Genomic DNA, 144,179 nt, shown 5'->3' with positions numbered 1-144,179 from the left:
TTTGGTTTATTTTACCAATGTCCTGCACTAGCTTGACCGTGTATGATACTACCTCTTGTGTGAGTTCTTTATGAACCATCACCGATGGGATGATGGGCAGCTGTCGACTGCATTGGTACTCCAATTTCAGCGAATGTTGATTACCAGATATTCGTACGTGATCCAGATATGTCTATTCAGAGTTGATTATTTCAACTCCAATATAGGATCTTGCATGTGTGGACAAATATAACAAGTCACAGTGAGAAACATTGACATCTTTGGAAACTCGTTTGCGTTTTCAAGGAAAGGGTTTTTTAATAATTGTTGCCCAGGCCCAAAGCCTAAGATCGTATTTGTTGTTGTAACTAAAGGATATTTTTTATTTAAGAAGTCCTTAATGTATGTACATTTTTTTGGTGTTGTAACTAAATAACTGTAATGCACTCAACCCAAAAAAACGTATATTTTATGTATATTTAAATAAATAAATAATTCATATTTTATTATGTTTTTCAGAAAAATCCACAGCATACAATCCCCTTACTGGAAGATGGAGATTTTTTACTTTGTGATAGGTAATTTTTTTTATTAATACTTAGATTCAACTATAGTACACAATAAGTTTTTCTGGGTTATTATGCCGTGTGTCGGTAGAGAGTACGAACGACACACGGCATAATAACCCAGAAAAACTTATTGTGCATCTTAACGGCCGTGAAAATCTAATAAGTTTAATCAACTATAGTAGTTAATGGAAATAAACCAAAAAACTTTCGGGTATATTTAAATTTTAGATCTGCCCCCCTTTTGGACCAAAATATAAAATTTTGACCAACGTTTTAATAATAGTCAAGTAACAAATAAAAAACCATGACTCGCTTGTGCATCAAAAGATGGTATTTGTCTGTTCAAATGGTTAGTGAACAAAGGTGTAACTGCAAGAAAAATGTATCTGCCCCCCTCATGCGACGTCTTCATTTGTGTCAACTCATAAATATTATATAAATTTCAGCCACGCCATATCTGCTTATCTTGTGACAGTATATGGAAAAGACGACTCATTGCTCCCAAAGGAACCAAAATTTCGAGCTCGAGTGGACCAGAGGTTGTTTTTCGACACAGAACTATTCATTATTTTTAAAAATGCCGTGGTAAGAAAATATTGGTAAAAGAAAAGGTAGTAAAATGAAACCTGCATTTAATGTCGAACATCTTTGTTTTAACACAACCACTATCGGAATATATTGAATATATCATTTTGCCGCCAAGTGTCCTGCCCCCTGCAATTTCAATTTCGCTGCACGATCCATGATATCCACGACTCCGGTTCGGCGCCTTATTTCTTACTCTGTATCTTAGACATACACCGAGCATCTGTCTTTCCATGGATCGCTGCGTGCATTTCAATTTCTGGATACTTTTTCGTGTTACAGACATGGTTTCTAGTTTGCATGTTGTCACCGACAATATGCACGATTCATATACTTGTCTTTTTAAGTAAATAGAGAATTCTTTATTTTCAAAAATATATTTTAGTTTTTTTTTTTTTTAAGCCAATCAACAGGCTTAAGTAAGCCCTAATAGATTAGCATTAATGAGTAATATTTAATCGAAATATTCTTAAAATCTACTTAAATTAACAAAGTGTATAATTAACAAAAGGTATGTATATAGCATAATCTAGGAGGAAATGGCAAGTGTGACATCGCGAGTCAGGAGAGACAACACCGCTTGCTTCTTAAATGCGTGTCCTTGCTGTAGAAACACATCGACAGTACCGTTTAGTGAGATTTTGTTTACTGTTCTGAGGATCCTCGGCAGAGGGGAAAATAATCCGATGTTAGTTTTATAATTTCCCACGGCAAAGACAGGATTGGTACGCAAGTTACGTCGAGGTACATTAAGGTTTATCTGAGCAAGGATATCATGGGCATCTGTACAGTGAGATATTAATTTGTGTAGTTTGCTGACAGCAGCACTTAGCCCTATTCTTCTTGGTAACTCTGCTGTCTGTATATTATTATTATCAATACATTTAATATGGAATCCCGTGGTCCGTAAAAAAAATGTAAAATGTCTATTTTCAAATAAATACACAAACATTCAGAAGAACGTATTTTTATTAAAATACCGTTTAATATAAGTTTAAAAACAACTTCATGTATAATTTTGAACATTTACTTTACATACTACATTAGGAAAACAAATAGGTGTCCGTATTGTCACTTTCTCTCCTCATTTAGGAAGGGAAACATAAATTATGTTCAAATAGCCTCAGACAGTTATTTTCTTCCTCTGTTTTTAGAGACCGCTATGGCTTCAGCAGACCACAACGTATAGCCAGAACACCAGGGAAAACGTGGACGCAGCCATGGCGGTGGTGGAGATATTCCTGAACCAGCACATTTGGGTGGCCGGCAGCAGGATGACCATAGCGGACTTGTCTCTCGGAGCGACTATCAGCACCCTTAATGAGATGCTCCTCGTAGACGAGTCTAAGTATGAACTAATCAATCAAACTCAAAAAACTGCTTACAAAGTACGAATCACAGGAGATAACTTTACTGATAACCAAAGAAAGTATTATATGCTACATAAAAAGGCTACAATATGCAAAAAATATATAAAATATGCAAGTAAAGTGTGAATACTTATATGCAACTTTTTTAACCAATTAAACTATTATTATTTTTGAACTAGGTAAAACCGATGTTTTTTTGTCATAAAAAAATGATTATTAAAAACAATAATCGGGTTGTGGTCCCGTGTTGCGGACTCACGGACCAGAGGTCCGAGATTCGAATCCCACTCTACCCCAACTTGAGTTTCATTTTCTAATTGTGAGTTATTTTCAACTCGTTGAAAATGGCCACAAAAATGGAAATATTTGGGTACATTGTAATAACGCTAATATTTCTTTATTTAAAAAAACCTTATTTTTTACAATGTTTGTTTTTTATGTCAACAATCATCTCTAGAATAGTAAACCTATGTCAAATATGTTTTTATTATATATTTTTGTTATCAAGGTTTTGGGTGTTTTTCTTAATAATGCACATAGAATTAAGAGTAGTCCAGAAACCGCATACGCACATCAAACAGAAGACGACTCAACTACTCATAAATGAGTAGGTTTACGTTTTGACCCATTTGTTTCTTTGTAGACGTCGCTCAGTACGCAACTCCTGATTTGAATTCAATTATGCCGTGTTGTGTTCTTTTAGAGTGTAGAAATATGGCTAGGATCTTAAAGAAACGGGATGCAATCGCATTTCATGTGTAAGTAACAAATGCATTACTTACAAATTGAATTATTTTTCCGTCTGTCAGATTGTCGAAGAAACAAAATGGAAATTTCATTAGTTTTGCCAGGGTAGTAAATTTTTTTACCCTACTTTGCTCATATAATAAGAGAAATAATGAAAATGTAACCTCGGATTAAACAACGCCGTGGTGGACATTTGACCGAATTTTTCTTTAAAACATCAAATATTATTTAGCATGATATAAAAATATCGTTTTATGCAAAATCAAACATGTTTTATATTTTAAGTTCAAAGTTTATTCATTGAATTACTCTTATTAAATGACCTTTTACTTATCTACTCTGTTGTGTAAATCAATGTTTCCGAGGGCACAATAAATTTTTAGAAAAATTAACAAATAGTTTTTTTTTACCTTACATTTGTGTTATGATTATATTCTTCGCGATTTAGCATTAATACGCGGATCTGGCAATATTACTTAAAGTATGCGCGCGGCGAAAGTGTGTCTAAGTGGGGGAATTATTGGACACAGTCCGATGTATTCAAATATGATTCTACGCTCCTTCTGGACTATTCTTAATTCTAATGATAATTAATATTATTATTGCGATTTTCGTTTTATTTCCAATTGTTGTAATTTCAATTTTAAGATCTATTATGTGCCGTGTATTTTAAAAATGTATACGGTTTATCTGTTTTTTTCTGTCTTGTCTGTAATATTGTTTTGCTCCCATTTAACATATGTAAACACTGTTTGTTCCTGGCTGCTAGTTTTACGAAGAATGGTAAAGGCTATAATAAAGGGAAAAAAAAAACAATCATGTATTCCTGCAGGTGAGTACACAGTGACGTGAATTATATATTATTTAATATTCACAAATAGTTAAAGGAGAGGTCATTTTTATCAAAACGCATTGTTATATTTTCAAAGGCGGTATAATATGGTTATAAAATTTTTGTGTGCTATCATTAATTATTATGAGATAATATTGAAATGGCTTGCTTGGATACATTGCAACATGCGTACAGTCTTTAGCTCCAATCACCCTCTGGAAACGTGCCAAATTATACAACCCCTGTTTTAAAGGACCCAAATCGAATGAAGGTTGTCCGAAGAAGTGCCATGGCCTCAGATACTTCTTTTACAAATCGGCATGAAGATGATCTGCTCACACCATTAAAATCTCCAGACAATAAATATGAGCCGGTTGCAAAATACCTTCACCTACCCGGATCGATGGGGGGGATATGAATCTCCCATAGACCGATTTGGTCAATTTCACTTTATGTACATAAGCATTCGTCAAACTAGCAAAACTGAATAAAATACACGAATGAGTAAAATATGTGTACGCGAAAATATGAATAAATTATTGCACGGTCATAAACACTTCCAACGTTTTATTCTCCCGATGCCATATACAAGTAGGCGCTGGGGTCATTTGATCCCCCCGTTCTGATCATGTGTAATTTTTGGATGCTTAGTGAGGGAAAGGTTAATGTCAACAGTAACTTGATCACTGTTGGCACAGCTTTATTTCTGAAATGAAAACATGTTTAACTCGTATTATTATGGTTCCTAGAGTACAAAAAGTTAATATTTCATTAACATGTAAAGAACTTCTACAAACCGAGTGCTTCTGAAACAAATTTAATGTTAAATCAAACCATGGATTTCAATGACAGCCTGTTTTGTCAAGCGAAATCTTGACCTGAAATCGACATTATCTAACGTCTCAAAGTGATTTTCTCTAGGCCTATAAACCTTTTTTCTCCGAATTTCAATCATTTCCTCTTCATTAAAATCATCCACAAGCTCTATCAGTTCCATAATTTATAAAAACACGCACTTTCCAAACTAACAAATCGAAACACAAACCCTCTTTGCTGGCTGTCAAATTATTTTGCCGCCATTTTGTTATTTCTCTAGGTTATGATTAGCAGTTAACCATAGAAAAAAGGTTTGAGTAGATTACTCAAACACTTACTTGCCGAACAATTTATGGATCCTAATCAGATTATTTCCTTAAATTCCTTATAATTTCTTCCCATTTTCATTTCTTTTTACTGGATTTTCGGTAATACTAAAATAATATTAACTGACATTCAATAAATTAAAAAAAAATCGTATTCATGAATAATATGCACCCCTATTGGTGAGAAGATCAGAGTTTGACATTTGCGAAAAGAATTCTATTCTATATTTGAAAATAATTTATTTTATGTTTCGGAATTCAACCATAATCAAGTACCTAGGTACCTACTCAATAAAAAGTATTTTTCCTTTAATTAGGACAGTTTTGCACGTTTTCTAGATACAATAAGGCATTTTTCAAAAGTCATTTGTCATTGTCAAATGTCACTTGGTATATAGTTAATCGAAAATTCGAATTTTTCGAGATTTTGTGTTTACTGAACCAGCTAATAGCAGGCAAGCTAACGTTCGGGCAGGACAACGGCTGTAGGGTCCGCTTGTTTGAATATAAAATGCAGCATATTTTTAAAAGAAAATAAAGAAAATTAATAATCAAATAATAAATAAAAAAATACGATAATCTTTTTAAAATATGGATCTAAAAATTGTATTTTGATGAGTTATCGACTTTTTGGGTGCTGCATTTGTATTTAAAGCTTTTTTATTCTTTCAACGCATTAGTTCTCCCACAATTTGCTTTGGTTTAATTTTTTTTCAAGGTTTGAAAGTGGGATGGCGATTATAATTTTGCGTGAGTATTATTTGACTGAATCGTTGATCTGTGTAAATTTTTGCGGGGAAATAAAAGATGCGTTTGCGCGATGATGGCAGATACAGAAAAGAACAGTATGCGGCCAAACAAACTACAGCAGACTTAAATCCTACCTTTAGGATGACAACAAAGGGAATCAGGAACAGGAATCCGGATGCTATCTCCAAGTCCTGGTTTCTGGGCAGTTTTTCCCTTTTTTGGTAATCACAGCACTTTCACTATAGTTATTTAGGAAATATAAAAACGAATGTAGCGGCGCAGCGGTCAGAACATGTAATGGTTTTCAGATGCGGGCAGATGATTAAAGGACGAGCAGATGCGGGCAGATAAAATTATGAACATGCGGAATTTGAAAAAAATTATCAAGGAGAAAAAATGTGATTGTTGATGTTGGTTGCTATGGATATGGAAAACTGTTCTCATAGCAACCGTAGCTGGCTAACGGCTAACCCATGGCCATAGAGACGAGGAGAATAAACAGTCATTAAAAGTTGGGAGATCACAGGATGGGTAGGATAGCGGTCCATCCAGCCAGAAACCACTCAATCTCACCAACTACTCGCGCAACCAAAAAGAGTCATCTTTATTCTAGGCCTAACATAAAATTTGAAATCAACATCTTGCACCGATATTTAAAAATATTTGAAATATATAAAGACCGTTGACTTAAGGCATGTGGTCAGTATAGCCTCGATATTAATACCCGTATGCAGGGACAAAACTTAAGGTGAGGAAAGTACATTCTAATTTCGAATGCAGAGAATAACCCGAAGGTGAAGACAATATAATGTACTTTCCTCACCTTAAGGTTTGTCTCTGCATACGGGTATTAGACTGTTGACAATACATTCTGTCAGTATAGCCTCGATATAACAGTGAGCATTAGAAAATTAATACGGAGCGTCCTCAGGTTATTGTTAAAACTTTCTAAATATAAATTTAAATGTTTTTCGCAGATTTCCCAGGATTGCTGACTGGTTGCGCAAATTGGAATGTCTTCCATTTTATGAGGACACCAACGCCCGTGGTGCGCGCGCACTCGGAGAAGTTGTGAAAAGCAAATTAAGTGACTATAATATTAAATATAACGAGTGTTGTGGAAACAATTGTTTATGATAATGGACACAAGTGAGGAAAAACAATTTTAGATTAATCATTTTGAAACAAAGTATCAATCAAAGTTCCTTGTTTAGTTATACTAATTGCTTTTCTGACCAACGAACGCTAAAAAAAATATGAAATATAATCATCTTAGTTTTAGTGTTGTAGAGCAGCGTTTATTTAATATTTTAAAATACACATAACACTTTGTTACCCATTAAGTCTTAAGACTTTTCGGTGGGACACATTATTTATTTTATGACAGGTTTATTTCATTTATATTATACAATTTTATTTATTAACAGGCACTTTAAAGTATTTTGAAGATATTTCTTTTTTTTTCATATGAAGATCCTTTATGTGAATGATGGTTTATGGGAGATCATTGAACAACCTTGGAATAACGCAATTTAACACAATCAATTTGTAGTCACAAATATGTTTTACCGGCAGGACAATACAGAATTCAAAATATACACCTTCGCTCATATATTTCGCCTCACGGATTATGCTTTCTGGTGCAATTCCCTTTAATATGAATGTTAATATGCTGCCAATAGGTAACCATCATCCATCGCTTCAAGCTGCTTTGCAGATCAACGATATGATGAGTCGTATTTGCATTTTCATAGTAAAATTCCTTTTTTTCAATAGGGAAATATCACATACTACAAATATCGATTAAAATATGTGAAATAAATTAAGAAAATTAATTGTATTTTCAAAATCAATGTGAATATTGTGAAAAATGTTTTCATATATAACTTTGAATTTTTTTTTTTTTTTAATATGATTTCTAAAAAACGCGACATGTTTGGCCTTGACAATTGTGACGTAAAGGTTCGTGACGATGTTGTATTTAAATTTAAATAGTCACAAACAAATGTCAAATTAACATTATCTGGACGTATTAGAGGCGTGGCCTATGCAATAAACCGGAATAAAAAAAATAAATTATGTGACTAACAAGTACAAAAATTATTATTTTTTAATTAACAGTATTTATATAGACCCTTATTAATTTATATTTGTTAAAAAAGTGATATTTCCCTACTAAGGATTTTAATTTTATTTCTCTTGCCTTAGAGATGGTGGATTGGATTAAAAATAAAATATCTTACGTATTAACAAACAATGATATAAACGAAAACCTAACTATATTGACTAAATGGATAAACACAAACTTACTTACACTTAATGAAAAAAAATGCAATATTATCCATTTTGAATCTAGAAAAAAATGACATAAAATAGATGCTCACATAAATAGTGAACTACTTACTAAAAATTTAACATGGTAAATACTTAGGATTAACAATAGACAGACAATTGACATGGAAAATTCATATTGACAATTTAATTAGCAAAGTGGCGACGTTATCGAGTCTTTTTTTTTAATCAAAAATTTTGTTCCGAAAGCGGAAAAAATTCTAATGTATGAAGCCTTTGTAAAAACTAAAATATGTAAAATGCAACTCATATAGGGAACAGTAAATCAAATTGACATAAACAGACTACAAAGACAGAAAAATAAAATATTAAAGTTAGTATATGACTAGAGAACTCTTTAAACAAACTAAGATATTACATATAACTGAACTCTTTAAACCAGAATCATTAAACTTTATCCATAAATTAGTTACCTATGTAATTGTACACGAAGATCTAAAACTTGAAAAAATCGTAGTAAACATGGACACAATACGAGAACATCAAAAAAATATCATATACAACCTTCTAAAACGAGACAAGGACAGTCGAGACTAATAAACTAGGAACTGAAAGTGTACAATAAACTACCAGACAAAACTAAACAAAAGACTCAGACAAACTTTTCAAAAGATGTAAAAAATATTATTATCAACAACAGAGTATGAATAATTTTTTTGTGTATTATTTTTGTAAAATGAATGTAATAATCCATAAGGGTTAGTAAACACTCTGTCAGATTTTAAATTTACACTAAGAATGAATAATGGAACTTGGTAGACATTATTATAATAAATATGTACATCTCCCTTCCCCTCCTTATCCTCTCTTCAAGCATTATTTTCCTAATCACACCCAATTTACAATAACTTACTGTTTTTTTTTTTTAAAAAAAATTATTTGATCATTGAAAAATATTTACAAGTATTTTTATATGTATTTATTTCATATGTAATATACTCGTCTTTTCTTTACTACCTTTGTATACTTTGTGGAAATCTGTTATTAGTTCTGAGTTTATACACTTTGTCTGTTTTTTTTACTATAAATATGTATGTAGAACTGTTTACCTCGAGCTTTTATTACTTAATGTTTTAATTCATCTTATTCCATTAATTTTCATAATAATTAACAATTCAAAATCCATCTCAACAAACAGTAATTATAAAAGTATTTCATTTCGCCATTTTTGTTTGTTTTAAACAAAAAAAATCACAAAGAATACATTTGTAAGACCGGACTTAACCCGGAGATTATTTTTAGCAAGCCAGAACATTAATAACAGTATATTTTTTATAACGAGAATGACAAATAAATACATTGATTCTAGTATGATTACATTATACGATAGAGATGGAAGAAGTTTAAAAAAAAAGTCATTGGAAAAACATTCCCTCGTCCCTGTACATTTTATTCTTAAATTAACAAAGTGTGTAATTAACAAAAGGTATGTATAGCATAATCTAGGCGGAAATGGCAAGTGTGACATCGCGAGCCAGGAGAGACAACACCGCTTGCTTCTTAAATGCCTGCCCTTGCTGTAGGAACACATCGACAGTACCGTTTAGTGAGATTTCGTTCACTGTTCTGCGGATCCTTGCCAGAGGGGAAAAGAGTCCTATGTTAGTTTTATAATTTCCCACAGCAAAGACAGGATTGGTACGCAAGTTACGGTGAGGTACATTAAGGTTTATTTAAGCAAGAATATCATGGGCATCTATACAGTTAGATATTAATTTATGCAAGAATATCAAACCAGCCAAAATCCTGCTGAATTCCAAACTAAAGATATGAAAGTACTCTAGACGATCATAATAGTTGATTATGAAAGTATTTGATCCGATTCTATATATTAACGATTTTAAAAATTTACGTTGCACCGATTCAATCCGCGTTATATGAATATTATAATTAGAAGACCATACTATAGAAGTAAATTCAAGCAAACTACGAACAAATTATTTAAACAATGTAATTGCAATTTTCGGGCTTTTGAATGGCTTAGATATTCGCAAAAAAATCCATAGATTTTGGACGCTTTTTTTGAAATGTGGTCAATGTGATGTTTAAATTTGAGTTTGTTATCAAAAAGTATCCCAAGATCTCGAATTGTCTCGGCGTTCATTAAATTTTTTGTTAAATTATCAACTGTCTAGTGAAATTATGATACATAAAAGGAAAAAACCTTTTTGCCATAAGCCCTTGTCAATGACAGGTCATAACCCTGTAATTGCCTAGTCTTCCATATTCCCTACTAAAAAATGTTTTTCCTCTCTGTTGCAACAAATTTACATCAAAATAACTCCCTAGTGAAGAATTTCTGAAAAGATGAAACCTTTACGTAACTAAAAATATCCAGTCACACTGCAATTGGTATACCAATGCAGTTTCCTTTGCACCATTAGGTGCGGCTAAGGTAATTATGATAATAAGGATATTATGATGATGATGATAATATGTTTTTTTTTTTATGCTAGTAAAATATGTAGCTACATAGTGCAGAGCCAATTCTAATGGTAAAAATTATATGGATAAAACAATATTTTATCAATGTTTGAGTATATCCAAATACTTGCAGACTGGCTGGATTTCCTCCCTATGGAGTTGTTCATATTTAAATTTATTGCAACAGAGTGGGAAAACATTATTGAGAAGGGAATATGGAAGTCTAGGCATTTACAGGGCTTATGACCTCCTTTACTTCACAAAAGCCAACAGATGGAAGAGTTGAGGACATGTGGATGTTTAAACATGGGCAGAATGGTGAATGTTACATGTAAAGTGGCCACTTAAACCAGCCAATGACAGGTCATAAGCCCAGTGAATGCCTAGACTTCCATATTCACTTCTCAATAATGTTTTCCCTCTCTGTTGCAATAAATTTACAATATTTGAAGCACTTACGGTGGTCTTAGCATATCCTGCCATCGCTCGAAAAAGGGTGAATGGATCCACCCTGCAGTGGCTTGGAGAAGCGCGTTATTAGAGCTTTTCAGGTGGTCCCATAGGCTCCAGGCTCTTTGGCGAAGTAGGGCAGCGAAGGTGTTTACCCGTCCAGCTGTGAACATTTCGGAGGCACTGCAGTACTTAGGCAGTCCGAATAATTGCCTGTATGAATTATTATATAATATGAGGTACAATAGATATGCTGAAATTTTTTGAAAAACTTGATTAGCTCCCTAAACGGGTAGGTACTTGTCTACAGAAAAATTGGCATTTACACACATGGCTACATTTAAACTGAGATATTGTAAAAAAACATTATTATAGTCTTTCAGATTACTGAGTCAAAATAGTTATGTAAGAGAGCAACTTTTGATATGAATTCTCAACATGTGCTAAGATATTTTTATTTTTTTTTCCATACATATATTTACATAAAATTTGAATAACAAAAATGCACTTTAAAAAATACACCTTAAAATTAAGTTATAGACCTGTATTGATTGATTTGTTGTATGTTTATGATATAATATCACTTAAACTCTTAACTTCATTGTCAAATAAAAAGGTAAATAGGGGCTAGATTTCTTATTGACCATGCGCTCTGTAGCTGCAAGACGCGCTGTTATCTAGCTCATATATATCATAATTGTAAGTTATCATAATTGGAGACGAGGAACTAGAATCCCAACCGTCCATGCGCTCTGTAGCTGCAAGACGTGTTGGGATATTTATTTTACAGCGCCCTTGAGGTGATTTTCACAAAAATGGCGCTATATAAATTATCCAAACATTATTATTATTATTATAACATAATTTAGAAAAAAATGCCCACAAAGACTTCAGCGTCTGAGCATCCTTTTTTAATGATTTATTAGATTATAGCATATAAATATGGTATGACAGTATGACATGACCATGAAAAGAAAAACAAGATTACCTTATGCTGATATTACAAAAACTGGATTTATTTGCAGTATGCATTAATTTTTTTTTTTTTTTCAAAAGTTGTCTATCTGTTCCTTTCATGTTAATCCATGACCTACTTTAAACTGTATTAGTGATTTAATGTTTTGTGCGTCCTTAGGTAGAAGATTGAAGGATCTTGGACCGATATGTAAGGAGTGCCTCTGTGCGAACTTAGTTCTGCATCCTGAAACTGACAGTACACTCTTTATCTATTGCTAATCCGATTTAAATAATTCCCTATTTAAGTAAACATATTTCAGGCACTGAAATAAATATAATTTTCTAAAACTAAGAAGTCCACTCTCTACGTATAGTTCATTACTAGGAAATAGTCTATATTTTTTGTACATGATCTTAATTATACTTTTCAGTGCAATTTTTATTGAGTGACTATGCACGTCCAAGACTCCCCATCATATAACATCATATGTGATTGAAAATTGAATCAAAGCGTAATATAATAATAAAATTTTTTATTTTTCTTTGAAACATTGTTCAGTCTTTAGAAAACATAAGATAAATGTCTGAGTTTGTCTGTTAGTTTAGCCATATGTTTTTCCTATTTAAGCCTTTAATTTATTAATTTATTTCGACGGCTTACGCCTTTGACAAAGTATAAAATAATATTGAAAAACAATTATAATGAAACAAAAAACCTGTACACAAGTAAAGAAAATATAGATACATAAAATTAAATCAGCAGAAAATTAAGATACAATAAAGGAAAATTAAATAAAAAATTATAACATAGGTATGAAGCAAATTAACAAAAAATAAAGGAAGAATTGAAGAAATATAGATGTTCAAATAAAGGCTAAATGGTGAATGTTACACAGTGTGTAAAGTGGCCACTTAAACCAGTCAATGACAGGTCATAAGCCCTGTAAATGCCTAGACTTCCATATTCCCTTATTTAAGGTATTCTCCAACCTTGTTGTAATTTTAAAAATAAAGAATAAAAATAAATAAATAAAGAATTTAAATATAAAAAGTATTACAGTAACATAGGTTATGTATCATATCATAAACAGTAAAACAAGTATAACACTTAGTACATTTTTAAATTTAAAAAAGAGGTGATTAAAAAATATTGATTTTTATTTGTATAAAGATAAATGAAACAATTATATATAAAGTTTGTATTTGAAGCAATAACTTTGTGGTTATTCATTATAATAAAATAAATAAAACGAGAGGGAAAGAGTTTTCGTGAAGAAATTTGGGAGTCTAGGCATTTACAGGGCTTATGACCTGTCATTGGCTGGTTTAAGTGGCCACTTTACACACTGTGTAACATTCACCATTCTGCCCATGTTTGAACATCCACATTTCCTCAACTCTTCCATCTGTTGACTTTTGCATCTTTCACTTCACAAAAGTCAACAGATGAAAGAGTTGAGGAAATGTGGATGTTCAAACATGGGCAGAATGGTGAATGTTACACAGTGTGTAAAGTGGCCACTTAAACCAGCCAATGACAGGTCATAAGCCCTGTAAATGCCTAGACTCCCAAATTTCTTCACGAAAACTCTTTCCCTCTCTGTTGAAATAAATTTAAATATGAACAACTCCCTAGGGAGGAAATCCAGCCAGTCTGCAAGCATTTGGACATAATCAAACATTGTTAAATAAAACGACTTTGTTTTTAACCACTTATTTAATAAATTAAGCCTAGGGTTTTTGTGGTTCTATTAACCATCTCATTCATATTTTTTGGCTTACTTATTTATTTATTTATTTATACATCAACGGTTTAAAGAACCTTCTACAAAAAAATAATAATTTACATAAATAATCACAGCAGTGCACAATAATCATGTAGTACATAGTAAGAAATAATAGAATAATTAAAACTAAACAATTTAGTAAACATATAATACAAAAAGTAAAAAAGAAACATAACATTTCTTAATAAAAGAAAGCAATAACTATGAGAAAATCTTATGTCCTAAATATAAATATAACACAGTAAAGTTGAGAATGACTAGAATAAAATAATAAAAACATTAATACAACATAAGTACTTAGAAAAATAAAAGTTTTTTGAGCAATAAAACAAAAATAAAAAATAAAAATAGTTAAATGGTTAACAGTTATTGATGGCATACTTGAGTTTATTCTAATTTATTTGAAAGATTTTATATTTTAGGAGGAAAATATTATGTAAAGAAGCTACCTTGATCAGTGAAGTGTATTAATGTTTTCGTAAATAAGTTCATGGCGAAAATAAACATTGATGAATATATAATTATATAATTAATAATAAAAAAATTAAATCTCACTGCTCGATACATAGTTAAAGATGAAGGGTGTAAAACTCCCTAGCATGGAAAAGATCCACCTCCCTTGGTACTTAGTAAGCTGTTCAACAGACCAATCATTCTCCCCACAGACATCGACGGTTAATTAGTCCCGCATTCAGGACGAACAAATAATGGTTCGTGTCCTGGCTCTGAAGTAGTTATTGAGGTTATAAATTACCCCGTTCGGAAGTTTCAAGGACATCATATTATGCTTGTTTGAGAGCCTGCTAGAACTTTTTCAAATAATGTAAAATAATCACTTCGGATATTATCAGATCGGATATTTACTCAGTGAAAACCAAATACCGCCTATATAAACATACATAAACATACCATAGAACTACATGAGGCTTCAAAAAGGATTGGTTTGGAATCGAATATTCATAAAACAAAGATTATGAGTCCAACAGGACGAGACATTTTCATTATAAATAATAAAATCGAAATGGTTGATTAATATATATATCTAGGACACAATGTCAAACTTGGTAAAGATAACCAGATAGCGGAGTTACCAAGAAGAATAGGGCTAAGTTTGGCTGCTTTCGGCAAACTTAAATATATTTTTGAAAATAAAGAAGTCCTATATGCTTGAAAAGACAAGTATATGATCGTGCATATTGTCGGTTACAACAAACGGACTAGAAACCATGTCTATAACACAAAAAAGTAGCTAGAAATTAAAACGTACGCAACGATCTATGGAAAGATAGATGCTCGGTGTATATCCGAGAGACAGAGTAAGAAATGAAGAAATAAGGCGCCGAACTGGAGTCGCGGATATCATGGATCGTGCAGCGAAATTGAAATGGCAGTGGGCAGGACACTTGGCGAGACAAAATGATGGCAGGTGGACACCCAGAATAATAAAGTGGAGACCACGGGCGAACAAAAGAAGTGTTGGAAGGCCACAGAAAAGATGGGTCGACGACGTTGCCTCTATTGCCGGTAAAACATGGATGATGAAAGCGGGTGATAGGAAGGAGTGGAGACGTTTGGAAGAGGCCTTTATCCAGCAGTGGAGAGAATAAGGCTAAAGAAGAAGAAGAAAGTAACAAACATAGAACAAACTATGGCCTTAATTCTCCAATGACCCGTCTTTGTCGTATTGTTAACTCAAGACAAGATCTGGACTTTTTTGGTTTAAGTTTAGAACGATTTAAACGAGCACTAAATGAATAGTCCAGATCTTGTCTTGATGTCCCTTATGTTTGTCAATGCTTCTTTTCTTTTTTTTAAATGGTTTAAACAATTCTTTTATTGTAATATTTAAACCCTATAAATTGTATACATGGACAATGTCCGTTAATAAATAAATAAATCAATCAATATAATGCCTGCATAACTCTCCTCTACGAATGCGAATCGTGGCACCTCACTAGGGCCCAAAATAGCAAAATTCTAAGTTTTGAGAATAGGTGTCTCAGAAAAATCTTGGGTGTGCGGTGGTTTGACTTTCTGAAAAATGAGGTAATAAGAGAACGGACGCAGCAAACTCCAGTGTTGTCACAACAGTTGTCTGTTGTCAAGCGGAGGCGATAAGGTTGGCTAGGCCATTTACTGCGTATGCCTCCTGTGAGCCTCAACTACGCTTGCCTACATTACAAGGCATCAGGTTCTCGACGTCCTGGACGTCCACTGCTGACAGTTTGCTCTCAGTTTATATCAGAACTTCAGGACGAGAGCCCGACTTGAGAGGACGCAAAGAAGTTGGCGGCTAACAAAGATGCATGGAGGCTCTTTTTGGATACCATATGCTCCAGCTAGAGATCGGACATGGAATGATGAAAATTATCACTGATCTGCAAAAAAACTTGATCCCTGACACTATTCTTACTGATTTGTATGTAAAATGACTTCCTGAATCTGAAAGGAAGACACCCCTTATTTTATCACTTTTCGATGATAATTTTATGGCCATGAATTTGATTTGGAGGAGGGAAAGGCATTACTTTATCTGTAAATTTAAAATTCATGTTTTAGACACTTCCATCTATGTAGTCCCTCAGAAAAAATGTAAAGGTTAAAATAATCCTTTTCATCCCTCCAAATTATCGAAATCTGATAAAAATGGGGGGGGGGGAGCAGTCTCCACCGAAAATGGTGGGTGATAGGGGAAAACGGGTGTCATATTCGGATTTTAAGGATTATTTGACACAAGAATCAATAGAAATGGTGTCAAAGACGATTTTTGTGCAAACCAGTGATATTAATTATGTAAATTAATAATATATATATAATGAAATCTTTTTAATATGTGCATTTTTATTTGTATTTCTTATCTGGGTCAACATTACAAGTTGGCGTAGGTCAAAACTTGTCGAAATCTTATCCACAAAAATTGCAATATTGAATGATATCAGTAAAAAAATAAGCCTCATTGTAAACTTTTATTATTTGAGAACGATTTTTAAGCGTTCATTAACATTTTTTACGGCTCCGAATGAAATATTTCATATCGGTTGGAATTTTCACCGTCTGTCCCAATAAAAATCAATTAATTATTTTTTTAATATGAAAAATATTTGTTCATTTTCTGGAATGAAATTTTACGCTTATCTGCTAGAGCACTGTTTCTTAACCGTATTGAAAGAATCGCCCCCTTTACCACGGTAAAATTATCCAGCACCCCCCCTCCCCGAACAAAAATCGAAATTAATAATTTACACTTTTTTCTGTGTTGGTATGTATTGTATTTTATGTATTACCTACTACAAATAAAAAATGATGAGAAGTACAATTAAAACGCAATATTATTTTTGTAAAAAAATTGTATTTATTTCCTTTTATATCATATTAATATCACGCAATTCTATGATCACATATATATGATAACATTTTTTTAAATAAGTAAATAATTCGATATAATTTTTTAATCAAATAACTAAAAAAAGTTGATGAGATCCTTGAGACTTGCGTGATTGCGCCAATTTCGTAATATTAGGTTCAAGTTGAGTCAAATACAATTTCAAATTTCCTCTTCGACTTGTTTGTAATCGATTTTGGGATTTTTTAAAATGTGCATTACTGGACTAAAACCCTTCTCTACTAAATAGGAAGATGGAAATGCCATGATGGGTAATTTGACTTCTTTTCACAGAAATGGGTATTGATGGCTAAAACGAACCCAAAAAGCATTATAATCACATTTATTGAATACTATTTTGGCTTCGCAGTCATTTTAAAAGTCAATAAACTGTTTTTTTTTATATTTAAACTGACATTTTCTACGTTTGATAAAAATGGATTACCAGCCTCGGACGGTACTAAACTTTCACTCATAGGTGATATTTGAAAAAAAAATTAATGGGCCTATGTTTTATATGAAGAACATTTTAATATATTATATTTATTATTTACATACAATATTACACTTTTATTATTTTTTAAAACATTTTTTTTTACAGGACTCACCAAGCCAATTAATATGTATTTTCTACGGTCGCGAGAACGTTTGGAATATCACCCCAGGAACTCATTTGTGTGAAGAAAAATCATATGCCGTTACTTCATTGGTTACGCCACGTGGATGCTCGGACTAGAGAGAGATAATTATTCTTATGCTGAAATAGAGTCAATATTCAATATTTCTAGTCTACAAAAACGTAGAACCAATATAGACTCCATATATATGTTCGGCATACTAAATGGTATAATCGATGTTCCATCATAACTGGGACAAGTAAAATTCAATATTCCGACTCGTAGATTGAGAAACAATGAAGTACTGTTCATCGATCAGACAAACTATGGCCTTAATTCTCCAATGACCCGTCTTTGTCGTATTGTTAACTCAAGACAAGATCTGGACTTTTTTGGTTCAAGTTTACAACGATTTGAACGAGCACTAAATGAATAGTCCAGATCTTGTCTCGATGTCCCTTATGTTTGTCAATGCTTCTTTTCTTTTTTTTAAATGTTTTAAACTATTCTTTTATTGTAATATTTAAACCCTATATATTGTATACATGGACAATGTCTGTTAGTAAATAAATAAATAAATAAATGTGCACACATTGATGTATATTATATATCTAGCACATTTGCTAGGATGGGGCGTTCGGATTTGTTTGCTACCTACGGGACCCTGGTTAAGATGTTGCACTTTGTCTACCGTGGGTACCTATATTGTTCCGGCGCCAGAACAACAACAGTCATCGCGATTGCAAAAAAAGATATATTACCATCAATAAGTATTAAATCTACTGTGTGTATGATTCGTCAAGTGCCCCTTCTCCCTGGCATCAAGGTAGGAACTGATCCTGACTGCTGCGAAGGAAGAACCAGCAATAGAGGTGCCAGAATCCAGAATAAGGTAGGAATTGAAATCATTGTATTTAGGGTTCTGTGGTAAAATGATCGGAGGATAGCGCATCCATCGAATCAGCAATTTTCGAGCGTGCACTACTAAAGGGCAAGTGGCGCGATCACTCGTAATATTATTTCTTAGGACTAACAACAGACAGACAATAGAGGAATATTTTTTTTTTGCATTTTTAAAGTAATAAAGGTCTATGAAATACTGTCCAGTACGGTCCAATACTGTACCTAACATGCGAAACCCACTATACACCTTCACCATTGTTGTTACACAAAAATATAAAACCAATACGACATGCATTTTAATAAGCACATGCACTGATTAGGACAAACATGCACTGATAAAACTATGAAAATATTATTTTGTTTGAGAATTAATTAAAAAAATTAAGGGGATGGAGGAAGGGGGTTAGCTTAATAGGTTTAATAGGGTGACCATTACAGTGGAACATCGTATAAAGGACTATATTGGAAGGTTGTTTGATTATTGATCAAAGGAACATTATTTTTTAAAGCTTTTCTAATGTGAAATATTTCCATATTATTTACTTTTAACCCTTTATTACTTGTATGTAAGATTTTAACTCCTGTATTTTTATTAAAGTCGTGATTTAAATTGATAAGGTGATTTGCGAATTCAGAAAAATCATTATTATGAAGACACCTCGTGACAAGACAAGACACCTCAAGGCACCTCAAGGCACCTCAAGACAACCCCACCTCGAAAAATTTTTAAATACCTAGATTATAAAAACAATAAAACTCTTTGTACTTATAGCCAATCTGCCAAACAAAATAGATTTTCTACCCTTGAAAATAGACGCACTGTATCTGAATTAAGCTTTTTACACAAATTATTAAATAATAAAGTAGACTCTTTTAACCTACTCTCCAAAATTAATCTCAATGTCCCCTTTCGTGTGACAAGAAATATGTATTTATTCCATCTGCCAGTCTGTAGCACTAACTATGCACAACACTCTTTCCTCTATCGTTCTTGTTCTAACTATAATGTTTTTTATCATCTATTGATATTTTTTACATGCTCCTTCATTTATTTAAAAATAAATTAAGACTTATTATTTCTGGCTGCGATACGATCCCACTTACTATTTAATGATGCACACACCTAAACACTTACTCCCACACTAATACACATAAACACACATCTACACTTACTCTCATACAAATACACACAACATCCTTTTGTTGTAACACAATTTAATAATATGTATGATTATTATTTAGAAAATTTAGTGGTCTGTCTTTAAATAGTATTTAAAAAAAATATGTTATTATGTCATTGTCGACTGTTTTGTTTCTTTAAAATAAATAAATAAACATGTGCTTTAACACTGTTGGTTTAATTGGTGTCCTGACGAAGAGACGGGTACGTCTCGAAACCGGTAGACATAGGAAAGTCGGTAAGTGGTTATATACATATATTCAATAACATTTAGTTTGTAAATTAATTTAAAATAAAATAAAAAAGTCATTTATTTTCTCTTGTTAAATTCATAGCAACCCTGTATTGAAAATTATGTTCAATGAACTTTTACAAGAGATATGAAACTATCAATAAATTATTCATAAATATTATAATTCAAGGTTAAGGCAAGAAAAATAATACGTTCAAATTGATTACCTTTGTTGCCATCAAAATTGGTTGAAAAAAATATTTTCGTGATAATCTTGTTGATGTTATTTCTGATAGATAATAAACAGAGACGTGAACCATATAAAAAAAGGGTATTCTGGTAACGCAAGCATTCATCATCATCATCATTTCCTTATCCTCATCTTATAGTGCATAGGGCATTAAATTGGTATATCAATGGTGGCGTATCTCAATCTTTTTTCTGTTTAAAAAAGGAATTCTGGTTAACAGAACTCTATTTTACGTCTACCCGGACACAATATATTGTTATTTATTTATATATACGCCCAATGGGCAATTTTAATTACATATTTATTATTACATAGAAAATTATTATAAAGGAAGAAAGACATAATGGTATATAGTAGACTTGGTGGGAGTGGAAGTAGGAGAGAGGTGTTTGTAGTTGAATTTGATTCACTGATCTTATGAAAGAAGACAACTTGTTATCAAAGAAATCAAGACTGGTATGTTTGTTGGCAGACTTAAGAATTCTGGGCATAGGAAAATTAAAACCATAGTTAGTTCTATGGTTATCTGTATGAAAGAGTAAGTTTTGTCTGAGGTTTCTAGTTGGGATTTTTAATTTTATTAAGCTCAGTAGATCAGGCGCATCAAAAAGAGTTGAAAATTCTAAATAGAACAAGAAGGTCAGATTTATTTTGACGGTCTTGAAGAGAAGATATATTTAAGCTAGTTTTTAACTCATTATACGTATATTGGTCTCTGGATAAGCCCAACCTCCAACCTATCTTTCTTAAAAATTAACGTTGAACTGATTCAATATTTTTTATGTGAACATCATAATATGGAGACCAGATAACAGAGGAATACTCTAGGTGCGGACGAACTAGGAAACAGAAGAGAGTTTTAAAGGTATTGATATTTTTTTAAAGTCAGTTGGGCTGCTGTTAGTAAATCCAAGAAGTTTTAAGGATTTGTTGATAACGTGTTCAATATGAATTGTAAAACAAAGTTAAGTGTCAAGTATAATACGTAAATCTCGTATACTAGACACAGATGATAATATTTTATCATTCAGTGTGTAGTCGTATATGATTGGAAAAATCCAACGAAAACCAGACGAAAAAATCTCATTACCTCGCACTCACTTATGTTGAGATGTAGATTATTGGATGAGCACCAGGTGGTAAAATAATAGATCATATTGTAATAGTGAACAATCGGAAGGGTTGTCAATCTGTTTGATAATCTAAGGGTCTATTATTTGTTTATACATACGCCTAGTGGGCATTTTTAAGGACATATTTATGCATAGAAAATTATTATAAAGGAAAGTAGAAAGACACAATGGTATATAGTAGACATAGTGTTCAAATATGACCCGGAATTAATAATTTAAAAGAACCGCGCTACAAAAATAGTTTTTTTTTCTTCTTCGATATCATACATATACATGTATTAATTTTTAGCGCGTTTGCCTACCATGCAAGAGAGTTCGATTCCCGACATGGTTGATATGAAATATTTATTTAAAAGGGTGTTTTTACACTAAAAATATTTTATTGTCACTGGACTGGTACCCAAAGCATAAGACTGATCATCTTACCTTCACGTTACAAAAATGGTCAAGATATGCTGCGATTGGTGTACCAATGCAGAGCCCTATGCATCATTAACTGCGAAAAGGGAGTTATGATTAAAAACACAAAAACGTAAAAATTTGACAGGCTCAAAGGAAAGCCATGCTGAGGATCTAAGAAGATCCAGAAGGAACTACAATCGTACAGTTCAGTGAATAATAAATTGCTATTAATTACTTAATAAATTGTAGTTTTTTGTATAGGAATAAATAAAACTAAAAAATTAAAAAAACAGCATAACCCCTTTATTTTTTTTATATTTTGTAATTGACATTTGTTTAAATTATTATTATTGTTGATATTTTTAGATAATATTTATGCATAAATATTTATGTTTGGTACATTTTGTAATTAATGTTTAAATTTGTATTATTGTTGGTTTGTTTTGTAATTTATATTCAAGTGCCATGTTTTAATGTTATTTTAATTGATTTCAATTGTTTAAGGATCATTTAATGAAAAAACACACGTAACAAAAAAAGCCCAGCCTAAATATAGGAACTTTCAAAAGAAACTGAGAGTGCGGCTAGGAATAGCAGGTGCCACATTCTACAGTATGAAGGCTGTCTGAATATCGGATATTTACTCAGTGAAAACGAAATGCCGCTTATATAACGCCTGCATAACACCTATTCTTCTCTATGGATGCGAATCGGGGCACTTCACTAGGGCCCAAAACAGCAAAACTCTGAGTTTTTAAAATAAGTGTCTTAGAAGAATCTTGTATGTGTGATAATAATGAAATAATAAGAGAACAGACGCAACAAACTCCGGAGACAACTGTCATCAAGCGGAGGCGATACGGTTGGCTTGGCCATGTACTGCGGGTGCTTCTTGAGAGCCTGCCTTAACCACGCTTGCCTACTTTATAACGCTTCGTGGACACCATATGCTCCAACTAGGGAGCGGACATGGAATGATGATGAAATATAGGACATTCCTAGCTTGCTTGGTAAAAAAAATGCGAAATAAATAAGTAAAAATATTTGAAAAAATAAGAATAATTAACAATGGCAATAAGCATGGATTTTTTTTATTAGCTTATAAATTAATCTAAAAAGTCATTAGCCGATCGATACTATTCTTATTAAAATCTGTTAAGAAATAAAGGAGATATAAAGAATTAAGTTTTAGTAATTTGCATGGTGCCAAAAACAAACTATTCGTGACGTCATCAAGTATGACGTCTTCGGATGTTTTGTGACGTCATCGGATTTTTTTTCATCAATGTCTACCGATTTTATAGAGTATTGTAGATAGCCTTCTTTTTCTATGTATCGTTTGTTTACATTTACAGCGTCCTGTCACTTATCAAACGCTACGAGTTGTGATTTATAATTTTCATGATAAATTGATAACCCAATTTACCATTATCATAATAAATTAATACTAAGAAGAAGTTAAAAACCATAAAATAATAAAAGAAATTGGAGATGTAAGATGTAATCCGTTTTCACTTTCATATGTCAGTGCCTGGAGCTGGAGTATGGAGTGGGTAAGGGGGGGGCTTAAGATAATATGCATAGACAATTCTCCTTATATTTTTATTTGTGGCCTGGGGAATTACCAACATTAAAATGAATGCATTACTCGTGAACTTCTGTGACAAAATTTATTACCAACTTACGAAACGACATTTTTTAAAACACTTTATATTTTAAACGAAAATAATGAATGAAAATATTCATTATAAGGGTTTATATAAACACTAGGGGAATCTTTAAAAAATCTTTTATTTGTAGAATAGGTTAAATCCGATATTCCTCACGAGTGATAATACCTAATAATATTGTAATAAATTAAAAATTACCAGACCCAACCTAATCCGCGCAGACCAGAGTCGTTGAATAGTCTGTAGTCGTTTATCTTTTGAGTAAAAAAATGTTCTAAATTAAACGTATTTCACAGTACGGAGATTCCCTGTATTAGTATGCAGTGTGGATCTTCATCTTCATTCATGTGAGATTGATTGCAGAACAACTCTGTTCTGTGTTAGTGTACAGGTTGGCAATTCGCCCACAGAACCATAACCCGATTCAAATACAGCATAACTCCAACTATCCGCATCAATGAGTGCCAGATTTCTTCCAAAAATGCGGCGAATTGGAATCACACTAAAAATTTGCTTAAATAAATATGTACCCTAATAACGATCTGGGTATTTGGCAATCCGCGTGACAGGAGTTCGGAAAAACAGAGTTCTACTGTATATATTTTTTTGTGTTTGGGTTTTCGTTACATACTGTACTTAAATGAATTGTTTATGTCTGAAAATATACTAATACCTTATTGTCTCCTAATTGCACCATTCACAAAGGTTATCAAAAAATACAAATAAGTTTATTGTTTGTTTGACTGCAATAAAAATAACGATTTATTTATGATCAAATCATATTTGGCACCTATGGCTTCGTTTACTCCGAGGTCCCAAATCCCCTCCGACCCCCACCACTCCGTACCCCCGCCCCAGAAACACTAATTAGAATAGTTTCATTATATTATTTTGGATAATCGTTTAACTAATTTTGTAAATCACTATTATATATTTGAGATAAAAATAACAAAAAACCGACAGTAATAGTTATTATTTATTTTATTTGAATTATTAGGGATATCAACAGTAATACATGTAAAAAAATATAATAAATAAAATATACAGAGAATAAAACCAATGACAGATATCCACAGAAATAAATTAAATACTCGTACATTACATGCCAGTGTGTTTGTGTGAGAGTAAGTGTGTGAGAGGAAAGGTGAGTGGGTGTTATAATGGAATGAGGAGGACATGTGTGTAAATATTATTGCACAAGTTTCAAAAACACAAAAATATCTTAAATATTAAGAATTAAAAAAAAATAAGATTTCATTATAGAAACTAAATATAAGACAAAAATGTTTGTTTTAAAACGCGCATTTCAAATGTTAATTTGTTACAATCAATCGGAAAGTTTAAATTATATTCACGAGCTAAACGTATAAGTGGAGAGTTCTGGGCATAGTTCGTATGAACTGCTGGCACATGAAATAGATAGTTCGACGTGTGACGGGTGCGGTAGCCAGGGACATTAAATGATTACTCCGACATAAGAGCCGGACTATCAAGGCGTCCACTAAATATGTCGTATAGGACCCCCATGTAAACGGCGATATTCTAAACTAAGCAAGTGGTGCTTTTTGCAGGAAAGACATATAATTGAGATCGGTATTCCTCCATCTCCAGTTAAGATGTCTAAGAAATGTCCATTGAATTTTCATAAGCAAAATACACCATTTTAATACACGCGATATCTTTAAATACCCGACATGTACGAAGTACAAAACCAAGATGTCGATGTGCACGGATCAGTATATCATCGAAGTGATTCTCAAATGTAAGTTTGCTATCAATAATAACACCCAGATCGCGTACGGTATCAACTCTCTGAACAGGTTGGTTTTCTAATATTATATTGATATGAGATTTTGACACTATGATACATTGACGTTAATACGATTTTTCAAATAGTATTCTGTCAAACGGTTTAGATCATCTTGAAGTTTATGACAGTCAAGAGGATTTTTAACTTTGAGGTTTATTTTTTTATCATCTGCGTACATTAAAAACTTTGCGTTCCTAAATACAACATAAATATCATAGAGATGCGCGTTGTAAAACAATGGTCCCAAGTGCGACCCCTGGGGTACTCCGGAGGAAATATCAGTAAACTCAGATCTAAAACCCCCAAAAACAACAGCTTGGCTTCTATTGCTGAGATACACCCAAGTTTAAAAGTTTTCTCATAAGAATTATGTGATCCACTCGGTCGAAAGCTTTTTCGAAGTCTGTGTATGATATAAATATATTATTATAATAACTATTATATGACCCCGAAGAGGGCAACGTGCAGTTGCCGAAACTAGTTGGTTGTGCCAGTAAAAAGTGGTTACTAAAACAAAGTTATTTTGATCGGAATTTGTTGCAACAGAGAGGGAAAACATTTTTGATAAGGTAATATGGAAGTCTAGGGCTTATGACCTGTCATTGTCTGGTTTAAGTGACCACTTTACACACTGTGTAACATTCTACTATTACATTCTACTAACTATGGTGAAGGTGTATGGTGCGTTTTGCATGTTGGTTGAATTGGTGTCCTGAGGAAGAGGCGGATACGTCTCGAAACCGGTAGACATAGAAAAGTCGGTAAGTGGTTATTTACGAATATTTAATAACATTTAGTCAGATTAATTTACAAACACAAAAATAAAGATTAAACATTTGATTTAAGAAACACAGTAATACTTTTTTTAAATTTTTTTTTTTAATCATTTGCTCTATCATAATAAATGTCAATATTAACATTTTTTATATTTTGTTATAGAGTCTTAACATTCTTGAAAGAGGGTTAAAATGTGCCATATTTTTTGTAAAAATTGGAAGGTAAAATGTATCAGGTGATCCCAGACACCTACGAGGAACGTATAATGACACATTACTAATTATCCTTCTAATCAAAGGGCTATCTGGTGTTGCTATTTTACATAAATAATTCTTATTAGTAACTTCCTGTTTTAGCTTTCAACTGCTTATGCGGGGCGTATTGCCATCTTTGTATGTTAAGCTTATGAGATGGCAATGCAAATGAAACGTATTTCACAGTACGGAGATTCCCTGTATTAGTATGCAGTGGTGTAGCGGTTAAGACGCTTGACTCACACACGGAAGGTTCCAGGTTCGATTCCCGGTGAGAACACAAAAATTGAAATGCGATTTTTCTCAAGCCTGGGTGATCTGTGATGTAATTCACCACTGTAATTTATTTATTTATGTATTTATTTTATTAGGTGAACAAACAGTATGTACACATATCTTGCCAATTTCTTTGTATATTAGTGTAAGAAACTCATGCACACACCAAAAAAATTGTTAACACTTAATACAATAATTTAAATTATGTTCAATATAATAAATGTTAAAGAAACGAAATTAAAAAATATTTGTATTAAAATAATGTTAAATGTCTGCTTCTCTCAAAATTTCTATAATTTTTTACCTAAATTTACATACATTGTCACAATCAGCCTCGGTAAATATATTGTTATATTGGTCGCATATTCTAGGTATTTTAGATTGTTTAAAATAGTTTGTTGACGCGTTTTCAGTGTAAAACAAAAGATTTTGTCTTGTCGGTCTAGATGGCACACGGAATGGAAGTATAGTAGGTTAGGAGAATCAATTTTATTATTTAATTGGGCCTCCTGGCCTGTTGTGGTGCAAAAAAATAATATATGTAAATATATATGTATATATATATATACATGATCGGGTTGTGGTCCTGTGGCTAGTGTCTCGGACTCACAGACCAAAGGTCCGTGGTTCGAATCCCACTCTACCCCAACTTGATTCCATTTTCTAATAGTGAGTTATTTACAACTCGTTGAAAATGTCCCTGAAAATTTAATATTTGGGTAAATCATAAGAAGGCAAATATATTTTTTTTCTATTAAAAAAAAAATATATATATTTATATAAATATATACAACAAGTCAAAAAGTTCGAAAGTCGTTAAAATTTTATTTCGATGTGTGTTGACCCTTTTTACTATCTGGCCGTACAGACTCCTAATATTCTCTAGCGAGATAACGCTGACTATTTTCCGACAGCATTTGAAAATGAGTTACCAGAGCATATTTGATTTGTTTAAATGTAGTATTTACATTTTCGATCAGTTATAAATTTGTAATTGTATTAACATTAACGCCAACTGTAGCCTGTAGATATGATGAAACGAGGGCTGAAGGCCCGAACTTTATAGCATATTTCCTGATAGTTAAAGATTATTTTATATTCCACTATTCGCTTCAGTAGATTTGACTTCGCATTTCCTTACCCTTTCCCTTTGTAACATTTATTAACTTTCCGGTTGGAAAGACGAATCCAACTAAATCACAGACAGGTATCTTAACAAAATCGGATATATTTTTAGATAAGGTCGGCAGAGATAATAAAGCAAACCATGGCATATAATGGTGATAAAATTGAACTGTCAAAAAAGCCATAATTTATTATAAATCAAAATTTATAATAAGCTTCCCAAAAAATTAGAGAAATAAATTTTATTAAAATATTTTCAAGAATTGAATGAATTAAAATGTAAATAACGTAATCAATATACAAACGTAATCAATACAAATTTATAAAGAAGAAAAAATAAAAGAATTTCATATGAATAAGCCACTCAGATACCAAAATAATATTTAAATCTTTAAATTCCACACAAGTCATGGTCAAAATAGCTTTGTCTTCAAAGGTGTCAAAAATTACAAAAATCTTCCCAATGAACGTAATATGTTAAGACCACCATAAATGCTGCAATATAAAATTTTATTTTATGTTTATATTTATGTTTATTGTTATATTTATGTTTATTGTTATATTTATATTTATTGTTATATTTATGTTTATTGTTATATTTATGTTTATTGTTATATTTATGTTTATTGTTATATTTTTGTTCATGTTTATATATTTATATGGTAGAATTGGCTCTGCACTTTATAGCCATTTTACTGGAATAAAAATTTAAAAAATTAAAAATGTAAAAAAATTAAAAAAAAAAAAAAAACTCATATATCAATAAATACATTCAAATTAATTTAAATAATTTTTTTGAACTAGTGTAAATATTTTAATTAGTATGAATGTACTATTATTTTCTGTTTTTCCTATTATATCCCATAAGTTTTTTTTCTTATGTACTCGTATATTCATAATTTTATAAATTCTAATAAATAAATAACTATAACAGTGTACGAGTAAGTCACTCTCCAAGCACAAGAGTCAGTCTCCTTTTTTGGAGAGTTACTGTTATAACATTTACTAGTTGTATAAAAGTAGATTTGTATGGAATATAAAAGACAGGCGCCGTGGCGCAGTTGGTTAAACGGCCATCTGTGAAACTGGCGTCACGGGTTCGATTCCCGCCAGTTGCAAGAAAAAAATCCAAGAAAGATTTTTTTCTCAATTGGGTTGGGTGTTGTGGTGTGTTCTTCATTACCTCCTTCTATATCCTCTCTACTCCACCTGAAAAAATAAAATTTTCAGACGTTGCCTAGTATGTAGAATCTCACCCGCATAAATAAAGGTTTCAGCTCTTTAACTTCACAAACATCCAGATGAAAAAATTGAAGGAATATAGACTTAAACCAGCCATTGACAGGTCATAAGCCCTGTAGATGCCTAGACTTCCATATCACCTTCTCTTAAATGTTATTCATCTCTGTTGTAATATGTTAATATAAACAGCTCGCGAGGGAGTTGAATCCAATCCTTGTCTACAAAAATTTGGACAAACTCAAAATATTGTTGATCATTTTTGTTAAATGAAGCCAAGATTATGAGTCTAACGCTTCATATACCAGTCAAGGTACTATAAAATATTCGAGTGTAAAGCACCCTTTTAAATAAATATTTCACATCAACCTGTTGGGATTCGAACCCGAGACCTCTTGCATGGTAGGCAAACGTGCTGACTATTACACTACGCGGGCGGTTTTTCAGCTCTAATTTTATAATTACATACCTAAACGTCATTAAAGGAATATAGATGGCAGAATGGTGAATGTCATAATACATAACCAGCTAATGACACGTCATAAGCCCTGTAAATGCCGACACTTCTATTTTTATTATTATTATTGCTAATGTATAAAGTGCCATTTTCGTAATATAATACCTCATGGGCGCTTTACAAAGTGATTATATAAATAAATAAATTTAATTTTAACTTTTAGAATTTGTAATTTGTAATTTAAGTAAAACAATTTACTTTGTTATCACTTGTTACGGATTTAAATAAATGATTTAGACATTGAGAACAAGTGGATTTTAAGATTTTTCGTAATATCATTTAAGTCTCACAATTTCGCACTTCTTCTGGGAGAGCATTCCATACCATAGGGCCTACGACCGCAAATGCGCGTTCACCGAATTTAGAGCGCTGTTTGCGTAGAGGTATAATAAATATTCCTCTCGCCGTAGACGTAGCTGATTTAACGGAACCTATCCAGATGCTCTTAAAACTGCAATCGTAAGACCCATTTATAAAGGGGGATCACATTCGGACTACAGAAATTATCGTCCTATTTCTCTACTCCCAACTATAAATAAAGTTTTTGAAAAATATCTTGTTAAATGTATAAATGTATTTTTATCTAGAAATAATATTTTTTGTTTAAATCAATATGGATTCTAGGAAAAAAAGACTACTACGCTTCTACTTTCTAGATTTTCAAATTATATAAACGGGGAGCTTAATGATAAAAAACATGTTTTTGTATTGATGATAGACTTTTCAAATACCTTTGACACGCTAAACCATGAAACACTTGTTAAATCTCTCGAAATTGCAGGAATAAGGGGTATATGTAGTAAAATTATGGAAAATTACCTAAAAAATCGTTGCATGAAAGTAAAAGTTGCAGAAAATTATAGTAATGAAAGAGTTGTGTCTACGGGAACAGCTCAAGGATCAGTCTTCGGACCGATTCATTACTTAATATATTATAATTCAATGGAAAACCATGTAAAATTTTCGAATTGCTTCCAATTCGCAGACGATACTGCCCTTGTAATAAGCCATTCAAATGTAAAAACTGACCAAAAAATGCTTCAAGATTATTTTTCAAATCTCATTAAATGGGCGCATGACTATGGCTTAGTAATAAATTCTAAAAAACTAAAATTGTTCATGTATCCTCACCATATATTACTAAATGTGAATTTGAAATAGAAATACAAGCTCATATAAATTCAAATTTAAATATAGAATCAGATAAATGTAATTGTCCAATTATAGATGTGGTAAATAATCATAAATATTTAGGATCAATTATTGATTCTAAATTTAGCTGGGGTGTTCATATTGATGGAATCTGCGACAGATTAGGCTTAAGGTTATTTATGAAATTAAAAACATACTACCTTTCAAAACGTTAAGATACATATATACCTCGCTCATTGAATCCATTATATCTTACGGAGTGCGTGTCTGGGGTCTCACCTTCCAGTCTCATCTGGGTAAAATTTATGATATTCAGGTGAGACTATTGAGGGGATTGTACCGAATAGCATAATCCGTGAGGCGAAACATATGGGCGAAGGTGTATAATTATGTAATGTCCTGCCGGTAAAACAACTCTGTGACTACAAATTGATTGTAGATCACTTTATTGATCCGGAATATAAAAAAAGAGTTTCCCACACTCACAACACTAGATTAAAAACTAAGGGCTCCCTGTCTGTTCCCCGAATTACAAATTACTTCGGAGAACGAACATTAAATTGCGTTGTTCCAAGATTGTTCAATGATCTCCCTCAAACCATCATTAACTTGAAAAATCTTCAAATGAAAATAAAGAACTGAAGAAATATCTTCTAGATACGAGTACTTTATAGTGCCTGTTTATAAATAAATCTGTAAAATATAAATAAAATAAATGTAATGTAAACCTGTCATAAAAAATAATAAAAAATGTGTCCCATCGACAAGTCTTTAGACTTAGTGGGTAACAAATTCTTAAATGTATTTTTTAATTATAAAATAAACGCTGCTCTGCAGCACTGAAACTGAAAAAAGCGTAATACCTCTGTCAGCTAGTTCTTATGGAATGCGTAGTTTCTTTAGATATTCCAGAGGAGAGTTGCGCAGTGACTTATACATAAGCCAACGGAATTTGTATTCCACCCCCTGCTATGAAAAACGTAGCCAGTGTAATTCCCGAAATAGAGGAGTGATATGACTGAACTTAGAGATTCCTAAAATGAGTCTCGGCGCGGCATTTAAAACAGACTGTAGGCGAGTCATTTTATTCATTACTAGACCTGCGTAGATACCATTAATTGTATTATTGAATCGGCTCTAGACACTACAATCGCATTTATTAATTGACGGGCGGCATCAACCGGCATTTAATTTGTCTCAGCTGGTAGAAGCATGAACTTATCGTTCTACTAATTTTAGCATCAGGAGAGAGGTCAGAGTTAAGACTCCCAGTAGTTCAACGGTGGGTAAAGCGGTACTCTATACATCGGGTAGTGTATCCTGAATTCCTAAATCAAATTCTGTCGTCTGGCCGAAGCCATCAATAGTTGTTCCGTTTTAGATAGGTTTAATATTAGTCTATTTGCAGACATCCAGTTTTCTATTATTTATACGCATCCATTAATTAAATTAACAAACACATTTTCCTCGCCAGGTTTACAATAAAAATAAATCTGTGTATCATCTGCATAGCAGAGCGACGATTTTTTTAAAGGTAATCTACAAACAAAAAAACATTAATTTATACCTACGTATAAGTACATAATACATATTTATTTTATTTTTTATTAATAAATTTCCTAAAAGGTACATGTTTTTTAAAACTCTATACAGATCTACTTCATACATCTAGTAAATGTTATCACTGTGATTCTCCAAAAAAAGAGACTAACTCTTGTGCTTGGAGAGTGACTTACACTGTTGTAGTTGTTAATTTATAAAAGTTTATATAATTCTAAATATATGAGAACATGAGAGAAAAAAAAATAACATAGGATATATAAAGAAAAAAACATAAAACAATAAGACATTCATACTAATTAATATTTAATGTAGTTTTTACACGTGTTCAAAAAAATTCTTTGGATTTATTTTAAATTTATTTATTGATATATTATTTTTAATAGTTTTTAGTTCATTGTGGGGATTATTATATTTTTTTACACCTTTGAAGACAAATCTTTTTTGACCATGACTTGTGTGGAATTTAGGAACTTCAATATTATGTAGGTATTTGAGTGACTTATTCATCTCAAATTCTTTTATTTTTTCTTCTTTATAAATTTGCATAATAGAATTAATTTTTTGAAATGAAAAATCACATTTTAATTTTTGAGTTCTCACCGGGAATCGAACCCGGAACCTTCCGTGCGTGAGTCAAGCGTCTTGACCACTACACCACGGAGGCCGCCAAATATATATCGTCTGACTAACTTGCGAAACTCCAATCTCCAAAAATAAAATTTTTACAGAAAGGTGAAAAAACAGTATAATTTTTTGAAATGACGAGGACGACCAAGAAAGACGTGGCATGATCAGATAAACCAAAATCTTAAGTCTGGTCATATGAAAAGCAGACAGAACCGAAGGGCATGTATGACAAAATGTATGAATGTGGAAGATGGACCAGGATAGACATGTGTGGTGGTCCATTCTCTCTGCCTACCCCTACGGGGAAATGCGTGATGGTAGTAGTAATAGTAGTAATGTAAAAGTTTAATTTTATGTGAATGAAAATAATGGTTTGTTTCCATAATATGGTTTGCAAATTTAAAAAAACTAATGCTAGAAAGTCCACGGCGGTGTTCGTTAACTCTGATTTTTAAATTGATCTAATTGATATATTCACTGTTACAATCTCCATACGTAATTTCATACACACCGCATATTTCTAAAGGTTATATTTTTAATTTGGAGCTATCGAGTATTTCCCTTAAATTGTTGTTTGTATAGAACTCGAGTATGGACATTGGGGGGTAGGAATTTACTAATATTTAAAGATATTGAACCAGTGAACATCATTTTCTTCCGGGATTTATTTTCACTTTTCATATTTTTATTTGCAGAATACAAGTATTTTTCATCTCTGTTGTAAAATATTATTAAATACATCATATTTTCTTGACTTTCTTCTTTACATAGCTTCTACCCAAAGTAGGCCTAATATTAAATCTTATTCCCCGCCTTAAGGAGGAAAATGTCTTAATTGAGAAAGTTCTCATGAAAACAACATCAAAAACCTCTAGAACCTTATTTAATTTCATCCGTCAATGTCTGAAGTGTTTTCGACTCGATCCCTACTCTCGTTGATATTTTTGAAACACATAAAGTAATGTCACTTGCACTCGAGCATATCTCTTCGAGGACAAAAAAACATGGACTTCTCATAAATCTAACAAAAAACCAAATTGTACTTGTTGGTAGTAAAAAAATGTACTCAAAAGTGAATTTTTCCACACTTCCTCTTTTCAAAATAGATGGTACAGAAATTCCATTCATGAATTCAGTGAACAACTTAGGTGTTCATTATTATATTATTGTTATCAAAAACATTTTTCACTTTGTGGTATGACATTTTACACATATTTGTTTATAAATTTGTATAAACCACTTATTTTTTTGTAGAAATTTTGCATGACAATAAAAATGGTTTTCGTTTAAATAATTCAGAACGATCAGAAATTAGTAAAGCCAATAATCAAAAACTTCAAATAATAAATAATCAATTTAATTTAACTTCGAGTCCTCTTTTAAAACTATTCCCGTAATGATTTATTTTATCTTCTCTCTCTCTCTTTCTTTCAATTTTCTGTCTCTTTCATACAATATTTTATTATATAAATAGCAACGCGTGTAATTATAAGTTAGTTGAATTCCTGACGATGAGGTAGTAACCTCGAAACCGGTCGAAGTGTAATTTTAAAAAATTAAGTGGTTTATACAAATTTATAAACAAATAAGTGATTCATTATTATATTCATTCATAAGCATTTAGGGTGGCACGATCAGGTTAACGAAGTTAGTCGTAAACTTTATAGCAATTTGCACTCACTTAAAAGATGACGGAGTTTCTTGCCAATTAATGTTTAGCAAACATGAGTCCAGAGCTTACTTCTTCCACTCCTTGAATATGCGGATGTATGTTATCCAGCTGCTAACTCTGAACTACTTGATAATTTAGAATGATTGCAGAATGTTTGTATACGTTATATCTTTGATCTTCGCAAATTCGACCACATAAACGAATATTGCACGCAACTACACTGGCTCAGTATCAGGCATAGAAGAAATATTCACATTCTATCACTTCTTCAAAATATTTTAAATAATCCCACTTTGCCTGTTGATCTGAGAGAGCTCTTCTAACCTCTATCACAACACAGACTATCTCTTCGTTTTAGTAACGAGAGAACCCTTTTAATACCCTTTCATCGCTCCAATTTTCTGACCTCCTCTTTCGCAGTAGCAGCTGCTCGATTGCGGAATAACCTACTCACTAATGTTAGAGACGCCCCTTCTTTATTTACATTTAAGTCAAGATTGATATGTCATTATCTAAATATTTAAGCTTTTCATTTATCCTTCTTCTTTCCTTCCCATCCCCTCTCCTCTTTTCATAGCATAGTGTTATTTATTCATTTATTTTTATTTTCTTAATCTTTGTTTTTAATTTTTGTATAAAATTGTAAGATTCAATATGTCCATGTATTTATAATTTTCTCAAACTGTACGGTTTGGGTAGGTAGGAAGAAATAACCTTAAGGCAAGGCAATATGCCCGCCCTTATATTTTTTTTATTTTTTTATTTTATTTATTTAATCCAATATAAAATACAATACAAATACATAGTTAACAAAATGTCTATACAATAGGTAGGTACATTCAATATATATATATTTTAATGGATATAGCCACTCCACTGGCCCACAGGCACGTTCCGGAGTGTCAGTGTATTTTTTATTCATACATAATTGTACATAATTTCACATCAATTGTGTAAAAATTTAAAATAAATAAAAAAATTAAAAATTAAAACATATCTACATCAATAAAACGAAAAAGGATTTTCAGGAAACTATAATTACATTCTTATATATGAAACATATTCCTCAGCTTCCTGTCTAGTCTTTTTAGTAATCCATGTTGTTTTTCATTTTGTTCGCCAATATATATATTTTATATGCATGTAAAGTGTTAAATAATAAATAATAATAAAACATTAGTACCTAATATACATAGTACTGGCGAGCCGTGATTTATTTTATAGGCAATCAACAATAAAATATCATTAATTTGTACCTAGATATAAGTACATAATAATTAAGTAATCCAATAATTATTTTTCGGTGGTTCTGTGAAAATCAACTCAAACAACAATTATCATTAACCACTCGTTTGAGTAGGTAGGAAGAAATTGCCTTAAGGCAATATGCCCGCCCTTTTACGTTTATAAATTGTATATGTATATAAAGTGTTAAATAAATAAATAAATACTCTCATGTAAAAATCCTGAAATAGCAAATCGAGTAGAATTAAATCCGACTCGTAGTGTAGTGGTTGGTTCCTTCGCCAACCATGTTCCAGGTTTGATTCCCAGCAAACTCGACTTGTAATATTCGTCTTAACCGTTTAAATTACACATATTTTGTTTTGATTGATGCCTTGCAAACGTAATCATCGTGAATTAAAAAATTACAACAGGGATGGAGATCATTTTGAAAAAGGGAATATGAAAGTCCGGGCATTTACGGGCTGGTTTAACTTACCACTATACACACTGTGTAACATTTACTATTTTGCCTATGTTTAAACAGCCGTATTTCTTCAACACTTCCATCTGCTAATTTTAGTGAAGTTAAAGAGAAATCAAAAAATAAGGAACTTCAGCCCTACGGGAAATTGGATAGAATAAATGTTTTCTTGCGCGCGGTAAAAATCGAAGCATTAAATTGCATTTTATTTCAATTATTTATTGACAATTCTTGATGAAATTTCATGTTATAACTTATATTTGCATATAAGTTATTAATTTTAAAATACTTCCACTTATTTATTTGCCCAATGAGCGTTTTCACCCTCTAATGGGCATATTCAGTCTGAAGATAAGTTATCTGGCTGAAATAAGTTATTACATCATTAAATTGTACAGCAAAGTTTCTCAAAAATATACGGAAAAAAAAAAAAACATTTTAATAAAAACTAACTACTTTGAACGATATCACTGGTTCATATGAATCAACCTATGGTATGAGAATTATGGAAGACTCTCGGTTTGCTTGCCGTGGATGGACCAATGGGAAAACCTGACCGAGAATAATCAAAAAAGAAGTAGGCAACGCCTAAAAATATTTATTTTTTTTACTTCTTTTTTACTTTTATACTACTAATTTTTAAATTTCAACCATGTTAGTAATCGAACCCGAGACCTCTTGCATGATTGGCAGACGGGTTGACCATTACACGACGAGGCCGACATTCAAATATAATTCCATTTGGCTTAAATACAAATTATTAAAATACCATTCTACAATATTAAAACACAATGAAATATGAAAAAAAAAACACAATGAAATATGAAAAAAACACAATGAAATATGAAAAAAATACAATTAAATATTGATTGATTTGGTGTTTATTTTGTAGAACTCCATATTTAAACTTATAATTAGAAATCAAACACAGATTTGAGTCTACTGAACACTTTATTTTATTTTTACAAATATAAACATATAAAAATAAAAACTTCGTGACAATTGTTTCGCCTTATTAGGGCATTTTCATTCGTTTCGTTTAAAAATGCCCTAATAAGGCGAAACAATTGTCACGAAGTTTTTATTTTTATATGTTTATACTTGTAAAAATAAAATAAAGTGTTCAGTAGACTCAAATCAGTGTTTGATTTCTAATTACAATTATATATTGTGAAAATGCAATTTAATATTACTAAAATACAATTAAATATTATTGAAATACTTTTTTGGTGGTGACTCATCTCAACCGCCTAACTAGGGTCAGCATCCCCGTCTCAAGACACTAAACACATTTTTTTCAGTTACTTTAATCAAAAATTCACTTCAAATAAACATTTTTATCCACTCTGATCATTTTCTTTTATACTCGCACCATAATGCGATATTCTCTGTTTCAATTCAACATTCTGAGAGATTTTTAATAATCGTTTTCTAATGTTTGAAGCTCAATACAATAATTCAGTTTCAGATCTCTACGTAGACCTTTTCAGTTGCACGTATATCAGTTTTCAGTTGTCGGAAGAAATTTGAGTGGGACGGTCGTGTTCGCTTGGCGCTATTTGGCCAATATTTATAATTCTTATTTGTGAAACAAATCACAATTTAAAATTATCTTAATGTACTAAAAATGCGATTGCTCGCTTTGTTCCTGATGATGAGTGCTTTTAACTTTAATTTATAAGTATTTAAATAGTTTTATTTTCTTGTTTATAAAAATAAAAACCAGTTGACAATTTTGCGTGAAAAAATAGTGGGTAGTTCTAATATAATACTAATGTTTCACTATTCAGAGTAAGTGTGTTTTATGTTATTGACTTAATTGTTGTATTTTTTTATATTAACTTTCAAAAACAAAAAATATGCACTTTGGCGGGCTTATTGCTATAAGCACGGCCAAACAAAAAACACACAGGTCAAACAAACTTGTCAAAATTTACACATTGAAAAATTAAATTTAAACATATTTTTTTTTAATTGCAGTATACAAACTTGTACATACATAATTTAATAGATAAAAAATACCTTTCTTGAAGGCATTAGATAATGAAAAATGTGGGATCCGATTATGAGTTTGAGTGCTGAAAGGAATTGTATAATATAATATTTATAGTTACTAATGGAATACGTTTTTACAATTATTATATATTAGAAATATTTCTAGTTTGTCCAAACGATAAAAGACTGAAAGAACCGCAAACGTCCTCCCGTATTTTCTTCCCAGATTATGGCACTGCAGCAGTGATTTTTTACACATTATAGATATTTACCATTGGCATGACTTGATCATTTTTTTTAAAATAAATTGTTTCTTATGGGAGCTCAGACCATCCAAAAACCCAAAAAATCTGCTTTACTCCGACGTACGGTGTACAAATATTATAAATAATTTTGAAAAACAGAAAATGTTTCGACACAGAAACATATCATTCTGATACTCTTTCTGGAAAAAAAACAAAATCGGTTCAGTTTTGGGGTGCGGAAAACGAGACAATGAAACTTCGACTTTAGTTACACATAATCAGTGTGACATGCAGTTGTCTTTACCTATTCATCAAACTAATCAGGCACCGCATATCTTCTTAATATTAAACTATTACACCAAATATGAAAAGGAATAAGGAAGTCGAGACATAACGAAGCGTATGTCCTGTCATTGGCTGGTTTTACGTGGGCGCTTTTGACACTGTAAATTTCACCATTCTTATTATATTTTAACATCCTTATTTCATAAATTATTATATTCATGTTTCAGTGCTGCACAATAGCGTTTATTTGGTATTTTTAGAAACATATTATAATAAGTTAATTATTAATTATTATAATTGAGTTTACTAAATAACATATTCTACCATACAGATGTATTACTATTGTTACTTTATTGAATTACTTTGTATTTATTTTTACTATCAATTAATTACCGAATGAAATTATAAAATTACTATAAATTATTAATAACATATTGCCATGCATTATCAAGTAATTTCTCTGCATTCCATTCCTGGACATGTATACATTTTTATTATTTATATTTTTTAATTATTATTTTGTATATTGTTTTGATTATTTTGTATATTATTTTGATTATTTTGTATATTGTTTTATATGTATATAAATGTTTTTAATTTATTTATAAAAGAGTCCCGACTAAACACGGAATTTTCTAACAAGTCAGGACATAAAAAAATATAATTATGCCATGATAAAATAATTGTGGTAAAAGACAAAAAGAAATTTTTTTTAGGACAGGTTTATTTTCATCATCATCAAATTCCTTTTCCGCACGTAATGGTGCATAGGGCACTGCATTGGTTCACCAATCGCAGCGTATCTTGATTATTTTTGTAACATAAAGATAAGATAAGATGATCAGTCTTACGCTTCAAGTAACAATCCAGGGACAATGAAATATTCTGGAGTGAAAACATCCTTTCAAATAAATATTTAATTTCAACCATGTCGGGAATCGAACCAGAGACCTCGCGCATGGCAGCATCGCTTTGTCGGCCTCGTGATGTAATAGGTTTATTTTACACACTTTATACATTTATATTTATTTATTACCTTTGATCAGTCACCATAAAATATTAAGCAGATACTTTTTCAGTTCTTTTGTTTAAATTTAAGATCTTTTATTTTAATGATGGTTTGCGGGAGATTATTGAACAACCTTGGAAGAACGCAATTTGATATCCGTTCTCCGAAGTAATTTGTGATTCGTGGAACGACCAGGGAACCCTTCGTTTTTAATCTAATGATGAGAGTGTGAGATACAGCTTTTTTAATTTCGGATCAACAAAGTGATCTACAATCAATTTGTAGTCACAAAGCTGTTTTACCGGCAGGACATTACATAATTTACTAAAAAAAAAAAAATATTTATATGTATAGCAGTCTCACCTGAATATCATAAATTTTACCCAGATGAGACTGGAAGGTGAGACTGGAAGGTGATACCCCAGACACGAACACCGTAAGATATAATGGATTCAATGAGCGAGGTTTATATGTATCTTAACGTTTTGAAAGGTCCTCTCGATTTCATAAATAGCTTTGAGCCAGTACCTTTATCTGTCGCGGATTCCATCAATATGAACACCCCAATTAAATTTAGAATCAATAATCGATTCTAAGTATTTATTAACATATTACAACAGAGATAAGGAACATTTGAGAGAAGGTAATATATAAGTCTAGGCATCTACAGGGCTTATGACCTGTCGATGGCTGGTTTATATTTGAACATCTATATTCCTTCAATTCTTTCATCTGTTGATGTTTGTGAAGTTAAAGAGCTGAAACCTTTATTTATGCGGGTGAGATTAATCTAATTGAATTATTTTACCCACATACTAGGCAAAATGCTATGTTTTCAATTTCTATACTTCTTCATGGACCAGGTGGATTTATCAACAATAGTTTGAGTTTGTCCAAACTTTTATAGACAAGGACTGGATTTAACTCCCTGGGGAGCTGTTTATGTAAGGTTGCCACTTAAACCAGCTATTGACAGGTCATAAGCCCTGTAGATGCCTAGACTTCTATATTACCTTCTCTTAAATTAACTTTCTTCATCTCTGTTGTAATATGTTAATATAAACAGCAAGGAGTTCAATCCAGTCCTTGTCTATAAAATTTTGGACAAACTCAAACTATTGTTGATAAATAATATATGTATGGAAAAATAAACTATTAAAAAATCAAGTCTTGTATCCTACGTAGACTCGTGTTACATCACGGCCACATAGTTATGTTTTATTGTATGCACTTATGTAAAATCTTGCAGACGATGCCTTAATATATATATATCGGGAGAAAATTATAAAACAATTATGGACAGACTAAATCATGATCTTAATAGTGTATCACTGTGGCTAAAAATAATAAATTAAAATTAAATGTAAACAAAACTAAATATATGAATATAGGAAACAAAAGAATAGAAATTACACCATCAATTGTAATAGAAAATGAAAAACTTAATGAAGTCACTGAAATTAAATATTTAGGTGTAATGTTGGATTCAAAACTTACATTTCACCAAAACGCTAAGATGGTAATAAATAAGATTGCAAAAAAAATATCAATTTTGGGAAGGATCAGAAGATTTATTGATAAGGACTCCTGCAAAACTATTTACAAAGCAATTATTGAACCACACGTTAACTACTGTAGTAGCATTTTATTTTTATCAAACAAAGAAAACATAGATAAACTAACTGTATTACAAAATAAAGCCTTTAGAATCATTTTGAAAAAAAACAGATACACGAGGGTAAAGTCGATGGTAAATGAAATGAAATTATTAACATATAAACAAAGAATATTTTACAATACAATGATATTTGTTCATAAAATTATAAACTCTAATAAAAAAACAGAATTTTGGAAAAAAATTGATCGGAACCAGCATGAACACAATCACAATACTAGAGAAAAGAACAAAATTAGACTTCCATTTAGGAAAAAGGCAAAGTCACACAATTCAATTTTATTTAAAGCAATTAAAAAGTATTACGAAATGGAAAAAAATATTTATGAAGAAAAAAACATATCAAAATTTAAAATAATGGTCAAGACATATGTGATAAACAATTTATAAATTAAATATATTTGCAATGTTATTATTAGAACACACATAACAATATGTATGATATGTGTGCCCTACTTAAAGATTTAAATAAATAAATAAATCTGTTTTATGCACTACATTAGTACCTAATGTAATAGTTTTGGCGAGCCGTGATTAATTTAAAGGTAATCAACAAAAAAATATTATTTATTTGTTCCTGCATATAAGTAAATAATAAATAAGTAATATAATTTTGTAAAGATTATATTTGAAGCACTAACTTTGTGGTTATTTATTATAATAAAATAAATAAAACAACTTTGTTTTTAACCACTAATTTTTATTTTTCACCGACCGGTTTCAAAGCAAACGAGCTTCTTTGTCAAAGTTTACGTAACTAATGAATCGATTCATTTTTATTTTATTTCTATCATGTTCACTAAATACTACACGTGGACCCAATAAATTAAATCAAATCTTAGAAATTAAAAAAGCGATTCATAGTAAGAAAACAATAATTAATAACCAAATAAACTATATTTCTTTTAGTCCTCTCCTGTCTTACTTCGAAAATAATGATATCAGATCACCACCCGTGTAAGGAAATAAAACTCTTGATTTATTGGGTCCACGTGTAGTATTTAGTGAACATGATAGAAATAAAATGAAAAGGAATCAATTTATTAGTTACGTAAACCTTGACAAAGAAGCTTGTTTGCTTTGAAACCGGTCGGTGAAAAATAAAAATTAGTGGTTAAAAACAAAGTTGTTTTATTTATTTTATTTTAATGAATTACCACAAAGTTAGTGCTTCAAATATAATCTTTATAAAATTATATTACTTATATATTATTTACTTAAATAATTATTTTTTTTTTATTACCTTTAAATTAATCACGGCCCGCCAGAACTATGTATATTAGGTACTAATGTAGCGCATAAAACAGATTTTACATAAGTGCATACAATAAAATATAACTTATGACGATAAATTCCTGTGTGGCTGTGATGTAACACGAGTCTACGTAGGATACAAGACTTGATTTTTTTAATAGTTTATTTTTCCATACATATATTATTTATCAACAATAGTTTGAGTTTGTCCAATTTTTTATAGACAAGGACTGGATTTAACTCCTTGCTGTTTATATTAGCATATTACAACAGAGATGAAGAAATTTAATTTAAGAGAAGGTAATATAGAAGTCTAGGCATCTACAGGGCTTATGACATGTCAATAGCTGGTTTAAGTGGCAACTTAATATAAACAGCTCCCCAGGGAGTTAAATCCAGTCCTTGTCTATAAAAGTTTGGACAAACTCAAACTGTTCTTGATAAATCCACCTGGTCCATTAATAAGTATGGAAATTGAAAAAATAACATTTTCAGGCGTTGCCTAGTATGTAGGTGAAATAATTCAATTAGATGAATCTCACCCGCATAAATAAATGTTTCAGCTCTTTAACTTCACAAACATCAACAGATGAAAGAATTGAAGGAATATAGATGTTCTAATATGGGCAGAATGGTGAATGTTACACAGTGTGTAAAGTGGCCACTTAAACCAGCCGTTGACAGGTCATAAGCCCTGTAGATACCTAGACTTCTGGATTTCCTTCTCTTAAATTAATGTTCTTCATCTCTGTTGTAATATGTTAATATATTATTAACATAGAAATATAATTACGTAAATACACTTTAGAAAGATACATCTTAAAATTAAGCAATCACATAAATTGGAAAAAATGCCCACAAAGACTTCAGCGTCTGAGCGTGGGCCATTCCTTTTTTAATTATTAAAAAGCTTATATCTCTTTTTTTTAATTTAAATTTAAATGTTGAAGTTGTATTTTTTTAAATCTTCCAACAGACATTTTAAATCGGACTTGAAAAGTAAAATGTGTATAAATATTCCGGATTTCAATGTAAAAAATATGTATCCTTACTGTGCGAAGACAAATTGAATGTAGTTATGCATAAAGCAGCCAGTTCACAATTTTGAGAAAATCAGATATTGGTGTTATCGAATTCAGGAAGGTCTATTCTGTTCTGCAAAACAGCCAGTAGCTCAATCACAAATAACTATCGACGTCTTTAAAACATGCTAAGTATTTGAGCGATCACAATGAACAATAATGAACATGCTTAGCACGCTTGCCTACTTTTTGAGGCATCAAGTTCTCAACGTCCTGGACGTCCACTGCTGACGAGAACCTGACTTGGGAGGACGCAAAATGCTCTTTGTGGATGCCATATGCTCCAACTAGAGAGCGGATATGGAATGATGATGTGTGAGAATTAGAACCTGAACTTTGGACGAGTGTTTTCGGCTTAATAGCTGCTCTCGGCGTTTACGGTAAAAAATAATACAATAACTTGCATTTGTAAAATAGCAAGGAGTATCTAATACAAAAAAGTGAAAATTAAATTACAATTATTATGGCGACTGCTTTTCTTGACATTTGAATGAATAGCATGATAAATAGTAAATAAATAAATAAAAATATCTACACCGATGAAATTCCAATATGTGATTGCGCAGCAGGATTATACGTTGCGAAACGTAAATATTACAAATTTCAACCTGCTTCCATCATTTATTTTCCAATTCCACACTTCGCTCCCATAAACAAGGGCCAGCACCAGAACTCCTAATGAACTGTGAATTGTGAATAATGTGAACTGCTAATTTTGCGTCCTCCGATGTTCATCTTCATTTCTTTGCCAAGGTAAATTTAAGTGCACCGTTCGCCCCGTTCCCGGCATTTACTGCCCTCTCAATATATTTCTCAGTCATTCCATCCCTAGTAAACATACTTCCCAGGGACACAAACACCCCTATCTGTGTCAGTTTAACCATTCACAGTGATAACACATTCAATTATAGGTACTTTAATTTCTTTCAAAAACCATCACTTTTGTTTTATCGACATTCATCAGCTGATCGCTTCCCTTGCATACATCGTAGGCTTTTGTTACCAACCCCCCTCTAAAAAGATTAAGCCCCTTGTGTTTGGAAAGGGATTAACATTTAATATTTACCCCTTCGAATCTTATAATTGGAAAATCATTATATTGTCGAGTTTCCGGCATAAGTCGGTAACTACATTTTATTAATTGTGAGAATTTGCACCTTTAAAGCTAAAAACTCATCCGAAATTAACGATTCAAATATAAATACAAGCTGCATATTATGAAACATTGTTTTTTGTATTTATAAAAATGCGATTTTTTTTTTAAATAAAGATTATTTTATTCCATTTATGAATACTTCTAATTTTTCGAAAATTTGTAGTTATCAACTTGTGCCCTTAGGGTAATGACCTAATAGAGTCGCCCGTATTGAGAAAAACCATCCTATAATTACTGACCACGTAGTTCGCTACAGATGACAGCAATTTACATTACATACCCTTTTTTATGTACCAACTTGTAAAAACAATTATACCTCGAATTCATTTATTAGACGTACCTGTAGAAATTATAATGGAATCAGTATTGATGATTTTAATTGCACGTTGCATTTGTACAGAAAATTTCTTCATGGGGTCGATTATTTGGGATAGTTGCTGAATGTTTGGTGGTTTATGCTATGTATATGTGCCGCGTGTAATTTATATGTTTGTGTATGTTTTATATGTGCATTCATGTGTGTGCGTGGATGGCTCGGAGTGTACATTCTTTTATTTATTTTAATTTATTACCTCCATGGAAAACGCAAATGTTAACAATTATTCTTTTCTCAATTGAAATTCTTATTTTTTTTGTCACATTTAATGTTTATATCTTTTGCATAATTTATGAAAACTTAATTGGTCTTTTTATGTTAAAAAATTGTTGTTTTTAATACTTATTATGTATGACTGTATGTTTTCTAAAATATTTTTTTTTTTTTTTAATACATTAAATTACGGCAAAAGGTACTTAGATTGAGAATTGCAAGCGCTAACCGAAACCGTCTGTTACATGTTTATTGTTCAGGTTATTTCAAATGAAAATATGAAAATAATTATTCATAGATGGCGCTTTTATCATTTTTTTATTAAAAAATGCCATTTTCACGCTTATTTTCAATGGAAATTTTACAAAACTTGGTTTGCGAAAACTTTACACTACAATAATTGTAACAAATACCATAACAATATAATTTAGGTCCTTTTCACAAAATGGTGTACAAAACAAAAAAGAACTTGTCTTATTTTTGCACTTCATTGGATTGAGAAAAGAGGGAAGTGGGTTTTTCACTGACTGGGAATGATGCAATAAAGCTTAAGGGCTTCTCTAGAGAATGATTACTCTGAGCTTGTGCCAAAAACACGACCATAGTAAAACAGAAAATCAAATTACACTGGAACCTCGTGTTAAAATGCACGGTTTTTAAATAACGCGGCCCAAAAATTGAATAAAAATCATTTTGGACATTTTAACGATAGCACCTTATCAAAACTCAAAACATCAAACTTTTTTTAGAGCAAGTGCTTAAGGAGAATATTAGGCATAAGGTGGTTTGATTTCATTACTACCATTGAAGTCCGAGAACTGACGCAGCAGCCTCCTATGAGCGTCGTGAGGATGCGGCGGTGGGCAGGCATGCATCAAGAGAACGGAAACCCAAGTTCTCCAAACCTAGGTTTTGATTTTAAAAAAAGATAAAACCCGCACCCCAAATTGAACCGATTTATTTTTTTTATTTAGAAAGAGTTTCGGGGTGAAGTTTTCTTTCACGGAATTACATTAATGGCATACACAATGGCATACACAAGAGCATCCAAAACAATATACTATCGTTATCTCATGGACGGAGTAAGACTTGAAAGGGTTTCAACGTCCAGAGATCTCGGGGTGTTGTTTGATGCTCAGTTATCTTTTAATCTTCATATAGTTAATCTATGTAATGACTCCCTTAAAATGCTTGGTTTTGTTCTTAGAAATGCCAAGATCTTTTCTAACACTCAGATTTTGAGGACATTGTATAATTCCTTGGTAAGAAGTCGTTTGGAGTTTAGTTCCATTATTTGGTCGCCACATGAGACTCGATACTCTTTGATGGTGGAGAGAGTGCAGAAAAAATTTCTGCGCTATCTGTACCTTAAAGAGTGTGGATATTATCCTTGGCTCTTCCCAACTGACTTTTTACTGGGAATGCTAGGCTATCAGTCATTATGGAGGAGGAGGGACGTTCATTTGGGTGTTCACTTTTTCCAGGTGATCGGTGGTCGCATACATAACTCAGAAATTCTGATGGATGTAGGTCTGTTCGTACCTGATAACTATCTTCGACAAAGACAGCATCGATTGTTTTACCTACCGCGATGCAGAACCAACCTGCCAATGGTTATGCCGGTTGGTAGGGCAATCTTGCTACTTAATCGCATCGCCTCGGATGTCGACATATTTCACGACAGTGGGCCTTCCCTTAGGAAAGCACTTTCTAACATTTAATTTTTCTTTTACATTTTGTTATATTATTTTAATAACATAATTATTTACTGTAATTTGTGATCTATTATTGTATTTAGAATGAATTGGGTCTTTTTCTGTAATGTTCTAAATATCTGAATAAATAAATGAAAATGAAAATGAAAAATTAATATGTATTTTGGTAATATACTTGCTTTTATATTTATGGTCCCGATATTATGGTCCCGTGGCTAGTATTGCGAATCGCTCTCTACCCAACATGGTTCATTTTCTAATATATTTTTTTTAGTTGTTTTTACAATGCAATATTTTACAGCTCCTGGCCTGGCACCGGAAGCGTAAGACTGATCACCAAACATTCATGTAATAAATGATCCAAAGCCTATCATTTTAATTATAAATTTTCAAAATGTTATTTTGAAATAATCATGTTTTTTTCTTATTTTTTCAGATACGAATAATGACTGCAAATCTGCGACAATGCATCAGTTATTTTCTTTTTCGTTACTATAATGAGGTCAAAAAAACCTTTTGAAAAACAGTTCAGTGACAAAATGAGTTTAAATTAAGATTTTAAAAGCCATGTTTCTACAATTATTACACATGAGTTCGAACTTTGGGCCGTCAAACTTTGCGGCGGCCATGTTGAAATTGTCGCTAGTGTCGTTCGTCGTTTTGAATTTGGCGGGCTGTCATACTTCGCCCGTTCACACGAGCTCACAGACAACACAAGATGGCGGAATCAGCAGACAGCAAGGGGACATGATTAATGCATTATGTTTGGCGATATGTCCAAGCGACCAGACAGTATGTAGATCTTTTTGTAAATAAATTAGAATAATGTTTGAATTTTGAGTAGATAATGTCGCCCTGAGTTCGAATTTTATTCAAATCGCCGTGTAACAAAAAGTACTTAATGTTCTTAATGTTCCAGAACAAACAAATCAATGTATACGTACGTACTGTGCAGTCCATTCGAATATTTAACAACCTATTATTCTATGTTATCTGTGTCCACGTGGATAAAGAATACAGTTCTGTTTGTGAAATATAACCTAACCATGGACGAGAGTTTTTAAAATACAAGTAAACGTCGTTTTACGCCGGGGTTCTGTTCCGAGACACTGGCGTAAAAAAAATAGGCGTAAAATGAACACAAATATAATGGAAGATATAAGGTCAGGTTCTGTGTCAAAATTCTAAGAACAATCTAACATGTTTGTTTAATACATATCCTTTAAATATTCAAAATAAATTATAAATGTATTTAATAAATACAGTTTAAATTCATTTACAAAAAACAAAATAAATATTAATCTCTTGATATAAATAAACAAACAACAAACAAACAAACCATCACGCCGTTTCCCCGTAAGGGTAGGCAGAGAGGATAGAACGCCACAACACTCAATCTTTGCATACAGATCTCGCTTCCTCTACATTCATACATCTTCTCATGCACGCGCGCCGATTATACCGACTTTTGACATGTCCATCTTTAAGTATTTGTTGGATTTGGTCATGCCATGTCTTTCTCGGTCTTCCTCTATTTCTGCATCCATCAACATTCGCATTGTAAATATTCTTAGCCGTTCTCTCGCTGTCCATTCGTTCTACATGTCCAAACCAGCGCAGAGCTCCTTTCTTGATTTTGTCTATAATGCTTGTCTCAGCTTTACATAATGTACGGATCTCAACATTTGTGCATCTATCGTACATAGTCTTACCACACATTCGCTTGAGAGATCGCATTTCGACAGCATTCAGCATAAATAATGATTTCTTAATAACAAATACCAACTCACCAGTTCGTCGGTACTAAATTAAATTCTCAAACTTTTTTTAAAAAAGCATCCAATTTCATTTGCTTTGATTGTTGTTTCCTTTCATACAGAATCATAGCATCACCTACAAAAATGTGGATATTCTTTTAATTTTAATAATAATAAAATAAAATATATAATCACACCTTTTTATTTTTCTTAAACGCAAAACGAAAATTAACTCGGAAATAATTTCACACACACAATATGCTGCTCGCGCACACGGTAAAAGAATAAAACAACTTGTAAATGTGTGTCTGCTATTAGAATCGCGGCGCTTACTATCGTCTGGTGTCGGCCGAACCGGGGAATTCCACGCCGGCGCCAACCGGCGTAATTGTAAATCGGCGTAAATCGAACCAGCGCAAAACGACGTTTACCTGTACTGTAAAAGAAAATTAAATTAAGTCTGCCTCTTTGTATAGTGGTAGGCGCTTTTGATTACCATTCTTAAAGTCCGGAGTTCGATTCCTGGCAGGGCGTTGGAGAAATATTTATTTTAAAAGTTGTTTAAACTGCAAGATTTAAATGTTTCTGGACTGGCACCTAAAGTGTAGGACTAATCACCTTACCTTTATGTGACAGATGATCGCAATACACTGCTTTTGGTTTATAAATGCAGTACCATATATAGAAATATTATATTAATGTATTTACCTTAAGGAAACCTAAAGGATTAACCACGGGAGTCACATAAAAAATTTAAAACATGTTCTTAAACGAGCACTTAACATCTTACTATATTTAAATAAGTTATAAAAGAATCAAATTAGAACAAAACTTGAATGCTTGAATTCTCAAAACAGGAATTTGAGAGATATACTTATTGATGGTGGGAAAAATTGAATTAAAATAATCCAAAAATTAGATTTTTTAAAAAAATCGAGACATTTCGAAATGCTTACAATTAATCGAGTTCACTCGTACTAATCGGAAAAATAATCGCGATATCTCGAGTGAATTCATTCAAAATGGTTTCCCGAGACAATCGAGATATGAATTCAGACTTGACATTTCGAGACAATCGAAATATGATTTCGGACTTGACATTTTGAGACAATCGAAATATGATTTCGGACTTGACATTTCGAGTCAATCGAAATATGATTCCGGACTTGAGATTTCGAGACAATCGAAATATGATTCCCGACTTGACATTTCGAGACAATCGAAATATGATTCCGGACTTGACATTTCGAGACAATCGAAATATGATTTCGGAATTGACATTTCGATACAATCGAGATATGATTTCGGAATTGACATTTCGAAACAATCGAGATATGAATTCGGACTTTACATTTCGAGATATGATTTCGAACTTAAGATTTCGAGACAATCGAAATATGATTTCGGACTTTAGGTGCATAGGGCACTGCATTGGTAAACCAATCGCAGCGTATCTTAATTATTCTGTGTTACATTAAGGTAAGATGATTAGTATTACGCTTCTGATAACCAGTCCAGGGACTATGAAATATTTTAGTGTGAAAACACCCTTTTAAATAAATATTTCAAATCAACCATGCCGGGAATCGAACCCGAGACCTCTTGCATGGTTGCCAAACGCGCTGACCACTACACCGCATACATATAACTATCACAACGTTATATTATTGGTTGATTTCTGTGAACTAGTGACGTCATTCAAATTAGTTCGTTTTTATTGAAATAATTTATTTCGTACATTTTCAAGAAATTTACAATTTGTTGCTGTAATTTTTACCGTGCGTAATAAAACATGTTTCAAACCCAGTTTCCCGTAGGGCTAAACTTCCTAATTATTATTTTGAAGTACTTTGTTATTACACATGAATTCGCTTACTCCTCCCCCCCCCCTGAATGTCAGAAATGTTTTTTTTTTGCGTTTTCTGACATTTCACGGTAAAAAAAATCGATTAATTCGATGTTTTTATTCGATTATTTGCATGTCTCGTATGCTTGTACTTCGATTATTCCCATCATTCATACTTCATCTATTTATTTCCTTAAAGGGTAGATTTCAAATGTTTATTATTGCTGGATTGTTCCAATGTATATTTCTATAATTCTTCTTTAACTATTGTAATAAGGAAATTTCTACGTTATTATAAGCAAAACCAAGCCCAGAGACGAAATCGTCCGTTAAGCTAGGGTTTCCTAAGACAGCGGTCCCCGTATTTTAACGGCCGTAATGAACGGTGATGCGGTGGATAACCGTCGCAACGGTGACTAGAGTGTGGTTTCATAGGAAAACGGTGTTATCAACACCATTTAACACCGTTTCCCTAGAAAACCACTCACTAGTCGACGTTACGACGGCTGTCCACCGCATCACCGTTCACTACGGCCGTCAAGATACGGGCACCGCTGTTCTAGGAAACCCTAGCTTAATACGTATGTTGTTAATCAAAACCAAAAATTTGCAACGCTTTTGTTCTATGCAATGCGCGTTATTTATTTATTTATTTTTACATAAACGCCATAAATTGCTTTTAACATATATTGAACATAAATATGAATACATACAGGTTGTTCTTTTAACCCTGTCACATCCGAAACCACGATGATCAGTATGGGCAAGAAGACATATTGGCATATTTAAAAAAATATTTAGAACGAAGAAAAATTGTAAAAATAACAAATGGTTGCTGACTACTGCAGGGGAGAAGCGAGGGGGGCGCGGCCGCGTGGTTAGCGGTGTGTCAGACTTCCCCCTCCCCCTCCTCGTTTCTCTCCTGCAGAAATTAGCAACCATTTGTTTTTTTTAAATATTTTATTTTTTTAAACTTTATTCGTTCTAAAAATTTATTTTAATATGCCAATATGTCTTCTTGCTCATACTGATCATCGTGGTTTCGGATGTGACAGGGTTTAAAGAACAGCTGTATATAAATACATTAGAAAAAAATATAAAATTGCATAAGTAGGTAAATACATATAAACAGCCAAAAATATTAACGAAACAAATCCATAAATATGAAAAAACAAAAAAGGAAAACATTTTTAAATATAAAGAAAAGTTTAAGAATAATATTGCGAGAGAAAAAAAGAAATCAGACTCGTCTTATAACTATCAAGTCCGGAACAAAATATATCAGCCTTGTCCTCATACTGATTGCCGTATCTGTGGAGCCTAGGGATAGGCGAGTGCATGTGATAGTTGGTCCTAGAACTTGCAGAACAAAAAGAGATCTGTGGCGGGTACGTCGACCAGGTACATTGAAACATACTCTAAGGCCCGATGTAACTATTTGTCTATTTTACAAGGCATCCTGTTTTTAACGTCCTGGAGCTCAATCACAGATAACTATCGACATGCTAAAAAACGTGCTAAGTATTTGAGCGATCACCACGAACAATCATGAACACGCTGAAGTTAAAGCGGTCGCGTTGCAAAACGAAATTCAACTTCGGTCAGTTCAAGAGGATTGGTTGAATCTCGCACACGCCTTCTTTCAATTTTTCTCGAGTGCCGTATTGCATTTAGCCGGCGGTCGGCAAGCCAAATGTTAAGAAAAGCAGTCGCCATTGTAACTTGAAAACGAAATAACAAACCGGCACGAGATTACACGCGTGTTGACTTTTTTGATTTGACGTTTGACCACGGACTACGGATACGGAACTTATCTATGGCGTTTTGCAACGCGACCGCTTTAACTTCAGCGTGTTCATGATTGTTCGTGGTGATCGCTCAAATACTTAGCACGTTTTTTAGCATGTCGATAGTTATCTGTGATTGAGCTCCTGGGCTGGTATTCCAAACGAAATTATAGCGCGGTGTAGCGCGGTGTAGCGCGTTTTTACGTACTAAATATGCATTATAGCGCGCTGTAAACGCGTTCGGAATACCAGTCCTGGACGTCCACTCCCGACTGTTCGTCGGCAGCTCATGTTAGAAATGCGGGACGCGGACCTGACTCAAGAGAATGCACAGAAGCTGGCAGCCGACATAGATGCCTGGAGGGTCTTCGTGGAAAAGGCGAAAGATTTATCATGTGCTCCAACTGGGGAGCGGACATGGAATGATGATGATGATTATGGAAAATATTTTGAAGCTATTTTACGTATTAGCGCATCCATAATTTAATTTTATTCCTACAAAATACGGTATGAGTAATACCCCTTTACCGATTTTAAATAATGTCACATTAACTACATATTGTTTTCGTATTGTCATTGTTTAGACCAAACGGAATATTATTATATTATTTAGGAACCTAACTGGCCTAACTGCAGGCCCGAATCAACAGTATTTTGTGGGTTTTTAGGCGTATTTTTTTATCAATAAATCAATCGAAGAATAACAATAACTTTTGTCACTATCTCACTTTCAGACTTGTTCGTCTGTGTTGTTGTGGTGGAAACTTTCAAATCTTAATATGTAGTACAAAAACTCAAGATAACCGCTCTTAACGTGTGCTCTAGAACCCGCTTCATCTGCTCTAAGGTCTGAGATGTTGTTAGGACGATTTGGTTTTTTGCACAAGATTGTACTTACGGTTAGTCTTAAGACAATTTATTTCAAACTCGACATTCAAATCCCGTGAACAATCTTTGTTTTAAAAAATTACGTCTTACAACTTAGCCTGAAGGTATTCTAACTTATAATTTACATATCGTTTACAACTTTCTTTTATCCATATTTTACAATTTTGAGACCACTTAAACCAGCCGATGATAGATCATAAGTTCTATGAACGCCCAGACTCCCATACTTCCTTCTCGGAAAGATCTTAACAAACTCCCTAGGAAATGAAATCCAGCCTGTCTTCTCGGACACACTCAAAACATCACTGATCACATTATCATTATCATTCATATCAATGGTGCATAGGGCACTGAATTGGTACACCAACCGCAGCGTATCTGGAATATTTTGCTACATAAAGGTAAGATGATCAGTCTTACGCTTCAGGTGCCAGTCCAGGAACTATGAAATATTCTAATGTAAAAACTTATTTTTAAATGTTTTATTTCAACCATGTCGGGAATCGAACCCGAGACCTCTTGCGTGGTAAGCAAACGCGCTTACAACTGTCTCAGAAAAAAAGTTTTTTATTCTTAAAGAATTTTTTTACATAAATTCAAAGATAATACCGGTTTTTCCCCATTACGCAAGATTTTCAAGACACAGGTATTTATAATTTCAAATATTTAAATACTTTCTGCATTCTTAACTGCATGATATTCAAACATTCTGACTAACCTTTAAGCTGTGGGTAACATTTTTGAATGCTTTCCAAGCTGCATTCTCCAGTGGATTAAATATTTCCTTTCCCGCGATCTTATTTGGACCCACAAATATTATTTTTTTAATTTTTGTATCCATAATTTTAGGAAACTTCTTGAGGGACACGAAACCAAGAGTATTGTCCATGGTTTAGACGAAATTCTGTGAGTGATGGAGGAATTCCGAATACATATTTAAAAATATAATAAAAAACTGCCATAATAAAAAATTATGTTGACCAGTGTTATTATTAATTTTTCAATAAAAAAATTCAAACAGAACTGTATTACTCACGTGCCCTTGCCTCTGTTCTATATTATTTGTCGATTCGGATTATTGTAGATGCTTTGTGATACATAATCCCTTATTAAAAATATACGTACCTGCGTTCTTTCAAAATATTATTAAGGGATTTTTCTTAGCAATTTAGCATTTTCTTAAATTGCTGATTCTCAGAAAATCTTTTTACAAGGATTTGATTAATTTAGAATTTTACCGGAAATAACGTCAGCAAAAAACAAATTTTCAGATTTCATTATATTATCTTTTTGAACCTGGGTCTTAATTAAAATATAATTGAATTTTATAATTTAATTAGAAGGTACCGTTATTAAAAAGTGATTATTTTTTTATTAATCATCATTATTCCATGTCGGCCTTCTACTTGGAGCATATGGTGTCCACAAAGAGCCTCCATGTATCTCTATTGGCTGTTAGTTCCTGTGCGTCCTCCAAAGTCAGGTTTGCGTCCCGTAGTTTTGACATGAACTGCCAAAGAACAGTCAGCTGCAGACGCCCAGGACGTCGTGATTAAGGCTCGTGACAAGCGTGATTAAGGCTCTCAAGAGGTGTTCGCAGTTCATTGCCAAGCCAAGCGTATCGCCTCGGCTTGACGACAGTTGTGACCGGAACTTGCTGCGTCCGTTCTTTTATTACTTCATTCTTTACAAAGTCCAACTACCGCACACCCAAGATTCGTCTGAGACATCTATTCTCGAAACTTTTGCTGTTTCAGGCCCAAGTGATGTGCCACGATTCGCATCCGTAGAGAAGAACAGGTGTTATGCAGGCATTGTATAGGTGGCATTTGTTTTTCACTTAGTAAATATTCGATCACTAGACAGCCTTCATACTATTGAATGTGGCGCCTGCTATTCCTAGCCGCACTCCCTGTTCTTTTTGAAAGCTGCCATTTTCAGTAACATATACTCCCAGGTATTTGAAACTCTCGATCCTTTCGATGACCTGGTTTGACAGAGTCAGGGGATTTTAGGCATCAAAGCATAAGGTGTTAAACAGTACATGGATTTTTTGCAATATTTATTATTAAACCCATGCATGCGGGGTACCTATTTAGACTATCTACAGTGGCTTGAAGACCCCTGACTGAATCGTCAATTCTTTTTATTACTGGTATTTAAATTAACCGTAATAATTGTCTTCCTCGTGGAGTAATGGTCAGCGCATTTTCCTATCATGCAAATGGTCACTGGTTTGATTCCTGACATGGTCGAGATATAACATTTGTTTTATAATGCGTTTCTACACTAAAGTATTTCAAACAAGGGAGTAGGTCTTTAGGTGCTTTAGGTCCAGGGAGACCTGAAGCGTAAGCTGCTCATTTTACCTTCATGTAACAACAATGATAAAGATACGCTGAGGTTGGTGTAGGTACTGATACAGAGCCCTGTGCATAATTTGGTGCGTAAAGGGAATAATGATGATTTGTATCATCGTCATATAACTCACTATTATAAAATGGAAATCGAGTTGGGGTAGAGTGGGGTTCGAATCTCGGGCCTCTGATCCGTGAGTCCGCAACACTAGCCACGGGACCACAACCCAATTCTTATCGTAACGAAGTGAATTAAAAATAATCTAGATCGCATGCAAAAGGTTTTATTTGTCTATGAAAATTAATCGAATGCACGCAATTAATGTTCTCCCATCTAAAAAAGAAGCATTAATACATTTACGACGTCAGAACGGACAACGCCATTAACCCTTTTGCTTCCTGACAATACAAATTTGTCCTGGCGAAAAATAACTCACATTTTTCTTACATAAGAATGATTTGATGTAAAAAATCACTGTCGGCACATATTTTGACGTTTTTGAGTAGTTCCAGCTATATCAAGTAATTAATTCAAAAGAATTACTCCTGTTTATTGGGGGTAATTTAAAGGTAGAATCGAATGAAGCGATATAATAGATATAACTTCTTGCCCCTGACGCTAGAATTTTGTCTTGGTGCAAAATAACTCGTATATGAGAATGAATTTGATGTAACTTATCACTGTCAGCACATATTTTGACGTTTTTTAGTAGTTTCGACCATTTTCAAGTAATTAATTCTAAAAAATGGCTCCTGGGGATCAGTTTTGCGTAGAACTGTTGTGTAAAATTTCTCACTCCTTCAATAGTATAATTGTGATAGCAAGTAAGTTCTTTATTTTCAATATTTTTGTTGTTTAATGGTTTAACGTGTATTTTTGTGGATATATCGTATTGAAAAAATCACAACCTTTTGAAATTACGATTCCCTGACGGTTTACTACTATCTTTATTCATATATTTCCTCTGTACATACATGTTTATTTAGTCATCATCATCATCGTTCTCTTCTGCACCTATTTGTGCATAGCAGGGGCAAACCGTGTATACAAGCGATTATGCACAGCTTACCATTATATTTGATTAACCATAATAATTATTTAATGTAATTTTATTGACAGAAAAACAAATAAATAATAACTATTTATTTTAAATCATTTCCACAGTTTGTATTTTTATCTTTATATAAATAATAATATTAATAAAGCGCATCCAGCGCCTGCGGCGAGCCAAGAAACTATTATTCCAGCTTATTTTTTCATACGAATAAGTATACTATATTTTGAATGTCTTAACCCCAGTGCGGGTTTTTTCTCCTAGATAAAACTTGCAGATTACACAAATTATTTGAAGATTCTTGATTTGGAAAACTGTATTTCAAACATTATTTCTTAAGGGCTATTTTTCTTTAAGATGATACTTTTGACATAAGACCATTTACTTTCATGCGTCATATTGCAGGACATATGGCGCTCGACGCGGTCGTTTTTAACACTATTAATATCTAGAACAATTCGGCCAGTTGACATTTCAATCGAATATTTAATATCGACTGCATTCGTAGTGCTATTTTTATTTATTTTTCAATGAGTTATGTATTAAAGTAATTGATAATCTTTATATATGTAATTCCTCTGCACTTGTAATGTCACTGAACTCCTCCTAATCGGCTTAACCGATTTACGTGCGGTTTTCAGGGAAATATAGATCTTTGCTCTATGCATGTTCATAGTTGTTAAAATCTTCAATCTAATGTGTAAAAAAGAAGTAAGGAGCATAAATATTTTATTCATGGATCTATCAGGGCTGCATTCGAGGAGAATGCATTTACAAAAAAATGGTAAGATGTTGTTTTATTGCGTATAAAAAAAGTTTGTTTTTGAATGTATGAATGTAATTTCTTATAATTTCTACCTATTTATTTCTATTTACTGAATTTTTGGTAATACTAAAATAATATTAAATTCGATGCATTTTTAAAAATCGTAATCCAACAAAAGTACGCCCCTCTATTGGTGAGAAGACTGGAGTTCGACGTTTACAAAAAGAATGCCATATTTGAAAAAATATTTATTTTATGTTTTGGAATTCAACCTTAAACAAGTACTTAGATACCTATTTAAATTCAATATTTGAATATTAATAATTTTCATTTTTGGAATTCAATCATAAACAAGTACCTAGGTACCTTCTTATCAATGAAAAGTCTTTTTCCAAGGTAATGGCAGGCAAGCCAACGTCTGTCGGGTCCGCTAGTTTTTTATATGTATGGAGTTTAAAAAAAAAGAAAAATACTACAGTGTTTTCAAACTATTTAAATAATTCAAAAAGGAAAGTTCAAAAACTCTGCTAAATCTATGTTCAGCGATCAAAGGGTTAACCTTTTTATGTATCTTCTTTTTTAAAGCTTTTTTCTTTTTTACCTTGCTACAATGGTGTTCTAGCCAGTTTCGTGTTTTTTTTGCATTTTACACATTTTTATTATAGTAAGTTATAGTTTAATAAGACAGGAGCCGTGGCGCAGTTGGTTTGTCGACCAACTGTGAAACTGGCGTCGCAGGTTCGAATCCGGCCCGTTGGAAGAAAAAAATCCATGGTTTTTTATTCATAGTGTGGATTGTGATGTATTTTTCATCACTGATTTCCATATCCTCTCTTTCCCACTTGGACCCGTATTACGATGAGAATTTAACATTTATCTTCAATTTTATCTACAAAGTAAAATTAAGTTTTCCTTATGTTTAAAAAAAATTCAATATTCACAAATAAACCAAAATTAAATGCCAATTATAGTTTTTTTTAGGAACATATTAAAGCAATACAACGCTACGGGACGTTGGTACTCAGGTTGTAAATTGCGAGCGCAAACCGAAACCGTCCAGTACAAGTTTGTTGTTAAACTAAAAACGAAACCAAAAATTTGGAACGCTTTTTTTCTATTCAATAAACCTTAAGGGTTTTTTTTTAATTTTATTTAAATAATAAAACAATACATTTTTTACAGATTTCAAAATTTCAATTGTTATATTTTTACTAAAACTAAAATCCCACCCAAGCCACATTCCGTAGCTTGTCGGTGGATATTATATTTATACTAACATAAATAACATTATCTACATTTATAAAAACAATTAATAACAGATATAAATTAACAGCCGGAAAAATCAGAAAATACATGTTTATAAAAATAATTATATATTTTTTTTTAATTCAAGAAAATATATGAAAAATTAAAATATTTACACATACGAGTAAGCTACTATTCATATATAATCTCTTGATCGAGTAGCCACTCTCTTATTTTGCTATTGTGAGTTAAATTTAAGTTCTTTCGGCAATAAATTAAAAATGCTAGTTACTAAATATTTGAGAGTTCTATAACCATACTTATTACATACTTTTGGTTCTTCCAAACCATCACTATACGTGAAGCGTGTATTATGGTTATGTTTGAGAGGAAATTTGAATGTATTACTTTTAAATTGTTCTAAAGTGATGCAAAGCCACAGTAATCCTCTAACAGGCGGAGTTTTGATTGTTTTGTACAGGAGAACATTATCCCTTCTTTGTTCGTAAATTTATGCTGGTACAATTCTCTTAACTATAGAGTACTGTGTACTGTAGACCCTGGATCATTTTAATATTAATTTTAGTCGAATGTCCCCACGAATTTATACTATATCTTATTATTGATTCTACTAAAGAAAAATAAATAATTTTTAAAGTGATTTTAAGCAAAATAAAAGATAACTTGTAAAAAGTACTCACAAGAGTCAGCAATCGATCACAAAGTTTAAATATATGAGGATTCCATTTAAAATTATGATCTATAAAAATACCCAAATACTTGTACTCCTCCACAAATTCTATGAGTTCACAATGACATGTGTTAGAGATACCATCATGCAAGCAATTTGTGCAATGAGAAATAATATTAGGCAAAACATATTTTTTGGTATTCATTTTTTTTTCTTTTTTTTTTGCACCACAACAGGCCAGGAGACCCAATCACAGAATAACCAGGCTTGAAAAAAATCACATTTTAATTTGTGTGTTCTCACCGGGAATCGAACCCGGAACCTTCCGTGCATGAGTCAAGCGTCTTGACCACTACACCACGGAGGCCGTGTAGTTTCGGGAGCATGTGGAAGTTTCTCTAGAGAATTATTACTATGAGAATATTACACCATCTGCAACATATTGTATCGGGTTGCGGTGCTGTGGCTAGTGTCTCGGACTCACGGACCAAAGGTCTGTGGTTCGAATCCCACTCTACCCCAACTCGATTCCCATTTTCTAAAAGTGAGTTATTTACAACTCGTTGACAATGGCCCTCAAAATTATATATTTGAATAAATCGTAAGAACGCAAATATTTCTTTTAAAAAAAAGAAAAATAATATTTACAATTTACTTCCGTTACGAGATATTTACAGAAAACTTTATATCCAGGTTTGTTGGGTGAGGACAGGAGGTTAGGATATTTGGGAGTGGAATGCTAATATTGGAGAGGTCTGAAAGGAATTCGGGATAACATTCGTTTATTGGGCATCTAAAAACGTGGGATGTATCTTCCCCCTCAAGCTGACATTCGCACATGGGAGAATCCGGACATCTGAACAAATGAGAATCAATGAGCGTATTCTGGCAAAACATATTCGTCCAAGATATCGGAGGATAAAACCGTCTAAACGCATTATTGAGTATATTGAGAAAAAATCCACTAAATGTGATTTTTGTTAAATGAATTGGGTCCCATGGCTAGTGTTAGACTCACGGATCAGAGGGCCGAGGTTCGAACCCCACTTTACCCCACTAGTTTTACACTTTCTAATAATGAGTTATTTACAACTCTATTTAAATTTATTTCAACAGAGAGGGAAAACATTTTTGAGAAGGAATATTACACAGTGTGTAAAGTGGCCACTTAAACCAGCCAATGACATGTCATAAGCCCTGTAAATGCCTAGACTTACAGAAGAGAACTAATAGGCTTGATTTAGAATAACAGAGAATAGACGTTTTCTCTCTTTTCTTGCTCTTAATCATTAAATCAAATTAAATTTTCCACTCCTACTTCCCTCCAATCATCCTTCACCACTCCTCATCAATTTCCTTCTTTTCCATCCCACTATCTCCTTGTTTTGTCCATGTTTCTTTTATTTTAATATATAGTTCATTTAAATTTATTGTAACAGCGAGGAAAAATATTATTGAGAAAGGAATATGGAAGTCTAGGCATTTACAGGGCCTATGACCTGTCATTGGCTGGTTTAAGTGGCCACTTTACACACTGTGTAACATTCTTCATTCTGCCTATGTTTTTTATATTCCCTTCTGAAAAAAGTTTTCCCTCTCTGTTGAAATAAATTTAAATATGAATAACTCCCTACGGAGAAAATCCAGCTAGTCTGTAAGCATTTGGACATACTCAAATATTGTTATTTACAACTCGTTGAAAATGGTCACCAAAATTTAAATATTGGGGTAAATTATAAGAACGCTAAAGTTTTATTCTATTTTTAAACCGAGGCGTTTTTATGGATATTTTTTTTAATCATTAACTATGGAGTTTTATAAAAAAAAAGAAAAACATAAATATTATCAAATTTCAATAGGTACGAATCTAATAAAAAATGACAATCCATTTTAATTTTGCCGTGCCGTTTAGATTAAGGTGATATGTGTGAAAAGGGCTATTCTCCGTCGGAAATTCTTGTAATAATGAACAGACTTTTACTCTATTGCTAGACGCCAGTAGCTCTCCGAGTTTCGTTATGGGTAGCCTTCTGGCTCGCGCTGCGAGCATCAGCTAAAAATTTTTTTAAAAAATAGGTTTAGGAATTAGATTTGGAATATTATCACATTTGACTTCAACGATAAATACCTTATACCTACCTATGAATATTAAATTTGTCCGACTTTAAATCTCTCATATTTGCACGTGTATTGACTACACAGCACCGGAACGCGAGGGTGGATGGATAAAGGCACAGCTTTCTTAGGCAGCCATAGCTTTAAAGAACTTCTTCCGTATCTACCCGTACTACCCTGAAATGCGTATACTGTAGTCAGCTCATAATATTATCATATCATTTAAAACTATTTCGATCTTGATCCACATAATATAAATATATAAAATATTCCTCTAAATAGACGGGTGATTTCTCAGAATTTCGTGAAAATCCATGTTTTTATTTTTCGAAAACTGAAAAGAAACCCGAATCTGTATAATTTAACCCGTTACTTGTATACCTAAATAAATTTATTTATCTAACCCTTTCAAACGTCAATTGATACCTGCGGTCTTTAACAATAAATATTTTGTGTTATACAGGTTTATGTTGAATGTCTTAACCCCAGTGCGGGATTTTTTCCCTAGATTTTTTTCCTTAAACTTGGAGATTACACAAATTATTTGAAGATTCTTGATTTGGAAAACAATATTTCAAACATTATTTCTTTAGGGCTATTTTTCTTTAAGATGGTAATTTTGACATCAGACCATTTACTTTCATACGTCATATTGCAGTAAATATGGCGCTCGACGCGGTCGTTTTTAGCACTATTAATATCTAGAACAATTCGGCCAGTTGACATTATAATCGAATATTTAATATCGACTGCATTCGTAGTGCTATTTTTATTTATTTTTAATGAGTTATGTATTAAATTAATGAATAATATATCTATATAATATAAAAGACCACAGTTTGAGTTGATTTCATGGATGAGAGTTTTTGTATCACACAGAATCACAGAAAAATATAAATTTATAGTAAATATTACTTACATTATATTATGTACCTTCTATGTAGGTACAAATATATTATATTTGTTTTATAGTTTAACTGTCAATAAAATCACCATTCACCACTGGTGCATAGGACACTGCATTGGTACACCAATCGCAGCGTATCTTGATCATTTTTGTTTCATTAAGGTAAAATGATCAGTCTCACGCTTCAGGTACCAGTCCAGGGACCACAAAATATTTAATTTAGTATAAAAACACCCTTTTATATTAATATTTCATATCAACCATGTCGGGAATCGAACCCGACACCTCTCGCATGGTAGGCAAACGCGCTGACGGTTACACCACGAGGCCGACATTATTCAGTCAAACCGATTTAATTTTTGTAAAATATTTGCCTAAATATAAATAAGAAGGACGACAGGAAGTCGCTTCAAAACAAATAAACCAGCTGTCAAACTAAAAAAAATATTTTTTTGTACTGTCGACTACTACAATAGAAAAAAAATAGAGACGTACCTAATGATACCAGAAATTAAAAAATAATCTTGACTTTGGTAGGTACCTAAGAGAGCAAATCAATCTGAAAATAATTTGATCGTAAAAAATTACGAAAAACGTCTGGAGATATTTACGAAACGTCATGGCCGGACAAAGGCGTTTATTAAAAATACCTAAATCGAAAACTGCACTTGCTAAACAGACATACATTTTAAAATTTTATTATGCCAATTTACGGGATTATAATAAACTGTTTTTAAGGGCTGTTAGCAAAAGCTGGCGCGAACAATACATTTACACATCGCGCTTGTGTAGTATTTTTGAATAAGCGCATGGTTGCCAGTTAAATACATATTAATACAACAAATTAAAATATATATTCATTAAATTATAATGACTCCGGAATATGAAATTAGGTACATGAATAATTGTATTTTTTATCTAAAAGTGTTTATACTTTTTTGTCTAATATAACTTGTTTTATACATTTTAATTAAACTGTATCGATTTTTATTATAATCGACACAAAATATCAATTAAGAAATGTACTCATAATAAATTAGTGTATTACATTTTCAACAATGTTTGATTATGTCCAAATGCTTGCAGACTGGCTGGATTTCCTCCCTAGGGAGTTGTTCATATTTAAATTCATTTCAACAGAGAGGGAAAAATTTTTGAGAAGGGAATATGGAAGTCTAGGCATTTACAGGGCTTATGACCTGTAATTGGCTGGTTTAAGTGGCCACTTTACACACTGTGTAACATTCACCATTCTGCCCATGTTTGAACATCCACATTTCCTCAACTCTTCCATCTGTTGACTTTTGTGAAGTAAAAGAGCTGAAACCTTTATCACGTGGGTGAGATTCATCCGGCTGAACCAAATCACCTACTAGGCAATGCCTGAAAACAATTTTTGAATTTTTATACTTCTTCTTTTACCAAGTAGTAATTCAACAATGTTTGATTATGTCCAAATGCTTGCAGACTGGCTGGATTTCCTCCCTAGGGAGTTGTTCATATTTAAATTCATTTTAACAGCGAGGGAAAAATTTTTGAGAAGGGAATATGGAAGTCTAGGCATTACATTTTGTTGACACGTTTTTTTTTTCATATTCACAACCCTCTAATCCCATAGAGATTTTTTTAAAGATACCCCATTTGATTTTTTGTTGAACACCTGTAAATTTTGAGAGCGTTTATTTATTTTTATTAATTTTTCACGCCTATAAGGCTTTTAAATATATGGAAGTTATATAAAACATGAGTATATAAATAACGTAAATTTTAAAAAATACAATATAAATCAATAAAAGATAGAACAGTGTTTAGAAGTAAAGTTGGTATAAAAAAAAGAAGATGAGTATGTAAACAACATAATTTATTTAAAATACAATATAAATAAATAAAATATAGGAACAGTGTTAAGAAGTATAGTTGGTTTAAAAAAATAAATAAAAGATGATTGTATAAACAACATAATTTTAAAAAAGTAAAATGAAAAAAAACATAATATAAAGAAATAATATATAGAACTGTGTTTATTTATTTATTTATTAATGAAATCATACAGTCTTTATATAAAACAAGGTACAAAAGAACAATTAAAAAAAGTAAGACCAATTACAGATTTCACACTAATTTATTATGAATGCAGGAGGAGAGGGGAAAAATAATTTCATTTAATAAAAGTAAAAATAAAAATATTACATGAAAAGTTCATAAAAAGGAGAAGACATTGTATAGCTATTCTACTTTCCTCCCTCTCTCTCTCTGCTTCCACGAACATTTAAATTTAATTGTAAAAAATCACCACCAACAATTATTAGATGCAGGTAGTAGATGTAAGTAAGTATAAATTAAGAGTTGAAATCAAATGTTTAAAATTAAAAGTAAAAGTTAAAATTAAAATGAAAAGCTTAAATTAAAATTAAGTTAAAAGTTTAAATTAAAAGTTAAAATTAAGAGATAAAATTAAAAATCAAATTTAAATTAAAAGTCAAGCAGGAGTTTAAAAGTTTAGTTGGTTTTAATTTTTTTTTTAATTTTGTGAGTTTTGTGAAAGCAGCACTTTTTTAATGACCTCTATAGCAGTATGTCGGAATAAAAAGTTATTGTATTTTCATTATGTTTTTTTTTTCATTCTTAATAAAAGCTCTTAACAAAAAAGGAACAGCTATTTTCGGATTTTCTTTATTCCATTCATAATATAACATATAAACCTATTTCAAACGAACAAAGGACACATTTTGTACACCTTTGTAGGAATTTTTTAACACGTCCTTTATTTGATTGTTGAAGGTCAAACCGCTGTGAATCATAGCGCTGCACGGCGGAACTTTCAATGGTGTACCGCGCAGTGTAGCGCAGCTTTAGTGCCGTTTGTCTAACCGCAGTGATTTCCAAAGTGGTCTATATCGACCCCCAGGGGTCTATGACAACTTGCAAGGGGTCTACGTCAATGAAAAAAAAATTGGGGGTCCATGAAATGAAAATGGGGGTCCACGATAGTGGATCTCAACATACACTGATAGTACTTCTGTACTTCTGGCTGCAAAAAAACATACCCGTTACTTATCCTGTATTATGGAATACGAGCAAATTTTTAATTTCCTTTCCATCGTCATACCTAGTGGAAAGGGGGTTCAGCGCTGTTACCAATCTCCTAACGAAAAAAAGAAACAGACTAGACATCATTGGCCGAGGAGATTTAAGATTAAACCTGACAAAATTGACGCCAAATGTTGGTAATTTATTATTAAAGCATCAGGTTCATACTTCCTACTAAAAACATTTACTTATGGCTTAGTTTATTTTATGTTACGTTTATTTTATATAACAGATACAAAACTTTATTTTGAGTAGTTTTAATTTAAATTAAATGTATAAAACTTTTATTTGAACTTTAAGTTTTTAACACTAAACTTCACTACAGTTAGAAATTTATGAAAAATCAATATCAGGTAAGTAGGGGGTCTACCAAAAACCGAAGAACATGGCAAGGGGTCTACGACACAAAAAAGTTTGAGAGCCTCTGGCCTAACTTATACCCACCGGAGAGGTCCAATTAAACCCGGTAGTATTGAAAATTATCGATTACGTAAAAAGCTATTTTTTTTATTTTATTTAAATCTTAAAATAGGGCACACATATCATACATATTGTTATGTGTGTTCTAATAATAACATTGCAAATATATTTAATTTATAAATTGTTTATCACATATGTCTTGACCATTATTTTAAATTTTGATATGTTTTTTTCTTCATTAATATTTTTTTCCATTTCGTAATACTTTTTAATTGCTTTAAATAAAATTGAATTTTGTGACTTTGCCTTTTTCCTAAATGGAAGTCTAATTTTGTTCTTTTCTCTAGTATTGTGATTGTGTTCATGCTGGTTCCGATCAATTTTTTTCCAAAATTCTGTTTTTTTATTAGAGTTTATAATTTTATGAACAAATATCATTGTATTGTAAAATATTCTTTGTTTATATGTTAATAATTTCATTTCATTTACCATCGACTTTACCCTCGTATATCTGTTTTTTTTCAAAATGATTCTAAATGATTCTTTATTTTTTTTAAATCTGATTTATTTTGAATACAAACAAATGTACAGGTTAAAAGATTATAAATATAAACTATAAAAAAATGCATATATAAAAATGGTAGGGCCTGCCATCCAATGATAAAATAAAGCGACGACGCACAGTGATTCATCCAGAACAAGCTAGGTGGACAAAAACATTTTATTCTACGATTTGATTGTTAATATTTTAATAATTATATTTTGTTGTTTTTTTTAAAATTACGCATTTTTTGATAATTTAGAAGCTTTAGGGATATTTTATTAAAAAGAAAACTTAAGTGTGGAATAGAAAATGTATTTTAAAAAAAATCGGTATTGTTAGAACAAGAAAAATATGCACACAACATAAATTGAACGTAGTTATACAGAAAGCAGCCAGCCATAGAAAAATGAAACTGAGATAATAGCCATTTTGTGAAAAGAGTGAATTGTAAAATCTACACAATGGTTGGAATGTTTTTGACTTTAACAAACGATAAACAATGAATAAATAAGTTTTTTTTAATATTACAAACAAGAATCTTATTATGTATTTGACCAGTTTAAAAGATTTTTAAAGTGCCATAAGATTTTTCTAGTTTTGTGGGTGTTTTCTGCAAATTGAGAAATGCCGTTTTTGTAATAAACACGTTTTTCCGAAGGTGATTAATACAGTTTTTTGTGTTAAAGCGGTCTGGTTGTTTTTAGCAGAACATAGAATCGACCTTACTGCACCCGATAACATAAATACTTCTTTTTTCCAAAATTGTGGACCGGCTACGTTCAATTATAAAATAAAATTTACTTATACTATAGTATAGTATTCTGATTTCGGAACAAAACTTTTCAAATTCGGTCAAATTAATGTCATACCTGTAGGATAGCTTTCTTTTTAAAATACTAAACTTTTTATTTGAACTAACATCCAATTCTGTAATCTCTCCACTCAGTTTCGGATTCATAAAAAACCTGCGAGCCGTGTTCCCATCATTTGTGTTTCCATAACCAGGTTTTGGTTTGTCTGATTTCTTCCGAACGCTGTTGCACACTAGATTGATCGTCACCACCTTCAGCTTGCCACTGTTTTATATCTTTACGATAGCTAACGTGTAACAAGCACTCAAAGATATGAATTCACGCATGTAAAGTAGACAAACCGAAACCGTAATGTTCTTTTTTAACAACTACGTCTTTTCATTCGCCATTCATCATTTTGAGAGTAGCACCACATATGAAACATTTTTGTACGGAACATGTGTCAGTCAAGGTATTACATACTTTACCGTCTGTCATTGTGAGTAAAAGGTCGTGTTTCACAGTAATTTGAGATTTACCAACACTACAAGGTGTTGGAAGAAGTTGCGATACTTCTTCTAAAACTTTGTTTGTTTTTGTCATCGTAAATTCATTTGTTTCCTTTGAAAAAATAAACTTAATTGGTCGGCAATAGAGTGTGGATAATGGCCGCGGATTTTGCCAAATAATATATTGGCCATCACTCAACCTTAACGGAACAAATGCAAATACAAACAGAATCTTATCAGAAGTATCAGAGTCTTCAAATATCTGTTTATAAGTGCTGTGACCCATTTGCTAATTAACGACAAATTAAAGATACATTTTTTAAAACATGAATTAGAATTTCACTTTGCGCTTCAATAAAACTTTCAGTAGTTTTATCCAGTATGGCTTGAAGTTTCATTTCAAAGCGGGTTTCTGTCCCATAAATATGTTCATCTAAAGGGTAACACAAATTTTTGGACTTACAAAGACTGATAAAATGGACACACTTAATATCTTGCCTACATTGACTCCTTTTGCAACTGTTTATAAGAGTGACTGGTAAATAAATAACATCACCAGATTTCCTTTTTTCTGTAGATTCTGAACGTTTTCTAATCAAAGTAGCTACGTTTTTATGACCCGACATTTTATTTGCTACTTCAATAGCTGTGATTAAATCACTGGCACATTGAGATCGCACTAAGTCTTCAACTCTACGTTTTAAAGCTTTGAAAGATGAGTTTTCAAAGCTCTTTTTGGCTTTACCTTAAGACCGACTTCTTCCATATGATGAAGAAGCACAGAGCTGATATTTACTTGCATTAAATTTTATATCTGCGCCCTCTTACTAACTTTTATTTTTATTTAAAAAACTATCGGCTGCAGTCCACTTTTTAGTGAATTTTAATTAAAATCTTATTTTTTTTACTGTAAATACCCCTGTAAATCTAAAACCACAACCGCGACATTAAATTTTTGCATAATGAAATCCATTAGATGAAAGTTTCGTTCTTCTTTAATATTTTAATATGTTTCCGTCATTCTTCAAATAATTCAAATTTTAAAAGGGAGCACCAACGATCTGATTTTTTTTATTTTAAATAGCTGTGACATGCGGTATTAAAATTATGCATCATTATATAGTTAAGGATTGTCGCTATAAAATATTGAAAAAATTTCTTGGATACATGTGGGTACAAAAAGTTGTATACGTTTAAAAATTCAAAACGAAAAAAAATATTACAATTTTTGCGTAGTTTTTCAAAACCTATTATAATATTGTCTTTCATTTCAATCAAATTTTAAATAAAATAAAAAAATAATTATCATTTTAAGTAAAATCTATCACAGCAATAGTAATATTCTTCATTTCAAGTCGTGTTAGATGTTATTGAATGCACTGCGAAATTGCAAGAAAATTGTTTACATAAAAGGAATTACCTTATCACTTCATTTCAACCGCTTATGAATCATCGCTATGGAATATTTGACATAATTATTACCTCGAATTGCGATAAATGGGGTCATTGTTATGGAATCATCAATTAGTCGATTTTTAGAATTGACTTTTGTCTCGCTGGCTTGTTCTGGGCGAATCACTGTGCGACGGTTTAACCGCCGACCGCCCAGGGCGCCAGATATAAAGAGGCGCTGCAGGCGCCCCATTTTATCCTCTCGCTCATCGAGCGAGTCCAACTTACCCGTAAATTTCCTAAATCTAGCGACAAACTCGATATAGTGGCCCATGATGAGCCTATAACTTCTCCAATGAAAGTCCAATGAGTACTCGAGATCTTGGTCTTTTCTCTTCAATATAAAAAGATTCCGGAAAAACCAGACCATCTCAAACTCTGTGGTAATTTCTAATTGAAATTAACAGTAGATTCTAAATACGGTATAGATGGTTGTATGTTGTGTGATGAACTCATAAGTCTGAAATCATTTTTGCCTGATTAGAATGTGGTTAATCCTGACATTGTTTTGAATTTTATCAAAGATCGTAACTTACAAGAACTGTATCCAAATGTATGGATAGTGTTGCGAATATTGATCAGCTTAGAGCTGGTATTCCAAACGAAATTATAGCGCGGTATAGCGCGTTTTTACGTACTAAATATGCATTATAGCGCGCTGTAAACGCGTTCGGAATACCAGCCCTGTAACGGTTGCTAGTGGGGAAAGGAGTTTTTCTAAGCTTAAACTGATAAAAACGTATCTACGATTGACAATATCTCAATCTAGATAGACAAACTTGGCATTCTTGTCAATCGAAAACGAAATTTCTGAACACGAAAAGAGTTCGTTGATAGAAAGACTAGAAAAGAACAATTTAATTAGTATTTTTTTTAATAAATGGTTATTTCATTAAAAACCTTGCCTTTTTTCGTATGGGTTTAAAAGGGTGGAAGATAGGGGGCGCTGTAGAAATCCCGCCCAGGGCGCTGGTAGTGCTAAAACCGGAAACCTTATATTATCTTCCATTATATTTGTGTTCATTTTAAGCCGATTTTTTTACGCAGATGTCTCTCGGAACGGAACCTGTATAATATATATTATATTCTTTTCACAGTACTTTTTTTTCAATTCGGGATGAAAAATAAGTATCTTATTTTACTTCTCACCTCTCCGTCTATCCCTTCCCAAAAATATGTCAATTGTTTGCTCCGTTGAGACGCGAAGGAAACACACTTTCGCATCTATAATATTAGTACGGATACCTAACTCAATATACTTAAAAAGGAGACATCTTCCCACGAATCTTAAATTGAATTAATTTGACGAAATAAACATAATAGGGAATCTAATTATATCTTGTCATTAGTAGCACAAGGCAACAAAGAATAATATTTTAACTAATCATTATGACATTGATATTTTTGGGTCCCGCCCTTGCCGACAGGGCGGCGTTCTAAACCTAATTTAAAATAAAAACTTAAACCTTTTTCCAAATCACCCATTTATGTTTTCTACGAATTGAGAATCGGAAAACAGTAAACAATTTTAATATCGTAAAACGCCCGAGAACTTTTACTTTTGAAGGGTTCAGAATATAAAGGGTGAGTGACAAAAGAACGTTTTCATCAAACATCAAACCTCTTAGATATTTAATTAAACTTACAAACATGAAGAAACCTAGTTAATGTAAATGGCCTTTACCGTTTTATAAAATGTAAAAAGGGTTGTTATTAATATTGATTTATCGCTTTATTTTCAGTATTTAACCGACTACCACCCTTTATTCCATATATGCATTTTTTCTTGTTTTGTTTCCTCGGAAAGTTGAGTCTTGATCATAGAATTAAGAATAGTCCAGAAACCGCACACGCTCATTAAAACAGAAGGCGATTAAACTACTCTTAAGGAGTAGTTTTACGTTTTGACCCATTAGTTTCATTGTAGACGTCGCTCAATACGCTCCAGATTTGAATTCAACAATGCCGAGTCGTGTAGTTTTAAAGTGTAGAAATACTACTGGGGTCACATTTCATGTGTAAGTAGCAAATGCATGTGTAAGTAGCATATGCATTACTTATAAAATTAATTTATTGTTACATCTGTCAGATTGTCAAAGTAAATGAAATTTAGCGGCCTTTGTGGTGTAGTGGTCAAGACGCTAGACTCACACACGGAAGGTTCCGGGTTCGATTCCCGGTGAGAACACAAAAATTAAATGTGATTTTTCTCAAGCCTGGGTGTTCTGTGATTTAATTCACCACTGTAAATGGGCCTCCTGGCATGTTGTGGTGCAAAACAAAAACCAAGGCATGAAATGCTTCACATATATTTAAAAAATAAAAAAAAAAGACATTTTGTTGGTGTTTAGCAACACCAACAACTCTGACAAGTAGTCATTTTTTTTACGCTACTTTGCTCATCTAAAGAGAGAACTAATGAGAATCGGACCTCTTGGATTAAACAACGCCGTGGTAAATATTTGACCGACATTATTATTAAAACATGAAATATTATTTACATGACATAAAAATATCCATTTTATGTAAAATAAAATTTGTTTTTATTTTTAAGTTCAAAGTTCATTAATTAAATTACTCTGATTAAATGGCCCTTTACTTATCTACTCTGTTTTGTCAATAAATGTTTCCGCGTACTCAATAAAATTTTAGAGAAATTAACAAATTCCTTATTTTTCAATTGCATTTGTGTTATGGTTATATTTTTTGCAATCTGGCAACATTACGCGGCGACTTCAAGCATGCGCGCGGCGAAAATAGAGCAAAGTGAGAGGATTTTTGGACACAGTCCAATGTATTCAGAAATGACAAAAAATAAAATATAAATAAATCATATTTTCGTAATATCAGCATGTTAATTTGGTTTTTCTTTAATTTTTCTTTTCTTTTTTTTTCATGGTCATGTCATACCATATATATGCTATAAACTTTTCAATAATTAAAAAGGGAATGGCCCACGCTCAGACGCTGTAGTCTTTGTGGGCATTTTTTCAAATTCATGTTATTTATTTATTTATTTTGTTCATTAACGCCCAAAAGGCATTTACAAAAAATGAAATACATGCTAACATACTAAATAATAAATAGAATATACAGAAAAAAAAATTGAAATTAGTTAAAAAGGATATGATAAAAAGTTTTACAAAGTAAAAAAAAAACAATAATAACAAAGGTATGCAAGAAAAACAGTAAGCATATAAACAAAAAATGCAAAGATATAAGCTTATGAAATAAATTCTGTAAGGCAAACAATAAATAAAGTGTTACGGTAAGCAAGAAAGACGTTTTTAAGTTAAATTAATAAACAAGCAAGCATATATTATCACGAAAAATAAGAAATAAAAATATGTATCTATGAAATGCGTATTTGCCAATACTACAGTGCAGTTTGATACAATAGTAAAAAATAAAAAACAAGTATAAGGTAATAAAAATAAACAAGTAAGTATTTTTTTTAATTTATGAAATTGAATTGTCAATAATAGTTTGACGAGCAGCTACAAATAAACTTGATATTGTGGACTTATAAGATGGTAAAGAATTGGACAGAATGTCTGCAGCCGTTCCATAAGTGTTACCTAACCTATGCAGTCTCGGTATCAATAAATTGTTTTGTTGAAACAATAAAGTACTCCTAGTGTTGTTGTTATAGCTTAATTATGAGATGTATTTTTCTAAGGTGTATTTTCGTAATTATATTTCTATGGAAATATGTATGGAAAACATGTATGGAAAAATAAACAAATAAAAAAATATATATAAATTCTACGCTCCTTCTGGACTATTCTTAATTTTATGGCCTTTATTAAAAATTTTGTCAAACAGAAATGTTTATCATGTGAACGACCGTCAGATGGCATTATTAGTTTAAAATACATAAAAATTGACATCCATCCTTTATATCCTGTACCCTTCATTTTCATAAGCCTCTTACGTTTCTCTAATACTGAATAAAATTAACATCATTAGGGACATTATAAATATGACCACATTTCTGATTATCGTAGGCAACTGAAATGGCTCAAAATTAGACAGCGGAGAGACTATCACTCCCTCTCACTTCTGTTCGATGTACTTCATAGTCCTAACGCTCCTATATACCTGCGTGAAAAATTTCAACGCTTATCAGTTAATGGTTTACCTCTTCGTTCTCATTCTCAAGGCACTCTCTTAATACCCATACACAATTCCTCTTTCTTCTCTAACTCATATAGTGTCCATGCGGCTCGAATGTGGAATCATCTCCTATCCACCATCAAAGATGTTACTACATTATCTCTGTTTAAATCACGTCTGAAGAAACATCTCCTTTCTCTTCCTTAATCTCTCCTCCTTTCTTTTTTCCTCTTTCCGCTTTTTTCCTTTTCCCCATTGAGTAATAGTTTTGATTTAAGGTATTTTATAAACAAATACGTTTATTTCTATTTTTATATATTTTTAACTTTTTAATCTTTTTTTTTTCTATTGAATATGTTCTGTAACTTGTATTATAAAAATAAAACTTTTATTTTATCGGTTAGTTGGAAGAAATTGCCATTTGGCAATAAGCCCGCCAATGTACAAATAACATTATGTACAAAAAGTTAAATAAATAAAATTTAAAAAAAGACATTATGTTACAGGCTATTTAATTTTAAATTTAGGTTTTATATTTAATCGGCCGCCTCGAGGTGAAATGGTCACCGCATTTGCCTACCATGTGAGAGGTATCGGATTCAATCCCCGACATGGTTGATACGAAATATTTTTTAAAAGGGTGTTTTTACACTGGAATATTTCATAATCCCCATACTGGTACCTGAAGCGTAGGACTAATCACCTTACTTTCATGTAACAAAAATGATCAAGATACGCTGCGATTGGGTGTACCAATGCAGTGCCCTTTGCATCATTAGTTGCGGAAAGGGAATGATGATAATAATATTTAATTTCCGTCTCATTGCGAATGAAGAATATCCTGTGCGCGAAATAGAACCAGAACCCTGGACGAGTGTTTTCGACTCGATGGCTACTCTCATGTGAACATTCTGAAAACGAAATCGAGTGGAGATAGTTCTCCCTCGTAGTGTTATGATCATGCTTGAGGATCCGGGTTCTATTCTTGGCAAGAGGGGTGTGAAATATTAGTTTCAAATGCGGTAACACTGCGTCTGAATATTACACGGCGTCTGAACCGTAAGCCTGATCGACGTGCAATAAAACTGATCCAGATGCCCAGAAATTGCAGCACAACTGACTACTGGGTGCCGATAGGATTTAGTAATCTAGATTACATATTATATCAATGAAATTTATCATCAAATTATTTATGTACGTTAGAAGATAAAATTCTGGAGTCCACTTTTTGCCGTTTTGAAGTTGAAAATGCATAAATTATCGCAATAAGCTATTTTATACGTCAATAAAACACCAAAGTCCACATTTGTTAAATTAATGTTTTTCCAAATAGAAAATAAAATCTTCATATTCCGGACGTCAGCCCGCTTTGTTTTAATGCAAAAAAAACATCACTAGACCCAGATAAGGTATTAGAATGTGATAAAATAAATATACAACAGCTTTGTTATACAATATTTTGAGTTTGTCCAAACTTTTGTAGACATGGACTGGATTCAACTTTTATTCCCGGAGAGCTGTTTATATCAACATATTACAAAAGAGATGTAGAACATTTTATAAAAGGTAACATATAAGTTCAGGCATCCACAGGGCTTATGACATGTCATTGGCTGGTTTAAGTGGCCACTTTGCCCACTGTGTAACATTCACCATTCTGCCCATATTTGAACATCTTTATTCCTTCAATTCTTTCATCTGTTGATGTTTGTGAAGTTAAAGAGCTGAAACCTTTATTTATGCGGGTGAGATTCATCTAATTGAATTATTTTACCTACATACATACTTTGCAACGCCTGAAAATCTGATCTTCATAGAATTCTTCGTAGAAAAGAAGAATGGGTTCGAACTGCCAGTAGGGTCGCAATGAGTCACATCTTGCTGAAGGATGTGATTCTATAAAATGCTGCGAACGCCCAGTTGCATCCACCGGCAACACTACTGACTAGTCCAACTCGTTAGCGTCTACGTCGTGAACCCCGGGCAATAGGATCGCACTCATAACGCTGTGATCACAGCAGATAACGAGAGGGTGAAAGGCGAGTTTTTGGCGCCTCAAAACCAAAACCAACCAGCTTGGGGAAGGTAACCCCGACAGAAAATCCACCAGAGAAGGCAACGGGAAACCACTCTGGTCATCTTTTCCCAGGAATCACTACGGCGAGTACATCAAAAAGCAGTAGTCCTGGCGGCAAAACGTAAAATTTGCAACACTTGAAGCATACGTAATCGGAGGCTCGACCGCTCCTACGTACATTTGCAGCATTACCTCCGGCGATGTACCCCATGTTGGTTTAGCGGCCCGAACAAGTTTGTTTGTTACAGCCGCAGCTTTTTTACAAACATTGTCAATATGTTTAAACCAATTCAGGTGGCGGTCTATGGTTAGGGTACTAGGCAACGCCTGAAAATCTTATTTTGTCAATTTCTATACTTCTCTTCGTAGATTCAAAGACCAAACGCTGCCTGACATGAAAGAGGATGAATTGAGGATCTTCACTGATGGCAGTCTCTTAAATGGCAAAGTAGGTGCAGCATTTGTACCCTGTTATGGCGAAAGAGAACTGCCTGCCAGGAAGTTTAAACCCAACCACTTTTGCTCAGTATTTTAGGCCGAAATATAGACTATTAGAGAATCTATATTTTACGTTTTAAAATACCGCCTAGTATGTTTTATAGTTCCTGGACTGGAACCTGCATTTTGCAATGATACATACTTAAAATTATCGCTGGTACGTCGCGATTGGAGTACTGGTGGATTTTTATAAGTTGGCGCGTGCGCTATACTTACACATACACATTGTGTAGTATCCGTGAATAAGCCCATGGTATGACATAGCACGGCATACGCATTATGAAAATAATATTTGTCCCTCTCGCGCTCAGACGCGCTTATGAGCGTGACATAGACAACTTTTGATTTATTAGTTGCTAATGATTTGGTAATACAATATACACAGGATGCTTCCGCGTTCGTCTGAATTTCGCTGCGATTCTTAATAGTAAAAATATAATTATATGTACGAGTGTTAAGTTGTGGATTAAAAACACTGGTTCATAAATATGTAGGTATTTTCATTTTATCAAATCATGAATAGGTCAATTATGTAGTTATGGCGCTTTCACAAAACTTACACAAAAACATTTTTGATGTATAGAATACTGATTTTAAAAAATCTCGATTTTATATATTGTTATATTAAATGTTTTAAAAAATATCTTTTAGATTAGAGCGAAAAAAACAATTACTCAAGAAAATGTCATATATTTAGTATTTATATTATGAGTATTTATTTTAAACAAGCATGTTTTTTATTTATTTTTTTGTGTTCATCATAATAATAATTAATACAGTGTAATAAAGACTATAAAAAAAATCTAATTAAAACTGCTCCTTGTTCTTGGAAGGACTATAATTAGTAAAATGCAACATTTTGAAAAATAATTTGAAAAGTATAAAATAACGAAACAAAGTATTTTAGTAAATTAATGTAACATTTTCTTAACAAATTGTATTTTTTTTTCATATACACAACCCTCTAATCCAACACTGAATAAAAAAAAAGATAGCACATTTGGATAAAATTTAATACAACGTTTTTTTTTAAATCAACATCCTGTAGATTTTAAATGCGTTAGTGTGAGTGCGCAGATAGGAAAATGATGGAGTAGAAATTTACAAAAATTATGTATAAATGTCAAAAAGTCGGAATAATCAGAGCGCGTACATAAGAAGACGTATGAATGTGGAGGAGGCGAGGTTTAAATGAATGACCGAGGAATAATTATGGTGTTGTATCCTCCCTGCTTACCCCTATTGTACAAGGGCGTTATGGTTTGTAGGTTCTATTTTTTTTTTTATCAAAATATGAATTTTTTTAATACGAATCGGTGATTATTATTTTTTTACTTGGATTATACATATTTTTTTAAAATATCTTGCCCAGCGGAAAACATGGGTCAATATTTATTGTTATTGTATTTTCAAAAGAAAGATTTTTGGAATTCTGGGTAATTCGTCGCTTGACTTCAACAATATTCCAAAAATATTATTGTAATTAGAAAAGGTTCAAGTAAAATATTATTTTAATGGATTTGTTTTTAACGGCGGTAATTAAAATGCGGTTCTTTCAGAAATGGCTAACGTGAACGAAAATGTTTTTATCATCAAAGTGCTTTATTGTTTGAGAAATCCTAGAACACAAAACAATGTATTGAAAGGTTACATTAATTCGTGTTTAAATATTTTTTAATATCGCCCCGTTATTTCCCTATACGAACGTTGGCTTTATGATGAATTGTAAAAATGCTCGCTTATTTTGAGGGGAAAAGGATTTTTTTCGTGAATATTTTGGACATGTATGTATAGCTCTTATCAAGTCTAAACCGCCGCAACTCACATTTTGTCATTTTTCAGTTATTTATTAGTTCGTAATAAGCATTTAATTAGCTATTAAAGCATCCAACTCTTTTTTCGCTACGACGCGACGACTGGAAGGATGTAAATTATATACGACAGGCGCCGTGGCGCAGTTGGTTAGACGCCCAACCGTGAAACTGGCGTCGCGGGTTCAATTCCCGCCAGTTGCAAGAAAAAATCAAAGAAAGATTTTTTTCTCAATTGGTCTGGGTGTTGTGGTGTATTTTTCATTACCTTCTTCCATATCCCCTTTATCCCACCCGCTGACAAGCCTCGGAATAGAGGCTTAGCGGCAGGGGCGCGCGGTGGGGTGTTTTATTAGGGAAGATATTAATATATAAGTAATTGGTACATAACAAAATACACTGCCCTTAAAAAAATAAAGACAAACTAAATACTTTATACATATGATTAGAAATAAAAACAATAATTTTACATATCTAGTAATAAATTGTAATAACAAATTAACCAACTTCACTAGATTTACTATAGTAAAAAACTGCGCAGTGTTTTGTGGAATTATATTTTATTTGACTAAAATGCAGTGAAACCAAAATAAATATTTTTTTTATTAAAAAACATGGCCTTTTAACGAAAAATAATTGGTCGTTATTTGAACCCGAAAAATCAATATATGTAGTAGATTATAAACTTTTTTCTTATAACAAATCAACATCATATTGATGTAATATTTGAATTCAGTTCTAGATTTAATTTTGTATTCCTACTCTACCACAAAATAATTATTAAACTATTATGTCCAGCGCCAAAATCGCATATCTGTGCTGTGCGGTGCGGCGCGGTATTGCGTTCGCATCACATGGAAAATAATGTATTGTTATGCTTCGATTGCTTCCGTTGCCTAGTGAGGATTTAAATCTGCGCCTGCGCCCATACTGCGCGTTCAGTACGGCGCTGGAACGGAATTTTGAATTTGCTCCCATCGCGATCGTTCTTTAAATCGATACCCAGTCAGACAGTAGCAAGTACTTGCCGATCAGTACGCGCTTAACAGCGCTGGTAAATGGGTGTGCCGGAGGCTATGTTGCTTTTTAACATATTTTTTTAAGGCTATAGAAAATTTCCTTCACAATTTATTGCGATTATTAATTAAATTATTATTACATAATGTCTTTATAGTTATCTGAATGTTAGGTATTATGACTGATAATTAATTTATTAAATATGCTATTTTATAAACATTATTTGCCAAAATGTAGGGAAACCAATGGTTCCATGCGTTCTATGAACGGACCGCGCATGCTTAGCTGGTTATTCCTTTTTTTTTTTTTAAACGCATTAATTTAAATGAAGAAGCGATAATACTATATTGTAAATTTTAGGCCAATATGAGTGGATTAATTGCATAAATAATTGCACAAGCGAACAAATATATGAAGGAAACTAAACTAAAGCTTGCATTGATTCTAAAGCACAAAACTACTATGAAAGCAGAAACAACAAAATTTATTTAACCAAGACTGTTTAAGGTGATTCTTAACGAAAATATGAAACTAATCATTCATAGATGGCGCTTTTATCATTTTTTATTGAAAATTGCCATTTTTACGTTTACTTTCAATGGGAATTTTACAAAACCTGATTTGCGGAAACTTTACACTATATTGATTGTAACAAATATCATAACAATATTTTTTCACAAAATGGTGTACAATGGAGTAATTTAGATTCTTTTCACAAAATGGTGTGAAAAGGACCTAAGTTATATTGTTATGGTATTTTTTACAATCAAAATTGTGTAAAGTTTCCGCAAACTATGTTTTGTTAAATTTCCATTGAAAATAAACGTAAAAGTGACATTTTTCAATTAAAAATGGTAAAAGCGCAATCTATGAATAATTATAAGTTTCATATTTTCGTTTAGAAACACCTTAACAAGCTTCCCGCGAGGCGCAAGGTAAAAAACACTTATCTTTTTTCGAGCAAAGAAGCGGAAGATTAAAGGAATGCCTCATCGAAAATCAAAACTTTATAGTGTAAAAATGTGTGAACTTTATTTTTCCTTTTTTATAAATTCGCAGTATTACTTATCACATTTTAAGTAGTTACAGTTCATTTTTGTGTTTACTTGTTTTTTATGATAATTTCCTGTTATTTTCATTTGTATTAGAAACGAAGAAAACTTGTATTCATTACAAGTTTGGCGCGATTTAGATATTGTTAATTTTTGTAAAAATTTGAATAAATAGAACCAAAAAAACATGCCGAAACTTTAAATGATGATGCCTTGAAATGTTTACAATACTCACTAAAAGGCGGTTTTTAAAATATATTTTTACGTTAATTATGTTGGATATTTTTATTCATCATCATCGGAATTCCCTTTCCGCACCTAATAATGTATAAGGCACTGCATTGGTCCACCAATCGTAGCATATCTTGGTAATTTTTGTTACATGAAGATGAACAGTCTTACGGTCCAGGTGCCAGTCCAGGGACTATGAAATATTGCAGTAAACCACATTTTAAAGAAATATTTCATATCAACCTTGTCGGGAATCGAACCCGAGATTTCTTGCTTGGTAGACAAATGCTCTGACCACTACACCACGAGGCCGACATTATTGTATAGGTAAAAATTAACACCATTTTATACTTTTTTTTTTTATATAACAATTTGATAAATAATCTATAGGTATTTAAAAAAAATCATATGTGTTCATAATTCATAATTCAAAATGCTTATACTCAAAATAATTATTTGCAATCAGTTTTCGAAAAAAAAATCTAAAACGCAGTGAGCCTTATAAAATACTGCATTTTAGGCTGAATTCATTTATAACTAAAAGTAGCTTTTTTGCAGTATTAAGTTTTAAAAATTAAAACTTTTTGAAATTTCGTCATAAGGCTTTTATGACGATTATTTGTGAGAAAATAGCTTGTCATACTTGCCTAAATGTAATTGACTATTGCCATTTGCCATACATTGACTAAAAAATGAATTTTTACAAGTTTTGGGCAACGATTAAAAATCTTTTTAATTTTTGTTTTAACAATTATAATAAACGCTTTTTTCTCACAATTAATCGTCATCATCAAAACCTAATGACGAAATTTTCAAAAATTATGTTTTCATCAATATCATTGCGATTTACTTGTTTGAAATATTTTTTGCGTTTTTTTCGGAAGTGTATTTTTCGAGTTACACCGGTTAAGCTAATGCACGTCAGCGTGTAGATCTGTGGATGAAAACCAACTTGACATGTAAGTTTAAACTGTGGGACATAATAAAAAATCGATTTATCGTATTTCGAAACAATTTAATGAAACGGCGCGCATAATTTCCTATTCATCAAGTTTAGTATCGTCAGCCAAATAGCCGTCTCTGCGTTGCCTAAAATACATAATAGATTGCAGGAGACCGTTGGTCTGGGCCAAGCGAACTTGGGAAGGACAAATCCGACATTGATATCATTGATTTATTCATTGACATTCGATAGAAGCAACAGTTACATCGGAGACACACTACGAAAAAAGGAACCTAAAAAAATATCGGTTGAAACAAAATAATTTATGTTCATAGGTTGTTTTCACACCGCATAATATTCATTATGCCTGATTCATTATGCCTGACCCAGCAGCTCAATTACAAATTACTATCGACGTGCTTAAAAACATGCTAAGCATTTGAGCGATCTAAATAAACCATAATAAACATGCTTTAGTTATCGCAGCCATAAGTCAATGCGTGTGTAATTTTTAAGCCAACGCTCGTGTCGGTTTGTTTTTTGTTTTCTTCGTAAATAAATACAGTTCATTGGCGAAATATCGGCGTTTACTTTAAAAAATAATGCAACATATTGCATTTGAAAAATAGTAAGGACTACCTTATACAAAAAAGTGAAAATCAAATTACAATTACGATGGTGACTGCTTTTCTTGATTTGGCTTGCCAACCGCCACGCCGCGCCGGCTAAATGCAATGAATAGCGTGATAATAATAAATAAATAAAAATAGCAGTTTTGGAATATTTACACCGGTAAAATTATAATTATACGGCGCGTAAATATTTTGACATTTAATATTAGATGTTAACGGATGTTGCATTGTGCACAACCAATCACGTCGCTTATTAGAACTTCGATAGTCATTTGTAATTGAGCTACAGGGTGGATTGACTTTAATCGTATTTTTTTATTATAAATTACAAATACCATGTGGCCGACTAAACTCCTTGATTTTCTTTGGCAAAATTTTCACCTGCATGTGAAACTAAAAAAATAAAACGAAAAAGAAATTAGTAAATAAGTATTTACCCACCATAATTTTACTGGGCCGCGGGCCGGGTGGATTGGCGTGATACATGAAAAATGGGCTCAACGCTCGCTCCGAAGAATTTAATATAACATACAGTCCTCCGACGTCTCCTAAATCCTGATTAGCTTATATGTCCTGCTTAATCGCATTTCAGTTTCAATATCGAGCTCATAATCTCTGATAATCGCAAAAAAATTCAATCTCATTTAAATTGTCGCCAAAGATTTTCCCTGTTTAAACCACATTTCAAAATGGCGCCGCGTCGCTCGCGTTACGTTATGACAGCTCTGCTCAAACTTTTATAGCGTTAAAACTGTTTATTATCCAAATAATTAGTTGAAAATCCAAGATTTTATGTTTAATTAGGTTGGTATCCTATGAACAAAATACAATCAAACTCGATTACAGCTTGGCTTTCGTAACCAGCCAAGTTGTATTTCGAGTTTTGACAGTAAGCTGACAACGGTAGCAATCAACTCATAATATTCATTCCTATAGTCCCTAAAATGTAACGTGATTAGAATGACAATTGTAAGAAAAAGTGACGACAGAACTTTATAGTAGCGTCAAAGGAATTATTCATATTGACACACGAAAAATCATTTGTATCTGGCGTGTTAATTTATTTTTTTATTACAATGCTTGAAACATAAATCAACATTATTATATGAAATCAGGTTTAAAACTAAAAAAAAAACTAAAATAAACCTAATTATTAACGACGTTCTTACACGGTTACATTATTTTGCAAAAACGTTAGAGATGGACAAATTGATCAATGTAAATTATATTCGTCTGATGTTGTTCATGAAAAAAGTATAAATGTCTCATTTTTGGTAAACAATTATGTTAACACCCTATAATAGGCTTGTTTTTTCGTTTTTTACATCAATTTTCGGAAACAGAGTTTCATGATTGCATGAAATAACTGTTAAATCGATTTGATCAGTGATCAGTAATTTCCCATTACTAATGAAATTAATTTGACAGCTGTCATTCTAATCAAGCTATATTTTAAGGACTATAGTCAAATTTGTTCCTTTCTTATGCAGACTGACATATTTATCTTAAAAGAAAAACGGTGATTATTATTAAATTTAATATTAAGATGTTGGAAAAGCTAAATAGAAAATACTAAAACGAAAAAAATAATAGACAAGTAGGTAGAACATACCGAGGTAAGATACGAATAGTACAGAAGTTAAGTATACCGTCTCGATATACACAGATGAAGATAGCGTCCATAATCGAGGCACTGGGCTTGGAGAGGGGAGATTTAGCAAAATGTAAACTCTCGCCTTCCACACAGTAGCCAGGCTCTTTGTAGACCTGGGCTCGGAGGGCGAGAACTATTCACGGGGACCCGTCACAATCGATCTTCACAGGTCGCAGTGACGTCAAGAGCTTCCTTACCACTGACCCCCACCACTAAGGCTAAGACTAAGCCCATCATCGGGGTTGATGGATACAGCGATGCGATTCTAAACGTCGGCAAAAAGAACGAACGACGCACGGCACAATGACCCAGAGCAATTCAATTCCCAGAAGAAAAACAATTTTTGTTTATTTAAATACTTCACTGTTTCAAGCACCCATTACCACAATTTTCAGTCTGTATACCCTGTAATGAATAAATAAATAAATTTTAATATTTCAATACAAGTCTGCGAACACAAGAGCTCGTCTTTTCTTCTGAAATTTAGTATTAGAAGGTTACCTTCATTTTTTTGTGTACAATTCGTAACCATAATTTTGAAATTAACAGTCCGATCATAGAATTATAATATATCATAAGACGCAAAGAACTAAATTTGGATATATCGCAATATGTCCAATGCAAGTATGTTAAAATCCCCTACAAAACATTCCGTCTGCGCGCATGCGTGAAGTGGCCGCGTTATGTTGCCAGACGCGAACAATATATCGTCATAACACAAATATAAGATCATTTTGTGTCATGTTTTACCACAAACAATATTTTACCGACTGGACTGTAAAAAAACAGGTAATTTTATCGGGCAAACGTAAATTAAAAAAAAAAAAAAAACGTGTATTAATGAAGTTAAATTGATACAGTTTAATGTATTTCTAAGGCTTCTTCATAGAAAGCCGGGTAAAAACATCGACTATCCTGACAATGCTAGCAAAATGTCCGCCTTGTTTTATATAACAATATGACAGACTGAAAAATAATCGAATTCTTAAATAATATTATTTCTGGATTCGCTACTTACACAGCGGTATTTTGACACTTAAAAACGACAACACAGCGTAATTGAATTTAAATCGGTTGTTGTGTACTAAGCGACGTCTACAGAGTAACTAATAGTTTTTTTTTTTTTATTATTTTTTTCTAATATTATTAATGTTAAGGTGTGACTGTGTAAGTACATAAAAAAGTGGGGTGGGCGGAGGGGTAGTTTGTGTCTTGGGCTTTAAATAATCATAAAAATAAATATTATGCATTGTAGATATTCTAATGTGTAAGTAAATATAAAAAAATAAAATTAATTTGTGTTAAAATTTTAAGTTCGGTTGATAACTTTTCAACTTTTTTTGTTCAACACAAAAGTGACGCGAGACCGGCGAGACACGACACACGACGCGAGGGACTTAACCCTTTCATTCTGGGTGTCGGCTTCGTAATGTAATGGCCAGCGCATGGGCCTACCATGCAAGAGGTCTCGGGTTGGATTCCCGACATGGTTGATATTAAATATTTATTTTAAGGGTGTTTTTACACTAGAATATTTTATAGTCACTACCCTAGTCTTACGCTGCAGGTACCATTCCAGGGACTATTAAATATTCTAGTATGAAAACAGCTTTTTAAATCAATATTTCATATCAACCATGTCGGGAATCGATTTCGAGACCTCTAGCATGGAAGACAAACGCACTGACCGTTACAACACGAGGCCGACATAATGTCACTTGAACATAAATTATACGGTAATAAATATAATAAACACATAATTAAATTTCTAAAATAATAAGAAAGAATATATATAATATGTTTACCAGTTATGTAAATATTTAAATTTTAAATTTTAGCATTACTGTTTTGTACTTCTTTTTTACTTTTTATATTATATTTGCAATACCGTGCACTTATTTTTTGTTCTTTAAATATTTTTCTAAAAACTATTTAAAAAAATAAAAAAACAAACTCTCGCTCCTTATGGTTAAAGTGGCAGTAATTATTATTATACAAATAGTTTAATAATATATTTTAGTGCAAAGGATCTTCACCAACAAACCACATAATCGTAGATTGAGAAACAATGAAGTACTGTTCATCGATCAGCATAGAACAAAGTATGGCCTTAATTCTCCAATGACCCGTCTTTGTCGTATTGTTAACTCAAGACAAGATCTGGACTTTTTTGGTCTAAGTTTACAACGATTTAAACGAGCGCTAAATAAATAGTCCAGATCTTGCGATGTCCCTTATGTTTGTCAATGCTTCTTTTCTTCTTTTTTAATGTTTTAAACTATTCTTTTATTGTAATATTTAAACCCTATAAATTGTATACATGGACAATGTCCATTAATAAATAAATAAAATAGCTTAGTGAGTCCTGTTAGTGAGAAAAGCTCAATGATAAAATTAAACTAAATTCAAAATTATATAAAGACCAAAATAAATTCGTAGATAATGGTAAATTTCTTAAAATATTAAAAATTTAAAATTAACAAATTACAACAGGGATGGAGAATACCTTAAATAAAGGAATATGGAAGTCAAGGCATTTACAGGGCTTATGACCTATCATTGGCTGGTTTAAGTGGCCACTTTACACATTGTGTAACATTCACCATTTTGCCTATGTTTGAACATCCGTATTTCTTCAATTCTTCCATCTGTCGGAATCCAGTCTTTTGTCTATGAAAATTTGGACAAACTCAAATATTGTAATGAAACCAACTGGTCCAAGAAGAAGCTTAAAAATTGAAAAATTGTTTTCAGGCGTTGCCAAGCATGTGAAATAATTCAGTCAGATGAATCTCTTCACAACAATAAAGGTTTCAGCTCTTTGACTTCACTAAAATTAACAGATGGAAGAATTGAAGAAATGTGGATGTTCAAACATAGGCAAAATGGTGAATGTTACACAGTGTGTAAAGTGGCCACTTAAACCAGCCAATGACAGGTCATAAGCCCTGTAAATGCCTTGACTTCCATATTCCCTTTTTTAAGGTATTCTCCATCCCTGTTGGAATTTGTTAATCTTAATGACCCCCGAGGGGGTGAAATCCAGTCTTTTGTCTATGAACATTTGGACAAACTCAAATATGGTAATAAAAATTTAAAAGTTCAAAAAAAATTTTTTTTCAAATAATTCCTTAAGTGCATACATAATATAAATTTTAAAAAATCCACGGGAAGTAATACAGGCCTGAGAGGGTAAATATTAATACCAATTCTATGTGTTCTATTGGCTATTGGGGTCATGTTAGGTCTATATTGCTGAATATTTTAGAATCGGAAACTACGCAGCAAATTTACGTTTTGGCGGTAAAATGACACAGGGTGAATCAGACGAATATGGCGTTTATATATTTATATTATTATTTAAAAAAAAATATTTCAACCTAATTGAAAATTGACTTTGAGATATTTTGTAGGATAGTTGATAAATCATATTTTGTAAGACGAGTCCAATATCTCTGGGTATGAACTGAACTGAAATTTTCGCACTGTCTATACTAGAGTTTCCCAGCCCTCTTTATGCCATGCCACACCGTAGTCTCTTTAAAAGTCAGATGCTTCAGCGGCATCTTTTTTAATTAAACAGCAGGTAAATTTTTAAATCATCTAGTTATATGTTTGTAAACATATGAACCCCTAATGAAATTAAATAAAACCTATTCTAATTCATATATTATAACTGAAATTATAACAAAACACAAATTGAAAATGTAATTGAGTCAAATTAAATAAATACGTGTATGGTGCCCTTTATAGACACGTCTTCCGCGCATTGACATGCCTATAACAATGTACCATCAAAATATCATAATACAATTATACAGCTTGGGTCCGAAACCAATACAACGTCTACAGTTACATCCTGCATAGTTTCCATGTTTTTAGATAATGATTGAAATTTCGACGGGTTTCATTCTATTATAAGTACAATTTGGCGTTTATTTCAATTTTGTACATCTCAGGCATTTTTTCGTATGACCAATGAGTATTCCCCTTTATATGTGGAATGCCGACGTGTCTCATCTCTGAAGCGTGGTGCCCCACCTCTGAGGGGTTATGCCCCACCGTGGGAAACACTGATACTATAATAATTTATACCTATTTTTAAATTGAAATACCATATACGGCCTAAGCCAATTACAATAGTTATATGAAGAAATATGTTTAGAAGAAACTGAACAAAAATAACATTAAACTATGTAGCAAAGATAAACAAGGGCAATAAAATAATGGTATTCAACATATTCATTTACACGATAAACACATAGGTCTTCGAGCTACTAACCCATGACAATCCATCTTCATCCCACACTGTTTTAGTGGCGAAGATCTACGAAAAGCCGGAAGATCTATCCCAAAGACTTCTAAGTTGTGTGACGCATTGACTAATCTACATACTGTGGACATTGGGGCATAAAAACCAAAGTTGCTCTTAGAAGATTTTATATATGGCAGATGTTGACTTCTGGTAACATGGTTGGGAACGTGAAAAGAAATTGATTGCAACAGAGATGGGACATCACTTATAGCATTAAGTATTTTGAAAACGCATTTAAGGTCCGTCTCACTTCTACGTTTCTCCAATGAAGACAGATTAAGAGATTGCTATATTTCAAAATAGGAATAATTCAATAATAACCCTTTTGCAGTCCGAGCAACCATGCCACTATTCTTAGAAAACGGCGTTGGATAGACTCGATATAGTCAATATGTTTTCATATTTCACCAACAAGCTACAAAAAGTGGCTTGGTGGGATTTTAGTTTTAGTAAAAAATATAACTAGTGAAATTGTTTTTAAATTGTAAAAATGTATAATTATGCTATTAAATAAAATATATATATATATAATTGTCAGATGTAGAAAGTGCTTACAATTATTTTACTGTGACTAGATCGAAATAAGCGGTTTTAATTGCACGATAGTGGAATTAATCTTTAAATGACTTGTATAAAGGGCGTCGGTAGAGTTAGATAATCCTTTAAAATCATGATGAAAATAATCTGATAATGGTAATAGATTTTCGTAACTTGATTATAAAAGCGAATAAACAGTTTTTGCTACTGTTTGTGTAATTGCAATTTGATTATGACGAAAAATGACAATATCTGACATAAGTCCTCCATATAATTTCCCAAACTCACAGTAAAAAGGGGTATGAAAGTAATGGGTTTTCCAATGAGGGCGCTTGAATTTCGACAGTATATAGCGGCCATGTTGGTAAAGCTACAGCTGTCAAATCAAAAAGTTATCATAATTAATATTAGGGAAATTATCGTGGAAGTTAATTTTGAGTATCGCATGTAAATCATTAAACTGTACTATCAAAATGAGTGCTTAATTCGAGGTACATTTGTTAGGAAAATCATCGTCAGAAACAAGGCCCATTTTTTTATGAATGGCTAAGTAAACTAGCAAAATTTTCACATTTGGAAGATAACTATCCACATAAGATCCATCAGTTGCGAACGCATCCAGAAAAGGCCACTGTTTGGAGTGAATTTTGGTCAGGGGGGTCATTGGCCCGTACTTCTTCCAAAATGAAACTGCACTACCATAACTGTCAACGGCGAGAGGCACAGGTCGATGATAACCATTTTTGTTACCTATATTAGGATATGAATCTCAATGGCATATGCTTCCAAAAAGATGGCGCTACGCGTCACACAACGCATGCAGCAATGGATCTTCCGCACAACAATTTCGACGACGTGGTTATCTCGCGTTTCGGCGACGTCAACTGGCCGCCGAGATCGTGTGATTTAACGCCATTCGACTATTTTGTGGGACTGCGTTAAATCACTGGTCTATGCAAATACGCCGCAGACGATTGATGCTTTTAAAGTCAACATAAACAATGCCATCAATGAAATCGAGCCCGATTTATACAGTCCAGTAATCCGACAGATACGCGCCGTCCTGTAAAACCACGGCGGCCATTTGGCCGACATCGTATTTCATTCATAATGTAATCAAATACTTTTAAAAAAACATATTTTTTTAAATTGTATGTTTTCTAAGAAAAGTGGCATGGTTGCTCGGAATGCAAATGGGTTATATTCCTATGTTGAAATATAGCAACTCATTGGTGAAACGTAGAACGGAGATGTATAAGACCTTTTGTGTAAGCATTTTCAAAATACTTGATGCTATAAGTTATGTCCTATCTCTGTCGCAATAAATTTCTATTTATTGTCCTAACCGTGTCAACAGAAGTCAAAATCTGCTATTTATCAAATCTTTTAAAGACAACTTTTGTTTTATGCGGCAATGTCCAGAATGTGTAGATTAGTCAATTCGTCACACAAAATTGAATTTTTTGGTAGAGATCTTCCGGCTTTTCGTCGATCTCTTCGCCACTAAAACGGTGTGGGATGAAGATGGATTGGCATGGTTGAGCTCGAAGTCTTATATGTTGATCGTGTTTATGAATATATTGTATACCATTATTTTATTGCCCTGTTTGTCTTTGCTAAATAGTTTCATGTTCATTAGGTTCAGTTTCTTTTACATATGTTTCTTCATGAACTGTTGCAAGTGGCTTAGGCCGTATATATAGTAAATAAACATCCCATACGCGACTAGTTTTATTTCAATTCAATGTTCGAGCTCCCTTAATGTAAAACCCTATAGTACAGTTAAATTAAATTAAAATCGCGGTTTATGAAATTGAAAATATTAAAAAGAAACTCTCTCGCTATTTAACACGAGTGAAACCGATAGGAAGACCACGGTCTTTAAAATGGTTTTAGGTTTTAGGGTATGTGGGGTGTTTTCTCTGTACAAAACCGTAAAAACATCATTGTTATGTGACCAATGAAAACGGACTTAAAAACATACATTATTTTACAATAATGTTTGTAGTTGAAAGTGATTTAAATATATAGTAAATAAGGTCATCGTAGTAGTTAAACATTCATGAATTTGAATGACTCGATTTTGCCGCCATTTTCAACGTGAAATCGTTTGAATTATAAAGGATGAATAACCTCATTAAAATATTATACTATGCGTGTTAAATACTAGAATCTCTTCATAAATATTTATTATCAACAGAGTTGTATCGAGAAATGGGCTTATAGTATTAAATTTATATTATCTGGGGCTAACTTCATCATCAGCACACCCTATGCACAGAGTGGTCTATGGGATACTGCATTGGTACAGAAAATATAGAGATGCCACGAATATTCAGCTGCTATTCGGTATTTAGTCTATTCGGTTACTTTTTTAAAAATATTTGGTATTCCGAATACCAAAAACCAAATCACCAAAAAACACTTACATACATACTACTCAAAAATGTATCCATTTTAATCACAAATTATTATTTTAATACTTGAAGTCTATCAGTGGTAAGTTGTGATGATTGAAAACAGTTTTTTTTAGGATTTGTTGGTAGCAAATGAATTCGCTTTTCCTCATACATGCGTAACACCTCGCGAGATCTTGTTGTTACACAGCAAACACACGGCCAGTTTACTGTGTCTCAAGTTTGCAACATTTGCAGGTAGCAAAAAACTAAAAAAAAATATTGAAGGATATTAATATGTCCACACATGTGGTATACTTCTGTAACCTGAAAAATGCACTAAAATTTGTGTTAAAATTTGAAAGCGTGAGGGTCAATTATAGTAGTAAATTACAACACAGTACACCCAAGCTTGAGAAAAATCACATTTAAATTATGTGTTCTCACCGGAAATCGAACCCAGAACCTTGCGTGTGTGAGTCAAGTCTTAACGACTACCCCACGGAGGCCGCCAATATATATAAAAAATATTAAATATACATATAATTATTTTTTCAATTGTTTTGTAATTTCTTTATATTATTTTTCATTTTATACTATTTTGCTTTTAGACTCTTTTTTGACAAGATCAACCTAAATTGTTTTTTTTTTCTGTGTGTATGTTATATTGTAGAATAAAGCTTATCAATAAAAAAATATAAATACAAAATTCTTCATAGATTACATTACGTAATAGTTTAAATAACACGTAAAGTAATGCGGACTACAATTATTGTTAATTAAACAATAATGAACATAATAACGAACGTATAACTAGACCATGCAACATCGATGAATATTATAACTAGACAGTCCACCAACGACGAACATATAACTAGACAGTCCACCAACGACGAAAATATAACTAGACAGTCCACCAACGACGAACATATAATTGGACAGTCCATCAACGACGAACATATAACTGGACAGTCCACCAACGACAAACATATAACTAGACAGTCCACCAACGACGAACATATAACTAGACAGTCCATCAACGACGAACATATAACTAGACAGTCCACCAACGACGAACATAAAATACAAATTCTTCAAAATAAGGTGATGAGGATTATACTCTAAAGAAATATCTATTCTAATGTAAAAAGTATGCACAAAGAAATAGGCATGTTCACAGTAAAGCAGCAAATTAAATAAAGTGTAGCAATTTTTATACATAAAATTATTAATGGGATGAATAAAATAAAAACAATAATAAAAATTAACTAACAATGTCATACATATGAAACAAGGGATAAAAAAAATATTAGATTACCAATGAGGAGAAAAACAGAATCTCAAAACTCATTGTACAAGGGATTGAAGCTGTACAATGAGTTACCTGAAGAAATAAAGGAGATAGAAAAGATCGAAGTATTAAAATTAATTTGAAAAAATATGTTATTGAGAAATTTTTATAAAAAAATTGCAATTTTATTAAAAGTTTATGTTAGTTCTTAAGATGTTATGAACTAACGTAATAAAGCATAAATAAATATAACTAGACAGTCCACCAACGACGAACATATAACTAGACAGTCCATCAACGACGAACATATAACTAGACAGTCCATCAACGACGAACATATAACTAGACAGTCCATCAACGACGAACATATAACTGAACAGGCTATCAGCGCCCGTTCAGTAAGATTAATTAAAATGTTTTAGCACAAAGTTAATGCTTTAAATATCAATAATAGGATAGCTGTAGGTTTGTTATTACCACTCCTTATATCTGTTGTTAGTGCAATATTATTTTTTCAATTAGTATTTTGTATAATCCCGACGAAAGAGTATTAACTAGGATAATCTTTTGACGACTCAGTAGCTGTGAAGAACCACCCAACTCCATGAAAATAATTGTATTAAAATGTGTTTGCGTGTTATAATCGATTATATTTTAAGCAATGAATAACTCTTCTGAAATGGTGATTCACCTTCAATTTAATTTATTAATTTTTAAATAAAATGATGCGAAATGGCATAACATAATCCATAAAAATAATATAAATGCGAAAGTGTATTGGTATGTTTGTTTGTATTTCCCTAACGTCGCAACGATCAACCGATCAATGTGATTGCATAGGGATAAGAGAGAGCTAAGAAGTGTCATAGGCTCCTTTTTATCTATATTTTTTTAAGGAAGACATTTTTCAGAAGGCACTATGGAAGTCTAGGCATTTACGGGGCTTATTTTTATTTATTTATACTTTTACATTGTTTGTATTCTTTTTTTTATACATAATAATGTTCCCTCACTGGTGTCACGTGCCGAGGGAAACATTTTTCTAAATGTGAAACATGCCTTAAGCTAGTTGAAAAACAAAGTTAACATTATAATAATTTTTAAAAAAACGTAATTAATCTAACTAACCTAATTATCATTAACACTATGAGCACAGGTCAAATACACATAAAAATTACCCCGTGCCCGGCCCATTTTTGTTAAAATTTATGTTTTGTGAAGGGTTTCTTAAAAGTGTCATTATTATGAAAATACTGAGTTAAATCAATTGAAACTTCTCATATTTATTTAAAACTATTTAATAAGTCATTTTTATATGATAGTTTTGCCAACATTGGCCTTTATGGAGAGGCACATTGCAATGTTTGCACATATACCGGGTCTCACTCCTTCATTTGTGCTTTGCACATACCTTGCAGGCTCGACAGGGTTTGTCTTTTTTTCTGTGGCAGGTATAGCTATTAAAACATGCTTGGACATATTTCCTGACAACCTGTTCAATGGATTCTGCAAGTTTTGCACTCGGAGTGGATCCGGTGACTGCAAAATGTGGTCTCCAGAAGGCGAAAAATGATAACTTAAAACTAAAGAACCTACATAATCTCACAAATAAACTCTAAAATTTTTCTTATTACTAACATTATTTTTCTTATATAATATAAAAAAATTAAATAGAGCACACATAACAAGGTGAAAAAATACTTTTTTCGACCACTTAATGGTCTTCCTGTGGATATTGTAATAGGACAAGAATTGGTCTGAAATGTCCACACCGCTCATATACATATTATATTCCAACACACTTTTAGGTGTGTAAAATATCCCTCGTAAACAATTTTCAAAATCAAACGTCAACTGCAAGCGAAACTGGGCAAAATCGTAATGGTCAATGGCGGCCACAAGTAGCCGTGAAAAAAACATGTGATTTCAATCGATAAAAGAGATCCTTTCATTTACCGATATTGCAAATCAGATGACAGCTTTGGAATGGTTTGAGTTTTTACTATTCATAAAACTACGAAAAAGTACTAGTAAAAGTCACTAGATGTGAATAAAATGCGCATTTTTAGATAGCTGGTACACCACGTGAAAACACGGGACCGGGACCCAACGCTCGGATACACAATCACGTGTTTACACGGCTCCGGGATACAATGTGTTAACATAATAAACATTATGAACTAAAATAATCATAAAAACCATAAAAATCCAATTTCAGAAACAGTACACACATTTTACCAATTTGGATTGATCCACTCATCGATCTGTGCGCAACCCACTTCCACTATCCATTTCTTAATAGCAATTTTATATTGTGAGTGCTTATTTGTCCTTATGGATAATGGAAGTAGATTGTACACTTTAACCGAGTAGTAGGCCAATCCTCTTTGACATTTTTTTTACATTTTTACATTTTTTTTTTTTTGCACCACAACAGGCCAGGAGGCCTAATTACAGTGGTGAATTACATCACAGAGCACCCAGGCTTGAGAAAAATCACATTTTTATTTTTGTGTTCTCACCGGAAATCGAACCCGGAACCTTCCGTGTGTGAGTCAAGCGTCTTGACCACTACACTACGGAGGCCGCCAGGTAGAGACCGTAGGTTGTGTTATTTTATTTTTTTTGCAGCATCAGGGTGGAGTATCTAGTAACTCTTGTATTTGTGGAAGGAGTTATGGAAGGTAGAGAATAATGTTTGTGTGCGTATAAAAACAGAGCGTTTACATAAAGTTTTTTTATAGATTTTACATTAAGATTTTCGGATATACCGAGGGAGCTAGTTATGATTAGGACGCTTAAGATAATTTTTATTAAAGCTTTTTGTGCAATTATTATTTGTTTGATCAGTGTGTCATTTGCACATCCCCATTTAATTATTCCATAACCCGAAACTGATTGACTTATTGCATAATATACTTTTACAAGTTCTTTTAGCCTAATTATATTTCTTTTAGTTTTCAAAAAGAAAATTTGTTAAAGCAAAAATAAAATATGCATGTCCCACACTTTATCTCTCTGCAACAACAAACCATAACGCCGCTACCCCGTAAGGGTAGGTAGAGAGGATAGAACGCCACATCACTCTATCTTTGCATACAGATCTCGATTCCTCTACATTCATACACACGCGCCATGCCATGATTTGGTCATGCCATGTATTTCTCGGTCTTCCTCTATTTCTACATCCATCAACATTCGCATTGTAAGTATTCTTAGCCGTTCTTCCGCTGTCCATTCGCTCTACATGTCCAAACCAGCGCAGAGCTCCTTTCTTGATTTTGCCGATAATGCTCATCTCACAGCCTTACATCTCAACATTTGTGCATCTATCGTACATAGTTTTACCACACATTCCCCTGAGAAATTGGTTGTGACCAAATCAGATAAGCCAAACGAGCCCTGAGACAATTGCACTCCGAGGCAGGCAAAGAAAATCAGCTTTTAACAAATATTTAAATGTAAAAAATCATTTATTTAGTTTGATGTAATTTTCATAATACGCATATAATATAATTTTCAAGGATATACTTCATTACAGCATCTTTTCGCCACTGCCCCTTTATAAACACCGCGTTGTTGCAACTCCAGAACTGCCTTTTGAAACCTCTCGTCAATTTCTAATTTATCGGCCAAAACTTTGTCGTACCTCTGTTTTAGAACTTCGTAATCCCAAGTTAGTTTGTCGTAAAGATGTTCCAGTTTGATGAGCTGAGAAGACTTGGCAGCCAATGCCGCTCGGTCCTTATCTGCATTCATAGCCCGTCTTTTGAATTCCACCAGTTCCTCCGTGGCTTTTGCGAGAGGTTCCGACAGCTTTTTTTTAGCTGCCACCGCGTCTTTCGTACTCTTCTCGGCTCTTTCTTTGGCCTCTTGCAAATCTTCTAACTCTTTCTTTAGTCCGCTCAAGAGGCCCAGGTTGTTTAGCGTGATACCGTTGTAGTAGCTTTTTAGGTCATCGAAGGCTTTTTCGTGCGAACGAACAATCTCTTGCAGTTGGCGGTTTTTCCTCTCTTCGACCTCAGCTAAATCTGCGCGTCTGACAGTTTCCAATTTTGATAGCGAACTTTGTAACCTGTGTTCGGCGTTTTCATCAACTTCTTTGACCTTTTGTTCGAAGTTTGCTCTGGATTTGTGCAGAACTTCGGCGGCGTGATGTTTCGCTTTCCTTAGTTCTTCTTGAGCGGCGATTTCTTGCTCGAGAATTTGGGTTTGAAGATCTCTTTTATCTTTTAGAAGTTGTGATTCTTTCGCTGCGTGCAGCGCTTGCGCGTTACGCAGAGCAGCCTGCGACTCCGCTTTAAAGGTGTTCAACTCTTCCGTTTGTTCATATTGAAGATATTTTACTCTTTGATTGTGGTGCTTTTGATTTTCTTGTGACCTTTCATTCTCCTCTTCCTTTTCTCTCGCATTAATTAAGACTTGGTTCTGTAATTCCTCTACTTTGTTTCTGGATATCTCCCAAAATGTGGATATTTTATCACGTTCTAGTTGGAAATAATTTCTCTGTTCGCGTTCTCTGTCCAATTCCTCTTTGATGACAAGTATAAAAGCTTCTAGTTTTTCTCTCGAAAGCTCCGTTGTGTTGACTCCGTCAATGATGATTTCTACATTTTTTTCCTTTTTTCCTTTTTTACCCATTTTAAATAGCTAATATAAATAAATATAATACGTATCAAAAAATGTATATTAAAAAAAAAACTACCAAACTAAAGTTTCTATCAAAATAAAAATAGACTAACATCTGTCATTTCTATAAAGATAAGTGCTGTTCTGAATTTGAATAAACTTTTATTAAATTTTCCATATAGTAAATAGGTATCTCGGTACTGTATTATTTATTTATTAAACCTCTTGAAGGTATTAAGATACATTGGCGAGCTTAAAATAAATTTCAAATGTTACAATAAATATCATATTATACTCGTTTGTCACTTTTTCGTGCCGAATAGATTTTTACGGTCGTCTGAAATGATCCAGACATTTCTTGAAGTTCAAAGAGTCGCTGTACATGTTTCCATAAATCATGAACTTCGCGGAGTCACATAGAAAATAATTTAATGGCGTCATACTTAAAATTAAGAATAGTAGTAATGTTGCCAGATCGCGAAAAATATAATCTTAACACAAATTTAAGATTATTTTATTAATCGCTGTACAATATATTAGTCGCTGTACATGTTTCCATAAATCATGAACTTCGCGGAGTCACATAGAAAATAATTTAATGGCGTCATACTTAAAATTAAGAATAGTAGTAATGTTGCCAGATCGCGAAAAATATAATCTTAACACAAATTTAAGATTATTTTATTAATCGCTGTACAATATATTAGTCGCTGTACATGTTTCCATAAATCATGAACTTCGCGGAGTCACATAGAAAATAATTTAATGCCGTCATATTTAAAATTAAGAATAGTAGTAATGTTGCCAGATCGCGAAAAATATAATCTTAACACAAATTTAAGATTATTATATTAATTTAAAAAAAGTAATTTGTTAATTTCTCTAAAATTTTATTGTACACGCGGAAACATTGATTGACACAACAGAGTAGATAAGTAAAGAGTTATTTCATAAAAGTAATTTAATTAATGGACTTTGAACTTAAAAAATTAAATAAATTTTATTTTTCATAAAACGGATATTTTTATGTCATGTTAAATAATATTTGATGTTTAAAATATAATGTCGGTCAAATGACCACCGCGGCGTTGTTTAATACGAGAGGTCCAATTTTCATTAGTTCTCTCATTAGATAAGCAAAGTAGCGTAAAATATAATACTACCCTGGCAACACTAACAAAACATTCATTTTGTTTTCTTTGACAATCTGACAGATGGAAAAATAATTACATCTTTAAGTAATGAATTTGCTACTTACACATGCATTTGCTACTTACACATGAAATGTGATCCCATCCTGTTTCTTTAAGATTCCAGCAGTATTGTTACTCTTTAAAATGACTCAACACGGCATAGTTGAATTAAAATCTGGAGTTGCGTACTGAGCGACGTCTACAAAGAAACTTTTTTTTTTTTTATAACCCGCTAAGCCTCTATTTTGAGGCTTGTTAGCAGTTGGGATAGAGGGGATATGGAAGGAGGTAATGAAAAATACACAACAACACCCAGACCAATTGAGAAAAAAAATCTTTCTTGGATTTTTTTCTTACAACTGGCGGGAATCTACCCGCGACGCAAGTTTCACAGATAGCCGTCTAACCAACTGCGCCACGGCGCCGGCCTTGGGGGGAAAAACGTAAAACTACTCGTTTAAGTTTAAGAGTAATTTAGTCGCCTTCTGTTTGATGCGCGTATGCGGTTTCTGGACTATTCTATGGCGTCAAATTACGGAATCGTGGAGCCCAACTTACAGAATTTTAAGAAGATTTTACGAAAAGCCCCTTACGTATTTGGCGAACTGAATAGTGTTTTTTAAAAATAACTTATCTAATTTTCAAGCGTTCAAACTACCTTGAATATATCTTCTCTTCAAGACCGTCGAAATAAATTCGACCTTATAGTCCTATTTAAAATTCTTTCAACTCACTCTTTGATGCGCCTGAACTACTGAGCTCAATAAAATTAAATATCCCAACTAGAAACCTCAGACAAAACTTACTCTTTCATACCGATAACCATAAAACTAACTATGGTTTTCATTCCCCTATGCCTAGAATTCTTAGGTCTGCCAACAAACACACCAGTCTTGATTTCTTTGATAACAAGTTGTTTTATTTCAAACGATCACTGAATCAAATTTAATTATAAACACCTCTCTCCCGCTTCCACTCTCACAAAGTCTACTATAAACCATTGAGTCTTTCTAATTTTGTTACAATAATTTTATATGCATAAATGTTTCCATAAAAATGCCCATTGGGCGTATATATAAATAAATAAAAAGCGTTGTTCGAGTGTAAGGCGTTTCATTTTTCATTTGAGTATTGTTACAGAGCAAAAATGCAAAAAAAAACTGTTTTTATTAGTTTGACAAGAGACAGGTACCAATCAAAAGTTCTACCATGACAAAAAAAAATACCTGTCAATATTTTTATGATAACAATGACTTAAAATGTTATAAAGCATCACTAATATTTTGCTTCTCTTTACAGGGTCTAAAGGAGTGCCATAGAATATACAACATGGATCAAGGTATGGAAAACAGAAAATTGTGAATTTTCCATACATTTTGATGTGATGGGTTGTGGTTTGTAGTCCCGTAAGGTCGGGTTCACGTGGCTTTTTTGCTGGATAAATCTTATCGAATAAGTAGTGGAGCATACGCATTGAGTATGGAACCGTTCACACGTCGTTGTTTTTTTTGCAATTTAAACCACGAGTAAACGGTTCCATACTCAATGTATATATTATGCATTATGCCACTACTTATTCAATAAGATTTATCTCGCAAAAAAACGTGCAGTACAATGCCATGTAAACCCGACCTAATGGTGTCATGCAGTCACAGACAACAGTGCTACTATTCCAAACGCTCTCGCGGCCGTAGAAAAAGCTTTTATAGCGCGTATTTAGTATGTAAATATGCGCTATAAAAGTGTTTTCTACGGCTGCCAGAGCGTTCGGAATAGCAGCGCAGGGCTGCTATTCTAAACTCATTTACAGAGCGGTGTAGCGCGCGTATTTACGTACTAAATACGCGCTATACCGCACTATAAAACTATTCAGAATATCAGCCCATCCCCAAAAAATGGCCCCAAAATTGACTATAGGAAAAATCATAAGAAAGGGAATGTTGAAAAATAAATCTGAATTTGCTAAAAAACAAAAGTGTCCGTGTTAGGCCTGAAACATTTCCGACTACCCTAGTAAAATATAGTAAATAAATCAATTTAAAAAATACTTGCCCCTTGCACAGGGGGGGGTCCCGGGTTCTTGCTTCCATTTTTTTTTTTTTTTAAAGAAACATTAGCGTTCTTATAATTTACACAAATATTTCAATATTGGTGGCCATTTTCAACGAGTTGTAAATAACTCACTATTAGAAAATGGAAATCAAGTTGGGGTAGAGTGGGGTTTGAACCTCGGGCCTCTGGCCTGTTAGTCCGCAACACTAGCCACGGGACCACAACCGTTTCAAACTTTATTTTTTTGTGAAACATGATATAGTAAAGTTGTGATGGCGTAAGGTATTCCATTCAATTGCTCACAAGAAAAACTAAGACCATTATTTACAAAACTCTCCTCAGACCGGTCCTTGCATATGGTGCCGAATGCTGGGTTATGACCAAAAGAGATGAACACATGGTATTAGTATTTGAAAGAAAAATATTAAGGAAGATATTTGGTGCTGTCTACCAAAACTGAGTGTGGAGGAGACCCAACCCAACATTGCACAATTCATTAATGTAAGAAGATTACAATGGTTGGGCCATGTGCACAGAATGAATGATAACCGTACCCCAAAAAAGATTCTTTATATCACTTCGGAAGGCAGACGAAGCAGAGGCACACCAAAATTTAAGTGGCTGGATAATGTGGAAAGTGACATTAGAGCAATTGGCGTGGCAAACTGGAGGAGAGCCGCGGGGTGCAGGGAGGAATGGAGACAGCTTCTGGAGGAGGCCAGGGCCCACAATGGGCTGTAGCGCCACTGATGATGATGATGTATTATCTGGGGTAAATAATAAAGGTGTGTAGTTCACGAACGGCCCTGTCATACTTACAAGGTCGGAAACATTGAACTAGAGATATGTTTCTTTTATCTCGGTCAGTTAGTTCGCGACACAAAAGAGCGCCGAACTATATGTGTCATTTGGATATTTCATATCTTCGTTTCTTCACGATGATTAAACGTCAAATGATGTATAATAAACAGTTGTGTAATAGACATTTCATAATTCAACATTATAAAAAATGGAAAAAACTACTACGGTTTGGTTAATTCAACCTAAATAAGTATTTTGGGTAATGCTTAATGTCACAATAATATTCTAAATGAAAACCATTGTGTTCGGTTTTGGGTGTTCGTATTTATTTGACATTAAATTATCAGTGTGGCCATATATGAAGCAAAATGTAGTCGCATGCAAAAAATCCCTAATTTTTTTTCTTCTGTACCGCCGTGACAAGATTCAGAATAGCACCTCTGGGTTAAGGCTGGAACGTAAGAGCACAAATTAAAGGTGCAAGAGAAAGCTGGGACGTTCTGAATTTCTAGTTAAGGGTTTTTATTTTTTGCCTGCGACTACACTTTACTTTATATATGACCACACTGATGATTAAACGTCAAATTACGTAAAACAAACTGTTTTATAATTGACATTTCAATAAACGCAGTAGGTATATTTATATATTTTTTTTAAAAAACGAAAAAAATCAATACGGTTTGGTCGATTCAATCTAATCTATTGTTTTGGGTCGTAATAATATTCAAAATGAAAATCATAATCTATTGTTTTGGGTCGTAATAATATTCAAAATGAAAATCATAATGTTTGATTTCACGTGTTCGTATTTATTTCACGTAATTAGACTTTAAACATCAGTGTGGCTGTATATCAAGCAAAGTGTATTCACATCCCAAAAATTTAATTCCTTAAGTATAATTTTTTTGTACCCCCGCGAAAAAATTTAGAATAGCGACCCTGGCGCCGATTGACGAGGGCCATTCCTTTTGTCGCCTATATGCATCGGCACCATCTCTGGAAGTTTCTTAAAACTAATTTACCAACTAAGTGACCCTTTCTAAATCTGATTTGTAGAAATCCCCTTCTTTGAGGAAAACGTTTTGTCAACTCTCCCGTACCTTATCTGCCGAAGCAGTTCATCATTGACTGTGGGATGGGCATCCAAACATGACGAAGCCACTTTCTGGGCCGAACTGATGGTGGAACAGAATCCTCTCAACCCGGCTAGCCTGAGGGTCCACAATGCTACAGCGGTGAGAAAAACAATGATCTCATTTTAGATTGATTAGGAAGTTAGCTTGTGAAATCCCAATCAACAGGCTTTATGAGAGCCCTTATAGATTGGCATTAATGATATATATTACAATGGATTAACTTAACCTAAACAATCTTAGAATCTATTTAAATATACAATGTGTATAATCGCGGCTTGATCTAGGCAGACATGGCAAGTATTCCATCTCAAGTCAGGAGTGATAACACCGCTTCTTAAATGCTTGCCTTTGCTGTAAGAACACATCGACAGTACCAACTGCTTAGTGAGATTTTGTTAACTGTTCTGAGGATCCTCGGCAGAGAGGAAAAGTATCCGACGTTAGTTCTAAAAGTTCTCACAGCAAAGACAGCATTAGTACTCAAGTTACGATAAGGTAAATAATATTGTTTCTTTCAGACGACGAAAGAGATTGTTGAATTCGAGAACTTAAATGAAACTACAAAGTACTACGTACGACTGACTGCATTTAATGCCTCTGGTCAGCTCGGAGATCCTGTTATTACAAAAGAAATTATAACTCTTCCCGACAACTTTACTCCAGAGGCACCAGTCAATATGTCTTTAGAAGATATTATATATACAAAAAAAAATGGATTTCAAGGAACGCTGAAGTGGAAACCAGCCGAAGGTGATTAAATGTTTTTTTTTTATTATTATATTGTTTGTGTATTACTTATTAGTAGCGTAAAAAAATATTTAAAAATTTGTACATTTTAATTCCCCCATTGCACTGGCCACGCCCCTATAGCTCGACCGCAAACAAAAGACTGTTACCTTATGTCACCCGGAACGAAAGGGGGTGCGAGTGGGGAGTGTCATATTGCAAGCCCATATTACACGTCGTACTCTCAACATACTGACTCCAAATATATATTTATATGTTTAGTTTCAGAACGTATTTGTTATTTATAATCTATTTATTTGTTCCTTTGAAAACAATCCATCCAAACCGAACCACCCTGATGTATTTTTGTTTGTTTCAATTTTCAGATTACACGTGTTTCTACGATTTAGTAATATTTTATGGTTTTAAGCATTACCTTCAAGAAGAGCTTCAAGTAGTAAGTATACTTTTTTCATTCTGGATAGAAAATCTTCTATTAAGATTAGTAGATATAATATATTAGAATATAGTTTTGTTTGAGAATGTTTTAGACTGGATGGCTACTCGAGTAAAGTAAATCTAGCGGAGATGAGCGTACATATCAAAATTTTGTTTTTATGACCCAGATTCGTGGGATCCGTAGGCCACCGATAACATAAATTATGTTTCAAAATAAAAAAAACAAATTACCGTATTTTTCAGACCATGAGATGCACTTTTTTGCTCTGAAAATTCAACCAAAAATTAAGGTGTATCCTATACGTCTTATTGCTCAAAGTACTATTTTTTTTTGTAAAAATTGATAGATAAATTTTGAGGTGCTCTTATCATTTGCAAAATATGGTAATTAATAAAAAAAATTGGTGGAGGTTCATTGTTATTTATAAAATAAAAATATGAATGAATGACAGGTTATTATATTTGGATAATTTGTATTGCGTCTTTTTGTGAAAATCACCTCAAGGATTCTGTACTAGTTATCCCAGCACGTCTTGCAGCTACAGAGTGCATGGGCGGTAAAAAATCTAGCCCCCATTTACATTTTTTTTCATTTGAAAAAAAAAATTCATTTATAAAAATAGAAGTTTGATTACTAATCGTCTTGCGTGGAATTCTAACAATTATATCAATAACTTTACAACAAAAAAATATTGAGCAGAATAGTAAATTTGCCAGGTGCCCATATTAAAAAATAAACAATAAATATCTAAATAAAGCGCTGTTTCAACACTATGGTTAATTCTATTTTTGTTTTCATTGCTGCTACAAATATATTCAAAGCCGCATTATATTTATTGTTATTATTTGGAAACATTTTTTATTTCCATATAAGTACATAATATGTTATTTATTTCTATTTGTTTTATGTAGATATTTTTTTTATATTTTGTTTAAATGTATGGTAAAATTAGCTGTGCACTATTTAGCATTTTTACTGGATTGAGAACTATTATAATTAAGAAGTTTAAACTAAATTATATTGGCTTATAAGTACCAACAGGTGGGAGGGGTATTTTCGTAAAAGTGGTTGAAGGTGTTTTTCTGAATGTATTTTTAGGAAATAATTATTTTAACATTTGATCTATTCATTTTTGGGTTTTGTCAAATACATATTATTTTTATTTTCAGCCTAGGGACTTTTTCGAAAGGCAAGTTACGCTTACAGAGTTTTCTAAAAATTATACATTCATTTTGAAATCTAGAAACAAAAAAGTGAACAAAGAAAGTGACGCCTCTGTGTACAGCTTTTTTACAAATTCTTGTTTGGATATGCATAAGAATGTTATCGACTGTCGTAAGTTATCAAATAAATTATTAATTCTAAAACTAGTAACTTTGTATATTTTCCTGTATCCGATTGGAATAAAAAATACATTTCTGTGTGTAAAATGGTATCTACTAAACTCTGAATGAGCGTTTCCACTCAACAGCTCTGCCTTCCTAAGCATAACCATTACATATGTAATTTTTGTGAAAAATTAGCTATTAGTATATTCAGAATCAGCGTAAGGAGACTTTTTATTTTTTTTATTTATTCACCATTTATTGAGGCACAAGTCCCAACTCCATGGAACCAAAGTCCTGTTGAGTTGGGACTTTTACAGTCACTATCACCATATTTACTACATATGTATAACACATCATTAAAAATACATGGCAAATCAAATATAAAAAAGAACTGCAATTAAAAAACATATTGAATATGCAAATGAAAAAATAAAATTGAAATAAAACCAACTAAAATTTTTGATAAACCATTAAGTAGTTTCTCACTCAAATTCCCTCCCCCTAAGGAAAATCCAGTCCTGAAACTCTTTTTTGAAAATAGATTTTGTGCTTAAGAGCTTAGCACGCTCTCCCAAAGTATTAAATACTATCTGTGCGATAAAGGAGGGGTGTCTCTGAGCAAAAGTCAATATTTTAGTACTATAAGAATGAGTTGTTCATAGTTGTAGATATCCTTAGTAAATTAATGCAAATGAATTTCTAGTTTACTTGTCAAAATCACTATGGGCTTTTAAAAATAAAACATTGCTAATATATAATTACATTCACACAAAATATACAGTCAAAGGTACTATACAAAATTACAATATTTAAAATATTTCAGTAAGTAGCATAAAAACAAAAAAGATAGCACGTGATATTTTTGTCAGCTCTCTGGGTATTCCTATGCTAAAAATCACGTCGATCGGTCAAACACACAGGCAAACACGCTTGCACATTTATGATATACCTGCATGTAGGTCTATAAGTTCACCACATCCAACAAAATGTTGATAATGAAATAATAATCAGAAATATTTTGAGTCAATTTTTTGTAGACAAGAACTGGATTCAACCCCCTTGACAGTTTTTAATATGAATATAAACATAGACAAAATAGTGAATGTTACACAGTGTGTAAAGTGGCCACTTAAACCAGCCAATGATGGATCATATGTATATATATATATATATATTTTCATATATACATAATACTATGCATTAAGCAAAGTTGCTTTGGCTGTCTAATTAGGGTTATTTACCCCGTAAGAATGGGACAGTGTCCTAGAGGACAGTAAAAAAATATACAAACTGTAATCGATACATGGAAAAAATAAATAAAGGTAGTAGACATACTGAAAATATAGCAAAATACGTAGTCTAAAAACGTAGTAAAAAATTAGTAAAAGACATAGTAAAAAACATATTTTAAAACCTCGTAAAATACGTAGTAAAAACAAAAAACATATCTAAAACAATATTTTTAAAAAAAAAGTAAAAGACGCAGTAAAAACAAATAACATAGTAAAAAGAATATACATTTATAGGATAAAATCATAGTTAAATACGCAGTAATAAAAAAATAAATATATATTTATAAATATATACTAAAAAGCATATAGAAAAAAACCAAGTCAAAAAAAAAATTAAAATATGTATCATATATTTCCTTCTATAAAATGTTCATCATCTCTGTTGTAATATAATAATATTCTTTGTGTTTGTTTTTAGAACCACTTCCCCCAAGTAATATAAAGGTGGAAGAGGTTGCTGTCGACTTGAATGACGAATTCTCCGGAGCTAAAAAATTCTCTTCCTACGATATTACCATTCAGTGGGATGAACCAGAGTATAAACCTGATTACTATTTGCTGAACCTTTCGAGTCCAATCAATAGACATTTGCACATTACAAGAAATATAAGCGGGGTAAGTTCTTATCCGTAACATTTGCGGGTATATTAACACATAATCACGCAGTTAGCACCGTGAAAAAGGAGGCAGAAAAAACAAGTGAATGGGTATTAAAAAGGTTTTCTAGTTACCAGAGCGAAGACACAACTACCCACTTATTAATTTGATATTCAATTTTACAATATCATCGGTTCATTTAATTTTTAACCAACAGATAAAATAAAAATTTGCTGAAATAGAACTTTAATGTATTTTTTACGAAATAGGCATAAACAATGATCACAATTTAGGACAAAATTAATTTTAAAAACCCATTAAACAATTTTTTCATTTATTTTTTTATTTGAATTTTATAAATAAAGGCTTTCTATAACTCCTGTACACTTAGCTCAATTTTGTTAAAAATGGTCAGTTGGACAAAAACGAACTTAAACAACAATATATATAAATTAATTTATTTTTAAAACAAATGTTCTGACTTCTAAATAGGCGCGAAGGTTTTCACGGTCCATGTTATCAAAATGTCTTTTGGGTGTACACAAAAATACATTTTAAAATACACAGACACCCAAATAACATAAACAAAGATGACAGGCTTAAATTAAACTCAACGTGGTTCCCAGCATTACATACTAAAAAAACGAACAGTAATGTGCCTACTACTGACTGCGACACAGTACAAATTACTAGTACTTAAACACATACTTTTTTCTACAAAACACAGTTTACCCTGAAGATGAATCCTGCAATGGTAGCTGAAACGTCGGAACTAATCCAATACACATGTTCTGATTTCTCTTCACCCGAGTACAGTAACCATTTTTTTGTATATGAATTCAATTGGATCCGGGTCATGATTTTTCAATGCTCGGGCTAAACATTGAGACAAAAACCTGAAATTTCTTTGCCTGAATTCAAAGTTCATGGTATACCTCATAACCCATCCACTAGTTTGATCCCCAGTAGTGTTGTGTTCCCTTTGAAATTAAAATAAACAAAACATTTGATTCTAGACATCAACAAATGAGACAATTGAAAATGCACCTGTCGGCAGAGCTTATTTTTTCATCATTGTAGCTGTATCACCTTGGGGACGCAGTATTTCTATAATCAAACATCAGAATATCAAAATGAGGCATTTTCAAGGTACGTATTTATTTTTGGTCTTATTGTTAAACCCGCCTATTAATCGATTAGCTGCACATCCACTCACCTAATATGAATAATGTGCTTTTACCACGCAATTACTAAATCAAAGATCTTGGTATTACTTTTTAAGTGAATTTCACATTTACATAAGTCCCTTACTAATAGTGTTGTACATAAATTCAGTAAAGTTTATACTTCGAAACTCTAGATATTTCAATAATACAACTGCAATACGCACATTGTATGATACACTCGTCCGCTGCATATTAGAATACTGTTTTATAATTTTGGACCCTTCTAAGTCGAACCACATTCTTGAAATGGTTCAAAAAGGATTTTTGCTATGCTTATATCTTAAAGAAAATTATAATTGTCCAATTTGTATCCATCATTATTTCTAGCATGGATGCTGGATTACTACACCCTTGAATCTCATTGTCATATTTTTCTTGGGAAATATTTCTACAAGCCGATTTTTAAATGTATATAATCCAAATAAAGAAAGAGATCAGTTTTTATGTTCCCAATGGTAAGCTAGAGGGAGATCTCATGCTCTGTTTTACGCCGAATATGGGCCGATTTTTTGTACTTATCGGCAGTTTAGCAGCTATGTATCTGCTTTCTATTCATTAACTTGTCATTTGCAATGTTATTCTTCCTTATATTACAGACTGCATTATGTAATGGGCTAAACAACCAGACTACAATTATTAAATAAATAATGTTCATAGCATGTGCAGTGGCCCACCCATAGAACTAATGAAACTAATTTTTTCCCTAAGTCTAACTGCATAATCGAACCTTAATTTGTTCATCTTGAAATCCGCCATAAGCTACTTATTTTTGTAATAACCAAAGTTGATGTTTTACTTGGTACTTTCATTTGTTGAAAACTGTGTGCAGGTATTGTGCAGTCTGTGCTTTTTCAGTGCCATTGTACCGGAAAATTAAAATAATAAAATAATAGTGGTCAGTAGGGATTGGGTAATCAGTGTTTTAAGCACCGGAATATACTTTATTCATCCAAAATATGTAAGATTTAAAAAATACTTTGGGTTTATTTAATTTAATGCAGCGAAACTAAAACGAACTGGAACACTAGCAAATCTGTTATTTTTTGGGTGCCTCGTTACACGCATGTGGAACAAAAGCGAGTAATTTAATTTAGAACTTAGACAACCTGCATCAGAAAGATCTAATCTTCATTGTTTCAGATAGCCGCAATACCGGGGCCCTCCTTTGGGCAATCATCAGTCCCATAATGTCATTTGTTGCCGTGATTGTTGTGGGTGTGTTTGTGTACCATCGGCGCGAGAAAACCAAGCTAAAGAAAAAAAGATGTCGCTACTTTGAGGTATATCATTTACATGGTTATTGTACATTACCGACGAATCACAAGATTTAATTATATTTATTTACACAATTTACAAATGAATGGCTTACAGAAATTATAATTGGATTAGGTTTTTTAGGACAGCTCGTATCAAGCCTACATTGGCCATGGTGACCCTTGCATTGATATTCAAAGAAAAAAATGAATAGAAGACCTCAATACATAATAGAATTACCCCATGTTTCAGATATTTTTAGAGCTTAATATTTATTACAACAGAAAATGTTTTTTTTTATATATTGTTGATTCCCTTTCATGCTGATGCTGATGCCCTAATCAATCTTCTGAACACATCTTGTAGTTTTGTCCCTTTCCCTTTCTCTATAAATACCGAATGGAGCTTCGTGCTACTATCCATGACTCTTTTATGTACAGATCTGGTGGCTCCCAAAAAGAATTTCAAGGCTTTTAAAAGGTTTCTGAAATAATTTCAGCGAATTGATCGTGCCAATTTATTCTCAGTCAATGAAGAATTCACTTCCCCCTTCTTCTCAATCCAACGAAGTACATATTCTGTGCTTCTGGATTACCTTCTTTCGGTACAAACATGCCAAGGCTTCCAGATTACAGAGAGCTCCTTCGGGCAGCTTTTCTTGTTTGGCAACAAGTAATTTTTTCTTGTATATAGGCATCGCCAAGGAGACTTAAGTCCTCCGATGTGGTGTGCTGTAAGTGGTAAACAAACATTTAATTTTTGTGAAGTAAAAGAGCCGAAACCAACAGCAATGCCTGAAAATACCTGTTGGTTTTTATATTTCTTCTTAGACCAGTTTAACAATAATGTTTTAAGTATGTCGTGTTGCTTTTTGTACCATTTGTGGTTTTTTTTTGCTATGTACATTGTTCTTTTTGCTCCTATTTTGTTTCAATTTTATTTTTATTTTTATCTAGAGGGATATCAATTATTTATATTGTTTAAGACCGAGAAAAATATTGAAAGGAGGGTGAGTGTCGAGAACAGGGTGAACGGTGCACTGAAATCTACTTTGGCAAACAAATGTTTATCGCAGGAGGCAAAACTAGCAGTTCACAGTGGAGTTCTAGTGCCAACTCTAATGTATGGGAGCAAAGTATGGAATTGGAAAAATAATGATGAAAGTAGGTTAAATGCTGTCGAAATGCAACCCCTCAGGCGAATGTGTGGTAAAACGATGTATTATAGGTGCACAAATGTCGAGATCCGTGAACTGTATAAGGCTGAGACACGCATTATCGACAGAATCAAGAAAAGGGTGCTGCTTTGGTTTGAACATGTAGAGCAAATGGACAACGAAAGAAGGGCTAAAAGGATCTACAATGCGAATGTTGGTGGATGCAGATAATGAGGAAGGCCAAGAAAGACATGGCCCGATCAAGTCCATCAAATACTTAAGATGGACATGTCAAAAGAAGGAATAATCGGCGTGCGTGCATGAGAAGATGTATGAATGTAGAGGAAGCGAGGTCTGTATGCAAAGATAGAGTGATATGGTGTTCCATCCTCTCTGCCTACCCCTGCGGAGAAACGGCGTGATGGTTTGTTCATTTGTTTTGTTTTTATATTGTTTATGAAAGTAATACTGTATTAGCTCGAATACAATGCAATATTTTTTACTCAAAATATTTTTAGGGAAATTTTCCTTTCATTACTGCTCCAAATATATAGGTCCCGTTTTATTTGAGGCCACATTATGTTCGGGCCAATATACTATATTATGTTTGTTGTCTGTCTCGTGGTCTAGGCATCAGCGCGTTCGAGCGCGATCAAGCGGTCTCGGGTTTAATTCCCAAGGTGGTACATATTATGTACCTATTTAAAAAGACATTTAAACAACACAATATTCCATAGTCCCTGGTACCTAAAATGTATGATTGATCATCTTCCCTTCATGTTACAAAAATTATGTAGATATGCTGGGGTTGATGGACAAAATGTTTTTTTAAACTAAAAATTAAAATTAAAAAAATAGTTTTTGTATGCTTAGTGAGGAAAGGGTTAAAGGAAAAAAAATGTAAAGAGTTTCAAAACCTTATTACTGTTATGATAACATGACATACATAAGTATATATATATTTTTTAATATGTACAAAAAATTTCGTACATAGTTTCTATCTGTATACTCTCGTAAGGCATAAAACACATTCTTAAGTGTCCTCAGCACGGGTCACCCCAGTGAGGACACTTTTTTGAAAATCTTTTAATATTAATAATTGTGTTTAAATCATCTGACTTTGAATTAAAAAATAACATTATATTTTTATAGGAATTAGATCAAAAAGCTCCAAAAGAAGCTGAAACAGGATCCATTTTTATTATCCCCCAAGAAGATGACGTGTTCGAGGTAAATCCGGATAAGATAATGCTGTATGAAGTTCTAGGAGAGGGAGCATTTGGTGTTGTAAGGAGAGGATGGCTTCCAGATAACAACCGAGAAATTGCCGTCAAAATGCTCAAAGGTAATTTATTTTCTTATTTCTCTCTAATATTTGACCATTTTGAATGAACTCTTGTTTATCTTGAAGTTTGCAGACTGGATTTTAGCTCCTACGACAGTGCTCGGCAAACTCATAAGTCAAAAGAGACAGATGCTGTGGCGAAGTTGGTTAAATGGACAACTGTGAAACTGGTGTCTCAGGTTCGATTCCCGTCAGTCTCAAAAAAAAAAAACCAACAGTGATTTTTTTCTCAATTGATTTGGGTGCTGAGGTGTATTATTCAAAACTTCCTTCCATATCCTATCTTTCCCACCTGCTGACAAGCCTCTAATATAAAGACTTAGCTGGTTATTGCTTTCTTTTTAAAAAGAAAAATATCAACAGTACAACTATTTATGTACATTCATTAGAGCCACATTTCTTCACAAGACCATGCATTATACCAACTTTTAATACATTAAACTTAAAGCATTTGTTAGACTACTTTGAGGGGATGCAAAAGCCCACTATCCACTTGCAGATATTACAACTGTTATACAGAGTTCTGAGAGACTTTCTATCAGCTGGGCATAGAGGAACGTCAACTAAATTATTCCTAAAGAACATAAACTCTATGCAGATTAGTGAGTGGGAGGAGGGTGTATGGACTGAGGCCAACTCATCGTCCCCACCCCTCAGATCATCTAAATGTCTCTTTTTTAAAAATGTTAATTCCATTATAAAATAAATCGGTAAAAAATTTACAAACTGATTAAATAAAAATAGAAAACAAAAAATGTTTACAAAAATGAGAATAAAAGAAGATAATATTGAGAATATAAATATTTATGAGGAAGATTGGTGTCCAATGGTGTTGTGTGAAAAATATTTGTGTCCACAGATGGGCCGTCAGCTGAGGAGGTGAAGCAGTTCCGCCAGGAGATAGACATGATGAAGTCAGTCGGCGGCCATCCGCACATCGTGAGCTTACTCGGGTGCTGCACAAGGCCGAGTTCTACCATGATGTTGGTCGTAGAATTCTGCTCTCGCGGAGACCTACAAAATTACCTGCGGTAAGATTCAAAGCACGATAGGTGTGTACGATTTTCTGGCTGTTGATATAGGGAGCTCCCACTCCAATTAAGAGATGACAGAAGAAAAAAAATTGTGCTTCGATGTGTATTTATTACATGTTGGTACTAAAGGTTATTAATGCTTTAATGGTAGATGTCTCAATTTCTGAACAAGTACGTTTTTGCTCTTGTAATGACAAAATAATAACTAAAAAACTTTTATTTTTTCTGTAAAAATCAATATGTTGTAAATATTTAAATTTGTGACAAAAAAGATGGAAAACATATTTGAGAAGGGAATATGGAGGTCTAGGCGTTTACAGGGCTTATGAACTGTCATTGGCTGGTTTAAGTGGCCACTATATACACTGTTTAACATTCACCATTCTGCCAATGTTTGAACATCCACATTTCCTCAACTCATCCATCTGTTGACTTGTGTAAAGTAAAGAGCTGAAACCTTTATCATGTGTGTGAGATTCATCCGGCTGAACCATTTCACCTACTAGGCAATGCCTGAAAACAATTTTCCAATTTTTATTCTGCTTCTTTTACCAGATAAAAATGTTTTCCCTCTCTGTTGTCACAAATTTAAATTTGAATAACTCCCCAGGAAGGAAATCCAGCCAGCCTGCAAGCATTTGGACATACTCAAAGCATTGTTATTGTAAATATTATTAAAATGTTTTATTTTCAATTAGTTGAATTATTTTGAGTTGATAGTTGGGTTATCTTTTTATTAATGGTAGAAATTTCAAGTATTATTTTCCATAATATTTCAGATGGACCTGGGAAGTCATGTCATCTCAAAATGTCCGGAAGCCTCTTCTCCAGTCTTCCACTGACAGTAGCCCCGAGGAGCAAGTGAAGTACACAGAACTCCAATCACCAGAAAACAGTGAATACAATGGCTCAATTATACTGTCACAACCAAATCTAATAGTCAACAGAATGTACGACCTCCAGCACATTATCAAAGAGAATGAAGATGAATCTAAATCAAACATTACCGCTGTGGATTTACTGTCTTTCAGTCGACAGATAGCAATGGGTATGGAGTTCCTATCTTCTAATAGAGTCGTTCATCGGGACTTGGCAGCGCGGAACGTACTGGTTTGCGCTGACAAAACCGTGAAAATAGCGGACTTCGGGCTGTCCAGAGACATCTACCAGGAAAATATGTACAAAAAAACGGGATCCGGTAAACTCCCAGTAAAGTGGATGGCTATAGAATGTCTGACGCATCAAGTCTATACAACACAAAGTGACGTGTGAGTACTTCATCCTGTTTTTATCTTTAAAGTAATAATTAGAATAGCTTATAATATAAGAAATCAAACACTGATTTGAGTCTACCAAACACTTTATTTTTTTTTTACAAATATAAAAACAAAAATTTTGTGTCAATAGTTTCGCCTTGTTAGGGCATTTTCAAGTGAATGTGAAGATTAGACATATTTAATATAGTTATATAATTCAAAGTATTTAAGTAAAAAATAATCTTATGAACTATAGCATGTACAAAAAACTAATAGTTAAAGGCAAGGCTAAGTGTTTAATTAATGGGGAATTTAGGTATTTATATTTGAATTGCGGAAAAATCTAACCTGCCATTTAAATAAATAAATCACCATTTTGGATTTTAATTCAAATCTGGCAGTAAGTCGACTCTATGCTTTAAGGGTTTCTTGAAAACAAACTATGTTTATATCCATGAATAATAAAATTCTACGGTTATGTACAAATATTTAATAATATTTGGTAAAATGTTTGACCACAAAGTTAATGCTTTAAATATTAATGATATAAAATATGTATTTGATTATTAAATCATACATGTGTTTTGGGCAGGTGGTCATTTGGAATTTTACTTTGGGAGATAGTAACATTAGGAGGGAACCCATACCCAAGTATTCCAACCGGAAGACTCTTGAAACTCCTCCAATCTGGATACAGAATGGAATGTCCTGTCAACTGCAGCCTAGACTTGTAAGTTCCTAACCAACTAAGGAATTCATTTTTATAAGAACAATATGAATTAATCAAAAAACTTCTTCTAAATATTAATGCTGATGGGTAAAGAAAATGTCTGAAAAACCATTCAGCGCCCTCAAAACTAGAATATGTTTGTATTATTTTCGTATGGATATAAATATACAGGTAGACGTCGTTTACGCTGGGGTTCCATTCCGAGAGATACTGGTGTAAAAAAAATAATTGGCGTAAAATGAACACAAATATAATGGAAGATATAAGGTTCCGTGTCAAAATTCTAAGAACAATTTAGCATGTTTATTTAGTACATTTTTTTTTATTTTTTTTTATTCAGAAAACATAGTCATACAAAATAAGTATTAAAAACAACAATTTTTTAACATAAAAAGACCAATTAAGATTTCATAAATTAAAACGATATAAACATTAAACGTGACAAAAAAATAAATAAGAATTTTAAGTGAGAAAAGAATAATTGTTGACATTTGCGTTTTCCATGGAAGTAATAAATTAAAATAAATAAAAATACCGAATGTACACTCTGAGCCATCATCGCACACACATGAACGCACATATAAAACATAAAATAAATAATAATCTCTTGATATATCAATAATGATTTTTTAATAATAAATAATGGCTCACCAGTTTATCAAGGCTAAATTAAATTCTTACACTTTTTCGAAAAAAGCATCCAATTTCATTTGCTTTGATTGTTGCCTTCTTTCTTGCAGAATCATAGCATAAACTACAAATATTTTAATATTCTTTTAATTTTAATAATGATAACATAAAAAATATAATCATACCTTTTTATTTTTCTTAAAAACAAAATGAAAACCAACTCAGAAACAATTTCACACTCACATAAGGCTGTTCACGTACACGGTAATAGAATAAAACAATATGTAAAGTGAGTCTGCTATTAGAATCGCGGCGCCTACTGTCGTCTGGTGTCGGTCGAAACGGGGAATCCCACACCGGCACCAACAGGTGTAATTTTAAATCGGCGTAAATCGAACCGGCGCAAAACGACATTTACCTGTATTTTAATAATTTTATTTTGTCAATTGACATTTTGAGCCCCACCCTTTCTAGCGACTTCACATATTTCATATATCTTAAATTCCTTGTTTTGCAGATACCATTTAATGGTGAGTTGCTGGCAAAGTCGAGCAAAGGACAGACCAGCCTTCTCAGATATTTGTATCCAGTTGGACAAAATGCTGGATGGAGTTTGCTCTGAAGCTTATCTTACACTGGATATTATTGATCACAAAAACACCAATGAAATAAGAATAATTGCTAATGAGCAGTTGTTATCTAAGTATGTATCGTGTTTTGTCCAAAATAACTATTATCAGAGTTACAGTAGCCAATTTTGAACTGAATTTAAATGTTTTTCACTTCGATTGGGAATTCAGAACAAGCTTATTTTATTTGATATTTGGTTGGAACTATCTGAATCCAAGAAACTAAACCCCTTAGGGATCCCGTATAAATAGAGTTCATTTAAATAATGGTAACAAGGGAGGGGTGAATAATGTACTCGTAATCATTTACAAATGTGTCTATTCACGCCCCTTTTCAGTAAGTAACAGTAAATATCCGGCTCTGGACAATTGTAAAGTGAATTTGGTAGTACTCCCAATAAAGTTTCAGAATACAGTTTTTCTATAAATGTTGAATGTGTCCCCCTTTGTCTGCAAGGCAAACATCTAATGGGTAACTGAACTCAGTCCACACCCGAAAAAGCATCTTGTTTCTTTACAGAGACATCCAGTTTCTTCCAATCAGTGATACCAACAACAAATGCTCTTTCTAATTGGAGATTCAATGATCATTTGAATAATCTTTCTCATCTCGTCTTCCAATTGCTATGTATATAATTCACATACACCTTTGCATATCAAAATTGTTCTCAGTCTGACTTTTAACATATTGTACAACACATAATTTAAGAAATGTCGAGTTACAAAATTGAGGGCATTGTTTTGAATACTTGAATACTTACATGTAGGCACCTTTGTTGGTACTTTTTTTCCACAAAATGTGAACCTATCTTTGTTAATAAATGTTTTGCAATATCTATAGGATTCAGAAAAATAGTCGAGGCTTAACAATAAAAGCAATGCAAGCATGTACAAATTATCATTTAGACTCGTTTTCCTATTAGGTGATTTATTTTTCTATTTTCCTTTTTATTCTAATTTTGCAAAAACTTATGTTAACCAAACCATTTGTTTTTTTTTTAAGCAAATTTTTCTTTGCATTTTACAATAGGTATACCTAAGTTAAAACACAAAAAAAAACCATAACATAAACACAAAAAATATATATTTTATAAATTTTGTTTGAATGTACTTGGTGAGAAAAAAGAGTGAGAGAAGGAAAGCCGAGAAATGCAAGTACATGGCATAACAAAGTTCAACAAAAAATGAGAATATAATATGTAACTGGGGTGCCTGGATAAATGTGAATGAAATGAAGTATGTGCGTGTAATTAAACATGCAGAATTCTGTAAATTACTATGAGGAAATAGCATTATGTTTACTTAGTTATAATAATGTATGTACTGTAGTTTAAAATTTAATTTCTTTTTGCCAGTTATAAGGCATGTGAAATATTAATGTTCTGTTGTAACATCTCGTATCTTGTAGTGATTTATACACGATGGATGACTCCTTTCTAGATAGAGCGGTCTTGTGGCATCCTCGGGACATCCAAGGATAAGTCTTGTTAAACTTCCAACGTCATATTTCTAAGGCAGTTTGGTAGGATTTTTCAAAGTTAGGTGTTGTGTAGAAGATAATAAAAAGCACCATAAGAATTTTAAGTTTAGCCCAAACGAAGACTATACTATTGATTCAAACCATTTTATACTTTGACTCAATAATACCATAAGGCCATGTGATGATTCTATTTTATGTAAAAACTAATCATTTTTAAAGAATATTGTTTTTGTTTCAAAACTTTATAATTATATTCCAACACTTTTTAATAAAAACTGTAAAATATTTATGCTTTTATTCTACTCTCCTGTGCCTTTAAGCCAAAATACGATATTTATCATGAAAATTATACAGTAAAAAAACTTTAAATAGCTATGAGTTATTATTTCCTTGATATAAAAGCATATTTTCTCACTGAAAATGTGTAAGAGGGTACTATGCTGTTGGGAACGAAAGGGTTGGAACTGAAAATATTATTGATTGATTTGGTGTTTATTTTGTAGAACTCCATATTTAAACTTATAATATTAGAAATCAAACACTAATTTGAGTCTACTGAACACTTTATTTTATTTTTATAAATATAAAAACAAAAATTTCGTGACAATTGTTTCGCCTTCTTAGGGCATTTTCAAACAAATGTTGAATTGAAAATGCCCTAACAAGGCGAAACAATTGCCACGAAATTTTTGTTTTTATATTTGTAAAAATTAAATAAAGTGTTTAGTAGACTCAAATTAGTGTTTGATTTCTAATATTATAAGACTAAAAATATTTTTAGGTTGGTTTGTTGGCTGAAAATCCTACTGTTACTGAATCAAATTACTATTTCTGATTCATTCGTAACAAATCATCGATCGTCTTTTGGCTCCGGGGCAATGATTTCCCTCCCAGCTTATTTATTATGAAAATAATCCACCCTTGTTTTCCAGAGGGAGTGATAACACACAGATTAACCAAACATCAGAATCAGAAAGGTATGTTCGACCGATAACTTTAGGACGAAAGCCACAACCAAACCATTACATCAGTCAACCAAACTACCCCAACTCTCGGCCGACAATCAGATCCTCCCGGACCACTTCCTTCACTGCGGGGCACAAAAACCAATTTCTGGATAAACAGAAAAGACACGTCATGAGTGACAGTTCCTTTGTCATAACAGATGCACTGAAACTCGACAGAGACGAAAGAATGTTGAATAGAAATGCTCAGGATATAATTTTAAATAGAGCAAACAGTGTGAATCGACAAGCGATGCAACAAATGAAGTCTTCAATATTTACACAATAGTTACTGACTTTGAAAACACTTGAATGAGAGTTTTACTTTTAAAAATTAACCACCAAGAGCTTACAGGTATATTTTACAAAAAAAAAGAAAAGCTACGTGGAATTTAAAAAATTAATAGGTGTGTTTATAAAAAGTTTAACTTTTTAATTGTTTGACTTTTAAACTCCTACTACCTTTTCTGAATATGTACCTGGATTTTGGTTGCTTCAAATTTTACTATGAAGTATTATGTTATAATTTAAATTTAACTCCTGAACTCTGATCCAAACATAGCAATTTAACTGTGGGTGACAATATCTTAGAAATAACAAACGTACGCTTTCAATAATGTTCTTTTCTATATCGTATTGTGATAACACATTCTATAAAGTATGAATGACAGGTTCGGGCTCTATGCTCCAAAAAATGATTCCGCCACTTACTAGAAGATCGATAGGCCCATGATTGACAGGTCGCTGGTTCGCAAATTTATAATGTTTTGGTTGCAAATTGAGTTATTGACAATGCTCTGAACTCTAATACAAAATGACAAAAGACACTCACCTTATACTGGGGTCCCCCCCACCTTTTGTTTATATTCTTCTCGCAGTCCAGGCACTCGAACTTGAATAGTCACCTGCGGTGACTTAATGAATTTGTGTAACTAAATGAGCGATTGCGCAGTGTGAGGATCCAAAATTACAATTGGCAATCACTAAAATATCTTATCAGCGATCGAGCGGCAATTCAGATATCACAATACTCTTGCGAAGATGGTCAGTACCAGACTACCAGATTGCCGTAGAAAATTGGTCAGAGTTCAGCGGGTAGCTTTAAATTATACCATAGCAACCTTGCAACCAAACTGTGTATATACGTACAATTTATCAATCATTGTTGATTGAAAAATCTAAATATAATTTTAATGTTTCATTCATCCAATAAAAATTGTAATATTCATCGATGTTAATTAACATCAAAAGAATTTGTTTAGATCGTAGATTTATACTTATACATATTTTTCTAATTACGCGTCTACATTTTACAAAACCTTCCATTAAGTTAATGGCAAAACAATGTAAAAACAAATGTGTTTTAGATATAAGCAAACATGTATTCCTAGAACACTAATTATACATTATAATGAGTGAAGTTTGTGAAACATGATTTAGCAAGGAATGATATTGTATACCAATGACGTATAATTTAATGGACACATTATAAGCGCGGATATAATTGTCTTCCTCGCTTTCATTCTTTAATTGACTTTCGCTGTGATAAGCCGTGACGCTATGAAGAAAAATGCCACTGTATGGGTAGCAAAATGCTTTAAGGCTGTGGTCTGGTAAAACGAACGCAAAATTAGGGAATCGTACGATTTTGCCATTTCAAAACAAGTGTTTTTTTTTTAATTGCTTAGTAATAAAAAACATAAATTAGATAAAAACAATACTTTCCAAAGGTATTTCTGTTAAAAAATATACTTAAAAGTTTTATGTAACTAAAATATAATTACTTTTAGACTGGCAGATTACGCTATTTCAAATTCAGACAAACTTAGGTATCTGGGATCTCAATAAAGACTATGTATTAAACAAAAATTTGAAGATAATGAATTTAACATAAAAGTGACCGCGGCCAAATTTTGATTTTTTGGTTTTGAAAAAAAATACAAGCATTTTAAATCACATACATTTTTGCGACATTTTCCTTTATTTCTACTTAAAATTATGCCTTCGGTAAAACTTTAAAAAAATAATTTTTATTGAAATAAATTTGGTTGAAACCTTTTTTTATAGGATTGTATTCTCCTTTTTTGGAAAAAGAATATAATTCTGGTGGTAATATTCAATTTAAAACAATATCTTATTGACTTTTTCGTGGCCTTCAGACCAGCCCTTTCGAAAGCGATTATTCGATAATAAGCGATATTCAAATACAAAAAATTAAAATTTGGCCGCGGCCACTTTTATGTTGAATTTATTATCTTCAAATTATTGTAACAAATTTTTGTTCATTTAGTTAGTTTTATTGAGATTACAGATACCTAAGTTTAGTCTAAATTTGAAATTGCATAATCTGCAGGTCTAAAAGTAATTGTATTTTAGTTACATAAAACTTTTAAGTATATTTTTTAACAGAAATACCTTTGAAAAATATTTTTTTTATCTAATTTATGTTTTTTTTATTATTGCGCAAATAAAAAAAAAAAACGTTTATATTTGTAGCAGAAATCAAATTACCACCGTGTAAAAAAAACCACTTGATTTATTGGGTCCACGTGTAGTATTTAGTGAACATGATAGAAATAAAATAAAAAGGAATCAATTCATTAGTTACGTAAACCTTGACAAAGACGCTTGTTTGCTTTGAAACCGGTTAGTGAAAAATAAAAATTAGTGGTTAAAAACAAAGTTGTTTTATTTAATTTTATTAAAAAAAAACATTCGTTTTAAAATGGCAAAATCGTATGATTTCCCAATTTTGTGTTCGTTTTACCAGACTACAACCTTAAATACACTGTAACTTTAAAAAACAGTACAGATATACCGTGGGGTACTACAACCAAGTAACCTCAAAATCTTTTTTTAGTTACCCACTAAAAACACATATTTGTATTTTCCTCAGTGAATGCTCCAAGCAAGCATGTGTGATTCTTTAAAATTATATTATGATGATTTGAATGCGTGACTTGTTTATTTGTAGCATTCACGGAGGAGTAACTCACAAATGCTGATTTTAAAGTTACCCGGTTGTTAGTAATTATCCTGTGATATTTTTTTCTTCATAAATACAATCCAAATAATACAATAATTAGACAGTCAGTTTTTTTACAATTTTCAATAGATAATAAACTTATAAACTGTCAGCTGGTGTCGTATCTATGGTTACACAGAAATAAACATGAACTAAGGAAATGTGCACATTTTTTTTACAAGAAGAATTGCACGTGTATCTCTTTTTTTCAAATTGTTGAGGGCAACGCAATATTTGCATCTTAGATGATGCTAGTATAGGAATAACGTGTCTATTTATTGTACGTCAATGGTATTTACATATTTCGACTGATGGTAAAATATAATGTCAATTGAATATCAAGAGAGTTTGTTTTTATTATCCTTACAACAATGATTTATAATATTCATTTTAAGTAGATAATTATATAAAAACCCAGCAATTCTAATAACATCCTTTGCATACACACTTTGGTGGTTAACTTTTTCAATGTTATTCTGATAGATCAATCCAAAACGAGGTAAGTAATAATGTACTTATTAGGTCAACAATGTTTAAGTATGTCCAAATGCTTGCAGACCGGCTGGATTTCCTCCCTAGAGGGTTATTCATATTTAAATTTATTTCAACAGAGACATGTTACACAGTGTGTAAAGTGGACACTTAAACCAGCCAATGACAGGTCATAAGCCCTGTAAATGCCTAGACTTCCATATTCCCTTCTCTAAAATGTTTACCCTCTCTGTTGAAATAAATTTTAATACTTATTAGGTTTTAAATATGGAAATTTAAATTTCTTAAAAATATCCGATACATAAAAAAAAAACTAACAAAACACCTGTGTTTTATTATAATGCAGTAGGAAAAAAGTATTTCTTTTCTCAAATAGTATTTGGCTTGCACTTCATTTTAAAAAATGAGACAATAATTTCAAACTATATACAGGTTGATCTACCCATTTTAAAATTGGCGCCGCGCAGACGCTGCTGGCTGTGGACAGAGCTTAGGTATCGTTTTGACTTCCGGAACATTTGCCATTTTAGTTACCATCGTGGCGTGGAATGGCGACCATTTGTAATTGAAACTCATTAAAAAAATTGCAACTCCGAGGACGGGATAGGGATACCATGCAATGGTTGAAGTAGGCCAATATAAATTTCAAGGTGAGACTTCAGGAATGTACAGCTCGAGAGCAGACATTTAGACAAAGTAATTTTATGACATAAACAAAATTATGTCAATACGAAAACAAAATGGCAAACCGTGTTCTTTCATACAGTAAAATAAAATATAAATTACGATCGTCATTGCATTTTTTATAAACGTTTCAAAATAGGTGAATCATTTTGCCGGATCCTATTGATATAGATAGATATAATACATACTGAAAGAGATCAGTTTGTATGCTCTCAATAACTGTACGAGATGACATGCACTATTTTACATACCCAGAAGCAGTACGAATGCAAGTCAGAATTAATTCATTAAAGGACAATTCGCTTGCTAAATATGGCTTCTGCAGATATGCGCCTATTTTTTTGTACACAGCAGTTTAGCAGCTATCTGCTTTCTAGTCATTAACATGTACATAGTAATCTTATTCTACCTTATATTTTTACAGTCTGCATCACGTAATGTGTTAAACAACCCGTAAAGTAATGTAGACTTATTCTTAGAGGTGGAGGTCAGTGCTATGCTTTAAGCTCCTGATGTCACTGCGACCTATGAAGATCTATTGTGACGGGGCCCCGTGAATAGTTCTCACCCTCCAAGCCCAGGTCTATAATGAACCCGGATACTGTGTGGAAGGCGCGAGTTCTAATTTTGCTAAATCTCAGATACGTAAAGTATCGGGCTATTGGGTAGGGGGCGAGCTCTTTAACATCCTCAGGTTTGACCAGTGGTCCCCCGATGATGTGGCTTCTTTTATGATGTAAAGCATCACATTCGCATAGAATGTGTATAGGTATTTCCTCATCTGCACTGCAGAACCTACATCTAGAAGTTTCAGAAAGGTTCATCTAGTGATAACCCTCACTTGATTTTGGCGTAACACAATAATTGACAAATAAATATAACCTTTCCTGTAGAGCTTCTACAAATTGATCTAAAACTTCATTAAATTGATTCAAGCACTTAAATTAAAGAAATGTAAATAAGCAATTTTGCTACGGGTACAAGTACTGGATTTTACCCCCTAGAGAGTTTATCAATATTGATATATATTATGACAGAAATAGATTCTTTTTTGCGAAAGAAATCCTGAAGAGAAAGATATCTGAAGCGTGAAAAAAAATTACTCAATGTAGAAATAAATACAAACAAATATGTATACATTTTTATTTCAAGTTATATCTTGTTTTCGTATTTACAATAAAAACTACGCAATATTAACTTTGTTTGAATTTATTATTTTAGGTACTTCAAAAAAGAAGTGTGATTTAGTACGCATCTGGTCTTGGATTACTATACATCTTATCTCCTTTCAACTTTCCTTCCTTAATTTGCCTCTGTCTCTCGGTTAACATGGCCTGAAAAAAAAACAATAATTGAAACTCTCCAGTGGTGCGAGATTCTGCTGGAAAAATAATATGCGGAGAGGTTTGATAATGAAGCTCGAGGCTTCCATGTTCAGGCACATACAAAATACATTTTGTTCTGTGAAATAGAACCAGAAGCGGACAAATTATTCCATTTAATCCAATATAAAGAAAAATTAATGAACATGATATTCCGGTCAGGCAATGGAAAAGAACTACATGCGCAAATTTGTCAAATGAGAATATCTTACAAAAAATTCAATAATCAACGTGCAAAAAGAGAGCGCAATAAATTTTTAATGTAGTCTTTTTATTATTTGCTTATTTTTCCAAATAATAAATCACAACTTTCACAAAAACTTCTGCTCTTTCTTTCTGAAAATTTTGTGCTCTACAAGATTTTGTGTTTGCTTTTACGCTATATAAATTATTTTATTTGATTAAAATGGAATGTCAAGTAGACGAAAGTGGGCATTTTCGACACCTACTTCTGTTCACTTTCAATCATATAAGGAGAATACATTATTGACTTATTTGTTGTGAAATAATGATAGAGAATCATCGCGGTCAGTATTAAATAAGAACGCCTCTCTTGAAAACCGCCATGAAAGTTTCAATATAAAACGTTTACCTTATACGTGAGGGGGTTAAATGCAAAGGACAAATTAGTCAATAATGTATTCTCCTGCATTATTTTACAACAAATCAGTTAGTAACGTATTCTCTTTATATGTTTTGTTCTTTATTTCCTCAAGAAAACGCAAACAGGTAGAGGTGTAAAAATTCCGACACTTTCGTCTACTTGACAGATGAACACGCTTTGAGACGATTGATGCCATAAAAGAGAATTTGCTGCGAGAGCTTAAGGCCATACCATTGCAGGCCTATGAAAAGTGCATGGACAATTGGATTACACATTGGCATCAATGTATCGTCGCAGATGGCAAGTATTTTGAAGTGGATAATAAAGAAATGTATGAAAAGTTACAATTTTGCATTTTTTTGCTGAATTTCCGTTTATTTTTGATCATTAGATATGAATTGTGTATTTTTTATTTCTAAATAAAAAAAAATAGTTACATAATATCTCATCTGCTGTTTTTCCTTCTTCTCGCACTCGTAGAAATCCTCTAGCAGGTCAATGCACTTGGTCTTGCACTTCTCTAAGCCGTAAGCCTCCATGCAGTCCATGGTCTTCATTTCTAACTTGGCGCACTCTCCGTACAGCTGGTGGTTGAGTGTCCCTCCCACTATGTCTGTTATTGGAGTCCGGAAGAAGGGAGCGTTGATGTTGGTAGATGCCATCGTAAGCGCTGTAATAAATAAATCATCAACTTGAATCATCATGTCCCTATCTCGACCCCTGTGGTGCATAGGCTACTGCATTGGTACACCAAATGGAGCGTTTATTTTATTTTATAAATTTATTGCATGAATAAGTATACATATTTAATAGCAGGGAATTTATTTAAAACTAGTTAATTAGAAAATGAATACGGAGTGTCCTCTGGTTAGGATAGTCTCCATCTAACATGGCTCAGCCTGTTCTAAGGTGGAGATTTTATAGTATAAGTAGTTCTATACTAATATAACACAATAATAACAAAAAAATAACAAGAACTACTTGATTAAAAATGCAAAGCTAATTAAATATAAGAATTTGATTATCATTATTATATAAACATAAAATATATAAATGTGCTAGGAAAACATAATGTTACTTAAACATAGATAATATAGTAAAAAACAAATATAAACATAAATATTGATCATATGTTGCACGAAGATAAGGCGAGCATGCTAACGCTTCAGACGAGAGTCCAGGAACAATGAAATATTACAATGTAAAACGTCATTTTAAATCAATATTTCTGCGGCTCGGATCTAGAAGGGGGGGGCAATGTCAGATTTCATAATATTCTTGCAACCATTTTGTAGAAGGTCGATGTCAATTGAAAAACTTGTATATTTAACTATTTTAACTGTATCTAGGCAAACAAAGAATAGTTCTGTGTGTGAAAATGAACCAGAACCCTGAACGGGTGTTTTTGGACTCGATAACGACTCAGATAAAAACCCTGAAAAAGGAAATCGAGTGGAAATAACTCCGCCTCGTAGTGTGGTGGTTGACGCATTCGCATACGAGAATGTAGGGGAAATAATTCAGTCGGATGAATATCACCCACACCAATAAAGGTTTCATTTCTTTAACTTTGCATTGTTAACTCGAGACAAGATCCAGACATTTTTGGTGTAAGTCCAGATCATGTCTTGAGGTAGTAATTATTATTTAATTTTTGTCCTAGCTTTAATTTTCTTAACTTGCATTTTATTTCAATTGTACTTGTATATATTACAAAGAAATGTGTTTATCATGATTAAATGGACTTGATATGCCCGTAAATAAATAAATAAAAAATAACAGAATACAGATTTTCAAACATAGCCAGAATGGTTGTTACATAGTGCGGTAAGTGGCCACTTAGACACCCTTCTGTGTGCGTTCAATCAAAGGAATAAAGCTGGTTGCGATATTTGACTACGAATTGTTGATTAATTTGCTGTCATTTTTTTGTGTCCTCATGTTCTCATTTGTAAAAAACAACTTATGTTAACACCCAATACATAAAATATGTGTTATCTTACAATATATGCTTAATCAATCAAATAAGTTGTGATTCTGAACAAGTTTGAGACATCCTCCATATGCAGAGTACGTAGGCACTGCTGCAATGGTTCTCACCTGTTCAGAATCCATGTCCGGGACTCTGCCATGTGCAAATGTCAGCTTGAGGAGGAAGATATAAACCATGTTTTTTTTTAATGCCCCATAAATGATTGTAATCCTGATTTCCTATCCAACCTCTCTGATATAAACATCCCATTTCCTACTCATATTCTAACTTACCTGTCCTTACCCAATACTCATGTACTTAAAATTCTACGTAAATATCTAGTTATAAATGGTGTTTAGATGTAAATATGTTATTTATTATACAAATAAAAGAAGAGTGATACTTTAATCCACAAATTTGGAATATCCAGTGACCGGTTTCATCGCTTTCGCGACATCTTCGAGACTGTCGATGAAACCGGGCACTGGATATTCCAAATTTGTGGATTAAAGTATCACTCGTCTTTTATTTATATACTAAATTACAATGAACTTCCATCAAGAATTTTCACATACAAACTTAAATGTTGTAAATATGTTTATATGTTTATATTATATGTTAAGTTTTAAAAATATTAAATACTAACTTACTAACTTGTATATATATTACTTACACATGTGTAAATATGTAAATAAACTAAAAAAACTCGACACTGGCCAGAACACCCGAGTTGAGAGATGAAAAGGCCATAAAAAACGAAGAAGAAGAATTATAGTGAAATATATTTCAAACATAAGTATGAAAGGAATTGCCCTAAACAAACCAGCCAGAAGCTAAGGAGGTGTTCAGGAGAGAACAAAAAACCAAGCTTTTCTGTGTAATTCCGACTACTAACATACGCGAAAAAAATACTTCCTTTGACAAAAACGCAACAATTATTTAACTTGTGAGGTACATATAACCCTTTAATGTCCTGAAAGCTACCTTAGTCTGTGGCAGATTCCATCGATATGAACTTCTTAACAAAATTTCAAATCCATAATAAATCCTAAATCTTTATGATTATTTACAATATTTAAAAAGGTGTACCACAATATCTTATAGTCCTTTAACTGGCACCTGAAGCATAAGATTGATCATGTCGCCTTCGTGTAACAAAGTTCTTACTTAAAAAAAAATAAAAAAATTAAACCATTTTTATCTGGTTTTGTTGAGTTTTTTATTTTATGTCTTTTTAATAATATTTTTCAAAGCAACAAAAACAAAATAATATAAGTTCATTATTTTATACGTATACAGTATTATGTCTGTACTCTTTTGTTTGATTATTAATTAAAACTAATGTCTGAGTACCCGATGACAAACTATTATTTAAAAGTTTATCGGGACAAAATATGTTTTGATACTTTGTTTTCTTTATAATGTATTAATGTTGTAATAATGTGTGTATTTTATTGAATAAAGACTATGAAATATAAAAATATATACGATTCAATTGGTGTACCCTTACAGCGCCTGTGCACCATATTTTACTTTAAAGGCCTTTTTAATATTTTATTTCGTGCAGAATATATAAAATCACGGATCAAAAGGTAAAGCGCGGATAAAAATAAGATAAAATACTGTTTTAACAATAACAATTTTGTCTCAGCTGTAGAAACTGTACGTTGACTTTCCGGATTACATCACGATAATGCTGACTTTAAACTCTTTTAAATTTATGTACGAGCATTTTTTGTAAAAATACAACTTTTTTACATACCGTTCTTAGTTACGTAAACGTAAACAATTTTCAGAAAATACAAAACAAATGGAAACGTAAACGAATTACAATTCTATAAATCTTAATCTACTAAAAATAATACAATGTTTTTACTACGATTAATAATTATATTATAAAAACAATAAAAACCTTATATTTTTCAGAACCACTAATGTCACAAATCACAAAATGACGTGAAAATGACACAAGCCGCCGATCATAGACTACTTATTTTCTGATATATCACACGGAATAAAGACACCATAGACATGGTGTGCATAAGAAAAACTATTTAACAATGCGAAAGTTTGATCACATTACGACTGCTAAGTGGTTATATATTTTATAACTTATCTGTCAGTTCTTTTTATACACCATCCGTCAAAATCGTACGTTTATAAGTATATTAATTATATAAACGCTGCTGTGAATTGACAGCTGTCAGCAGCGTCTGTTTTGTAATAATATTGTAAATGTTTAAATACATAATTAAATGAACTCAAAAGTGTTTGAAACGGAATACTATCAACCAAAAAAATAACTTTTAGTTATTCTGATAATTATACACATATTTTAATCGATTTCGGTAAGTTAACACCACACTTCATTTGGTGAATTGTGTTTAAAATATGCGATGCTGAGCACACACAAATCCTAGTTTATCGTCAATAGTTCTGTCAAATCGTACTGAATAATATTTTACTTCATTAAGTCTTACTGATTCTTACATTCTAATAAAATTATTTACATCCTAACCTAGAAACTTCTGACGTATTTATCGAACTTAAAGGAATGTATCTTAAATAACCTCAATTCTTTAATCAAATTCAAAATCTTCTCTGTCGGTATGCTTAAATATGTTTATACTGCATCCCAAAAAAGTTGAAGCGCCGCGCCGTCCAGAAACTAAAATTAGTTTTGTTTCTGCCTTTAATGGCCGATTTTTCGTTATTTATTCATTTGAATTTTTTTGTGCAGCATTTGTCAATATTTTTCTACTCATGTTCGTATAAAAACCTAGTTTTAAAGTTGTTACTAAGCATTTTCTGAAAAACATTGATATTTTGTTTTTAAAAAGATCATCAATATATTCGGGTTTAATCAACAAAAATGTCTAATATACCCTATAAATGTCTAATAGACAATTGAAGTTTCTTCCTATAATTATCACATAAATCTGCGTTTATAATTTATTTTTTAAATTACATTTATTTCTGCCAAATGCCCCTTTTTATTGAGTATGTCATTCATAATCCCCTATACACTTGTAATGCATTTTGAATTTGAATTCTCTTAATTTTAAACATGTTGATTATTTCTTTCAGACAAAGATGACGTCCCAGGCTTTAGCATCTCTGACGGCGACGTACACAGACTCAGAAGGCGAAGAGGACATGGAGGATGGACAAACGTCCCCCGACAAGAGTCAAACATCCTCACCGCAGTCACAGAGCGTTCCCAACTCTCCCAAACACTCCTTACTAGAAATCCCTGAATCGTTTTCCAACCCGGGCTCTCCGAAAGTCAAACGGCTCGTCTCCTACAACGATGACACCGTAGTCTCGGACGATGAGCCTGTTACAAATGACACCGATAAATCTGTGTCTATGGAAATCGACGAGGAAGAACCGGTCAGAAAACCTGCCATTGTTTCCGAAGATGGCGTCATAATTCCGCCAGAACCTCCGGGAAAATGCTCGGCAGAATTACAAGAAAAAATATCCGGGCTGTACCAAAAAATGATCCACGAAGGAAGAGATATGAATAAAATTATTCAAGATAGAAAGAGCTTTAGAAATCCGAGCATATACGAGAAATTAATACAGTTTTGTAGCATAAATGAACTAGATACAAATTACCCCCCCGAAATCTACGATCCTCTCCGATGGGGCAAAGAGTCTTTCTACGAAGAGTTAGCCAAGTCCCAGAAAGTTGAAATGGATCGCAGGGAAAAAGACCGAAAAGAAAAACTGTCAAAGATTGATTTCACAACTGGTCTGGTGAAGAAATCGGAATCGGACGATGACCCGAAGAAAAGGAAGTCAAAATGGGACCAGGCAGCTCCAAATTCTGCGGCTGGTAAGCAGGCGGTGAAGCCCGCGGGATTGGTACAACCTGCTCTGACAACTTCTGCCACGGGGACCAAAGGTACCGTTATATCGGCTTTTGGATCTCTCCCTAAAAAATCTAAAATATAAAACACAATGCTTAGCAATAAAATGAACCCATAATGTTGTACATATTTATTTTTATACAGTAATCAACTCGATAGATAAAGTATTTCAATTATCAATATTGTTTTAGTTTCCAACGTGATTCTTGTTTGAACCACACAAAAATATCCACTCAAATATTAACATGTAGAATTAAAATATTAATTATGAATTCCTTGAAGCACTGAAATTCTACACGGATGTCATGTCGATTTCTCTTGATTTTTTAGTAGATGGGAATCCTAAAAACATCTAAATGTATGATTTACTTTACCTTTTTTTGAATTGCCATGAAGTATTGCGTAATAAACAAAAAAATAGCTGAAAAGCTTCATATGCTGTACAATTACATGAGAATAAATATTTTTAATAAAAAAACACTGCTGTATGAAGTATGTATAGATGTATGTATTTGACAAATGAATATACAAAATATTTTCATCTCAAAGTATACTGAATACATTTTAAAAAATTAAACAATTAAAGTTATTTTTATCGTGAACATATTTAGAATACAATTCAAATTACATGATACGCTTTTACTTGGTTATTTGAGCAACTAACACATTTACCTGTAATGGGTGTCTTCAGAAGGAATATTATACAATTTATGAAATTATTCTTATCCAAACATTGAAAATAATATCTGGCATACATTACAACAAAGAAAACTGACAACAATGTTTTGAGTTTGTCCAAATTTTTGTAGTCAAAGACTGGATTCAACCCCCTAGGGAGCTGCTAATATTAACATATTACAACAGACATAATGAACACTTAACAGAATTAACATTTAAACCAGCCAATGACAGGTCGTAAGCCCTGTGGATGCCTAGACTTCTATATTCCCTTTTCTCTTCTTATGTGGCTGTGATGTCACACTAGTCGACATAGGATACAAGACTTAATATGTCTCTTATTTTTTTAAATGATGAAGTTGTATTTTTTTGTAATCTTCAAATGGATATTTTCACACCGGATTTGGAAAATAAAATTTATGTAAATATACTGTATGTCAATACAAAAAATATTTATCCTTGCTACGCGAAGAATGAACGTCTGCTAATTCAGCAACACATCTATACAGATACCTTATACAAGAGAGAGCACGAAGATGGAAGTCATAACAAGGAAGACAGAGATGCTGTTCTGTGGCGGGTGTTTTGTAAAACAGATTCAGTCGGTTTATGACACTGATTAGGGACACATGCGCGTAATATAAGTGGCATATTTATGATTTTAAATTTATTTTGCTAAAACTGGGCTAAATTATATCTTTATTTGCATAAATTATGGAAAAGGATGTCCCTATGTTTTCTTTTTCAAATGTCTGAACTTTAGAATATTCCGTCTTTTACTAGCAGTAACACAATGTTACATCACTGCTCGCAAAGAGATTATTTACCAGTCTTTTAGGAGTTAACCTTTTTATATTTGATTTATATACATAGGCAAAATACTGTTAGTTAAAATAGTATTTTTTAATAAATCACTTTATATTTTCACATCAATACACCGAAACCTTTTTTTTATATGGTGGATACATTCCACGCAATATCGTTTTAAAATGTTACTAAAAAAGAACAACGGAGACTAAAATCGGATATAAAATAATTGTCTTTAATGTTCTTCTTGATGCTTGGCAATTGCAATGGGAATCTTTCTCTTCAGGGAGGCTAACCTTTTTTTCCCTCAATCCGTCAGCGCTTAAAATTTTCTTGGGTTATCCCTGATCACTGGACTACCCAGTTTGTATCAGGTCATGGTAAATTTAATGAAAAATTATTTGTTTTTAAAATGCTTGATTCCCCTTCGTGCTTGTCCCTTTCCCTCACTCTATGAATACCGAATGGAGCTTTTCGCTACTACCCGTGACCCTGTTATAGGTTCTACGGATTTACAGATCTGGTGGCTTCCAAAAATAATTTCAAGGCTTGTTAAAAGTTTTATAATCATTTTGGCGAATTGGTCATGTCCAATCAATTTAATTCCAGTCGGTGAAGAATTCACTTCCCTCTTTTCCAAAATCCAATGAAGTAACATAGATATTATGTACTTCTGGATTACCTTATTGCAGCATAAAGATACTAAAGCTACCAGATTACAGAGAGCTCCCTAGGGCAGCTTTTCTTGTTTGTTGTTTGGCAATAAGTCATTTTTCCTTGTATGTAAGCCCCACCAATGAGACGTAAGTCCTCGGATAAGCTGTATAAAAATAATTTCATGATTTCAAATAAAATGAAATCGTACACTATTTATACCTTAAATTTATTTAAAAATATAACGTGACAACAAAATACTTTCAAAAATCGTAACAAAGATTATTAACTATGAGACAGTAGATGTACTCGTTTGTTTACATTTCGTACGACACCACTTACATTGCTTCAGATATCCAGAGCCTTTGTAATATTTGAAATTAGTTTTAAAATGAATATAATAATAATAAATTATAGAACTATTAAGTACACTGTTGACTGCCAATATTTGAACCTATATAGCCGAAAAACCCCGATTGGGAATGTACGAGTTAAATTAACATTCAAAATTTTTACTAGATTTTTTTATACGGTGCTTTTTTGAAACCATATAAAATGAGGTTCAGGTATACATAACTTCCACCATGAAATTTCACTACCAAATCTCGACAGTTCAACAATGCGATTTCTATTTAGATAATTTGATTGGCTTTCCCTTGGTTCTGGGCCCAACTCTTTGTATGTTTCCTGACAGTAATTTTCCCGCTAAAACTTTCAACGTTATCGGATAAATCATGCTGAGATTTGATGTCTTATCAGAAAACACCCACCTGATGTTAGACTCCATAACTACATGATCTGAAAATATTATTGATCATTGTAAATATATTCATTTTCTTTATTTTTCAAAAACTTATTACACAATAATCATCTTTTTAATAGACATAAAAAGCATACAGGTCAAGATATACAGTCAATAATATACACACAAGACTAAATATTACTCATTCCCTTTCTGCACCTAATAGTGCATAGGGCACTGAATTGGTACACCAATCGCAGCATATCTCGATCAATTTTGTTACATGAAGGTAAGGCGATCAGTTTTACACTTCAGGTTCCAGTCCAGGGAATATGAAATATTCTTGTGAGAAAACACCCTTATTTAAATAAATATTTCATATCAACCATGTCAGGAATCGAACCTGAGACCTCTTGCATGGTAAGCAAACGCGGTGACCATTACACCACGAGGACTGAAACAAAATATTACTGGCCCAGTTATCCACAGCATGTGAGTTTAAATAATTATACGAATGAGAAAAATGAAGGAAAAAATAAATGACAATATTTTGAGTTTGTCCAAATTTTTGTAGACAAGGACTGGATTCAACTCCCTGGGGAGCTGTTTATATCAACATATTACAACAGAGATGAAGAACATTTAAGAAAAGGTAATATAGAAGTCTAGGCATCTACAGGGCTTATGACCTGTCAATGGCTGGTTTCAGTGGCCAAACATTTGGATAAACTCAAAATATTGTTGATAAATTACCTGGTCCATGAAGAAGTATAGAAATTGAAAAAATAACATTTTCAGGCGTTGCCTAGTATGTAGGTGAAATAATTCAATTAGATGAATCTCACCCGCATAAATAAAGGTTTCAGCTCTTTAACTTCACAAACATCAACAGGGGAAAGAATTGAAGGAATATAGATGTTCAAATATAGGCAGAATGGTGAATGTTACACAGTGTGTAAAGTGGCCACTTAAACCAGCCATTGACAGGTCATAAGCCCTGTAGATGCCTAGACTTCTATATTACCTTTTCTTAAATGTTCTTCATCTCTGTTGTAATATGTTAAAAATAAATGACATAAATAATACACTTAAATTCAAATAAATTCTATGATAATTTTCCATGATTTCTTCAATCAAATTAAAATAGATTACGTAAATAACAAATGTTTAACTGTTCTTATTTTTTAAATATTTAGAATTGCTGATTGAGACTTTCTTCATAAAATAGTGACAATATAATTATAATTACGAAAACAAAACTTAATACTCGACAGCTGAACACATATTTGCACTTACTAATATATGGGTCAACAATAACAAATGCTCTTTTCAGGTTATCAACAGAAATAAGTTTATTGGGGTTCTTCTTTCCTCCAAGCTGTGTGACTATCTCTCTGACATATTTCTCCTGAGCCATCTGCATTTGACGGAATAATTCCTTTGCTAATTCCGTTCTGTCAAAACCTTCTTCATTCTGTGAAATATAAATCATTTATCATCATTAGATTTTCAAATAATATTTGTCAACTGAAGGTTTTTTTATGCATAAAATATGTTAATAATGCTATTCCAGTTCCCTGAGGCAAAACAAAAACTCAATTTTGTTATTTAAAAATTACTTCTTCTAAATACATACTTGCTGCTACGATGTTGGCGATTATTACAGCAAAACATCTCGGTTCTACGCTACTCTATATTCCGCAGCCAGGACAACTGCTTATTGGATGTATTTGCCATAGTGATTCCTGGGAAAAGATGACCAGAGTGGTTTCCCGTTGCCCTCACTTTTTCTCTTCCTTTTTCTTTTCTCTGGTTACCTTCCCTTAGCTGGTTGGTTTTCGGGCCCCAGAAACTCGCCTTTCATCCTCTCGTTATCTGCTGTGATCACACCATTATGAGTGTGATCCCATTGTCCAGGGTTCGCTCCTGGCTCTTGCTAGAGCATATAGGACATGCTCGATGGATGCACTCCCGATGTGTACGCTAAAGAGTTGGACTAGTCAGTAGTGTTGCCAGTGGAATGCAACTGGGCGTTCGCAGCATTTTATAGAATCACTTGTTGGTATTTTGATGTTTATTAAATTCTGCTAAATAGCTTATTTTAATTTATTTTTGCGAATTAGTTTTAAAAGATCGTAAGCAAACCATGTTGGATAAGTTTGGTTCTTGGATGTAAAAGATGAAGTGTACGAATTTATATATTTACATATAATATGTAGTCTTATAATATTACCCTCTATTTTTAAATACTTTTTATGTTTCATTCTAGAATGGAAAAAATGGAACTAATGTCTTGTTTAATTAATTGTTCTGTATAAACTAATAAACTACACTCTAAATAAATTAGAACCAAGTTCTGTATAAACTAATAAACTACACTCTAAAGCAGAAGTACTCGCCTCCATAAATAGTTTCTGTATATCAATGTCAGAAGAATTCGACTTAATTTTAAGCTGCCTTCTAGCAACTTCTATGATATTTTTTATTTCAACTTCTGATTTAATGGAGAAGGAAGCTTTTGCTGCTTTTTCCAGATCGTCCATTGACACAGTACTCTGTAAAAGTAACGGTAAGATTTTTCACTTCCACAGCTATTGTCATATTATTTACATTATAATCAAACCTGAAATATAGAAAAGGGATCTTTCATCTCCCTTATGAGGAAGTTCAATGCTACGGGAAATTAGATGTAAAAATATTTTCTTAAATGTGGTAAAAATTAAGGAGAAGTTTCTTGACAATGTATGCAAATATTAAGGCTGTAGTCTGGTAAAACGAACGCAAAATTAGGAAATCATACGATTTTGCCATTTTAAAACGAAGGTATTTTTTTAAACATAAATTAGATAAAAACAATATTTTCTAAAGGTATTTCTGTTAAAAAATATACTTAAAAGTTTTATATTACTAAAATATAATTACTTTTAGACCGGCAGATTACGCCATTTCAAATTTAGACTGAACTTAGGTATCTGGGATCTCAATAAAGACTAAGAATTGAACTAAAATTTGTTATAATAATTTGAAGATAATAAATTAAACATGAAAGTGGCCAAAGCCAAATTTTATTTTTTGATTTTGAAAAGAAGTACAAGCATTTTAAATCACATACATTTTTGTGACATTTTCTTTTATTTATACGTAAAATTATGCATTCGGTAATACTTTAAAAATAAAATATTTATGGAAATATTTTAGCTGAAACCTTTTTTTATAAAATTGTATTCTCTTTTTTTTTAAAAAGATGATAATTCTGGTTGTAATAGTTAATTTAAAACAACATCTTATTTACGTTTTTATGACCTTCATACCTGCCGATAAAAAACGATAAGGGCAGGTGAACAATAACCAATGAATTATGGCGTTGTTATGTGTTGTGATAGATTTCTGATTTCCGGGTAGCCATGTTTTTCAACGTTTAGCGTGTTTAAATAGATACGGGGTTCTACTTTTAAATTTCAAAAAAACTCACCTACTTGAAAGTGTCATGTCACGGGCAGTGTAATTACAAAACTTTAAAAAATCATGGCGATGATAATACAATACATAGAATTTATTTTTTTTGCTTAGTTTAATAGTCTATCAACAAATTTTTAAAAACTAGTTAATTTTTATTAATTTTTTATACATTTTAGACAAACTTCGCCGTACAATTAATTGTTCTAATTTTTACGGCATGTAAGAAAAGACTTTTTATATCCAATTACCCGTAGCACTGAACACCCTCATTAATTAGAATTTTTTAAAGTTCATAAAAATCACTCATTATGTTAAATCAAATACTCCTAATTTGCTTCATTTAAATACCTTGTTTCCATTGGCTATTTTCAGTAATGCTTCTTTTAGCCGAATCCACTCACATTTATGAGCATAATAAATATCCTGGCTAAGTGCTCCGTTCAAAACGCCCCAGAACAGTTTAATCTGCTGGTCGTCCAACATTTGCTCGCAACCGCTGCATAAATTATATGCCCATTCTGCGCGAACACTGGCCTGCTGGTATCTGGAACAGTTTCAACCATTTAATTTTAAATGGTTCTATAAAAACACTTTCTCTGCCAATTTTTTCTCTTCTTACTGTGAAGCAATTCTACTTTTTTTTTAAATGCCAATCAACAGGCTTATGAAAGCCCTAATGGATTATAGTTAGTAACCATTATTATTTTTATATAATTAATAATGATTAATACTTCGACAGTACTGTTTAGTGAGATTTTGTTTAGAAACTGTTCCGAGTTATCTGTTTTTTTTTTTTTGACAACCTAATAATTCAACTGAAAAGAGATCTTAGACTTATTTCATAATTTTTAAGATAATATTATGCATACACAATACATAATATTATCTTAAATTAAAATATTTTTATTAGGTATGAAGAAATTGCCATAAGGCAATATGTCCGCCCCTGTATATGTATGTAAAGTGTTTAAATATATTAATAAACTCATGGGAAAAACAAATCATAATAATGACCTCAACTCAGTAAGCACAATCCGAGATCTTGGAATCACATTTGACTCACGTTTAACTTTTTCCAATCATTTCAATATTGTTAAAGAGAAATCTTTACAAATGCTGGGCTTCATACACAGAATATCCAAGCCATTTAGAAATGCAGCATCAATAATTTGTTTGTATAATTCTCTTGTACGTAGCAAGTTGGAATTTGGAAGTATTGTTTGGTCACCTCATTATGTGATTTATAAAAATATAATTGAAACTGTACAGAAAAAATTTCTTCGTTCTTTGTCGTTTAAGTGTAACATGGGCAGAATACTTCAATGTTATGAAGAGCGCTTGGAGTATTTTAAAATTGAAAAGTTAGAAACTAGGAGACAAATTATAGATATGATGTACTTGTATAATATAATTCACAATAATGTTGATTCAGTGTTTTGTGTTCAAAGTGTGTCATTGTACGTTCCCCGTAGGCGCCTTAGATCACCTAATACATTTTACCTTCCAATTTTTACAAACAATATGGCACATTTTAACCCTCTTGCAAGTATGTTAAGACTCTATAACAAAATGGAAAAAAAAGTTAACATTGACATTTATCATGATAGAGCAAATAGTTATAAAAAAAACATTACTATGTATCTTAGATCAAATGCCTAATCCTTAGTTTTGTGTATGTAAATTAATTTTAGTCTTTTTTATTATATCTTATATGTTTTTAATTTCTCTTTTCTTTTCTTTAAAAAAAAAAAAAAAATCTTTCTTTATTTTTACCTTTCACTAAACTTAATCTTTACCATTACTTAAATTGAATTTACACTCTTATTTTATATAATTTATGAAAGATGTTGAAGTTCTATAATTGAGAATATATGTAAAGAACGTTAGTTATGCTCACTTAAAAAATGTATGTATTGTATGTATTCTTGTTGAACTTCCAAATAAATTAAAAAAATAAAAAAAAAACACTCATACAGTGGAATTTGCTTACTCCACTAAAAAAAAAATATTTTTAATTACCTGATGAAGAGACAGGTACCTACGTCTCGAAACCAGTAGACATGAAAAGTCGGTAAGTGGTTATATACTAATATTTACTAACATTAGTTAAACAAAATTGGGTTGTTGATATTTTACCTCTCAGTAAAGTACTTTGACAGAAAATCTTGCATACTGATATCGCCTTCATAAGTCTCCTTAGCTGTCCATATATCATTTATTAGGATACTCAAATCTCTTCGAGACAGCCGAAGGTTTCTGACCTGACCTTCGTACTGAAGATACAACGGAACAACTGGATCCAATCCCTTAAAATAAATCATCAGATAACTTATTATCATCAGGGCCATTTTTGGAAATGTTGACACATTGCTTTCATTAAAATTCAATTTATCATATTACTCGTCCTTAATGTATTATATTACGAAAATGGCGCAATTGCAAGTACTTCTCAATATGATGAAAGAAATTGTTTCACTTAAAAGTTTTACTTGAAGCCAAATTAAAATCAGTGTTCATAATAACGAAAATAACTCCATGAAAATAACTCTATGCTATTTATTAAATAATAATAAAGTCAAAATACATAACTGATTGAAAATGTTAATATTAAATTTAACTACGACTCATTTGAATTTTGTCTCAAAAGTTAGAGATAATTATTATTATTAGTCTTAATAGACATCTGAAAGCTCGCAATACATAGTGTATTTTGTTTCATTTTAAACTAGACATCTGCATAAAATGGCTAATCACTAATCAGTTATAAAGGTTAACACATCTTTCGAATTTTTCTACACACTTTGTTAATTTATATTTCTCATTCTGAACTCACTGGCATCAAATTACGGAGAATGTAAAAACCTGGAGTATGCAAATGAAAGCCTAGTACTGGAAGAATTAATATAAAAATAGACATTTTGAATACGTGTCACCATTGTGGGTAGTGACAGGGCCTCCACTGATTATGAAAATTATATATGGGATTTTATAAATTACACATGCAATATTTTTCTTAGGAACTGTCAATTAGATTAACTAATATTCAGGAATATTGTCAGGTTTTTGTTAACTACAATATTTTTAAAAAGGAGATGTCTTCATAAATGTCCTCAAATAATCCGTATTCAAAAAGTAAATAAAAATATTTTGTATATTATAAATACAAAAAATAGTATTTTGTTATATTCAGCTTACAATGTTATTAAAATTGTTCATTTGGGATGAGCTTTTAACTTTAAAAGTGCAGTATCTCACAACTAGTAAAATGTATTTACCAACGCGTGCCAGAAACCCGACAATATTAAATATTATTATACAAAATTTTAATATTTTTGGTGTTTGAGAGTGTGTTGAGGAGTCCTTACACCAGACGAAGCGTAGATAGAAGAAATAGGTTGGAGTATAGAATTACTGTTTAATTACATTTGAATATTGTATCAAATAAACGACGGGCATAATAAAGCCCGTGAAAGAGTACTGGAGAGGTGTGTATGTGGTCCATGAAGCCGGTCCTCCTTTTATAAGGTAGAATCCTTTGTTCCATGAATCCCCATGAGTAATGTCCTTAGGAGTGTTGCACTGCCAAACAATTGAATCAGCTCTCGGGCTGGCACTTCCGTTTGGGTCGGGGCTTATACTGCATGCATCAGTGTCCAATTACACACATTATGATGTGCCGCTGAGCTGAAGTCGACGTTTCCAAAAGTTTTATCGTAAATGTCTAACGTAAAATATTTATTTCAGTTTTGACCTCCATTGATTTATAATTTTTAATTCATCCAAAAACGTTTTTAATTTATTACAATTAAAATGTAGCTCCACTAAGAAATGTCAGTAGAAAAAGTCAATCTTTTGCTATATTGTGTTTTTTACCAAGCCTTCGAAATACTCCAGGTTTAGAGATTGAGCGATTGGCCCCAGTTCCCTGAGGATGACATGAAGTTGTTCTCTGCTGGATAGTCCTGAAGTTAGTTCCTTCCATCGAGAACTCCCTCCACCAATAAAGTCTGCACATATCTCCCACTGCGGTCTCGGAGTACCAAACTGTTCTAAGTCTGTGCATTTGTCTTTCAAATCCACGGCTTCATCCTTCAATGATAGACATTCATCTGTAAAAAAAAAAAGATGCCAATCCTAATCTTAAGTTAGATTAAACTGTTCAGTTATTACCTCTAATTGTTAAGTATCATTAACGCATGGACAATACAATATATAGGACAATATTGTCTTGTCCCAGATCTGTGAATAACCTCAACCGTGCAAGACAGAACACTCGGACAGTACAAATTTCGGCTGCAGTTCACATGTGTGACTACAAAAATAAATACACAACGGCATTTAATACGGGCAAGTTCTAGAAAAATATTATTTATTTATATCAAGATGCATTGGAATTATTAAATAACGAACTTAAAAAAACATTTTTTCTGACTTCATTTTCAGCAGAAAAAATACGCGGGAGCAACATGCACGTGTGGAGCAAATCACATGTCAGAACACAATTTTTGGAACTTTACTTCAAACCATCAACTACGGTTTGTTTGGAAATGAAATATTAAGAAAATACGAAAGTTATGTTTACCCAAATGAGTGGATCCTATGAGAAAAAAGCGTCGGCGAACGTGTTAATTATTTTAGTCTATGGCATACAGTACTAGTAAATCAATTTACATACAATCTTAAGGTCAAACCGTACTAAAATGGCACTGCGCAGCGCGTCGCGGCAACACTAAATATTATTTTCACTGTTTTGGATGAAACAAACAGCACCACTGCTGCATTAAACTGCGCGCCACTCTATACAAAATCTTGACGCGCCGTGCCACTGAAGTTCAGCGAAGTGCGCTTTGATCTTAAAAGGATTTTTATTGTTACATTTTGAAATCTTATTGTGGCACAAAAATGGTAGAAAATTAGCCTAATTCTATTTTTTTTTTTTTTTATTCAAAGAAATCTTTGCATTTTTATGATTTACCGAAATATTTCCATTTTTGGTGGCCATTTTCAACGAGTTGTAAATAACTTAATATAAGAAAATGGAAATCAAGTTGTGGTAGAGTGGGGTGCAATCCTTGGATCTTTGATACAGGAGTCCACGACACTAGCCACGGGACCACAACCCGATTTTAATACTTCATCCCTAAGGTGGAAAAATTTCACTCAAGGTAGTGTCACTTACTTAACAGATTTTCATGTTTCTCTGTTATCACCTTCAGCTGGTCGCTTACTTCATTAAAATCTCTCATCATAACTATGTGGTCTGATTCCAACAGTTCATATTCCTTTTTAGGTATTGCATCAGCATAGTCTTCAGACATTGTGTTTAAATCTTGGATCGCTTTTGATAAACTTTTTCTACAACAGATGTTTTATTTGATTATTATATAATTATATAACTTTCTACATAAACCATAATATAAAAATGGAAACGTCAAAATCATCAATGTTTGTTGATATAATCAACTAAAATATTCCATTTAATAATTATTTGGTAGGTACCTACCTAAAAAACGGATGAAAAAAGCTGGAAATATCATACAATTAATCCAATTCGAGATAGAAAATTAAAGTTTAGTATATTGACTATGAATCCACACCGTGCTCAAAAAAAAATTTCTTTTGTTTTGAGAACAGAATGAGTTTTAGAAGAATTTTGGGTGTGTAGTGGTTTGACTGGTAGAAATACGACAATGTAACAAAACACCTTTTGATAACAACTGCCACTAAGCAGAGGTGATTTGGTTATCGGAATCATATACTTCAAATGCCTTCCGAGAGCCTTTTTTGTTAGTTTATCTAAAGTTGGACAGGCGTCGGTAAAAAACCATCTTTGAAACTAGCGTCTCGGGTTTGATTCCCACTAGTTGCAAGTAAGATTTTTTTCGCAATTACTGTTGTAATGTATTTTTCATAATTTCCTTCCAAATTTTCACTTTTTCACTTACAGACAAGCTTTTAAAATAGAGGCTGAACGGGTTTTTTCTTTAAAATAATCTTAGAATAACCCAATTTAAAGTACGCAAGTTTACAAAGCCGACAATTCATCGGCAATTCATTCATGAATCACAGGACGCAGACCTGACTTGTGAGGATGCATAGATTAGCATGTTGTCCAGATTTTTATTAAATTTTATGTGTGTGTATTTTTGGTATTCTTTAACAATATGCATGTTTCCATTTTCTACTTTGTTGTATCTCAAACAACAAACAAACAAATTATAGATATGAGCAAAAAGAGGAGGGGCTGTTTGTAGTCATACGCTAAGGATTAGACATGGAATAACGATGATGTCAACAAACATCAGTAAATATATTTGTTTTGACATACTCCAATGTTGATATAATATAATTAGGCAATCCCGGTAAGGAAAAAAAATGGTTGTTTAAATAACTCACTTGTACTGCTCCAAAGCTAAACTCAGAATAACAGGATCTTTAGTTTTAGCAAGATTCTTTGGGGTGTTTTGTATTTCATTTTTCAGTCGATTATTTTCATGTAAAAGAGCGTAGCGAGCATCTCGCTCAGAAGATAATGCAAAATTTATTGTAAAATGTTCTTTCTCCAACTGTAAAGGTTTGAATTATTTAGGGACATAAAATAGATATTTGTATTCACCGCTTGGGTACATGTGTCATGTATGAATGAATTTGTATAAATAAATACTGGTTATATTTCCATTAATTAAAAAAATATGTATGCATTTTTTTTTACATTTTTTTTTGCACCACAACAGGCCAGGAGGCCTAATTACAGTAGTGAATTACATCACAGAGCACCCAGACTTGAGAAAAATCACATTTAATTTTTTTGTGTTCTCACTGGGAATCGAACCCGGAACCTTCCGTGTGTGAGTCAAGCGTCTTGACCACTACACCACGGAGGCCGCCGGTATACAGGGTGTTCTTTAAACCCTGTCACATCCGAAACCACGATGATCAGTATGGGCAAGAAGACATATTAGCATATTTAAAAAAATATTTAGAACAAAAAATTTTTTTTAACGAAAATATAAAAAATAAACAAATGGTTGCGTACTTCTGCAGGGGAGAAGCAAGGGGGCGCCGCCGCAAGGTTGACGGTATATCAGACTACCCCTCTCCTCTCCCCCTCTCCCCTCACCCCAACCACTTCCCTCGTTTCTCCCCTGCAGAAGTAAGCAACCATTTGTTTTTTTTTATATTTTATTTTTGTACATTTGATTCGTTCTGAAAATTTATTTTAAGGTGCCAATATGTCTTCTTGCTCATACTGATCATCGTGGTTTCGGATGTGACAGGGTTTAAAGAACACCTGTATATTTATAAACTGCTACAAGCAGGTTGTAGGTTTTGCAGTGCAGATGATGAAACACTTTTATACGTGTTATGTTAATGTAATGCTTTGTATCACAAAAGAAGCAGTTTTTTCAATGAACCATTGGTTAAACCTGAGGATGTAAAAGCAGGTAACCCCTACCTAATAGCCCGATACTTTGAAGACTTGAGTTTAGAGAAGGAAAATTAGTTATAGATATGAAAGCAGTCGTTCTCCGCCTAGTAGCTCGACTCTCTAAAGAACTAGACCTGAAGGGAGATGATTAATTTACAAGGGACTCATAGTAGATTGTGACTTCGGGGGC

General features: G+C 32.5%; 5 protein-coding genes and 1 pseudogene across 10 annotated transcripts in view; 3 read left to right on the top strand and 3 right to left on the bottom strand.

The window, feature by feature from the left end:
* The window catches only part of LOC148281938 (glutathione S-transferase 1-like), a 7,902-nt gene extending 490 nt beyond the window's left edge, over window positions 1–7,412 (top strand). Inside the window, exons 2-5 of one of the 2 annotated variants that reach the window (XR_015822227.1) lie at window positions 499–557; window positions 995–1,087; window positions 2,288–2,481; window positions 6,952–7,412. Coding sequence is in view for 1 of the 2 variants with exons in the window: in XM_088225901.1 (XP_088082027.1) it covers window positions 499–557; window positions 995–1,133; window positions 2,288–2,481; window positions 6,952–7,111 (552 nt within the window). In the remaining variant the exon portion in view is untranslated. Of the gene's footprint in view, window positions 1–498; window positions 558–994; window positions 1,134–2,287; window positions 2,482–6,951 lie in introns of both variants that reach the window. The other variant, XM_088225901.1, reaches the window with a different exon arrangement.
* Window positions 7,413–37,943: 30,531 nt separating this feature from the next.
* Window positions 37,944–118,566, top strand: LOC148281936 (tyrosine-protein kinase receptor torso-like). Of its 4 annotated transcripts, none has more exons than XM_088225897.1 (16): window positions 37,944–38,224; window positions 47,875–48,230; window positions 99,350–99,389; window positions 101,960–102,138; window positions 102,558–102,789; window positions 103,152–103,222; window positions 104,395–104,560; window positions 106,264–106,460; window positions 107,459–107,591; window positions 108,809–108,948; window positions 111,231–111,423; window positions 112,283–112,454; window positions 113,237–113,725; window positions 114,306–114,443; window positions 115,591–115,776; window positions 118,115–118,566. In XM_088225897.1, the coding sequence occupies exons 2-16, from the start codon at window positions 48,006–48,008 to the stop codon at window positions 118,473–118,475; spliced, it is 2,922 nt and encodes a 973-aa protein (XP_088082023.1). In that variant the 5' UTR covers window positions 37,944–38,224; window positions 47,875–48,005; the 3' UTR covers window positions 118,476–118,566. The 4 variants fall into 4 exon arrangements, with proteins under 4 accessions (XP_088082023.1, XP_088082024.1, XP_088082025.1 ...); XM_088225898.1 differs by lacking the exon at window positions 118,115–118,566 and adding an exon at window positions 117,143–117,276; XM_088225899.1 differs by lacking the exons at window positions 37,944–38,224; window positions 47,875–48,230; window positions 99,350–99,389 and adding an exon at window positions 101,479–101,533.
* LOC148281937 (dynein regulatory complex subunit 4 pseudogene) lies at window positions 95,689–96,975 on the bottom strand (annotated as a pseudogene).
* Window positions 118,567–123,516: 4,950 nt separating the features above from the next.
* On the bottom strand, window positions 123,517–128,463 carry ND-15 (NADH dehydrogenase (ubiquinone) 15 kDa subunit). Of its 2 annotated transcripts, none has more exons than XM_088225895.1 (3): window positions 128,258–128,463; window positions 124,811–125,043; window positions 123,517–123,721 (listed from the first exon to the last, which is right to left on the bottom strand). In XM_088225895.1, the coding sequence occupies exons 2-3, from the start codon at window positions 125,033–125,035 to the stop codon at window positions 123,632–123,634; spliced, it is 315 nt and encodes a 104-aa protein (XP_088082021.1). In that variant the 5' UTR covers window positions 125,036–125,043; window positions 128,258–128,463; the 3' UTR covers window positions 123,517–123,631. The 2 variants fall into 2 exon arrangements, with proteins under 2 accessions (XP_088082021.1, XP_088082022.1); XM_088225896.1 differs by lacking the exon at window positions 128,258–128,463 and adding an exon at window positions 127,984–128,066.
* LOC148281934 (SAP30-binding protein) lies at window positions 128,345–130,400 on the top strand. The gene is made up of 2 exons (XM_088225894.1): window positions 128,345–128,693; window positions 129,433–130,400. Exon 2 carries the CDS (start codon window positions 129,439–129,441, stop codon window positions 130,303–130,305), a length of 867 nt encoding a protein of 288 aa, XP_088082020.1. The 5' UTR covers window positions 128,345–128,693; window positions 129,433–129,438; the 3' UTR covers window positions 130,306–130,400.
* A 2,455-nt stretch (window positions 130,401–132,855) lies between these two features.
* LOC148281933 (translin-associated factor X-interacting protein 1-like) lies at window positions 132,856–143,122 on the bottom strand. The gene is made up of 8 exons (XM_088225893.1): window positions 142,957–143,122; window positions 141,740–141,915; window positions 140,434–140,669; window positions 138,697–138,866; window positions 136,909–137,104; window positions 135,501–135,656; window positions 134,398–134,575; window positions 132,856–133,157 (listed from the first exon to the last, which is right to left on the bottom strand). Exons 2-8 carry the CDS (start codon window positions 141,876–141,878, stop codon window positions 132,988–132,990), a joined length of 1,245 nt encoding a protein of 414 aa, XP_088082019.1. The 5' UTR covers window positions 141,879–141,915; window positions 142,957–143,122; the 3' UTR covers window positions 132,856–132,987.
* Between the last annotated feature and the right edge of the window lie 1,057 nt (window positions 143,123–144,179).

This window comes from Micrasema longulum, unplaced genomic scaffold (assembly GCF_059751315.1).
Source record: "Micrasema longulum isolate JH-2025_06_02 unplaced genomic scaffold, ASM5975131v1 h1tg000394l, whole genome shotgun sequence".
NCBI lineage: Eukaryota > Metazoa > Arthropoda > Insecta > Trichoptera > Brachycentridae > Micrasema > Micrasema longulum.
Note: the sequence above shows the minus strand (reverse complement) of the source record. Positions and strands in the feature narration are given on the sequence as shown.

Excerpts from the sequence above, each read along its gene's own strand:
- LOC148281936 (XM_088225897.1), top strand. The coding sequence starts at position 48,006 with ATGTTTCTACAATTATTACACATGAGTTCGAACTTTGGGCCGTCAAAC. Across the intron at positions 104,561-106,263 it reads TAAGAATGTTATCGACTGTC|AACCACTTCCCCCAAGTAAT; the intron begins GTAAGTTATCAA and ends GTTTGTTTTTAG. Across the intron at positions 114,444-115,590 it reads GTCAACTGCAGCCTAGACTT|ATACCATTTAATGGTGAGTT; the intron begins GTAAGTTCCTAA and ends CTTGTTTTGCAG.
- LOC148281934 (XM_088225894.1), top strand. The coding sequence starts at position 129,439 with ATGACGTCCCAGGCTTTAGCATCTCTGACGGCGACGTACACAGACTCA.
- ND-15 (XM_088225895.1), bottom strand. The coding sequence starts at position 125,035 with ATGGCATCTACCAACATCAACGCTCCCTTCTTCCGGACTCCAATAACA. Across the intron at positions 123,722-124,810 it reads AACAGCAGATGAGATATTAT|GCCATGTTAACCGAGAGACA; the intron begins GTAACTATTTTT and ends TTTTTTTTTCAG.
- LOC148281933 (XM_088225893.1), bottom strand. The coding sequence starts at position 141,878 with ATGTCTGAAGACTATGCTGATGCAATACCTAAAAAGGAATATGAACTG. Across the intron at positions 140,670-141,739 it reads GAAACATGAAAATCTGTTAA|ATGAATGTCTATCATTGAAG; the intron begins GTAAGTGACACT and ends TTTTTTTTACAG. Across the intron at positions 133,158-134,397 it reads TATTGTTGACCCATATATTA|ATCATGTAGTTATGGAGTCT; the intron begins GTAAGTGCAAAT and ends TAATATTTTCAG.